The sequence below is a fragment of the Macaca fascicularis genome, chromosome 6, assembly GCF_037993035.2.
Source record: "Macaca fascicularis isolate 582-1 chromosome 6, T2T-MFA8v1.1".
In the NCBI taxonomy this organism is placed as follows: domain Eukaryota; kingdom Metazoa; phylum Chordata; class Mammalia; order Primates; family Cercopithecidae; genus Macaca; species Macaca fascicularis.
This window is the reverse complement of record NC_088380.1, coordinates 182,639,787-182,782,570: the sequence shown is the minus strand read 5'-3', so window position 1 is coordinate 182,782,570 and position 142,784 is coordinate 182,639,787. Positions and strand designations below refer to the sequence as shown.

At 49.2% G+C, this 142,784-nt stretch overlaps 1 protein-coding gene across 4 annotated transcripts; it reads right to left on the bottom strand.

The window, feature by feature from the left end:
- Positions 1-27,381: 27,381 nt before the first annotated feature.
- On the bottom strand, positions 27,382-114,933 carry CPLX2 (complexin 2). 4 transcript variants are annotated; one of them, NM_001348444.1, is made up of 5 exons: positions 114,681-114,764; positions 102,217-102,296; positions 32,630-32,748; positions 32,318-32,493; positions 31,279-31,559 (listed from the first exon to the last, which is right to left on the bottom strand). In NM_001348444.1, the coding sequence occupies exons 3-5, from the start codon at positions 32,658-32,660 to the stop codon at positions 31,362-31,364; spliced, it is 405 nt and encodes a 134-aa protein (NP_001335373.1). In that variant the 5' UTR covers positions 32,661-32,748; positions 102,217-102,296; positions 114,681-114,764; the 3' UTR covers positions 31,279-31,361. The 4 variants fall into 4 exon arrangements, with proteins under 4 accessions (XP_015306849.1, XP_015306848.1, NP_001335373.1 ...); XM_015451363.3 differs by lacking the exon at positions 102,217-102,296 and having other exon boundaries at positions 27,382-31,559; positions 114,681-114,933; XM_015451362.3 differs by lacking the exons at positions 102,217-102,296; positions 114,681-114,764 and adding an exon at positions 39,192-39,787 and having other exon boundaries at positions 27,382-31,559.
- Positions 114,934-142,784: the final 27,851 nt, after the last annotated feature.

Here is a 142,784-nt window from a genome sequence, read left to right as displayed (position 1 = left end):
GAGGGTGGGACCGTGGACCCACTGTGAGCTGGACCTAGGTAGGCTAGAACTCTATTTATCACCTGGCTCCCTTAGGAGGGGCCATGCTAATGCTCTGGGTTTCCCCTTCCCCAACACACAGTTACCTGAGTAGTGTTGGAAAGAAATGGGGGAATCCTTGCTGTGTGCAATTGTGGGGGTTCTTCCTCCTGGGGACATGGGCTTTCTGTCAGTCAAGTTTCCACATCCAAGAACTTGCTCAGGGATGGACACTGGGGAAGGGATTGTTCCTTTTTTTTAAATTAAGGTGACTGTCCTTAGCTCCCCAGCATCTTATGCATTTACAGTAGTGTCCTTGTTGCCTCCAAATGTATGTGGCCCCTAGGGGTGCCAAGTTCTATTCACTCCACAGGTCTCTGTAGGTCAGGCTCCCCTGGCCTCCTCTCTACCCTGCCACTCACCACAATGACATCTTGCTGCCTTCTGATGGTGCCATGGTCTGAATGTTGGTGTCTCCCCGAAATTCGTAAGTTGAAACCTAATCACCAATGTGAGGGTATCAGGAGGTGAGGCCTTTGGGAGGCGATTGGGTCATGAAGGTGGAGCCTCTTGAATGGGACTAGTGCCCCTAATGAAAAGATGTCCCAGCATGCTGCCTTGCCTGTTTGACTCTCTGAGGATACAGTGAGAAGGCACCGTCTGTGAGCCAGAAAGTGGGCCCTCAGCAGACACCAAATCTACTTTGATCTTGGACTTCCCAGCCTTCAGAACTGTTAGAAATAAATTTCTTTATAAGCCACCCAGCCTACGGCATTTTGTTACAGCAGCACTAAGGCAGATGGCTTCTAGTTTTCCAAGGTCCTTGGGATCATTTCTGTGAGTAAGCCTGGTTCTACAATGGCAACTCCTCCTGCCAGCCCTGGTCCCCATCACTGAATTTCTAAGGAATCCATTCCTATCAGTCTTGGGAAGTGGGATATCATCCGGGTCCTGCGTGCAGCATAGGCCTATGGGAGTTCCAGCCTTACGTGGTACACTTCCTCTGGTGGGCCCACCTCTCTGGGCCTCAGTGCCAAGGGCCTACCGTCTGCTCTGGCATTTCTCACTTCATGTTGGCCACTGCTTTTCCCATGTTTCTAGGAACCATCTGTAGTGAGTTTGTACCTTCTCCTGGGACGCTGGTGAGAGTATTAAATCCTGTATTCTGGGAGGGTTCTCCCAAGTTGATAAATACTCCCTTATCCAACCTTACCTTCTGATCTTCTTGACCAGAGACCCTTGGATTCCGGTCCCATGTTCCTGCAGACCTGTGCTGGTTAGGTCCTACAGCTCCTTTGGGGTATAGCCCCATCTTTCCTCACCAGGCTCAACGTGCCCACAGCCGGTGCCGTTGTGACTTCATCCTAGTCGTTGGCCTAATGACCAGGAGGACAGATGAGGCAGAGCTTGAGCTGGGGACATGTTGTCTGGCTGAGGAGAGGCCTCTGCACAGTGTCCAGGCAAGGAGGGAGGGAGTTCCAGCCCTTAGCAGCAGGGTGACATTCCTGCCGGCTCAGAGGGCTCAGGGGGATATAGAGAGTCCATCATTTGTAGAGACCTCAACCTAGATGTCCCCAGCCTGTGTGTCAGGGTTGTACTCTCTCTCTCTTTTTTTTTTTTTCTTTTTGGCAGTGGGTAGGGGGACAGAATCTCGCTATGTCACCGATGCTGGAGTGCAGTGGTGAGATCTCAGCTCACTGCGACCTCCGCCTCCCGTATTCAAGTGATTCTCCTGCCTCAGCCTCCTGAGTAGCTGGGATTACAGGTGCCTGCCACCACACCCGCTAATTTTCATATTTTTAATAGAGACAGGGATTCACCATGTTGGCCAGGCTGGTTTTTCATATTTGTAGTAGAGACAGGGCTTCACCATGTTGGCCAGGCTGGTTTCTAAATCCTGACCTCATGATCCACCCACCTCAGCCTCCCAAAGTGCTGGGATTACAAGCATGAGCCGCTGTGTCAGGCCACAGGGTTGCGCTGTCTTCTAACCAAGGCCCTGGCCTTGGCACAGTAGACCTGCCTTGGTTGGAGTTGTATCTTTTGTGGATTCTGAGCCTGGTTTCTGCTTTCTCTGTCCCGGTGCAGAGGAGAGCCTCTTTAAACGCCAAACAGAAGGGCCTCTGGCTTTCACATTGGCCTTTAATTGCTGATTAATCACGCTTAGCTTTTTGTTATTGTTTTCCAGATCAAGTGGATTTAACAATAGCTACCTAGTTCAAGTGTTATATTACTTCCCCCACCCCCGACCCTCCACCCCCGTCTTTCTCAAATCTATCACACTGACACATCACACCAGTTAATGAATTTCTTTCACAAGTCCGGCATCCTTCATCACCTGGGCCAGAGGCGATCTGTGCCAGGCGTCTCATTGCCAGCTGAGCAGCAGGTGGTTCAGCTCCAAACTTTCCACCCGTGTCTGCTTTCCTGACTCATGTTCAGCACCAACTGTAACAGGTTGGGTTCCTGGAAAAAAGACTGTGGTGAAGTTCAGCATGCAGGATATTTATGGAAAGTTAATTTTGGGATCAACACCTGTGGAAGGAAAGGGAGAGAAGCAGGACTGGGCAAGGAGGGAAGTCAAGTTGCAACACAGGATGGCAACCTCTGCTGGCTCGCTGGGAGCTCTGAAGGTGGTAGGAGCCTTTGGAGCTGTCCTCATTGGAGCAAGAGGGCCTGGCCTTTGTAGCGCCATGTTGATCAGTCACTGGATGTGGGCAGTGCTGGGAACAGCGTGTGGCCCGGGTGAGGTGGCCCTCTCCTGTGGAGGCAACCCTTGAAGATGCGGATAGCTGAGGGTTGTCTGATAGTGGCACTTCCTACAGCTGGGGTAATAGGTCCTTTATTTCTGAAGGGGAACCTGGGTGGTGCATCTCAGTATCCACCCTAACACCTGAGTTCACTTCTCTATGAAATAGGGATAAATATCATTAGCTAACACTTGGTAACTGATAAGGACTCCACAAATGACAGCTATTACATACTTATGGTAGTTTTCTGAGGTTTTTTTTTTTTTTGGTTTGTTTGCTTTTTTAAGACAGAGTCTCACTCTGTCACCCAGGCTAGAGTGCAGTGGCACGATCTCTGCTCACTGCAACCTCTGCCTCCCCGTTCAAGTGATTCTCATGCCTCAGATGGATTACAGGGGTGCGCCACCGTGCCTGGCTAATTTTTTGTATTTTTAGTAGAGACGGGGTTTCACCATATTGGCCAAACTGCTCTTGAACTCCTGACCTCAAGTGATCCACCTGCGTCCGCCTCCCAAAGTGCTGGGATTATAGGCATGAACCACCACGCCTGGCCTTTTGAGGATATTTATAAGTGATAAAACTTCAACTCAAAATAATCTAAGTAATGAAAGGAATGTACTTGTTCATGCAAAATTAGAGAGACAGTGTCAGGAATGGGTGGATTCAGCAGCTCAAAAGATGTCCTCAGAGTGGATTGCACCTCCCTCTCCGCACATGCACACCTGTCTCTCCATCTCTCATTTCTCTGCCTTGGCCTCACCCCCAGGCAATCTCCGTACTGAGGTTAAAGATTGCCCCCAGCAGCTCCAGGCCCACAGCCTGCCAGCTCAGCAACACTGGCAGAAAGATTGGGCCCCACACCCAGCAATCAATAGCTCTAGGATAAACCCCAGGGACAGACACCCGTGGGCCAGGCCTGGGACGTGGGCTCATCCCCAGACCTGGGGAGATGAGGGCAGCCCCTCTCCATAGGAACGTGGGGAAAGGAGGTTTTCTACAGGGAAACTGAGGTGCTGTGAGCACAATAAAGGAGAGCAGTCGCTGGCAAAAACCAGATACCCTCTTCCCCTGACTCTGGGAGCCCTTGCCATGCCATTGAGAGGGCGAAGGGGCATCGGACTGGTCGTCCTGTGTGGGGGCGTGTGCTAAATTCAGGAATGTGGCTCACGTGACCGCATGTGACACGTTTCTGTGTGGCTGCCTGGAGACACACTGCATGGCCCACGGGCCGTGTTTCTGGGGTACATCAAAGTGGGTCCAGCATCAGAGGGGCCCCAGCTTCCCAGGGAAATGGCAAAAAATCAGGGGGTCAGACTTGGATGAAATTTTGTGTGACCTTGGGGTTAGGCTTCGATTGTTGCTGAGCCTGAGAACCCTGCGGGCATCAGATCTGAAGAGGGGGCCGGATTCTCCCTGTGAGAATTAAGTGAGAGCATGCTCACGAAGCCCCTGGCATGGGGCCTGGTGCACTGTTTGTTCTCAATATATTAAACATGAGAATATTTTAAGATGCATTCCTTGGCAGATGAGATCGCCTACTTAGAGGCGGTGGTTGCCCTGGAAACGTGGGTTTCTCTGCACAAAGGGTCTGGAACCCCTAAGGACTGGGTTTGCTCCTCTGACGTTCCCTGGAGCAAGACCCCCAGGATTTTTGGACTGTGTCAAAACATCTTTCTCTTTTGGCTTAAGCTGCTGATCTCTCAAAGCCCCACCAGACAGTCACCATCTTTTGGCCCATGGGTTCTGGAAACCTGGTTTTCTTGAATGACTTCTTGGCTGCAGATCCCTTGCTCGGTCAGCCCTGGGCAGTGAACCCTTGCCCCTGGCCCCAAGACTGAGTCCAGGTGGACCGTGAGGCCACCTCTGACTCTAATTTGTCTCGAAATCATTCCTCCGTCTGGCTTCCTCCATTCGCTACACAGTAGTAGCATCTACTTTTGCTGGCCCCAGCGTGAGGCCCCGGTGGTGGTGTCGGAGCCTCTCCTCGGTGAAGGATGGATGACTGAGGACTGGGCCACAGAGTGCTCCATGGGATGAGGCAGCAGGGAGCTGAGGGGCTGAGGAGGAGCCAGCCCCAGCCCGAGCCGGCAGTCCCTGGGTCTGTCTGGCTATCAGGGGTGCTCTCTCTGGGCTGCAAACGTTTAAAAACATTTATCTACATTACCATTTCTGTACTATTTCATCAAATCTGCTATGACACCGATTGCAAGGTAAGCCTCTGTTTTACCTACCACCAAGAAAATAAAGCTCACAAACTCTGACATCCAGCAATTGTAAGATGGCCTCCAACTTCAGTGATTTTAATATGTGAAAGTATGTACTGCTTCGTATTGGTGAAATGCAGTAATTATCAACATTTAAACATTGGGGAAACAGCATGTCAGTTTCTCAAAAAGTTAAAAATAGAAATACCATATGAGGCAGCATTCCACTTCTGGGGATATACCCAAAAGAGTTAAAAGCAGGGACTTGGCCAGGCACAGTGGCTCATGCCTGTAATCCCAGCACTTTGGGAGGCCAAAGCGGGTGGATCACTTGAGGTCAGGAGCTTGAGACCAGCCTGGCCAACATGGTGAAACCCTGTCTCTACTAAAAACACAAAAATTAGCCGGGTGTGGTGGTGCGTGCCTGTAATCCCAGCGACTCAGGAGGTTGAGGCAGGAGAAATCACCTGAACCAGGAAGGCAGAGGTTGCAGTGAGCCGAGATTGTACCACTGCCCTCCAGCCTGGGAGACAGAGTGAGACTCTGTCTCACAAATAAATAAATAAATAATAAAATAAAAGCAGGGACTCGACGAGACGTTCGTCCACCCAGGTTCGCAGCAGCACTGTTCGCAACAGTGAGAGCATAGAAGCAACCCAGGGGTCCATGACAGACACCGAACGTGCACTTACACACGTGGAGTGTGACTCAGCCTTAGGGAGGAGGAAAATCCTAGCACGTGCTACAGCCTGGATGGAACTTGAGGACATGACGCTGTGTGAAACAAGCCACACAAAAGGATGAATACTGTGTGACTCCACTTGCATGAGGTAGTTGGAGTCAGAATCACAAAGACAGAAAGCAGGGCCAGGCGCGGTGGCTCATGCCTGTAATCCCAGCACTTTGGGAGGTGGAGGCGGGCAGATCACGAGGTAAGGAGTTCGAGATCAGCCTGACCAACATGGTGTGAAACCATGTCTCTACTAAAAATAAAAAAATCAGTCGGATATGATGGTGCGTGCCTGTAATCCCAGCTACTCAGGCTGAGGCAGGAGAATTGCTTGAATCCAAGAGGGAGAGGGTGCAGTGAGCCAAGATCACAGCACTGCACCCCAGCCTGGGTGACAGAGCGAGACTATTTCAAAAAAAAAAAAAAAAGAAGGCTGGGTGCGGTGGTTCATGCCTGTAATCCCAACACTTTGGGAGGCCGAGGTGGGCGGATCACGAGGTCAGGAGATCGAGACCATCCTGGCTAACACGGTGAAACCCCGTCTCTACTAAAAATACAAAAACAAAATTAGCTGGGCGTGGTGGCGGGCGCTTGTAGTCCCAGCTACTCGGGAGGCTGAGGCGGGAGAATGGTGTGAACCCGGGAGGCGGAGCTTGCAGTGAGCCAAGATCGTGCCACTGCACTCCAGCCTGGGCGGCAGAGGGAGACTACATCTCAAAAAAAAAAAAAAAAGAAAAGAAAAGAAAAAGAAAGCAGAAAGGTGAGTGCCAGGGGCTGGGGTGAATGGGGAGCTGGTGCTTAAGGGCACATGGTTTTGGCTTAACAAGATGAAAAGAGTTCTGGAGAGTGATAGTGGTGAGGGCTGCACAACAGTGTGAATGTACTTAATGCCCCTGAAGTGTACACTTAAGAATGGGTAAGATGGGAAATGTTATTGATATGGATTTTACCACAATAAAAAATAATGAGAAGACGTGTTTTAAAAAATCCAGCTATTTCACATTAAGCTCCTGTATTCTGGTTTCTTCTGAGTAATTGTGAACTCCAGCCACACAGGGCCTGCATCTCCACACAGCGTTAGTCAGCTGCAGGGGAGTGGGCCTTCCTCTTCTGTTATCTACAGATTTTAACGTTTATATCAAATAAATAATACATCTTAGGATTCAACAATCAAAACAATAGACAACAGTATAGAATGAAATCTCCAACTCCCACACCTGCCACCATTCACTGGTCTCAACCCCCCCACCACAGAGAAACCCTTATTTGAGTTTCTTGTGCATCTTTTCAGGTTTTTTTTTAATGCAGGTACAAATAAATATGCATAAATATTCCCTCAACTGTCTTTCATTTATAATAGGCTCTGTCTTTGCTTTGATCATTTAATGATGCGTTTGGAAGAGATTTCCAAATCCGTAGACAGAAGCTGGCCCTTCAGAAGGGCTGGGTTCTCCATTAAGGGGAGCCTCCCCACACCAGGTTTCTTTGAGTGCCTAGTAGGTTCTTGGGGGCATTCGAATTCAGCCTCCCTTATATGTCCTGGGGCATTCTTAAAGGGCGGGGATGCAGGCTGGGGCCGAAGGGCAGAATTAATGGAAGGAGGGACTTGAATTTCTCTTGGTGGTTGGCATGTGCGTACATGCTTCCATCTGGCGTAAAGGCTCTCAGGTAGGGGAAGGGCACACAGCCCAAGGAGCCTGCCTGAGAGGCAGGATGCAGAGGGTTTACATAAACGAGATCCAGAGAGTTCATAGTTTTGTGGAGGAGAGAGCAAAATGAGGCAAAATGGACAATTATAAGACCAGAATGGAGGGTATGATCTTGGGTAAGTTAATTAAACTCTTTTTTTTTTCTTTTTTTTTTTTTTTTGAGACGGAGTCTTGCTCTGTCGCCCAGACTGGAGTGCAGTGGCGCGATCTCGGCTCACTGCAAGCTCCGCCTCCCGGGTTCACGCCATTCTCCTGCCTCAGCCTCCGGAGTAGCTGGGACTACAGGCGCCCGCCACCGCGCCCGGCTAATTTCTTTTTGTATTTTTAGTAGAGACGGGGTTTCACCGTGTTAGCCAGGATGGTCTCGATCTCCTGACCTCGTGATCCGCCCGCCTCGGCCTCCCAAAGTGCTGGGATTACAGGCTTGAGCCACCGCGCCCGGCCTTTTTTTTTCTTTTTGAGATGGATTCTCACTCTGTTGCCCAGGCTGGAGTGCAGTGGCATGATCTCGGCTCACTGCAACCTCCACCTCCTGGGTTCAGGTGATTCTCCTGCCTCAGCCTGCCGAGTAGCTGGGATTACAGGTGCACACCACCACGCTAATTTTTTCTATTTTTTGGTAGAGACGGAGTTTCACCATGTTGGTCAGGCTGGTCTCGAACTCCTGACCTCAAGTGATCCACCCACCTCGGCCTCCCGAAGTGCTGAGATTACAGGCATGAGCCACTGTCCCTGGCCAGTTAATTAAACTCTACGTTTCTGATGCCTGATTTGCAAAACTGTGATATTTTAGTCCCTACCTTTCAGGGTTATTGTGCTGATTAAATGCAACAACACAATGCCTGGCATATAGTAAGCATTCATTCTATGTGGGGGCGTGCCAGAGAGAATCTGACTGCTTGGAGGTGATACTGAGTGGGGTTTTGAAGGCCAAGTCGGAGTTTGCAAAGTGGAGAAGCTGGAGTAGTACATTCCCTCGAAGGAAATAATGTTGGATCTCCTGGCTTGCTTTCAGGTATTAGCCCTATATTATATTAACCCTAGAGGATGTAACTGAATCTCACACAGGTCAGAACAAAATGAGTGCTCCTGTTCCCAAGACTCACTCCTGCTGCAACTCTGGCGTTCAAAGACCCAAACACGCAACTGCCACCAGCACTCAGCTCTGCTTTCCCCTGTGTGAATGTTCTTCCCAGGTGGGCCCTCCCTAGAAGGTGGCAGGAGGAACACTGGCAGCTCCAGGCCTGTATTTAGCCATTCAGCCAGAGGAGAGGGGAGGGGAGGACTGGGAAGGGGAGAGGGGGAGGGGCAGCCGCTTTCCCAGTGGTTCTCATGAGCACTTCAGATGCGGTTCTTACTGGTCATAGCTGCTTCATGGGATCATCCTTGAACCCATCCTGGTTCACCTTTGAAGTTGGCCAGGCGAGCCAGAACAGGGGTTGAGAGTAGAGAAGGGTGGTCCCTCAAAATAATATTGGGGTTCTGCTCTTAGAAGAAGGAGAGATGGCCAGCATGCTCAGCCGGTGTCCTTCACAGAACCCCAGAGGAGTTTGCAACCTGGTCTGCAGGAGACAGAGCTGCCCAGTGATCTCCTTTGAACCTGGGCTGAGAAAGGCACCAGGCTCCTGAGCTGGGGGAGGTGGGGAAGGGCGCACAACCCCGAGGAGCCCGCCTGAGGGGCAGAATGACCATCCTGACGGTGGAAACCGTGTCAGGGAACAGGCATGGTTGCGGCGAGCTGCTAGACAGGGCGAGAAGCATTCCTGTCTTGTCCCCACACTGTCCTGATTGATCTGGAGGAAGGATGTGTGAGGGAAGGATCTGAGCTTCCACAACTCACGGGCTTGCCGACTCTACCTGACAAAGCCTTCCAGGGATTAGCAGTGATTAAGTAAGAGGAAAAAAGGGGTTCTAGAAATTAGTACCAACCCCTGGAGGGACAAAACCAGCCTAGGGGAAGCCAGAGAGGTGAGCTTAGTCCCCATGGCATCTGCTGACCCTTTGTGTAGAGAAACCTGTGTTTCCAGGGCAACCACCACTTCCTGATTGGACACCTCACCTTGCCAAGAAGTGCAATTGGAAACATTCTGGCATATAATTTATTGCAAACATTCTGCGAACCAGGCCCTGTGTCAGTGCTGTGCATACATGGTCTCCTTCCAGCCCGTCTGCGTGAGCGGGTATTGCTCCCATTTTGCAGATGAGGAAACTGAGCTTCTAGGAAGCTAGGAGACTTCCACCACGGTCACACACTGGAAGGTAGAGAAGCCAGATTCCCCCCTGTCCATGTGACATACAAGCACCGTTTCTTCCACCCTGGGACCCCTTTTCTGCTGGAGGCCAGAGACCCAGTTGCAGCCTGCAGCACCCCAGAAACATAGCAGGTGGGTGGTGCACGTGTTTCCCACAGTTACTCAGCAAATATTCTGAGGACACTGGAACAGGAGGCACAGAGGGAGACTTCACTATCGGGCCTGAGTCTCCTGCCTCCCTTTCTCATCTAAAGCAATTTGGGTCCCCATTGCTTCAGAGGGGAGGAGGTGGGAGGTTTAGGAGAGAGCTGGGAGGGGTAGAATAGGCAGGGAGAGGTGGGCAGGGGCTAAGGCCCCCGATGAGGCAGGAGACAGGGAAGTAGCTTCATTAGCCTATCCCCAGGGGACTTGGCAGCCAGTTATTAAATACTCCCTACGTTGAAGAGCTTGGTGGGAAGGAAAAACCACCTGTGGGAGTTGTGTGTGGAGGGGGTGGGACCTGGCTCTGCCCAGCCTAGGAAACCCCTTGGTCTCATTTGACTGGGGGAGGGCTGATATTGGGGCTTCTCCAGGGCCTACACCTGTCACCATGGCTACCCCCTGGCAGCAGAGATGTCTTGGGCATCCTTGGATGCAGGCAGGGAGTTGGATCAATGTCAGAGCTGGTCCCCAGGGCCCCTCTGAGGGGCACCCCCATCTTGAGGCCTCCTTGGCTTCCATGGTGGGGGCTGGGGGTTCCCTGGGACCCTCACGCTCCGCCTTGTCTGTCTCTGAGAATCCTGCCATTTCTATTTGCAGTTTTGGGTCCTCTTCCTGCTCCCATATTGCAGACCATAGCATTTTCCCTTGTTCCATGTGGAAAGACATCTGTTAGGTGGCTCAGTTCCCCTGGCCGCCTCTCTCCCCCTTACCATGTGCTCCCTGGCCATCAGTGGTGACTTGAATTCCTGTCTACAGCTCAGATCTCTCTGCTGAGCAGCTGCCTCCAGGATGTCTCCTGGGGTGCTTCCGGACTCCACAGACTCCTGCATTCTCATCCCCTCAAATCTGCTCTGCCTCTGTGGCACCTGTCTTGAGGAAGAGCACTAGTCCAGGCCAGAAAACTGGACTCATCTTCGACTCTGTTTCTTTCCTGACCCCCTGCAGAGAAGTCAGCTCTCCAGTGTCTCCCTCCGCTGCCTTCCCCACAGCCCTAGACCTCACACCTTCCCTTCCCTGATGGACCATTTCAGTCTTCACTTTGGTTCCGCTGCATCCCCCTGCAGCCCTTTGCACCCTCCGGTTCCCACAGTGGGGGGCGGCTCCCCCAATCTCGGAGCCTCTGCTCCTGTAGCTCTTTCTGCCTGGGATGCCTGCCCCGCACCCCCATCCCCTGGCTTTTGGTTTTTAATCTTAGCTAACTGGAGAGTCAGCTCAGCTTCTGCCTCCTCTAGGAAATGCCCCCAGCAGGTTTGGGTGTCTCTACCCTGGGCTCCGCCAGCATCCTGCGCGGTCCTGTATTACAGCACTGAGCATGCTGTGTCACAGTCTACTGCGTATGTGTCCCCTGCCCCAGCTGACTGCCAGAGCCTAGAGGGTTAGCGTTGGGGGCCATGTTTATCTCACTGTTCCTGGCATCCAGCTCAGAGTCAGGCCTGTGCTTAGTGCTGATCCAGGGCCTCAGGGGGAGTGTTTGTTCACCATCCTGTTGAGTACCAATATCGTATCAGTTTCCTGTTGCTGCTGTAACAAACACAGTGCCTGAAACAACACAGTTATTCTCTTAGGGTTCTGGAAGTCAGAAATCTGACTAGACTCAAATCTCACTGGGCTAACATCAAGGTGTGGGCAGGGCTGTGTTCCGGGCGTCTGTTTCCTTGCCTTTTCCGGCTTCCAGAGGCTGCCCACATTCCTCGGCTTGTGGACCCTTTCTCTGTCTTTAAAGCTGGAAATACTGGGCTGTGTCCTTCTCACACTGCCACCACCCTGGCTGTCTCTTCTGCCTCCTTCTTCCACTTTTAAGGACATTGGTGTTTACATTGCCCCCAATCAGATAATCCAGGATAATCTACTCTTTTAAGATCAGATGAATTAGAAACCTTAATTGCATCTGCAGCGTTAATTCCTCTTCGCTGCATAAGATAAGAACATGCTCACAGATTCCAGGCATTAGGATGGGGACATCGTTGTGGGGGTAGGGGGCATTGTTCTGCCTGCCACAATGTGGAGGACCCTGGAGAAGACAGAGCCCTGTTGGGGGAGGGACCATACCCCATGGAGCTCCAGGAGTGGGGAGAAACCAAGGGCAAAAGAATGATTGAGATCTGAGAGCGGGACGGTTTGACATAGGGAAGCTCCGTTCTGGGACAGCCAGAAAGAGTTTGCCTTCGGTATTGGTCAGGCCTGCACACGACAGAGACCCAACCCAGATGGCTTTAAGTACAAGGGGATTTTATTGACTCATGGAGCTAGAAAAGCCAGAAGGGAGGGAACTCTTCCAGGTATGGGTTGGTGGATGTTCAGATGATGCCCCCACAATTCCATTTCTCTTCATCGCACATGTTTTCTCCTCATCCGGGATTGGCTTCATCCCCAGCCCACGTGAGATGACAGTGAGGGAGGCGGCACTCGTCCGTCCCAGTGCCCAGCTTTGAGTGCACCGGGGAGGAGGAATTGTGGTCTCAGCACATTTCCTGGACCCATCTTGCCCAGTTGGGTGCTGAGTCTGGCTCCCAACCAATCACAGGACCAGGGGAACACTTGCCGAAGATTGGATTGGATTTCATGCAAATCATGGTGTAGAGAATAGAGGAGGAGTGGGTTCCCAGAGGAAATTCTGGGCGCTGTTTTACCAGATGGGTGATACCCCCTACTCTGTCCTAGGGAGGCAGGAGAGGGAACGCTGGGCTGAGAGGCGACCTGGGTTCCATTTCTGGTTTAGCTGCTGGTTTGCTGAGTGACCTTGAGCAAGTTACTTACGAACTTCTCTGGGCATCGCTATAAAGCAAGGGGGTGAGGTTGGATGCTCTCTAAGGGGCCTTCCAGCTTCAAAAACCTTACCACTCGGAGGCTTTTCCCATCTGTTTAGCCCATCTGTTTTCTTGTGCCTGTAGACACCAGTAGTAAAAATCCTTAGAAAACCCGGTGGGTTTTCTGTAGGGAAGGTTGTGGAGAGTAGAGCTAAGTTTGGGATTGGCAGCAGGGCTAGACAGGCAGTAGGGAGCTTTGTTCTCTGCATGCGGTGCTGCTGGGAGGCAAGACGTGGGTTCATGGGAGAATTTGGGGCCCAAGCAAATGGTCAGAGACTGTGACAACCTCAGGCTGGGTCTGCCACTAGGGTTAAGCCTCACTCTGTGCTTGGCGTCAAGACTGAGTGTGTGGCCAGGGTTGGGGGTACCGTGTGAGTTGGGGTCACCATATGGCTGAGGTGGAGACTCGGTCTAGGCCTGGGGTGAGGGATCAGAATCTGTTCAGCAGTAGGCAGGGCAGATGCCATAAGTTGGTATATGGGGGACTCAGGTGTCATTCAAAAGCCACTTTGGCCACACATGACTTCTTAAGTGCTTATTACTATTTTGAGACGGAGTCTCGCTCTGTCACCAAGGCTGGAGTGCAGTGGCTCAATCTCAGCTCACTTGAAGCAATTCTCCTGCCTCAGCCTCCCAAGTAGCTGGGATTACAGGTGTGCACCACCACGCCTGGCTAATTTTTTTTTTTTAATTTATTATTATTATACTTTAAGTTGTAGGGTACATGTGCATAACGTGCAGGTTTGTTACATATGTATACTTGTGCCATGTTGGTGTGCTGCACCCATCAACTAGTCATTTACATCAGGTATAACTCCCAGTGCAATCCCTCCCCCCTCCCCCCTCCCCATGATAGGCCCCGGTGTGTGATGTTCCCCTTCCTGAGTCCAAGTGATCTCGTTGTTCAGTTCCCACCTATGAGTGAGAACATGCGGTGTTTGGTTTTCTGTTCTTGTGATAGCTTGCTAAGAATGATGGTTTCCAGCTGCATCCATATCCCTACAAAGGACACAAACTCATCCTTTTTTATGGCTGCATAGTATTCCATGGTGTATATGTGCCACATTTTCTTAATCCAATCTGTCACTGATGGACATTTGGGTTGATTCCAAGTCTTTGCTATTGTGAATAGTGCTGCAATAAACATACGTGTGCATGTGTCTTTATAGCAGCATAATTTATAATCCTTTGGGTATATACCCAGTAATGGGATGGCTAGGTCATATGGTACATCTAGTTCTAGATCCTTGAGGAATTGCCATACTGTTTTCCATAATGGTTGAACTAGTTTACAATCCCACCAACAGTGTAAAAGCGTTCCTATTTCTCCACATCCTCTCCAGCACCTGTTGTTTCCTGACTTTTTAATGATCGCCATTCTAACTGGTGTGAGATGGTATCTCATTGTGGTTTTGATTTGCATTTCTCTGATGGCCAGTGATGATGAGCATTTTTTCATGTGTCTGTTGGCTGTATGAATGTCTTCTTTTGAGAAATGTCTGTTCATATCCTTTGCCCACTTTTTGATGGGGTTGTTTGTTTTTTTCTTGTAAATTTGTTTGAGTTCTTTGTAGGTTCTGGATATTAGCCCTTTGTCAGATGAGTAGATTGCAAAAATTTTCTCCCATTCTGTATGTTGCCTGTTCACTCTGATGGTAGTTTCTTTTGCTGTGCAGAAGCTCTTTAGTTTAATTAGATCCCATTTGTCAATTTTGGCTTTTGCTGCTGTTGCTTTTGGTGTTTTAGACATGAAGTCTTTGCCCATGCCTATGTCCTGAATGGTACTACCTAGGTTTTCCTCTAGGATTTTTATGGTATTAGGTCTAACATTTAAGTCTCTAATCCATCTTGAATTAATTTTCGTATAAGGAGTAAGGAAAGGATCCAGTTTCAGCTTTCTACTTATGGCTAGCCAATTTTCCCAACACCATTTATTAAATAGGGAATCTTTTCCCCATTTCTTGTTTTCCTGAGGTTTGTCAAAGATCAGATGGCTGTAGATGTGTGGTATTATTTCTGAGGACTCTGTTCTGTTCCATTGTTCTCTATCTCTGTTTTGGTACCAGTACCATGCTGTTTTGGTTACTGTAGCCTTGTAGTATAGTTTGAAGTCAGGTAGCGTGATGCCTCCAGCTTTGTTCTTTTGACTTAGGATTGTCTTGGAGATGCGGGCTCTTTTTTGGTTCCATATGAACTTTAAAGCAGTTTTTTCCAATTCTGTGAAGAAACTCATTGGTAGCTTGATGGGGATGGCATTGAATCTATAAATTACCTTGGGCAGTATGGCCATTTTCACGATATTGATTCTTCCTATCCATGAGCATGGTATGTTCTTCCATTTGTTTGTGTCCTCTTTTATTTCACTGAGCAGTGGTTTGTAGTTCTCCTTGAAGAGGTCCTTTACATCCCTTGTAAGTTGGATTCCTAGGTATTTTATTCTCTTTGAAGCAATTGTGAATGGAAGTTCATTCCTGATTTGGCTCTCTGTTTGTCTGTTACTGGTGTATAAGAATGCTTGTGATTTTTGCACATTAATTTTGTATCCTGAGACTTTGCTGAAGTTGCTTATCAGCTTAAGGAGATTTTGGGCTGAGACAATGGGGTTCTCTAAATATACAATCATATCATCTGCAAAGAGGGACAATTTGATTTATTCTTTTCCTAACTGAATACCCTTGATTTCTTTCTCTTGCCTAATTGCCCTAGCCAGAACTTCCAACACTATGTTGAATAGGAGTGGTGAGAGAGGGCATCCCTGTCTTGTGCCAGTTTTCAAAGGGAATTTTTCCAGTTTTTGCCCATTCAGTATGATATTGGCTGTGGGTTTGTCATAAATAGCTCTTATTATTTTGAGGTACATTCCATCAATACCAAATTTATTGAGCGTTTTTAGCATGAAGGGCTGTTGAATTTTGTCAAAAGCCTTTTCTGCATCTATTGAGATAATCATGTGGTTCTTGTCTTTGATTCTGTTTATATGCTGGATTATGTTTATTGATTTGCGAATGTTGAACCAGCCTTGCATCCCAGGGATGAAGCCTACTTAATCATGGTGGATAAGCTTTTTGATGTGTTGCTGAATCCGGTTTGCCAGTATTTTATTGAGGATTTTTGCATCGATGTTCATCAGGGATATTGGTCTAAAATTCTCTTTTTTTGTTGTGTCTCTGCCAGACTTTGGTATCAGGATGATGTTGGCCTCATAAAATGAGTTAGGGAGGATTCCCTCTTTTTCTATTGATTGGAATAGTTTCAGAAGGAATGGTACCAGCTCCTCCTTGTACCTCTGGTAGAATTCAGCTGTGAATCCATCTGGTCCTGGACTTTTTTTGGTTGGTAGGCTATTAATTATTGCCTCAATTTCAGAGCCTGCTATTGGTCTATTCAGGGATTCAATTTCTTCCTGGTTTAGTCTTGGAAGAGTGTAAGCGTCCAGGAAATTATCCATTTCTTCTAGATTTTCCAGTTTATTTGCGTAGAGGTGTTTATAGTATTCTCTGATGGTAGTTTGTATTTCTGTGGGGTCGGTGGTGATATCCCCTGTATCATTTTTTATTGCGTCGATTTGATTCTTCTCTCTTTTCTTCTTTATTAGTCTTGCTAGTGGTCTGTCAATTTTGTTGATCTTTTCAAAAAACCAACTCCTGGATTCATTGATTTTTTGGAGGGTTTTTTGTGTCTCTATCTCCTTCAGTTCTTCTCTGATCTTAGCTATTTCTTGCCTTCTGCTAGCTTTCGAATGTGTTTGCTCTTGCTTCTCTAGTTCTTTTAATTGCGATGTTAGAGTGTCAATTTTAGATCTTTCCTGCTTTCTCTTGTGGGCATATAGTGCTATAAATTTCCCTCTACACACTGCTTTAAATGTGTCCCAGAGATTCTGGTATGTTGTATCTTTGTTCTCATTGGTTTCAAAGAACATCTTTATTTCTGCCTTCATTTCATTATGTACCCAGTAGTCATTCAGGAGCAGGTTGTTCAGTTTCCATGTAGTTGAGCGGTTTTGATTGAGTTTCTTAGTCCTGAGTTCTAGTTTGATTGCACTGTGGTCTGAGAGACAGTTTGTTATAATTTCTGTTCTTGTACATTTGCTGAGGAGTGCTTTACTTCCAATTACGTGGTCAATTTTGGAGTAAGTACAATGTGGTGCTGAGAAGAATGTATATTCTGTTGATTTGGGGTGGAGAGTTCTATAGATGTCTATTAGGTCTGCTTGCTGCAGAGATGAGTTCAATTCCTGGATATCCTTGTTAACTTTCTGTCTCGTTGATCTGTCTAATGTTGACAGTGGAGTGTTGAAGTCTCCCATTATTATTGTATGGGAGTCTAAGTCTCTTTGTAAGTCTCTAAGGACTTGCTTTATGAATCTGGGTGCTCCTGTATTGGGTGCATATATATTTAGGATAGTTAGCTCTTCCTGTTGAATTGATCCCTTTACCATTATGTAATGGCCTTCTTTGTCTCTTTTGATCTTTGATGGTTTAAAGTCTGTTTTATCAGAGACTAGTATTGCAACCCCCGCTTTTTTTTGTTCTCCATTTGCTTGGTAAATCTTCCTCCATCCCTTTATTTTGAGCCTATGTATGTCTCTGCGTGTGAGATGGGTCTCCTGAATACAGCAGACTGATGGGTCTTGACTCTTTATCCAGTTTGCCAGTCTATGTCTTTTAATTGGAGCATTTAGTCCATTTACATTTAAGGTTAAGATTGTTATGTGTGAACTTGATCCTGCCATTATGATATTAACTGGTTATTTTGCTCGTTAGTTGATGCAGTTTTTTCCTAGCCTCGATGGTCTTTACATTTTGGCATGTCTTTGCAATGGCTGGTACCGGTTGTTCCTTTCCATGTTTAGTGCTTCCTTCAGGGTCTCTTGTAAGGCAGGCCTAGTGGTGACAAAATCTCTAAGCATTTGCTTACCTGTAAAGGATTTTATTCCTCCTTCACTTATGAAACTTAGTTTGGCTGGATATGAAATTCTGGGTTTAAAATTCTTTTCTTTAAGAATGTTGAGGCCGGGCACGGTGGCTCAAGCCTGTAATCCCAGCACTTTGGGAGGCCGAGACGGGTGGATCACGAGGTCAGGAGATCGAGACCATCCTGGCTAACACAATGAAACCCCATCTCTACTAAAAATACAAAAAAATTAGCCGGGCGTGGTGGTGGCGCCTGTAGTCCCAGCTACTCGGGAGGCTGAGGCAGGAGAATGGCGGGAACCCGGGAGGCGGAGCTTGCAGTGAGCCGAGATCACGCCACTGCACTCCAGCCTGGGCGACAGAGCGAGACTCCGCCTCAAAAAAAAAAAAAAAAGAATGTTGAATATTGGCCCCCACTCTCTTCTGGCTTGGAGAGTTTCTGCCGAGAGATCTGCTGTTAGTCTGATGGGCTTCCCTTTGTGGGTAACCCGACCTTTCTCTCTGGCTGCCCTTAAGATTTTTTCCTTCATTTCAACTTTGGTGAATCTGGCAATTATGTGTCTTGGAGTTGCTCTTCTCGAGGAGTATCTTTGTGGCGTTCTCTGTATTTCCTGGATTTGAATGTTGGCCTGCCCTACTAGGTTGGGGAAGTTCTCCTGGATGATATCCTGAAGAGTGTTTTCCAACTTGGTTCCATTTTCCCCCTCACTTTCAGGCACCCCAATCAGACGTAGATTTGGTCTTTTTACATAATCCCATACCTCTTGCAGGCTTTGTTCATTTCTTTTTCTTCTTTTTTCTTTTGGTTTCTCTTCTCGCTTCATTTCATTCATTTGATCCTCAATCGCTGATACTCTTTCTTCCAGTTGATCGAGTTGGTTACTGAAGCTTGTGCATTTGTCACGTATTTCTCGTGTCATGGTTTTCATCTCTTTCATTTCGTTTATGACCTTCTCTGCATTAATTACTCTAGCCATCAATTCTTCCACTTTTTTTTCAAGATTTTTAGTTTCTTTGCGCTGGGTATGTAATTCCTCCTTTAGCTCTGAGAAATTTGATGGACTGAAGCCTTCTTCTCTCATCTCGTCAAAGTCATTCTCCGTCCAGCTTTGATCCGTTGCTGGCGATGAGCTGCGCTCCTTTGCTGGGGGAGATGCGCTGTTATTTTTTGAATTTCCAGCTTTTCTGCCCTGCTTTTTCCCCATCTTTGTGGTTTTATCTGCCTCTGGTCTTTGATGATGGTGATGTACTGATGGGGTTTTGGTGTAGGTGTCCTTCCTGTTTGGTAGTTTTCCTTCTAACAGTCAGGACCCTCAGCTGTAGGTCTATTGGATATTGCTTGAGGTCCACTCCAGACCCTGTTTGCCTGGGTATCAGCAGCAGAGGCTGCAGAAGATAGAATATTTCTGAACAGCGAGTGTACCTGTCTGATTCTTGCTTTGGAAGCTTCCTCTAGGGGTGTACTCCACCCTGTGAGGTGTGGGGTGTCAGACTGCCCCTTGTGGGGGATGTCTCCCAGTTAGGCTACTCAGGGGTCAGGGACCCACTTGAGCAGGGAGTCTGTCCCTTCTCAGATCTCAACCTCCGTGTTGGGAGATCCACTGCTCTCTTCAAAGCTGTCAGAGTCGTTTGCGTCTGCAGAGGATTCTGCTGCGTTTGTTATTGTTTACTGTGCCCTGTCCCTAGAGGTGGAGTCTACAGAGACAGGCAGGTTTCCTTGAGCTGCTGTGAGCTCCACCCAGTTCGAGCTTCCCAGCAGCTTTGTTTACCTACTTAAGCCTCAGCAATGGCGGGCGCCCCTCCCCCAGCCTCGCTGCTGCCTTGCCGGTAGATCACAGACTGCTGTGCTAGCAATGAGGGAGGCTCCGTGGGTGTGGGACCCTCCCAGCCAGGTGTGGGATATGATCTCCTGGTGTGCCTGTTTGCTTAAAGTGCAGTATTGGGGTGGGAGTTACCCGATTTTCCAGGTGTTGTGTGTCTCAGTTCCCCTGGCTAGGAAAAGGGATTCCCTTCCCCCTTGCGCTTCCCAGGTGAGGCAATGCCTCGCCCTGCTTCAGCTCTCGCTGGTCGGGCTGCAGCAGCTGACCAGCACCGATCGTCCGGCACTCCCCAGTGAGATGAACCCAGTACCTCAGTTGAAAATGCAGAAATCACCCATCTTCTGTGTCGCTCGCGCTGGGAGTTGGAGACTGGAGCTGTTCCTATTCGGCCATCTTGCTCCGCCCCTAATTTTTGTATTTTTAGTAGAGAGGGGGTTTCATCATGTTGGCCAGGCTGCTCTTGGACTCCTCAGGTGATCTACTGGCCTCAGCCTCCCAAAGTGCTGGGATTACAGGCGTGAGCCACTGTGCCTGGTCGGCATTTATTATTATTTAATAGCTTATAGATTTTACTTATTCTCTTGTTTCTTGGCCACTGCCTTTGACTAGAATGTTGAGTCTATGCAGGCAATGACTTTGTTTTTGGTGGCATTTCCAGCCTTTAGAACAGTGCTCAGCCATTGTAGGTACTCAATAAATAACTGTTGAGTGACTAAATGAGTCATGCTGAGTACAAGCATCCAGGGGTAGCAGTGCTATATGCCTTAGACTAGCAGTTCCCTGACTTTGCTGCCCATCAGAACCACCTAGAGAGCTCTTAATTAAAAACCCCAATGCCTGGGTGGCTGAGGCAGGAGGATCATTTGAGGCTAGGAGCTCAAGACCAGCCTGGGCAACACAACAAGGCCTCGTCTCTTAAAACAATAATTAGCTGGGTTTGATGGTGTATGCCTGGAGTCCCAGCTGCTAGGGAGACTGAGGCAAGAGGATTGCTTGAACCCAAGAGATCAAGGCTGCACTGAGCTATGATTGCACCATGGGGCATTCCAGCCTCGGTGACAGAGCGAGACCCTGTCTCAAACAAACAAACAAACAAACTAAAAAGCACCTCCATGCCCAGGATGCACCCCATACCGATTGAATCAGATTGTCAGGAGGCCAGGGCCAGGCTTCAGTATATTTTGGAGTTGCCCCAGGCTAGTCTGCTGTGCTGCAAAGTTTTAGAGCCACTGCATCAGACCACGTAAAGTGCAGGAGGGGACATGCTACTGCAGAGGACACACATGGCAGCCGCACAGGTGCAGGAGGGAGGAGGGAGACCAGAGCTGGGCTGCAGTGAGGCTAGGGTTCTGGGCATTAGGATGGAGACTTTGTGTCCTAGATCTCTATCACATTCTCCGGACACCCGCCACGGAGGCGATTACTCTGCTATCACAGAATGGATTTTGGCCACAAGTCAAGACGAGCTCTTGCTTCCCAGCTAAACGATGGCAAATCAATTTGAGGTCTTGGCTGGAGCGGCTGATTAGGGCTGGCAGCTGGGGAGGCTCTGGCAGGCAGAGCCAAGGCAAGGCTCAGCTAGGCCTTGGAGAAGGTGGCTGGCAGGAGCTGGGGGCCAGCGTTGGGGTCCAAGAGCCCAGCCTTCTCTTGAAGGGCGGGGGAAGCCTAGGTGGGTGACTGTCCGGGTTTGGGGTGCAAGTTCTGTTGATTTAGAATAGTAATATTAACAGTCTTAGTCATCATTTTTTGAGAACATGCCTTGTGCTGGGTACTTTCACACATTTTTGCCATGACTAGGCAGTGCAAGTCATATCTCTTTTTACGGAGGCCCTGAGAGGTGAGATAATGAGATCAAGGTCAAATGAAGCCTGGCTTGGAACCACGTTCCAAGTGTTTTTTCATGATCAGCTGCTTGCTGTGTGTTGGTTTGCATGTCCGGACTATAGGCTCTGGTGACCATGTCAGATTTGGGTCTGAAAGGCAGTACTTAGCCTGGGTTTGGCCATGAGGAGGCCCTCGGGAGGAAAGCACTTGCTGATGGCAGAAAGGAATGAGGAGATGTTTTCTCAATGGATGGATGAATGAAGGAGTCTTAACCAGGGGCTGAAGAAAGAGCTGCAGGTGTGCTGAGGTCTGCATTGTGAGGCAGACAACCTGCAAGGCGGGGGGGCAGGTGGGGGCACTCCCCGGGGAGCTTCCCCACCAGTATTCGTGCCCTGTGTAGCATCCTCTCACATTGAATCACAGCTGGTTGGTGTGGCTAATAGAATACTACAGAAGGCTTGGTATGTATCTGAGGCTAGGTCATGAAAGACATTGCAGCTTCCACCTTGCTCTCTTGGATTACTCACTCTGGGGGAGGCTAGCTGCCATATTGTGAGGATGCTAAAGAAGTTCCTCTTTAAAGAAGCTCTGGAAAAGAGGCCTCCTGCCAATAGCCAGCACCAGCTGCCAGTCCTGTGACAGAGCCACCTTGGAGGTGGATCTTCCAGCCCAGTCAAGCCTTCAGATGAGACTGCAGCACTGGCTGACATCTTGATTGCAGCTTCATGACAGAACCCAATCCAGAACTACTTAGGCCACTCCAGAATTCCTGACCCACAGAAATGGACAGAGAATAAATTTTCATTGCTTGAAGCCGCTAAGTTTTAGGGTGATTTATTTATTTGTTTGTTTGTTTGTTTATTTTTATGGAAATATGGTCTCACTCTGTTGCCCAGGTTGGAGTGCAGTGGCATGATCATAGCTCACTGCAGCTCAGCCTCCTGAAGCAATGCTCCCGCCTCAGCCTCCTTAGTAACTAGGACTGCAGGTGTGCACCACCACACTCAACTAATATTTTGGGGTAATTTATTATGCAGTAACAGGTAACTACTGCACATTGCTAAGTTTCTTTCGAGCTAAAAATTCAAGAGTGCTTCCTGAAGGAGTCAGTTCTTCCCTCTGTCCCCTAACTCACTTTAGCCCTTGCCTCTCACCTGTCTTGTGTTACATGAAAAGACAAAACAGATTTGTTTTTTAAATCAGGCTTCCCAGTTTACTATTTGGATGACTGGAGGATTTTTATCATAACAAATTATTCTCCTTATCATTTTCATTTATTCTCCCTCCTTTCCTTTCCTCCTCTAGTTACTTTTCTTCATCAGTCTTGCTATAGTAATAGTAGCATTTAGTAGCAATGGCTGTCTTTTTGTTTTGTTTTGTTTCGTTTTTGAGACGGAGTTTTACTCTTGTCACCCAGCCTGGAGTGCAGTGGTGTGATCTCAGCTCACTGCAACCTCCACCTTCTTGGTTCAAGCGATTCTCCTGCCTCAGCCTCCCAAGTAGCTGGGATTACAGGCATGTGCCACCACGCCCAGATAATTTTGTATTTTTAGTAGAGACAGGGTTTCGCCATGTTGTGCAGGCTGGTCTCGAACTCCTGACCTCAGGTGATCCACCTGCCTCGGCCTCCCAAAGTGCTAAGATTACGGGTGTGAGCCACCACGCCCAGTCACTGTCATTTTTTAGGTACCTGCTATGTGCCTGGCACTGTGCTAGGGCATCTGTGGGCATTATTTAATTCCCTCAATGACCCTGGTGGTCATGGTGGGCATTAGTATATATAGTAATTTTTATTATGTATTATTATAATAATACATAATATTTATAATAATAAATAATTTATAATAAATAATTATGTATTATGTATTATAATACATAATAATTTTTAAAAAATAGATAAAACCCAGGTTCAGGGCTGTTGAGGCACTTGCCCAGGGTCAGATGGAAGGAATCAGGATTGAAAGCCAGGTTTGTCTAAGTCCAAAGCCTGTGCCCATTCTCATTTCATGCTTTTACCTATGAGCCTCAGCTTTCTCATATGTAAAGTGGGGAGAATACTGACTTCACAGATTCCTGTCGGGATGAGGAGAGCAGGAGGCTTTAAAGCAATCAGCCCCCGTGTTTGGCATACAGCAGATGGTTGGTAAGTAAGGGCTCCCTTGCCCTCCCTTTTTCTCCCCCGTCTTACGTAGTTTGACATGGGCTGTCTTGACCCTCATGCAGACAGGGCCATGCCAAGTGCCTCTCACAATGAGAGCAGCCTGGAGTTGATGTGGCCAAGAGCTGAAGACCCCTGGTCCTGCCCCAGGATAGAGTGGATGCCCTGGGTCTGGAGCCCACGGAGACGGTGACACCAGCTCTGACCCACCCACTGAGTCTGTGCAATGTGCTGGCTCTGTGCTCCCATGGGGAAGTGCCCTGCCTGAGCTCACCCAGAGGGGAAGGGCTGGAGCCTGCATTCATACCCAGGCCAGTGCCTGTGGAGAGGCTGGGTGTGTAGTGTCGTCTCCAGCTGGAGAATCCCAGCTGAGAAAACATTGTCCTCAGGGGGTATCGCATCATCTCTCAGATCAGGCAAGAAGCCCCAATTAATTACAAGTGCTAAGTGAGTGGTCTGGAAGCAGGATTTTGCAGTCAATTAAAGAGATGCTGGAGGAGGCTTCATTAACCCCCTGCTTCCTGGCAGCTTTTGGTTTAGGAGAAAGAGGGGAGCTGTCTGCCTAGAATGAGCTTCCCAACACTGTGGGGAATGTAAGCAGGGGTGTGCCCTCTACCTAAGATGGCACAGGAGGTTTTCCTGAATTGCATGGGAGGATGGATTTAACTTTAAATTCCCTTCCCACCCCAGGTTTCTTGATTTCCTATGCTTTGATCCTGTAGTGAAGTCAATAGTCAAGACATGGCTACATTTTGGGGTTCACCTTCCTCACAGCCCCAGCTGATCTTCCTCAATTTGCACATCTGATCATATCATACCTCTGCTCTGTACCCTTCAGTGACTTCCCATTGCCTGCAGGTAGAGTCCAAACTCCACCTCCTGGCACCCGAGTTGAAGTCCCTGGCCTCTCAGCCTTTCACAGAGACCTCAATGAATTCACACAGATACCCTCTGTTTCTCCCTCCCCCACTCCCACTGCTCAGGTTAAACTACTTTTGTCTGCTCCATGCCTTTGTTCATGCCAGTCCCTCTCCTGGATGTGCCCTCCTTCTCCACCAGGCTGATTCGTCCTCATTAAAGACTCATCTCAGATGTAAACCCCTCCAGGGAGCCTGCACCATGATCCCAGGTTCACCGGTGGCACTGCTCATGCTGTGGTGGGCAGCTGTTCTGTTTCTCCATTATCTCCTCCTTCAGCACGTGGGTTCCTGGAGGGAGGGCTGTGTGATTGGTATTCTTGGTGTCTAGCACATGGTAGAAGCCCAGTGAATACTCATTTTACCGGAGAGGATTAAGACTCTTAGGAGAAGACATTCAGGACTGAAAATGAGAGGATGCTGGCATTTACTGACCTTATGATCCACTGAGCAGAGAGGAGAGGGAAGCCAAGGGTAAGTATCCAAGTGTCCCAGGCTGGGTTGTTTCTGGAGGTGGGCCCTGGGTCTTAGGAGGACAGTGCCTGGGGTGCTGGGCAGAGCACACAGATAGACTCCCAGGGAAGCCACAAGCCCTTTTGTTCTCTTTCTCTCCAGTCTCCACCCTTGGAAGGCCCTCAGAGCCCAGCCTGGGAGCTCTGAGAATGACCTTAGTCTTGCAGAGGCTCCAGGAGAGTCTGCCATTGGCCGCTGCTCCAGCTCTGAGACATTTCCTCTGCTACCTGGGACACTGTGGCTGAAGAGTTTTGGAGCTCTGGCTCCTCCAAGGCCCTGCTCTACTCTAGTGCTTTGTAGGAAAGGGGAAGTTTGCCTCAGTCTCTACGGTGGGCAGCCTCTAAGATGCCCCCAATAATCCCCTGTCCTGGTATTCACACCCTGTGTAGTCCCGTGCCCGTGAGTGTGGGTGAGTCTTGTGACTTATCTCTAGTCAATAGAAGATGGCAAGGGTGACAGGGGGGTCACTTCCATGGTTAGCTTATATAACAACATGGCTTACATCTTGCTAGCAGACTCTCTCTGTTGCCTTTGTGGCTTGCACGCTTTGGTGAAGCAAGCTGCCCTGTTGTGAGCAGCCCCAGTGGAGAGGCCCACATGGCAAGGGCCAGGGGATGGCCTCCAGCCAACAGTCAGCCAAGAACTGAAGCCCCCAGTCCAACAGGAACTGAAGCCTGCCAATAATCACGTGAGCTTGGAAGTCAGCTGTGACCAGCTGAGCCTTCTGATGAGACCCCAGCCCTGGCCTGCACCTTGACTGCAGCCCTGTGAGAGGTCCTGAAGCAGAGGACCCTGGTAAGCTGTGCCAGGACTCCTGACCCACAGAAATGGAGAAAATACACATGTGTTATTTTAAGCTGCTAAGTTTGTAATAATTTGTTATGTAGCCATCCATCACTAGCACAGCCTCCCATTGCACACTGAGCTCCCTCTGACTCAGAGAGTCCAGGGACCCTGCTACCCACAGTGCACTAAGCCAGGGGTATGGGCAGATCTGGGAGAACAGGCAGGAGGGTGATGTCAGGACATAGAAGGTGGGGGATCAGGGTCTGCACCCCTCCCCACATTGCCTAGTAAGTACAAAGAGCCAAAAGAAGAGTGACTGTGGCTATCATGTAGAAGGTGCAGAGATCCATATCTTGGGCCCTGAATCAGCACTGAGGTCCCTGGCAACACACTGTGGGCCAGACCCTATGCTGGGTGCTGGGGAGGGATCAGAGCACAGGCCAGCTATAAAGCTCCCAAGTTAGTGAGGGAGACAGGTGCAGCGACATCTCTTTCAACAGAATTTGCAAAGCTCCATTCACTGAATGCTTGCCATGTGGTGCTCGTAGCATGTGCAGGACCCCATTTACTCTTCACAACAAGTGTGGAGATTGGAGCAATGCTTATCATCCCATTTCACTTATAAGCAAACACTCAGAGGGGTTAAGTGGCTTGTTCAAGATCACTCTGCTGGGTGACAGAGCCGTAAACACATCCAGCGCTGTCTGAACACTCAGACATGATGCTCTGTGGCTGCGAGTGCAATGAGAGCCTCTGCTCTGGTCAGGGGGACGGGCCGGGTCAGGGTGGGCTTCAGAGAGGAAGTGATGTTTGAGTTGGAGCTTGAGGGAGCTCCAAGCTCCCTGGAGCACCAAGGAGGGTAAGGGCACCATTCATCTCAGGCACTGGGGGCAGAATATGCAGACGCCAGGAAGATGGTATGGATAGGGGACTGGGGCACTTGGAGCACAGAGGTGGGTGTGGGTTCTGATCAGCAGGTTGAGGCCACATCACACAGGGCCATTTGGACAATTTGGATGTTATCCTATAGGCAGATGCCTTCCTATTGGCCTTTGGAGGGCTCTGGGCAGGGAGTGACATAGTGAAGTCTGCGTTTTGGATGCACCTTGCAGGCAGGGGCAGGGTGGCAGGAGAGGTGCACGGAAGGAGAGGGGTGGGGGCTGGGAGACCATTGTGTGGCCATGGGAAGGGCCCAGCCAAGCTGAGAGGAGTGGGACCTAACTTAAGGCAGGGTATTAGGGTGAGGGTAAGGGCGGAGGGGGTTCCGGAATGGTCCTGACTCCTCACCAAGGCCTGGGAAGTGGCTGTGTCCGGGAGGAATGCTGAGTGGTGTCCTTTCTTTGGGACCCCAGCCTCCTGCACATGGCCTGCGGGGAGCAGGTCTCCCTCAGTGTCTGGGGAATGAATGAGGGCAGGCCACTGCCCACTGTGTGACTCAGCAGCATTCTCAGGAAGCGGCACCCTGAGGGTCCTGGGGTAAAGGGTGGTCAGGATGTTGTGCGTAGGGGGTCCACAGGGACCACTCAGCCCCTGGGGCTGAAGAATTGATTCTGGAAGGCAGGGAGGCAGAGTGATCCTGGAACCCTGAGCCCAGTCCCAACTCTGGCCGTGGTTGATTTCTGGAGTCATTTCCATGGGGTCCTGGCCAGAAGCCAGGGTAAAACTGAAGATTTTCTGGGGCCTCTTGAGCTTTGTGGGTTGCCTCCTCCCTGGTGAGTCGGTGCCTCTGTTTGTCCCTGGTGGTGCCGATGGACAGAAGAGGACAGAGAGACAGAGAGCTGCTGTACAAGGTCTTTTTCTTTGTTGTCATGGTTGATTTTGTACATCTCAGCATTTGCATCATACAAAGGGGGGAGCAACAGCCATGGCTTTTGGTCAGGTTCAGGGGGGCTGAGGGGGTGCTCCTCCCCTCCCCCCAGGCACTGACACATTGAAAGGAAGCAGAGCAACAATGACACAGCACAAATGTGGGAAAGGGGTTCCCCCGCGCGAGCAGGATGGTCGATCTCACCTGGGTCTCACCAGGACTCCCCGCTCCCACCCAGGGCCAGCACGAGCACCTCCCATTCTCTCCCCAGTGAAGAGCGTGGGGTGACAGGAGTGGGACTGGAGCAGGGGACATTTGGTGGGAGGCATGTCCTCAGGCCTGGGAGCCCAGGCTGACCCCAGCCTCCCTGTGCAGTCAGGGGCCTGTGGAACCCTAAAGGATGGAGCAGGTGGCCAGCGGGCATGGGCAACCCTGCCAGCTGGGTGCCGGGCTCTTGGAGCTAGGGGCCCACCGCACTGCACTCTAGCCACAAGGCTGTGGGCTGGCTGCTTTGCCCACCAGCTGTCCCCTGACAGGGGCTCTGGGCTGCAACACTGCCGTCTCCTTTTCGTTCTCTCGCTCTCACACACCTGGGATGGCGTCTCCACTTCCTGATTCCATCTGGAGGAGTACCCCGCACAGCCTTGCTGTTAAGGACACCTTTTGGGAGCTTCTGGATTTGGAGGGGAGGACGTCCATGTTTGGAGATCCTGACCTGCCCTGACCCGTCGCCAGTGCCCAGCCCAGGGCGACCCGTAGCTGCCTTTTTCCTTCTCTCTGGCAGCGCCTCCCAGGCACGGGAGCCCGGCCTTCCCCAAGAGCGCACACGCTCACCTCACCTGGTGCACGCTCCCTTGCGCCTCATTCTTTTCACCCATCTACAAATGATTGCTCCTTCCTATTTTCCTATCTGGGGGTCCTCTCCCTTGTGTGTGTGCTGAATTCTGGGGCCACTCCTCCCCTAAGTGTGTTGCATGCACACTGCCCCATTTATGTGTGCACACTCATTCCTCTCCCACCCAGTGGGTCACGCACACCTCACCTCCCAGGCGATCCTGTGAGGATCCCACCCCTGCTAGAGCAACTCTCACGTATTCTATGCACTACGTGTGCCACACAGACATGCTCTCTGGGCCACACATTAGCTGCTCTCCACAGCCAGGTCTGCATCAGTAATGACAGTCATTGTGTTCCCCTGGGCCTAAGAGTGATCACTTGGCAGTGGTTGGAGCCAGGTGTGTGCCAGGCAGAAATTTTCCCCCATACCCACCCCCAGGAAGACCTCAAGTCCTGCTGTCCCAGAGCAGAATAGAGGGGTCTGGGACGTGGACTCAGACTAAACCAGCCATCCTGGAGGGCAGGCATCAGGGTGGGGCTGAAAGCCCCGATCCCACTCTGGGAATACAGAGGGACTGCACTGTGGAGACCACCAGGGCAGCCCTCTGAGGGTCTGGGGTCCCTCCAGCCCACCTGGAATATCTGGTTTGACTGGGTTCTCTTGCTCATCTGAAGCGCCCTGCGCCTTGGTCTCTGCTACCTATCTGGTCCTCTCTGTGTCCTGGCATCACCATCGAGGTTTGAAGGTCCCTGTCAACTGGCGGAGGGGCACCTCCGAACACTTGTGTCCAAGCAGGGCTCACACACACGGGCTGGGGAGGCCTGGGGCCCCTGGACTGGGCCCTGCTTGTCTCTGGCCCAGGACTCCAGGGTTCTTGAGAATGACCATCCTGCCCAGGATAACAGACACAAAGAGACAAGCAGACAACAGGGGTGCGAGGTGGCTCCCCATCACAGACACTGGCACAGACACAGACACAGGCCCCCGGGGGGCTGGACACAGGGGCACGGGGAGGGGGCGGGGGTGCAGGGAGGAAGGTAGGTCCAGGGAGCTGGAGCTGCCGAGACCCTGCTCCCCAAGGAAGGGACAGACCAGGGGACTTTTCTGGTTCCCTAAACATATGGATTGTTTTGTCTCGTGTTTAAAGTATTGCAGTCTAACTGATATGGCTTTACCTATTGGAAACGGACAGAGAAGACACATGTCTGTCTCTGAAATAAAAGCAGAATCCACTAAAATGGAAAACCTGCAGAATGCAAACTGGGGCCAATGGGAACAGGGGCTTCAGGGGCAGGCAAGTCGCCCCTCCCTGGCCCTGCTTTTGGGATAGGCCCTGGCGGGGCCCAGCATGGCTTCCTGGGGCACTGCCTGGGTCTGTCGCAGTGGGATTCTGAGGACCTCAGGCAGGAACCCCCCAAGGGTGGGAGCACTCTAGGCCAAGGACAAGGTCTCCTATTGGAAGTGGCCAACTGTGACCAATGGTCTCAGGGCTGGGAGGGGACATCTTACCCACGTTCTTTCTCCCCAGGCTCACATCCATGCACGTAACTGTCTTTTCAGACCCCCAAACATGCACACACAAGCCTTCAAATATCTCCCAATTCTCTCAAACACACACTTCTACAACACCTAACACAAACCCATCACTCCCAATACACACGCTATTTTGAAAACACATTCTTACACAAGCTAACATATACAGCCTCTAAACACGAGATGGATAGCACAGACACATGACACAATTTCAACCCAAATACACCACCTCAATCAAGCACACATACACAAGGCTAACACACAATCTGTAACACATAGATATAACAACTACAACACACACAATCTCAAGACACACACGCGCTCTAGCCCTACACATATGCATATGATCTCTGAACACGCAATCTCTGATGCAGCCTCTGCCACACGCTATCATGCATGCATGGATACAGTTTCCTCCCTCATTTGACCCCTCTTCCCTCACCATCCCCACACAACTGACTGAGCAGAAAGCTGTGATAATTTGAGTGGGGGACAAATGCCAGTCCCAGACATCCCAGAGGAGAGTTTGTCCTTGGCCAGTGAGATGAATGGGTGGTGCCTTCTGTCAAGCGGGAATTGGCTTCTCACCAAAGGCTTGGGGCTTTGGCCAGGAAGGGTCCTCCTGAGGACCACGGGGCCCTGGAAGCGCATGGACAGGACAGGGTGGGGAGAGGGTTGGATAAGAATGGGGGCAGCTTGGCCACACCAATGGGGGTGCTCCCCACGGCACAGACCATCGCTGCCCGATGGCTCCAAGTGTTTTCTGGGGGCCTGGGCAGCCCCTTGGCTGAGCAAGCTGGGCCTAGCCTGGCAGTGGGGGCCCAGGACCTAAGTGGGGTGGGGGTGTGGAACAAGGGGCTTCCCTACCTGGGGCTCCTCCACAGATGAGCTAAAGTCCACAAAGGATCCATTTGGAGGGACCAGCTTGGCAGGGGCCATGTCTCTCCAGGTGGGGGCTGGGGAAGGGGGTGCTCCTGGGCTGGGTGTCACCAAGGAGATGGAAGAAGGAGAGCCCCAGCCTCCTGCCCAGATCCCAGCCTGGCCAGACCTGGGGTCTCTCAGCCTGGGCCTTCCTGGGACAGGCTTCCCCTGACTCCCTTCCTCAGAGCCAGGCCACTCAGTGCCCCTGCCCTGACCTGGGGGCCCACTGAGGGTTGGAGGCTAAAGGTCAGCATGCTGGGCAGGGCTGGAATGTGTCATTACTTTGGCTGACTGGGGACAGTGGTCCTCCTGGCAGTGGGGAGCATGAAGGAACGTATAGGGGTCACCACACTAGCATGACCTTAGGCTTCCTGAGGGGGCTCCCAGTACCTTTGGCTCTGGGTTCAGCGCCCCCCCACCCCCACTGGGGAAAGACTGTCTTCCCTTTTTCAAGCTACTTGGGAGTGGGGTGCAGGTGGATACCCTGGAATGAAGGGAGGTGTGAGGAACAGCTGAGGGGGAGAAGCCCCTGGCCGGGGAAGGGGGGCAGAGGCCAACTGAGGTTTTCCCCTTCAGAATTGAGACTTAACCTAATAAAAAGAAAAGAAAGAACCAAAAAGAAGTAGTAACAGGTGGAGTGGGCTGGGGCAGGAGGCCTGGTTACTTCTTGAACATGTCCTGCAGCGGCCCGGGCAGGTATTTGAGCACCGTGTCCAGGATGCTCTCCTCTTCCTCCTCCTCCTCGTCCCCGCAGCCCGCAGGGATGGCCTTCTTGGGCCGGGTCAGGCTCCCCTCGCAGGGCTGTTCGAGGGCTGCTTTCTCCTCTGCTTCCTTCTCCTCCTTCTTCTTCAGCCCATACTGGGGAGGGGGAGGGCAGAGACACGCATGAAGCAGGGTGGGCAAGGAGAAGCAGGAGTCTCACGATCATGCAGCACTGGCTGAGGTGGCCAGGAGTACCTCCCGAGCCTCAGTCCTCTCATCGGTAAAGTGGGGATAAGGGTGTCTTCCCTGTAGGATGGTGCCTGGTCCTCAGTGGGAGAGACTATGCGTGGGGTTTCCTTTAAAATTAACATCTGCCCATGAGAACTTCCTGCTGTGCTGAAATCCCCAAAGATCTGAACATGGGGCGTTTGCTCATATATTTTGAGCCAAATTTGGTGACGAATCTGACTTGAACCAATGGAAGACTACTTCTAGCCTTTATTTATTGCAGGGCACTGACAGACATGCACTGGACTGTCTGGAGTAGGGTGGCAGCCCCAGACCCGCTGGGAGTGACACCTAACAGCACAAGGTGCTTAGGACACTGTGGTATTTTTCGAACATTCCCCAGTTCGGAACTGCATTCATTTTTGGTCCCAAGAATCTGCAGTACTAAATGGTGGACCGTAGGGTCCACCCTCTTGGAGTACCTACTACGCGCATTCTCTTAATCCCCAAAAGGATCCCTGAGGGAGGTGTCCTTGTGACACCCATTTTGCTGATGAGAAGAGTGAGGCTCAGAGAGAGCTAGGGCGAAGGTGAGAGCTGGGATCCAGGGGAGGCCGGGCAGGGGCTTTTGCTGAACCTGTTTTACCCGCTTGTGGCCCTCCCCAGGGCGGGCGGGCGGAGCTGACCTTATCTCGGATCTGCTGCCGGACCTTCTCCCGCTCCGCCTCCATGCGCGCGTGCTTGGCCTTGCGCTCCTCCTCCTGCTGCCGCAGGGCCTCCTGCCGCTCCTCCTCCTTCTTCTGCGCGTCCGGGTCCTTCTCCTCTTCTCCCCCCAGCATCTTCCCCATGTCCTTGGTGGCCCCTACGAGGAAGCGGTGGGAGGGAGAGGGCGGGGTCAGCCACGGATCAGGGCTGGGGAGAGAGGGGCTGGGCGGGCCGAGCCCCCTCCCACAAGGGTCGGACCCGCCGAGGACTCGCGGTGGGGCGCTGGACCTCACCTCCAAGGGCCTGCTTCATGACGAAGTCCATGCCGCCGGCTCTGGTTAGCGTGCCCTAGCCCACGGCAGAATTTGCATGCAGCGCTCCTGGCTGGCCTGGCTCAGGAAGACGTGACAACCTGCAAAAGAGAATTGGGAGTCAGATGGGAGAGGCCTCTGCGCAGGCAGGGCGGTGGAGCTAGACAGACAGCAGCCTCACCCTGGTTCAGACACCAGGCACCCATCACTCAGGTCAAGACCCAATGCCCTGCTAGAGGAAAAAGGAGAGGGAAGAGAGCGACTTACTGGGCAGACACGTAGGTGCTGCCAAATAGCTTTTTGAAAGCGGTTTGGTCCCTATTTTAAAGCCTTCATCTTGACGCTATTGTTCAGATTTGACTGAAGCCGGGAGCTTTGGAAAGAGCCGTGAACTTGGAGTCAGGCAGATCTGGGTTCCAATGCTACCGTCATTTCCTTATTTGCCATGGAACCTTCAGCAAGGCCCTAACCTGCTCAAGTCCCCAGTTTCCTCCTCTCTAAGAGAGAAATGGCAATGCCACCTTTCCCCGGGGTCCGGCGGGGATTGGAGGGGGCCCAGCCTGGGCCACTGGATCAGCCCATCAAAAGACCAGCCCGTGTTACTGCCCCAGCCAATCGGAGGCAGCTGAGCCAATGAGAACAGCCAGCTTGGATAAACAGATCCTGACTTTGGAAATTAGACAAATGGAAAATAAGTTATTTTTATTGTAGTGTACATGTAATTTTTATGTTTTATAGCTTAATATCGATTTTTATTTTGAATTTCACATGGGAGTGTTGGAGATATAACCTTCTGGGGGCTTAGGGCTTTTAAACGACCTACACGGGCCTTGCAGGCACTTGGCAGACATTAGTACCCTACCCTTCTTCCTAAATCACCGACTTTCGGTTTTTATTATATTTTTTATTGTTCTGTTTTTGCCTCAGAAGTGTTCTCCAAATACAATCTTAATGGGAATCTCAATATGCAAAATATGTAAAAGTGGAACTTTTCCAACGGTAGAGGTGGGGGAGGAAGAGCCTTCCCCCTTGGCCTCCTTACCATCTTCACCCCACATCCCTGAGAAGCTGAACCCTAGTGCTCTAACTTGAGAGTTTCTTTGTATTTTAACCATTCAGTTCCACTGGTTCTTTAACAGACACAGATCTGTTTTCAAGTGTAGAGGGGACATCCGTGAGCTATCCAAAGTGTGAAGTAGCTTCATGGTAAGCGGAGGCCAGGCCTGCTCCCCAAGGCCTTTTGTCCCACACTGCCTTGCAAGGAAGAAAAAAGGTTCTCGGGAAAGGGCGGCAGATATTGCAACCTTGTTGGATTCAAGGCTGGATATTGCAACCTGGCTGAGTTCTGGGTCACTGGTTGTTCTTTGATAGATTTTCTTCATTTCTCTCAAGATGAGAAGTCATATCGGTAGACTGAGATTATTTCATGATATGGGGCCCAAGAGCTTATCTATGTGATCAGACCATCTCATCTGATAGGTTGTTCTGGGAAGAGAAAGTCATTATGTAGCAGGAGAAAAAAAAAAAAAAAGCAAAACAAAAAACCCAGGGGCTTTGGCATCAGACACACCTGGTTCAAAATCCAGGCAGCTATACTTACTGGCTGTGGGTCCCTGGGCAAGCTTCAGTTTGCTCCCTGCAAAATGGGGGAGTATTAAGGCCGCCCTAGAATGGATGTTTGAAGGAGAATGAATGATACCGGTCAAGTGCCTGGGGTGTTGCAGGAACTCATAAAATGTCAGCCGTTGCCGACTACATATTTGTGGAACAAGCCAAAAAGGAACAGGCTTTCCATGCTTTCTAAGAAATGCAAGAGAACCCACCTGCCTAACCCCAAATTCTGAGTTTGAAGGTTGCTCAGCTCAGTCAAGATGTTTTCGCTTGATTTAATACATTGTGAAAAAGCTTCATTTCTAAGAACAGGAAATGAACAATTTAATAATCAAGTGATTTCAGGAACTCTTGGGTTCCTACTCTGTGTTTACATAGAGCTCAAGGAATTACCAGGTGGCAGTGGGAGATGCAGGGCTCTAATTTGAGATGTTCCAAATTGGGCAGGGCACCCAGGCTTTAGTTGCACCCTCATCCCTAACTTGCTGGGTGATTCTGATGTGTCTCTCTCCTGGAGCAGATGATCTTCCAGACCCTTTCTCCCATGCCTCTGTTGAAGCAGTCTGCAGCATTTGAACTGCTGACAACCCCACTGTACCCCCAAACCTCCTTCTCTCCTGGTTCTGTGACTCAGTTCTTTCCTGTCCCTGCTTCCCCTGTTTCCTCTCCTCTCCTCTTTTCTTCTCTTCCTTTGCATTTTCTGACTCCTCTTCTTCCTCCTGTCTCTTACATAAGCTTTTTCCCCATAACTCTGACCTCAGCCCCTGCCTCTTTTTTCTTTCTAACCTTTCCCTGGGAGAACTCATCCATTCTAGGGGTTTTAATGACCACTGAAACTGGTGACACCTAGACCTGTATATTGACTCATCCAGCAAGTATTAATTGAGCACCTACTTTATGCCAGTCAATGTGTTAGGCACTGGGGATTTACAGGAAACAGGACAGACAAAGCCTTGACCTCATGCAGATTACATTCTGAGGCATGTATGTGTGTATGTGAGTGTGGGTGTACATGCATACATATGTAGGGAAATAGGCAATACATAAGTAAAAAAACACATTTCCTTCTCCTGGATACCCTTTCCTGGATGTCTGTGGGCACCACTCAAACTCAACATGCCATTTCTGTATCACCCAACTATCACCTACTCCAGCCACCTCTGCTTGCAGGCATGCATTAATCAGACATTGTTTGCCACTGCCACCCCTCCCCCAGTTTGCAAAGTACCTCTGCTCACCACTGAGTCTTCTCAATGCTTACATTCCTGTGGCTTTAATAGCTCTTCTTCAGCCTGCTGGGATTCTTTATCTGAAATTCCCAACTCTGCCCAAAAATCCTGCTGCCCAATCCCAGTATGAACCTCTGAGCTGTTAAGCAGTCTCCCGTTCACTCTGTCTACACTTTCCTAACCAATTCTCCTTTTCTCAAGGCCTAAACTACTACTACCTTCTCCCTCTCAGCAGGTGACTTTCCCCCACTTCAAGGGCCAAAGTATAAGGGGTATGAGCTCTGAGGTTAGGCATGCCTGACTCACATCTTGAATCTGCCGCTTTTTAAGCTGTGCAATAGTAATTGACCTAGCTTCATTGATACTTGATCTTCTCTATAAAACGAGAATTATAATGCCACTTTGAAATTTTAGAAATACTCTATGGGATGTGTTTGCACATGCTGGGTGCTCAGTAAATGGTGGTTGTAATAATCAAAACAATTAATGTCAGTGAGTGGGAGCTCCATTAACCTCCCTTCCTTCTAGCTCCTGAGGAAGAAGCCCTCTTCTGGCTGAAGCCAGTGCATCCACCTGTGCCCTGGATTCCCTCTCTTTATACCTCATCACTCCCTCTTCCTCACATCTTCCATCTCCTCTCCACAGGTTGCTTTTATCCCCTCCCTTCTTTAACTCCTTCCCTATATTCTGTGTTTCCCTTAATCCTACCCCTCTCACTTTGTGACGAAGTGATCTCAACGTGGTATCTCCACGTCTTCACCTCCCAGTCAAGCCCTACCTCTCTGTGAGACCAGAGCTCTGCTGCCTCTGCAGGAACCCTGAAACTGCCATAATCAGTCGCCACAGGTGATCCAAGAGGGTCTTCACAGCCGTCATCCTCCTCCTCCATCCCTCTGCTGAATCACATGCTGCTGCTGACTCCCTCCCCCCACCTTTTCCAGCTTTCTGGAATCTCCTCCTGAATTCCATGACACAGCACTCTTGTGGTGTTCATCCTACTTTTCAGATAGGTCTTCTCTCTCTTCTTTGCTGACTCCTTTCCTTTCCTTTAAAGTGAAGATGTTCTCCAAACGAACTCTCCCCTCCTGCCTCTCCTGCTCCTCTGTCTCCCTTGGGAATCTTATCTACCCCTATTGGTTTAGTGCACTTCTTTAGCCACAGATACCTCCCTCTCTCTGCCTTCCCTCCCCCAAACCTGCGCATTTAACTCTCTGTTGGATGTTGTCACATGGATAATCTCAAATTCTGTCCAAAGATCAGTCTCATCCTGGCTTTCCCCACACACCTATCTTTTTCTCTAGCATGCCTTGTCCCAATCACCTCAACTGAAAACTCTAGAGACAGCAAATTCCTCATTCATTCATTCATTCACTCACTCACTTGCTCATACTACAAATATTCCTTGAGTATCTACTTTCTGCCAGACACTGTTCTGGGTGCTGGGGCTGTGGCAGGGAACAAGGGAGTCCCAGCAGTGGTCTCACAACATTCAGCTGGGCTGGGGAGGTAGAAGCTGAATAACAGATCACACAAGGAATTGGTGAGTAAGATTGGGATGGGGGTGCCGAGGGAGAATTCCAGGGAGAAGTCCAGATGCTGTGGCTTTGCAATGCTGCCTGCATCCTGACCCTCCATTCTCCGACTGCTGCTAATGCCTTGGTTCAGGACCTAGAGATTCTGGATTTATCCATAACCTCTAACTGTCTCTCCCCCAGCTCTCATCCAGCCTCCACATGGCCATCCAATTAATCTTCCTAAAGGGCAGATTTGCTCATTCACACACACCCTGCAATGGCTCCCCATGGCCTTGTTAAACTGATGCGAGTCCTTGTGCTGACCTTCAAGGCCTGCACAGTCTAGCACCCGTCTGTCTTCCTTGCTGCTGGTGTGCCACCTCTTGTACAGGGCTCTGCTTCTTGCACAGGGCTCCGCTTCAGCACGTAGTATTTCCCAACAGATCCTCTTTCTGAAAATGCCTGGGCATTTGTGCATGCTATTCCCACAGCCTTGGAACCTCTTACCCTCATCTCTGCCAGTTCACATCCTGGCTCCATCACTTACTAAGTAACCTTGAGCAAATGACTCAATGTTTTCTCATCTGTGAAATGGAGACAACAACACCTATTCCCAAGGCTTGTAGTGAGCATTGAATGAAGTGATGCAAATAAAGTGCTCAGCCCAGTGTTGGCACAGAGTAGGTACATATTATCTAACATCATTGCAGTCATCATTATCATCATCAGCAGCATTAATTTCCGAAGATCCCTCTCAAATAGCACTCCCTCCATGCAATTTCCCAGATCTCCTTGGCAAGATGTGAGGGCATCTTCCCCTTTGGAGACCTGTGGCACTTTCTGGGGCAGTATTGCCTGCCTCCAGTACATGCTCTCTTTGTCTGTTTTTCCCTTCCTGGTCACTCTGAGCTCCTCTCAGGACAGGACCAGTATCTTGTTTCATTTCTCCTGTCCCCAGAATCGGCTACATCTCCTGGTACATGGTAGATCCTGAGGACATGTGTGCTGGGTTGAATTTAACGTGTCAACGAGTGCATGAGGGTGTGTGCGTTGGAAGTATGACCCCGTGTGTGCAACTCTGGACTTAGACATCGTATGAGTGCGTGCGTGTGTGCAGGCGTGTGTGTGGATGTTTTGCCATATGCCTGCGGGAGCGCTGAGGTCCAGCAGGTTGCCAACAGTTGAGGATTTTGACCGGGCCGCCAGGAGGCGCTCCTTAGCGGTTCTGCGGGAAGTCTTGGTCTATCCCTGCGCGGGAAGGGGGGTGGGGGTGGAGGTGGGGGTGGGAGTGGGTGGGGGACGCTGCACTGGGGGAGGGGAGGCCGGGGGTGGTGAGGGATGCTGCTGTAGCACCAGGTTTCCCTGCCTTCAGTGCGCCGGGGACCCAGGGCGCGCCTTCAGCTTCCTTGCCCTCTCCGACTCCCTCCGAGCCCGTCCCAGCCCAAACACCGGCTCAGGCTCGACCATCTGAGCCCCTGGAGGTTTTCGGGACTGGGCCTTGCCATCTGGCAAGCCGACTCGGGCACCTGCAGTGGTTGTCCTTATGGCTGTTTTTCTGTTTTTATGGCTCAAGTCTGGGCTATATTCACCGCAACTCAATTCAACACTCATTTGCTTCTGGCAGGGGACTGTACGCCAAAGGCAGTGGCAGAGACAGGGGACGTCATTCCACCCTCTCCCCCCGCCCCGTCCCCACCCCGTGGCCCGGGATGGGAGAAGCATGGGGGAGGGGAGGGGCAGCGGAGGATGGGAGGAGGAAGGGAACCGGCCCAGGCTGAAAAGCGGAAGTGGCCGGGGGTTCCCGTTTCCCCGCCAGAAGAGAGGACAGGAACCCCGGCGTCCCTCTCTCGGACCCCCGCGGAGACCCATCCCCCCCCAGCAACTCTGCCTTGGAGCTCCCGGTGGGCCACAGAGAGCGCCCCTTCCCCCAACACACATAGCTCCAACCCCAAGACCCGGCCCGGTTTCAAACTTTGCTGGGGGAGGGGGCAGATTGAGGCGGACGAGAGCGGGAGCACAGAAGGGGTCGTTCTCGAAGACTCCAGGCGGCGGACGTACGCTGCCCAAGCCGCTTCTCCTCCCGGGAAGGGACAAATAGTCCCCTTGGTCCCCCATCCCCAGTCGACGTTTACGTTCTCCTCCCCTGCACCTGCGGTCTGTCCGCCCCCTTGCCGCCGCCCTCTGACTCACTCCGGGAGCACGAACTGTACCCCTCGGGGGCGACTCCCTCCTCCTGGGCGAAGCGTGCTCCGGCGGGCTTCGGGTTAAGCACAGCCAGAAGTAGCTTAGATCGACGTCCCCCACCCCCGCGAGCTCAAAGTTGTTCTCTGGGTTCAGACTTGAGTCTCCGCCGCAGCCGGGGCGGTCCTGGCTCCAGGACCCCGGCCCTTCGGGCTCTACCCGGAGTCTCCGGCTAGGGCCCACGCCTCCTCTTAGTTCGCAGCCAGCCGCCTGCTCACGGCCCCTCGCAGGGAGCTGTCCTTTCAGCACCATGGAGAGCGCGTCCGCGAGTGTCCCCTCTACCGCCTCTCAGTCCCCATCCGGCGCCCAGGCAGCCTTGGGGAGCTGTCCCCCCGAAAGCCGTGCTCCCCAGATTCCCGAGTTGCCCCAAGGCCTCGAGGCGAGAACCGGGACCCTGTTGCCCACAGCCCGGCTCCGCCCTCCCGGCCCTCGGCCAGCACCGACCTGGCGGTCCCTGCAACCGTCTGAGCCACTGCAGGGCTCCGGCCCGACTCCACGAGGTGGTTCCTTCTGCTATTCCAGCTCCCGCCGCCGCGTGCAACTCCGCCAGGCGAGCTGGGGCCGCGGCTCCTGCCGCGGGCGGCTGCCGAAGGCGCCCTCCAATCACGCCCCTCAGCCGGGCCCTGACGTTCTACCGCTCCCCTTCCAGATGGGAAATTCAAATCTCTCTCTCTCTCTCTCTCTCTCTCTCTCTCTCTCTCTCTCTCTCTCTCTCTCTCACCCCTCTGTCTCTCTCTCCTCTCTCTCTCTCCCCCCTGTCTCTCTCTCCTCTCTCTCTCTCCCCTGTCTCTCTCTCCTCTCTCTCTCTCCCTCCCTCCCTCCCCCGTCGTTCCTTCCTTCTCTCCCTCTCTCCCTCCCTCCTCCCTCCCGTCTCCTTCTCCCTCCATTCCTCCCCCTCTTTTCTCGCTCCCCTCCCCTCTCTCCTCCACCTTACACTGTTCTCCTCCCCCTCGCAGACGCCCCTGCCGTCTCCCTGCAGCCAGACATCCTGGCCACAGCTCCAGGCCCACAAGCTTTCTGCTCCTGAGGAGTGGTGGGGGCAGGGGGTGGAGGAAGGGCTCTTTAAAGCAAAGCTCAAAGTTCGCCTCCTTGGGAAAGCCCTCCTTGGTTTCTCCAGGCAGAGTGGTCGCACCTCTTGGGGTTCCTGCGACTCCGAGACAAGCCCTTGCCTCAGCGACTCCCGTTCCACCTGTTAGCTTGCCTCTTGCCTGTGAGCAGCTCCAGGACTGGACCTTGGCCGGATCATCTTTACAGCCCCTCCCCCCAGCACAGTGCCCAGCCACAGGAGCACTCAGGAAACACTGATGGAGCGTGTGGGCAAGACCCTCGCAGTGGGTCAGCACCCAGTGAGAGAAGACTGATGCAAAACTGCAGTGGACCTTAGGCAAGCCACTCACCAATCCCTTTGAGATCTGATATCCTGTGAAGAATAAGGACTCCTCTGGCAAAATTTATTCGAGAAGGCCATTTCTTTTCCTCCTATGCCCAAGAAAGTAAAAGGACTTCCAAGAGGCAGGACAACATCTGCTACCATCCCCAGCCTTTTCTCTTCCCCTGGCACTCATTTTTTTTTTTTTGTTTTATTACTCTCTCTTAATGAGCCTCTTTATTCTGCCTGCCATCTTTCGGCTCCCAATTGTTCCCTTTAATCAGGCCCGATGTGTAGGAAAATGGTTTCAGAGAGGAGGGGCCTTGCACAAGGCCTTTGAAAGATCTGCAGGAGTTTCTACATCTGTCAGGGTATGTCAGAGTGGAGATGGCTTCTCCTTCTAAGGGGATGGCCTCCTTCCAAGGAAGGGGCAATAACAGTTGCAGAAATATGATTTCGTTCCAATAAGGGGGAGCTTATCCCTTCACACACGATCACAGCAAAGGCCTTATTCATTCCAATGAGGGGGAGCTTATCCCTTCACACACGATCACAGCCAAGGCCTTAAAGCAGGAGACCCCGCCCCCCACAAGTCAGAGGCCACTGGTGAACCTGGTGAACTGGTGAACCTGGCCACTGGTGAACAAGAGGCCTTGTCACCTGGAGAATCACCTTCTGAAGCCTATGTCTGTTCTCCCCTTACAGGCTTGGGTAAGGAAGGCCCCTCCTTTAGGGCTGAGTTCCATGTTTAGCACTGTGTTGGGCCGTCAGCATAGAATGCTTATTTATTTTTCTTCCCTTTCCTAGGGCAGATACTAAGAGGGGGATGGCAGTGGCAGGGAGGCTCTTTGATTAGAGTGACTTAGACTTTCCACTAATGCCTGAGGGGAGTTCTGGGCAGGGAGATCTGACATCATGTCATTTCGAGTGCACAGTCCTCCTCATCCCCTCTTTCCTCATGTGCTTCAAGAACATGCTTAGTAAATGGGACCTGGCTGCCAGCACTCTGGTTACAACTGAGGTTTTTCCACAACTGGTATTGCTTTTGACATGGACACAACTGAACTGGGCTACAAATCCAGTTGAGGTTTAGGGAAAATACTGAGCTCAGTTCTGGACACCACACTTTAAGATGGACTTTGACAAACTTGAGTATGTCAAGCTTGAGAAGGGGCTAGTCTGGTGGTGGGCACCTGGAAAACAGGTCAAATGAGGGCAGGTTGAAGGATTTGAGGATCTTTCACCTGGAAGAAAGAACACTGAGGGGGCATTAACCCTTGAAGGGCTGGCAATTCCTGCTTAATTTATAATTCCCCCGCTTAGTAACGTGCCTGGCAAAGTAGGTGCTAAGGAAGTGCTTGAATGGATGAATAACTGTTGCAGGGGAAGAGTAGTACTATTGCTTTTTCTATTGCTGGCGATAGAATTAGGGCAATGGGGGAAAGGTAAAGGAAGCAGGCAGAAGCTCTGCGAGGAAGAACCTGCTCTCCAGAGGAGCTGTCCAGCCACAGCATGGACTGCCCCATGTGGGGTTATGGGTTCTCTACATCTGGAAGATGGCACGTGGGTGGGAGGCTGGTCCAGCTGATGGCTAAAGCCCCCTTTGAGCCCAAGCATCTCTGAGTCTATAAAAAACTGCCTAAGCTGACATGAACTGTGTCTCACTGCAGAAAATCTTACTGATGAATAGGAAGACAGCTCCGCCACATTTTGGTGACTTCATTTTATTGAGCAATAAGGGGTAAATCATGACACTTTAGCCATTAAAGAAAGGTGATGAAGAGATGAGTACCTGCTTCCTATTCAGTGTTACCAGCCTTGACATGCTTCCCAAATGACCTATTATTGAAAAAGTTGCTGAATATCATAAGCATTTCCTAATGATTAAAATACTACTACTAATAGTGAATATTTGAGCTTTCATTATGTCTCAGGTGTTAACTTTGGTGCTTTATAGGATTTACATGTTCTCATTTAATTTACACAAGCGCTTATGTTCAAGATGGGAAAGTTGAGGCCCAGGGAGATAAAATGAATCTTTGGCAGAGCCAGCATTCCAGACCAGGCTTGCCTGACACTGCGTTCTGTGGTCCTTCCAGCACGTGGGGCTGCCTCTCTCCTGACACATCCCACAGCCTATGGAAATGTAACTTTTGCTCTGCAGATATTTTTTTACATTGGCATTTATAGTCTTCCCTGTTCTCCAGTTTCTCACTGAAAGAAAAAAAAAAAACTGCCAGGAAATCACACCCAGATCAGGGTCCTCATGTCATGTGGGTTGCCAGCATTTCCTTCATCTCCTGCATCTCTAATCCAGCGGGAGTGCAAACAGGCCCAGCCGCAGGTTCTTGCCGAGCCTGCTCTGTAGACAGCTTCTAAGAGTCACCTGGTAAAATATAGATGTGGCTCTGCTTTAGGTGACTTATCCTGGCTGGAGCTGAATTTCCACTTTTATTTATGAGCCCTGGGGGCAGGAGGAGGGGCTCAGATTTGAACAGATTTGTAAGATGTTATGTATATGCCTTGAATGTTCAGTAGGAAGCCAATCAAGGGAGCTAATGTTAGTACTTTGTGTGAGGATCGAGGAACAATGTGTGGGGAATGACAACTGTAACAGACCATAAATGTGGTGATCAGTGAGAGAGCTTGCATAAGGCTCCCGTCCAAAGGTCAGCCCATTTCTTCCCTGCAATTGCCTCAGCCCAGAGGGCATCCTGGATGCCATGTGGGAAGTGAGGGGGTGTCTAGAAAATGCCAGGCACCAGCTCTGATCTGGAGATCGCTGGCTGGTTCTGAGCTTGCTGGGAGTTACGTTGGTGGGTGCAGGGAGACATTCAAATGCTCCAGACACTGGCTTCACATCCTGTCATTCTAGCGTGAGCCTGGAGGGGCAGAGTTGGTCTTGGTTTGGGAGGTTGGCCATGTGCCTGAGGAAACGGAACTGCGGGGGTGGTACACAGAGAGGGGCTCTAGGCCACCTTGCTCATCTGATGAGTGCCTTCCCTCTTGTCACTGACAATGGCTGGGTGCCATCAGTGTGAGGGCCCCAGTGTACCTCCTTCAACATGGAATGGCATGGTGTGAAGGCAAACCCATAAGTGTGCAATGGTGTATTTGAGTGCCCAGCAGTGTGGGACTGTGCAGGTGGGAGAGTGGTAGCACTCATGTGCAGTGACACAGGCACTGTGTGTCATCATTAATGTGTGGCAGGGCAGGCGTGGGTCTGTGACTCTCAGTGTGTGGTGGTGTTTCCCTCCCGATGGGATGTGACTCCTGTGTCAGTGTGTTGTTGGTGTGTGATGGTATAGACCTACGTGGAGTGTTGTTAGAGTAGAATAAGTCAATGGCATTGTTTGGGCATTTGGCTGCAAGGCAAGAGTACTACCTAGAGCTGTGCAGGTTGTGTACTGCACAACCACAGAGGGCACCATTTACACAGACTGTGCCAGACACAAAGGCTCTGGGGATATGTCACCATTTCTGTATATTGGTGTATGTCTAAGTGTTGCTGTCAACCAGGAATGCTCCAGGTGATAGGATGTTACCATCAGTATGAAATGGTGTAGTCCTGTGTAACCATCAGTGGTAAGGTTGCAGATATGAGTATCCTACAGTGGGCTGGAACATGTATCACTGTGATTGTGCAGGGCAGTAAGGGTGTGTGTGTACAGCCAGGAGTGTGTCATTACCACTGGGCAGGTATGCAGGCAAAATGCGTCACAGATAGTGACTGACCCCTCCTTGTCTATTCTGCCCCCACCAGAGACACCCTCATTAATTCAACTTGCTGGCTCCTATCCCACCTGGGAAACTGCAGAAGCCCCAGCACCCTTCATTCTTATTTTATTTTTTTTAGATACAGAGTCTTGTTCTGTTGCCCAGGCTGGAGTGCAGTGGTACAATCATAGCTCACTGCAGCCCTGAAGTCCTGAGTTCAAGTGATCCATCTCAGCCTCTTGAGTAGCTGGGACTACATGGGTGCACTACCAAGCCTGCCGATTTTTATTTTTTATTTTCTATGGAGACAAGGTCTCACTATGTTGCCCAGGCTAGTCTTGAACTCCTGGCCTCAAGCAATCTTGTCTTAGCCTCCCAAAGCTCTGGGATTGCAGGCAGGAGCCATGGTACCTGGATTCATTCTTCACTTTTCTCAGAAAGAGGGTACCAGGCTCAACATATGAACTCTGACTCATTGGTGGTGCATGGAGTCCATGTGGAAATTCCCTGGGTGAGCCCCTCCCTATCCCAAAGCCTGGCCCCTAACTCAGAGCCTCTCTCCCAGCCCAGTATCTGCCCAGCAGCTCCTCAGAGGTCCTCTGCCAGCCTTCATCCCGTCCCACCCTCCCAGATTCAGGCACTCATTAGCATGTCAAAGCAGTTGACTCCCAGCCCACACTGTACCCCTGGATATACGACATGGTTAGCTCCCCTCATCCTGTGCTTTCCTGAAACCTTGCATTTTCATGTCTGCACACCAGTCTGCAGTCTTCTTGCCCCCATCCTATCAAAGGAAGAATATTTTGGTAATAAATCTTTCCTCTCTTGCCTCTGGTTCTTTTTCCAGCTCTCATTTATGACTTCTGTCTCCTCTCCTCTCACTCTTTGAGATGTGTTTGGACATCCCCGTGCATCAAGAACTCTTCTCTGATGGCCTGTCCCTAGAGCCAGCCAATGACCCCAGACAAGCATCCTCATTTCTGAGTCTCAGCTCTGGACTTGCCCAGGCACAATCAGTGGAGCATCAGAGTTTGCTTTCCCTGCTCTCGAGAGGGTCCCCTTCCTGAGTGTCTGTCCACCCTCAGGATGCTTGGTCCCTTTTCCTCTCCACCTGCAAAACCCATGCTCAGAAAGACAGTTTTTACACGTTAGAGTCTTCTCCTTAGCCACAGGGAAATAGAATAACAGAGTTGCAGGATACCAGAATCATGCAAAAGACCATTTTAGAATCACATTTAGAATCACAGAATTATAGGCTCCCTACAACACTATATGTCAAAGAGTAGCCCACTCCTACTCAGAACCACTGGAGTGGGGGACTTGTTAAAAAATTGCAGATTATTGTGCTTCATCCCACATGGCGCAAACCCAAATCTCTGACACAGAAGCCCAGGAATTTGCATCTTTTGCCCAGCTCCGCAAGTGTTTCTGACACATCGACTGGTTGAAAAGCCCTTGCCCTGGGTCAATAGAGTCAGAGAATCATAAGATCCTGGACCCTCTTCTTACAGAAAAACTGGATCATGGAACCACAGAATATTTTAGGATTCATGGAAGCTTCAAATCAACCAATTATACACATTCACTCACAACTTTAGAATCTTAAATTCTAAGAATCTCAGTGTCAAGAATTGTGAAGTTGGAAGTGACCCTGGAGTGTGATTTTGTTCTCGTTCTAGGAGGAATTTTTAGTTTCCAGCCTTCCTGTTCCTTTTGGAATGGAAAGCTTTTTCCCTTGTCCCTTGAACGACTGCCTCTATGGTGTCGCCTACATTTGTGAAGATAGATGTTCTTTCCATCTTGGTACAGAGGCAGTCGGCAGAACCCCTGCATTATATGGAGTGAGTGAGCTTTCTGGAAATGACTTCTACTTTCCATTTAGAACCAGCACACTCTGGCCCACAAAACAGGTCTTGCTTGTTGATAAAAATGAATTCAAAAGGACATTATTCCTGTTTTGTTAAAGCAAGGATATTGGTGGAACATGGACAACAGAGGTTAATAAGCTTATGGGGCCTCTGGTTGAGGAAATGAAAGAGAGAGAGAGTGCCGAGGGGCAGTGGAATGCTACTGGAGATTAATAGACGAGTGTGTGTGTGTGTGTGTGTGTGCACGCGTGTGCGTATGTGGTTGGGGGAAGGTTGGATGAAGGGAGGCAATAAGACATACATTAAAAAAAATCAGTGATGAAAAGATAACTTTCTGGTCATCTAACCCAGTGTCCTCAATTTACAGATGGGGAGATAGAGGGTAAGAAAGGGGAAAGGACTTTCTCAAGGTCGCATAACAAGTTAATGAAACTTCTCACTCTAGGTAAGTACTCTTTTTTAGGTATAACTCAGCACCCAGCTCCACATGTCCTAAACACCTCCAGTGTGCCAAGCATTGCTTTAGGGACGTTACGGATGCCAACCCTTTAAGCCGTCTGACAACCCTATGTAGCAGGCATTTTTCACTCACTCAGTCTCTTATCTAACATATACAGAGGTCCTGCAGCACCCCAGGAGTTCTCCCAGGCAAAGGTGTACCAGAAGTTTCAGCGTTTTTCTCCCCCATTTCATTCCACAGTGAGAGATGCAAATGCTTCATTGAGAGCTAACACACGGACCAGTTCACACTCTCCAGATCCTTTCAGATCCGAGACTCTGTGATTCGAAGCACTCAGAAGCAAGCGGCAGACAGATGCCCGCAAACAGTCAATGACCATACAACATGTTAAGTGCTGTCTTAGTGAAGAGGGAACTCTGACGAGGAGAATCAAACACACACAGCTTGCAAGCCAGATGGAATTGGAGGCTTAAAGCAGGGAAGGGGCAGGGGTGGCTGGCACCCCCTGCTCCTGATGCATGAAAGCTCTGGGGCCATCCAAGTCATCTCAGAGGTTTCATGGTGGTGGAAGCCATGGGCACTGGCCACGTAAAGACAGGGAGTTAAATCTCACTAATCCTCTGCCCCTTCCCGTGTGACCCTAGTGTGTGGCTTTTCCCTGAGACTGTGTCCCCACTGATGAAATCGGGGAGTGATTTCTACCTGCCAAGGTGGTTGTGTGGCTCTAATCAAACAGTGCTTAGGAAACAGTAGCATAGCCTCAGCAAGTATTAATTCCCTCTTTCTCTCCAACACCCAGGCAAGGCATAGCATTCTCTTCTGGAGTTCAGGGCAGAGTGACCACTAGACAAAACCTCCTTTTATGGTCTGCTTGGTCAAAGAACTCCGCCTCATAATCTCCCTGCATGTATTTAAGTTGGAATGAGAAAGAAACGAATTTAAAGCTTAGAGGAAAATGGAGGAGATGGTTCTTCTTTTTACCCCTTTTCTTGGCTCCCTCCCTTCCTCTCCTGCATACGAGGGCCTAGGATATTTGGGTCCCCCAAAATGGGAACTGTGTGAAGAAAGTCCAGAAGGGACTTAGACTTCAGGCCCAAGAAGAGGAGGAATTTTCCACCCACAAATTTAAAAATGGCTGCTCTGGGCCACTCAACCTCCAGTTGTTTCTTCCTGGTAGAAAAACAAAATAAAACAAAACCCCCTTTTATTTGGCAAACAAGCAAAGGATTGGGGAAGTCTTGGGAAGATGAAGCCAGGGAAAAGCTTAAAGGGCAGAAGAGGAAGGGATTTTCAACAACTGAGCCTCTCAGGGGGAAAGGTGATTCATAATCTTTATCTGATTTAATCCCCAGTCCCTCGCCTCCGTTACCTTAAATATCATTACCTCCGCTTTATATTCAGAGAGGGATATTCAGACTCAGAGAGGTTAAGCCCTTGTTCAGGGTAACACAGCCAAGAAGCAGGAGCAACAGCATCTGAACCTGGTGTGTCTCTCCAGGTGGCCACATTTCCTGAGGGAGATTGGGGGCTTTCTAGAAGCCGAGCCTGGGTCTGCAGCTTCGAGGCAACTAGTTCCAGAGTTTGGGTGATCCTGCTAGGGCACCCTATATGGAGACCTCGCCACGGGCTGGTCCTTGTTGGGGCTGGGTGTTCTAGGACTCAAGGTGACCAAAAGTGATGGAGCTGTAGGTCAGGGCTCAGAGCTGTGCCCTAAGGGCTTACATAAGAAATTCTCTCTGGGGCAGGCCTTTGCTCACTTCCAATCAGCTTGGCTCAGCCCTGTTCTCACCAGCAGCCTTGGACCACGGCTCCTGCCTCTGCTCTTGTCGTCTTCTTTACTTTCTAACTGGCTTCCAGACCGGTAGGAGAATCAGAGCTTTCTAAAACACGGATCTGACTGCATCACTCCTCTCCTTAAAACACGCCATGGTCACAGTCTTTTGGCCAACTCCTCCCTTGTGTGGTGTCGGCTTCGGAGGAGCCCACCTGTGTATTTCATCTGGACCCATGCGTGGTGGATCACATGATCTGGGCTGGACTGATGAGCACATCTGGTCCCCCCGGCCCCAGAGACCAGCTGAGGGTACATGAGCACAGAGGGCCAGAGAGACTCCAATCTGGGTTTTCTACTTTTACCTCTTCCCTTTTTTTCTTGTTTAAAGCCACTTTAAGGATCCAAAAGGATCCTAACTAATACAAAATCCTTTAATGTCTTCCCATTGCCTTCAGGATAAAGTCCAAGCCCTTTAAACTGGCCTTGAAGGCCCTTGGTGATCAGACTCTGACTGCTTTCTGCAGTCTCATAGTAGCCACTTGTGCCCCATCAACACCAAATGATTTACAGTTCTTGGACACGCCACAACCTCAACCATGTTTCTGAGCTTTTGCCCGCGCTGTTTGCTCTGGGTAGAATGCCTTTGTCTACTCTGTGTGCTTGACAAACCTTTGCTTTGACCATTACGGCACAGCTAGAGCATTAAAAAAAAAATCTAACTTGGGAAACAGGATGGAACCAGGGTTTCTTTCATGCACCCAGGTGGACCCCTTCATTGTGGCACTAAGCTTTATACTTAAGGTTGCTTTCTTGGCTGACTTCCCTACTGGATTGTGAGCCCTTGGAGGATGGGACTCACTGAAGAGGAGGGAGTCCTTTACTTAGCAAACACATACTGAGCATCTACTGTATACCAGAGGCTCTTCTTGTTGCTGGGGATACATGGTGAGAAAATACACAAATTTCTGTCTCTTCTAGTAGGAGAAGTGGGCACTGCTTGAGCAAACACACCCAGGGGCAGGGCGCTTTCAGCAGGTGCTGGGCTATGACAGAATAAGACATGGGCATGCCGGCTACATGTCTCTGGGCTCAGAGCCCAGAGAAGGACCAGCCCCAAAACAGGCCCTCAGGAAGTGGCTGTTTAATGAATGATTAAGGAACATCCCCAGACACCCAGGTGGCCCTCTGCCTTCCTTTATGACTGTTACTCAGGACTCTACCAAAACCTCTTTGTTAGTGACTGACTTGGTCCCAGTTTCCAGCCTACACCCCCTCTTGAGGGGGTCACGGTTACATAAATGACATTGGGGTGCGTCTGTGCAACACTCACCTTTCCTGGTGGGAGCTGAACAGAGCAACATTCTCTTTGACTTCACAAGGTCACTCTGTCCCCACCTGGGTCCAGTGTCTGGAAGCCGCCGTGCTCCCATGCCTGACTTTAATCAGTGCTCTCCCCGCCTCCAGCTTTCTAGCCTTCCCTCTGCCATCTCCCTTCTAGGCCTGTTGCCAGCCCTTTGATCCTCTCTGTGACTCTCCACTGGGCCTTTGTCTGGATCCATTAAGGCGGTGAAGCGTCACCCTGCTTGGGTCACTCCTGTGCTCAAAGGCCTTCGATGACTCACCATTACCTGCAGCATCAAGTCCAAACCCACTAGGGCCCCTCTTGAGCTGACTTCTGCTTCCTTTGTCAACCTGTTTACCTCAACTCTTCTCCCACACAGCGCTCCCTGCTGCAGAGCCCTCCACACCTCTGGGGTGCCCTTTTCCCCCTATCTTTGATTGTCTCCTGCTGCTGGATCCTAAGCTGCTTGAGGGCAAGGGCATGCCTTGCTCATCCCTGAATCCCCAACATCAAGCCCAAGGCTTTTTTGATTGTGGATGGTCAGTGGATATTTCCAGAGGTAGAACACATGCCTGGCATTGCCCCACCTGCTTGGGGTTGAAATAACTTGCCTTGGCCCACGGCCTTTGAGGTCCCATCTCAGGGGCAGGATTTGCAGACTGAGGCCACTTTCTGGACCACAGAGCGTAATAATAGCTGTTTAAATCTTGCACTTGCCCCTTCTGAAGCTTTTTTTTTTTTTTTTTTTTTTGTATTTCTTACCCACACATATAACCCCATGATTTCCTTCCGTGCTCTCGCTCTATCACTATGGCATTTTGTCATTGGGATGTTTCTGGTGTAATTTGCTGTGGTGATGATACATTTTTTACCTGTCTGGTGTTGCCTGGAGTTCCTCTATTCTCCACCCTCAGTCTTTGTGGTTTGGGTGGGGCTGACTCTATGTCCTACTGCCATGGGTGGGCATTAGATCCATAGCCAGCTAATTAGAGTGCTGGGTAGCCACCTGGCCATGGTGATTGGCTCTAGGATGGCAAGTGACACAAGCTAAGCCAATGAGAGTCAGCCCTGGGACTTTAGCTGGAACCAATAGGAAAGCGACTCCCTCCCTACCTCCCTCCCTCCCTCCCTCCCTTCCTTCCTTCCTTCCTTCCTTCCTTCCTTCCTTCCTTCCTTCCTCTCTTCTCCCCTTCTTTCTCTTTCTCTCTTTCTTTTCTCTTTCTTTCTCTCTCTTTCTTTCTTTCTCTTTCTTTCTTTCTTTCTCTCTCTTTCTTTCTTTCTTTCTCTCTCTTTCTTTCTTTCTCTTTCTTTCTTTCTTTCTTTCTTTCTGTCTTTCTGTCTTTCTGTCTTTCTCTCTCGACAGAAGCTGGAGAGCAATTGCACAATCATGGCTCACTGCCACCTCAACCTCCTGGGCTCAAGAGATCCTCTGCTTCAGCATCCCCAGTAGCTGGGGCTACAGGCTGGTCTTGAACTCCTGGGCTCAAGTGATCCTCCTGCCTTGGCCTCCCAATGTGCTGCGATTACAGGCATGAGCCACAGTGCCTGACCAAAAGGAGCCTCCATGTATGGAATTAGCAGGGCTGGCAGAATGTGGGACTGAGCAACTGGTGACTGGTTTGCTACCACCTGGGGAGGGCCTGCCCGAGGGTGATGCCAATGCAGAGAAGCACACAGCTGAGAGGAGGGCAGGAGGCAAATTCCTGATGACAGTGTTTGACAGGTCCCCATGTGCCTTGAAGCTTCCTCTGCTCATGCACTTTTCAGTTATGTGAGCCAATACATGCTGCCTTTCTCCTTCAGTTGCTCTGAATTAGGTTTCTGTCTTGGCCACCCGGAAGGGACCTGCTGGAATCTGTAACTTTGGAGCTGTGTGTCCCCTCCTTAAGAAAAACTTCTTATCAGGCAGGTCCCAATCCCGGGAAGCCCTACCGTTTAATATTCTCACATTCCAAGAAGAAGCTGATCTTCCTTTGTCTCTAAGCTGCATCTTGACCTACTACAAGCTGGTCCCCATGGTCATGTTGACTGAAAGGGAGGGAACTCACAACGGTGGTGCTGGCTCAAAGATTTGCCAAAGTCCAAACATTCATATCCACAGATCCCAGTTCATATCTCCACACCTCCTCAAAGATGCACATATTTTAGGCCAACAAATCTGCAATTTCACCCTTGAGTGGCATCGGCATTCTTGGGTGGGTGCCATCTGTTCCTGGCAATTTGTCTGTATCTAGTTTGTCAACTGGAGTTGGAACATTTGCCTGCAGGAGCAGTGCCTTTGGTGCCCTCACTTCCAAGAGACCATTTTGGAGCAGGGATTTCCCTGAGGTCCTCCTCAGTTGGGACTGGGGCTGAGGCTTCCTCAGATCTTCTGGATATCTCTTTTTCATCTCAGAGCTGTGATCATCAAGCATCTTGACAGTTCTTTATCTGGCCTCTTTCCATCTGATGCATTTGAAAGTCCTCTGACTCTTGGTCCCACAGGCCTTCCCAAGGTGACTTTCAGGGTGTTTTTAGACTGCATAATTTCAATGCCTCTCTGCCCTAGCTACGCCTCCTGATTCCAAGTCATCAAGTTTTAAATGTTTTCCCAAAGATGCTTTTTTCTTTGCAATAGGCTCTCAGATGTGTCTCCTTAGCTTGTTGTTTTTGCTTTGTTTTGTTTTGGTTCCCACCGTGATGGTCAGACCATGCCAGGCTATAATTGGAGGAGGGACACTGTGTGCTCGGTTCGTGAGGCTCATGGAGACTCCATCATCTTATGATGCCATCAGAGCATGTGGCTTCTGTGGTAGCAAGAGGGAGCTATGTGTTATCAAGGTTTTCATGCTGGAAAGTGATCCTTCAGGCTATCTTGTTTCTTTCTCCAGTTCTGCCCTTTCCCTTCCCCTGCTGCCCTGTGCCCAGGAGGCTGCCCCACATAGACCAATCAATAGGCTCCCTTGATCTTCAGCTTTCTTGGGTTTTATCAAAGAGGTACTGGCAGGGATTTGAGGCAAGGAAAAGAGCACAATCAGAGTGTCTCTTGGCTGAAGGTGGAGGCTTTTGTGCATTTCGCAGCTGGTGCCTATAACTTCACAAGTTCCTTTCATGCTTTGGCCTCATCACTGTGTCATTTTGTCACTGGGATGTTTTTGGTGTAATTTATTGTGTACATTTCCTGCTTGTACCCTCTCTAAGCTTGACAACTGCTCCTTCCTTGCCCCTCAGGTTGGAGATGGTAATGGCTTCCCACTGACACTGGTCCCCGGGAGCTGTGCCATCCTTGTGGGACCTGTTCACCCTGCCCATGCCTTGAGGTAGCTCTCCTCAAATGGGCCTGATGCAGTGGTCCATGCTCCCTGCCAGGATCCTCGTGGATTCACCGATAGCCATTTTCTGCTCACCATTCGTTGGCCAGGCCTAGTGCCTTGGGCCTGCCAGCTGCAAGGGGCTGGGAAGGGTGGAGTCGCCTGTGATCAGAAGAGGGGTAAGCAGGTATGAGGGTGCTCTGGTCATCTCCACCACAGGCACCAGCTCACGACTCCCAGTCCTCAGTATTGAGCACTTTGGGGCTCCAGGAGGGTCCCTCCAAAGGCGTTCTCTCACCTCCTATTATGTACTGTTCTTCAGAGCTCTTTTCCCCCGGAGAATGGCAGGAAGGGGCATTGGGGTTGTATCCAGACTTTGCCAGGCCCTCACTGTGTGACTTTGGGCAAGTCAGCTTTCCTCTCTGAGCCTAAGTTTCCTCATTTGCAACGTGGGATATTGACACTTTCCTTGCAGGCACATTGCTGGGCTGAGACAGTGTATGCACAGGCCCTGGCGCTGGGAGGCACACAGCTACCAGCAGCTGGAATCAACCATCATGCCCGTGTCTGGCAGAAACCAGCACCTTCGTGCTCACTTAACCCTGCTCCCTGAGCACTGCTCTGGGCCAGCCATGTCTCCGAGCTGGAATACAGGGGGAATAAGGCGGAGGAAGGCCCTGCCTAATGGGGTGTTTCTGGTGGGAGTGGGCAGGCAATTAACAGGTACAATGGCTCCCAACTTACAATGGCTCAACTTATGATTTTTTTCTGAGTTTATAGTGGTGTGACAGCAACACACATTCGGTAGAATCCATATCTCAGGTACCGTTACAACCACTCTGTTTTCCACTTTCAGTACAACATTCAATAAATTACATGATATATCCAACGCTTTATTATAAAGCAGCTTTGTGGTAGTTGACTTTGCACAACTAGGCTAATGTAAGTGTCTGAGCATGTTTAAGGTAGACTAGGTTCAGCTGTGATGCTCAGTAGTTTCAGCGTATTAAATGCATTTTCAACTTACAATATTTTCATCTTACGATGGGTTTATTGGGACATAAATCCACTGTAAGTCAAGGAGCATCTGTGAATGGAAAGATAATTCAGAGTGGTGAGTGCACTGCAGAAATAAAGCCAGTTGATATGAGAAAGAAAGACAGAGCAGGGATGTCCCAGTAAGGCTCCTAGAGGTGACATCTGAGCCTGACCTGAAAAATCGGATGAGGCCCATGCTGAAGATCTAGGGCAGAAAATATGGCCTGAAGGATGCTCCCCTGAGCTGGGAGTGAGCTCAGCTTGTTCCCGGGACGGAACGGAGCCCAGGTGGCAGGGAATGTAATAGGAACTGAGTCCCAGGTTGTTTGGGACCTCATCAGCCTTGGTGAGAGGCCTGGATGCTCAGACTGAGATGGGGGCCATTTGGAGGTTTTAAGAAGCAGGTAGAATCCACCGTGAGTCCCTAGTTCAGTTCTTCAGTCCCCAGTTCTAAATTCTCTGACTGCGTTTGTCAGCTCAGTTTCCTTAGTGAATTGCCAGTTTTGGAGAACCAAGGTCCACAGTGAAGGATCCAGGCAGGTTCCTTCCTCATTTCTGGGAAAGCCGAGGCCCACAGTCCCTGGGTCAGGCTCTGGTCCTACTGATGAAGACAACAGCCACCCAATCACACCCCAGCTGGTCCTCCCCACCCTCCACCTTCCTGAGAACCCGCTGTGCGCAGGCCGTGCACATTTGCCACGTCCTTTCATCGGCCCACTCTTGGTGAGAGGCTGCCATCGTCATCTCTGTCTGTAGATGAGGAAACTGAGGACCCAGTCTCTCCCGCTCCCTCCTCACCTCAGGACAGCTCCCTCTCGCATGCCGCAGCCCACACGGCATCCTGTAAATAACTGCATGTTCCCAACACCTCTCCTCCTTCTCCTTGGAAACCTGCTCTGGCTTTCCACTTGGACTGCTGGGTTGTCAGATTCCCCGGCTTGGCTCCGTGCGGAGCGTGGCGGGAGCTCAGATATTGCATTTGAAAGCCTGGGGCTGGGCTCCAGCTCAGCCATTCACTGGCTGGGTGACTGTAGGCAAGTCACTGCGCCTCTCTGAGCCTCAGTTTCCTCATCAGAAGTGCAGGGTGCAAAAACTCATGTCTGTAATGAAGATTGGATGAGGACTGTACGGAAGTCTCAGCCGAACGTGAGGCACTCAGTTGGGTGCTTAACGAAAATGGGTTTACATGAGCTTTATTTATACGACCTCATTTCAGCCCCACAACCACCTTATGAGGTAAGTACTATGTTATGCCCATTTTACAGAGCAGGAGAGAGGCAGAGAGCGGTCAGGAAACTTGCCAAGGTCACACAACTAGAAGGTGCTATACCGAGGTTGCATCTAGGCTGTCTGGTCCCAGAATTTGCTTTCTGAACCTCTCTGTCCTTCTGAAACCAAGATGTCTGAATGGGAGATGAGGCTCACTCCATGGCTGGATGCAGGATGAGGTGGCACTGAGGGATTATTCCTCACTGTCCATGGTCACCCTGTGTCTCTGTGTGGTTGCTATGGTAGACGCAGGTTGTCCTATTTTCTCTGGTAGCCTTTCTTCCATATAGAACCTTAATATTCCCTTGGGGAGCCACTCGTTCCCATTCTCTGGCCATGTGGTTTGGATGGAATTGAATCTTCTTTTCCTCAAGCTCTAGAGATTGGCATGGAACCCAGGCCTAGGATTTAGGGAGGAACATGTGATCCAAGATGGTGCAGTGAGACTCAATCCTGGGGCTTGTCCTGGAAATATTAGAAAACCTCTCTTTCTGTTGGAATTGCTGAGGTGGGAAAGCCTGAGCCTGGAGCTGCAGGGTCACAGTGTGGAAAGAGCCTGCCCCAAAGGAAAGCCACGTCAGAAGAGGCGCTAATAGACAGAGAGAGACTGAACCTCAGTCACATTTTGTGAGCTCCTGGATCAAGCCCTTCCTGAAATCCACGAATCTACCCTTGAATTTTTCAGTTACATAAACAAATACAACTCCTTTGGCCTTAAACCATTTACATTTGTTTTTCTACCACTTGCATCTAAAATAGGAGTGACTGGTAATGTGCTAAGTAGTTCACGTTTGTTATTTCACTTAATCCAGTGGGGTACTTACATTGTGATCATTATGCAGATGAAGGAACTAGGGCCAAGAGAGGTGTGTTACATTGGCCAAGAGATCACAGCTAGCGCGTGGTAGAGCTGGGATTAGACTCCACACATTTCGACTCTGGACTGAACTTCAACTGCTCTGCCTTATGGTAGAAGCCAGATGTTACCCTTAAATACCGTGTGTAATGTCTACTCTCCAGCTCTCATCCGGCTGCTCTCCTTGCCGACTGTCATGCCCTTTAATCCCCACTTCCTCAGGAAAGAAGCCTTGCTGGCTACACCCTCAGACTAAGCTCTGTTTTCTGGTAGACATTTTATGGCCTAATATAATTTTTCTTCTGAGCTCCACTGAACTTCAATAATTATTTGTTCCGGGCTTATCTCTTCTGCTGGGTGGGAGCCCCTAGGGGCAGAGATGACGTCTGTCTGGCCATAGTTGCAGCCCCGATGCCTTGGCATGGCGCCTGGCCCGTGGTGGGCACCTGGTAAATGTTTGTGGAATAAATGGATTGTGTAGTCTTTTCATTCCCACTGTGGCGCTGGATCACGGTACACCTGTTTGACTGCAGAGTTGTATCGCTCTGACACTGCACAATTCGCCCTGGCTCTGCTGTCTCGTAGGCTGCTATGATCTTGGGATGTTTACTTATCTTTGTGTACATATTTATGCTTTTCCTTCTTAACAGTGAGTTCTTTGAAGATAGGGCAGTGTCTCTGCCCCGCATCCCTTGAGTAGTGGTAATAACAGTAGTAATAACAATACAAATGGTACGCTGATCATGAGTGCTTACCACCTGCCAGACACAGTTCTAAGGCTTTGACATGCGTTGCTTCCTTTCATCCTTACATCAAACTGTACTACATGTAGCATTATGACCCCATTACACTGAAGGGCAAACTGAGGCTCAGAGAGGTGATGTGGACTCTTTGTGCCTCCCCAGTTTGAGTTTGGATTCTGTGCCATGCAGTCAAGAGTCCTTGCTTTCCCAGTGACTTTATGGAGGAAACCTAGGCTGGGATGGAAGGCAGCAAGGGTGGCAGCAAGGCTGGGGTCAGCGGGGAGCTTTAAGATTGATCCAGCAAATGAAGGCCTGGCTGTCCCCGGTCAAAAGGAAAAGAGTTCTCACTGTGGAAGATAAAAGGAGAAAAGAGCTGGTCAAAGGAAGGAGGAGCTGTGAGAAGCGGGGGCCTCAGAACAAGGACACGTGGGTAGGGGCTCAGGGGTGCTGGGGACAGGGCACCAGGAATGCAGCTGGAGAGCCTGGGCTTCTACCTAGCCTCAGCACTCTTTGGCTCTGTGATCTGCAGCAAGGCACTGTGCCTTTCTGAGCCCACTTTGCCAGGCTGATGCCAGGCTTGAGATAACACCTGGGAATTGCTAGCCAGTGCCTGCCATGGAGGAACAGGTACCATGAATGGGGTGCCAAGGGCGAGGGGTGCTGCAAGCTCTTTATCTGCATGAACTCAGGGAGCCTCTCAACAGACCTAGGAAGCTGGCATCGCAACAATCGCGCTCCACAGAGGGGGAAGCTGGGGAGGGAAGCGCAGCCACTCGCTCGAGGCCATCAGTCGTCAGAGGCCGCTGAGCTCTGTGCTCTGGCTGTGTGGTTCCAGAACCGCCCTTTCCTACTGCGTCACAAGAAGGGCTTGAATTTGGATGTCCATGAGAGAAGGGGCTGGTGCAGACAGTTGCTGACTTTGTACCATCTCCCCTTATGGGTTCAAGTTGCTATTTTCATCATTTACCTGCGAGAGGCTCTGCCCCTTCTCCCCAGCGTATCTCAGGGCACAGTAGACAGATATTTGGCAGCAAGCCTGTGGGAGCCTGTGCTGGAACCGGGGCTCAGAGACAAATAAGACCTGGTGCCCAGCTTGTTCAGCAGGTGAGCGGGTGGGACTGAGGCCTGGAGCTCCAGACAGCCGCTGTACAACCCTGAAAGACGAGAGGTCAGGCAGCTCTCTGAGGAGGGGCGCTGGGGCCAGTTTCTCAGGGGTCTTGCCAGCTGTTTCCAGGGGCACCGTGTGAGGCTGGTGCCAGGGCTGGCCCAGAACTGAGGAGCCAGCGTGTCCCCGGCTTGACTGGTGGAGTAGCACCTCTGTGGTATTTGCCACATCTCCAAACCACCTGTGCCATTTACTTAACATTTCTCTCATTTCATTCACTTGCAGAAATAAAACCCTTCATTGCATTTATTTAAAAAAGAAGCCTCACATGGGCACTTTAGACCAGAAAACTAGTATCACTTGCTATTAACAGAAGGTAACAATGCACATAAATGCAGTGAAAAGGAAACCTGGGTACTGTCTCACTCGGTGTGAGGCCCTCAGTCTGAGGCTAGCCCTCTGGTCATGGACAGGGAGGGGGCTAACATTAGAGAGTGTTGAGGACGTACTGAGACTTCCTCACAGACACAACGGAAGTGTTGAAGGAGAACTGAAAAACCAGAATCAATTCCTCAGTATAGGACTTGCTATCGAGAGTGGTACCCACAGAACCACGTACAGTCACGGAGATGCTGATGCTTCCTTGGGTGTGGAAAACACCTGGAGACACCTTCACCTGCCCGCCCTGCTTTCTCTGGGGTCAGCCTCACTTCCTATCCCACTAGCTGGTTCTCGGCCTCAGCTCTTCCAGCACCAGGGAGGCGAAGGAGCTTTCTGCTCAGTTGCTGGATGCGGAAGACCCAGGTTGAACCTGCGTTTCTTGTAGCCAAATGGGAAGAAGACGCTTTGTCTCTCTGATCCTCAGTTTCCCTATCCAGAAAAAGGCCACAGCAATCCCCTTTTCCAGGGCTGTTTGGAAGATTAACTGAGATGCAGTGGGTGCATGTATGTACCTTTGCATAGTGCCTGGCACAGAAAGCAAGAACTCCAGCCCTTGGGTGCTGATCATGTCAAACTGAGAGACTGTTCGAAGCCACCTCTGCCGCAATTCCATTTTCTCTTTTGCAGGCTCTTTCTTTCTCCCAAGACAGTTCAACGGCTATGGGCTCAAATCTTCTCTCCTCCATCCCTCCAGAGGCAGGTCAACTCTCGAAACCTCGGTTTGCTCATCGTTAAAATGAGAATAATAGAATCCCCTCAACAAGTTACTGTTTGGGCAAGAAACAATAACTTCACCAATGGCTGCCGTTGGTGAAGTTTCGTATTCCTGTAAGGACTTATTTTTATTATTCGTAACCACCTGGGGTTAGAAGGCTATCAGAGTGTTCCTGGGGTTGGACTGCCTACCCTCAGGGGAAATTATCTGAGTTTGAGCCCACGCGAAAGACTTCCTGAGTTCCTGACAGGCTGCGCGCTGAGGTTTCTGTCATTGAGGGGAATATTGTGGGCTCCAGCTGGGGCAGCTTCTGTTTTTAGCTGGAATCATTGCTGTTCAGCCCCCTGTGTAGAAAAAAGAAACACGGTGCAGAAATAGCCCGTCCCAGGGGCTGCCCAAGAGAAGGGCTTATTTTGACTCAGGATGCTGCAGAAGCTGTGGCAGGCTTGTCAAAATACATCTGCCTCTTCTCGAGCAGCCCACGGATCCCCATGCTCAAGCCAGGACCAAAGCGTGGCTGCCAGATGCACACATCTGGAACCTAGTCCCCGGGAGCTGAGGACAGCCCCGGCATGGATTCCAGCAATAATCGCCTCCTAAACCCTGGAGGGTCAAAAGCAGATATCCTGCACCAGTGGCACGAAGAAGCCCACCTTGGCCTTGAGACTCATTCGTCTTGGTGGCCCCCGTGGCTGGCATAAGGCCTAGTGGGGCCTGGTGTGTGGATGAGAGAGCTTCCACAGCCATTCCCTCTGTGGGCCTTGCAGAGGACCCCGCAGTGGAAGTTATTACACCCATTTCACAGGTGGGAAAACTGAGGTCTGGACCATGAAGTGATTTCTTGTGGGGCAAATCTCCCTCCAGCCACGTGTTTCTTCTCCACACCCTTTTCAGCACCTCAAGCTGCACGTACCTCTGCCTGGGATGCCCTTTCTCCTTGTGTGACTGTTTATGACCCAGAACACATGGTGTCTGCTCTGGGCAGTCAGCCCCAGCCTCACTGGGCCTTTATGCAGTCTTCACCATGGCCCTCATTTCCACGTCAGTGTCCTGACACTTCAACCTGGCCCCGGCCGGACCTGACAGCTGTTTACTCCAGGAATGAATGAATGGTGCTGGTGTGTTTCATTAAGCGGCTCCCCAGCTCAAACCAAAGGGGGCCACCTTTCAACCTGAGGGTGCCTTTGAAGAGACAAGAAAGTGGGCTTTGTCTCTTGTATGGTATAGCCACCTGTCCACAGGCTCCTCACACGCAAGATGCCCCGAGCCACACTTGTTCATCTCCCACCAGAACTGTCTCAGGGAGCGGCTCTGCCATCTCTGTGGTTCCTCAAGCTCAAATCCCTGGTCTGCTTGGATGCCAAGTCTGGACTACTTGTCCCTCTGCCCCTACCACCTCCCTCCTGCCTCTGGTTCCTTGGGCCTTCCCAGCCCCACTGTGCACCACATGCAGCCTCTTAGTTGTGTCTCTGCCTCAGCCTGGCTCCCTCAGCCCCGTCGTCACTCCCACCCTCACCTGGTTCTGACTCCCGCCTCCTCTGTGAGCTCAGCTCTGAACACATCGCTCTGCCCCTGCTCAGCAATTCCCCCTTTCTATGGTGGCATTTTTCAAAGTGGATCTTGCAGATATTAGTGAGGGTTCTGGGAATGAGGGTGCCCTTGGTCGAATGAGTGGGGATTGCTGGGCTAAATGGCGTCAGACAGACTTCCCGCTGCAGGACTTCTCAGGGCTTTTACTGTGCTCTTGTGGATGACGATTTTCCGAGAGGCGACGCAGCACGTGGCATTTCTAGGACTTATCTGGTCATGCACCTTTTGATGTGGAACATCGAGGGGGTGTTCCGAGGAAGGGCTGGTGTGTGGGTCAGAGTCTAGACTAGACCTTGACCTTAGTGGTCAAGATTCTTCCCAGTGCGGCTCTAGTCTGCTCTGGCCAGCCGAGAGGAACCTCTGGAGGCTCCCTGTGCCTGCTGCAGCTTTCCTGCCTCTGTCTCCCGCCCACTCATCCTCCTGCCAGACTTGCGTTTTCCATACATCCAGCCCTTCCTTTTCTTCAAGGCACAGCCCAAATACCACCCCCTTGCTGGGCCCCTGCATGGGAGACCTCTCACCCCAGGGCCCCATATTTGGCTGATGCTAGATCATCCTGAGTGTGACGTTGTTACAGGGAAATCTTTGAATCAACCCTAATCTGCAAAAAAAAAAAAAAAAAAAAAAAAAAAAAAAAAAAAAACAAAAAAACAAAAAAACGTCACTTGCAAACTCCAGTATTTTGATCAGCATCAACAGCAGGTTCCTCACTCAGGCTGCGCCATTGCACTCATGTGCCTTGATGCAGTGGCGTGGCCTGCTGCAGAGACCACACGTTCCCAAGAATGACATCTGTGTATGCTATGCGGCCCCTTTGGAGGACAGGGAGCCCGATTCAGCGGGAAACAGATGGTACGCAAAACCACACTTCTCATGCTGAGAGTCACACTGTCGTTCCCCTAAAGGGACAGTTCCTTTAGTATTCAAGGAAGGGACTCATGTTTGGTGAGAGCCTACCTGGTGCTTTATACATGCCATGACCCCAGTGACTGGAGCAAGGCAAGGAAGGTGCTTCCAAGGGGAGATGGAGCCAGGGTCAGGGCCCTGCTGGAGCTCACGCAGCAGGGGAGCTACAACACCGAGAGGCTCAGGTGAGTCCGGCTCTAAAGCCCGGCTTCTCCCATGATGGCCCCAACCAGGCCCTGCGGCAGAGGGCTTCTCTCCAGGAGCCTGTCCTCTTCTCTCCCTGACAAGGCTTCCCACAGCCAGCGTAGTCCCCTCTCCAGCGTGGTAGCAGCCGGGTGCTCAGGGAGAGTCCCTGCTTGTGTGCCATCTCCCCAGCCATGCTGGGAACCCCTCAAGGTCAAGTCTTTGTGCCTCTAACATCCAGTGTGGGGCTCGGCTGCATATATGAGGTCCTGTGTATGAGATGAGGGGTCCATGTTTCTTGGCCTAAGGAAGATTCTGGGCCTTTGTTACATCAGTCCCAGGAAAGTGTACATGGAGGTCCAGTGTTGTGAAACTCACCATCAGGCGTCGCTGTGGAATCAGAGAGTGCACTACCCTGTCCTCACCCAAGGGTAGCCGGACATCCCTTTGAGCTGCTGGTTGGTGACAATGGACAGGTCAGTGCTACCCAAGCAAGCAAATTGACTGTTTTGTGCTCTGTTTCCACCTGTGAAGTGTGGACATCGGTCCTGCACACACGGCAGCACTGGTTGGTGTTGAAAACACACACCAGCACGGCCTCCCGCGGCAGAGGAGGGATCCTGAGAAGTGTAAATTAGATCACGACACACCTCTGTTTGAAAGTCTCCATTGGCTTAGAAGAAACCAGCACAGGTAGAATGCAATCCAGTCACTGCGTGGGTCTCTGAGGCCCATGCAAACTGAGCCATCCCCTCTCTGCCCTCCTTTCCTCCTGCTCTCCCCGGCTCACTCTGCTCCAGTCGCACGGACTCCTGCCTTCCCTGGGTTGCCAAGCTTGTTCCTGCCCCAGGACCTTTGCACATGCTCTCTGCTGCCTGGAACATGCTCATCTTGGCCTGGCAGGCTCCTTCCTGGTATTCACATTCTGGCTTGAATGTCCGTTCCCCAAAGCAGCCCCTCTGATTGCTATATTTAAAACAGGAACTCACTTCCTATTGCACTACTCTATTTAATGGTTTTTGTAGTACTTGCCACTGTCTGGAATTATTTTATCTTTATTCGTTTAAATGTGTTTATTGCATCTCCTCAACTAGAATGAATTTTCTCTAGGGGTAGGACCCTCACCCACCCTTCCTGTGGCTCTGTCCCAGCACCTGAAATAGCCCCTGAGTCCTCTGAGTCTTACTCTGCCCATGCCTCCCTCGTGCCCTCTCCTTTAGTCACGCTGAACAACACCTTGCAATTGCCAGAAGACACCGGGTTCTCCCTTGCCAGTGTTGCATGTGCTTCTCCCTTTCCTGGAACGCCTTGGCCTCCTCCTGTCCCCTGGTTGACTTGTACTCCTGCACAGACTCAGCCCAGCATCGCCTGGTCCAGGGATGCTTCCTGACCCCCTTGGGTGATGGGCCCCTCTGCAGCAGTCTTTCCCCCCTTTTTGGGACCCTTCATCATGCCTCAGCCTTTGTACATGCTGGGGACACTCCGTCCTCTCCCCTGCCAGTTTCTGTGTCTGGCTTCCCTGCCCCCGGCCCCCGCTCCCCTCAGATCTCTTTATAGGTATGGTGGGCTCTGGGGAGATTTCTTGCAATTTCCTGGCTGGACAGACTGTCTCCCAGCTCCTGCAGTGTCTCTTTGCTGTCAGCTTGGGGCTGTTGAGGCAGGGCTGTGTCTAAACATCTCTTTGGCCTCAGGACCTGGCACAAAGCAAGAATCACAGATTGTTTGTCAAATGAATAGCAGTGACCATTAGCCCTGTGATGAAGCTGTCAGGTGAGGGACTTGGAACAGCACTGTCAGCATCAGAGGCCATAAAACTCCCTGGCAGCTGAGAAAGCTTGAACCTCAGGGGCCACTGCCAGACCCGGGGATTGGAGGAGAGGGGCTGGAGGTCCCAGGCAGTGTCTGTTGGTGCCTCTGCCATGGTGGCTGTCTGACTAGCAGAACTGGGAAAACGGGGGTTAACTCCGTTGTGACTGGCACCACGTAGTGGAGCCTGTGTGTAGTCTGGGCAGGTTCTGCAGCCGCTTTCTCATGCCCCCTGCAGGAGTTGTGAGTCTCCAGCTAAACAGGACCTCTTATTCTCTCTAATCCTGTGCTGGGCTGAGGCGAGGGCAGTAAGATGCCCATCTGAGGCTCAAGCAAGGTTCCTGGAGTATCTGCAACTCTGATGGAAGAGCACTGGACTTGATGTCCTACAGACCTGGCTTCAAGTCCCAGCTTTAGCGGCGACTCTGAGTGGGCCAAGCATGCTGTGAGCGAAAGCACTGTGTGATGGACCAGGAGCCTGAGTTGCTCTGGGGATGCTGATGGCCCTGGGGTTGTAGATGCAACCTGTGTCGGGGTGAGACCTTGGACCCAGCTCCTGCTTCTCAGATTGCCTTGGATCCTGAAGGGCTCCAAGAGGGGGCCTCATTTGCAAAGTTTTCCAGGCATGGGCGCCGCTCACACTCCCCCACGCGGCTCCTCCAACTCAACCTGGCCTGTGCTGCCAGAAGAATCTTCCTAAAATACTCCTCGCATCACAGCACTCCCCTGCTCAGAAACTTCCTGCAGTGGCCTCACGTCGCCTGGGACGAGGCCCCCAAAGCCCTTCTCGGCCCCACGCCGCTTTATTTACACACCCAGAGTCCAGGCTGGGGTCCCCCTTTTGCTTCCTTGGTGCCACCGCCTTGCTGATTCATCTCAACACCTCCTAAATAGGAGAAGTAGCCTCCCTGCACTACATATGAGGAGGCCGAGGCTCAAAGAGCTTGATCAACTTGCCTAAGGTTGCCCAGCTTGGTCTAACTGTCCCTGGAGACCTTCAGGGCCCCTGAGCTTGGCTAGGCCTGCAGGATGGGATTGGCCTTGCTGCTTTGACTTCCAGCTGTCAGGCAGCAAATCGCACTCCAACAACCCTGCAGGGATTCAGTGCAAAAGCAAACTTTTCAGACAGAGAAGACAGAGGGCCAGCTTACAGGCATGGGGGAGTGGCACTGAGTTGGGGGGCTGAGGCAGCAAAGGCTCCTAGAATAGTTGGGGAAGAGAAATCAGGCAGGCCTGGGTCAAGTCCCAGTTTTGCCACCTGCTAGCTGTGACAACTTGAGCAAGCCTCTTTGTCCCTCTGAGTCCGGGTGTAGTCATGGATTTGCTGTGGTATACAGTAGTGTTTCATAAATGCCCAGTATCTGGGGATGGTATGCAGTTGGTGTTCAATAAATGTCCAGCATCCCAAAAAATCTATCTTTCTCTTTCAACCTAGAAGATTCCTCAGAGATCATTAAATCCACCCTGTTTTCATTTTACAGATGAGGAAATTGAGCCTCAGGGGATGGAAGTGACCTGCCCAAGGTCATACAGGCAGAGGGAGGTGGAGAGAGCTAGAGTCTAGGTCCTCTGACTCTCCACCCAGCCCTCTTGACTTTTCATTCCACTGCAGGGCCAACCACAGGTTCCCTTGAGCCCTGGGAAACTACAGGGCAGGGAGAACTGATGTGCCATGCCTGTCCTGTGGACTCACAAACCAGGAATCTGGGGGTGTGGAATGGCTAGTGCCGGGCCCCACGCCCACCTTTGGGGAGGACTTGGCCAGGCACTGGGGTGAGGGTGCGTGTGCTTGTGTGTGTGCATGGCCAGAAGTGGAGACCTTCCAGCCAAGCCTCAAAATGAAGGAAGGAAAAGGCCACAGGTGCAGTGTGGGCAGGAGGGTCAGACCTTAGTGCCCTCATTAGGGTCTGGCCCTAATTGATTTCAGGAGGTGAGGGGACAGGCCATCTGCATCTTTCAGATTGCTGAGGATGAAGCCAGAGGGGTGGAAGCCAGGAGGAACACAAGTGACTCCCCTTTCCTGGGACCCGGGCCCACCCATCCTGGGTTTCCCTCAAAGTCCTGGAATTCTAGGAGAAAACTTTGCCCTTAGCAGCCCAAAGGCCTGGGTGTAAGTTCTGCCTCTGTTATCCGACAGCCATGTGACCTTGGGCACATCAGTCATCCATTTATCCCACAAATATCCCTCGAGCTCTTTCTCTGTGCCAGGCAGAGTGCCAGGCCTGTGGAACCAGCACCAATGAGTCCCCGCCCTTAAGAGACTCACAGTCCAGTAGGAGCAAAGATAATACATAAGCAAGCAAAGACCAGATCATTTCAGGCAATGCTCCCAAGAAAAAACTACCTTGAGGTGATGGGGGCAATCACTCTAGGGGGAGTCCTTTGTCTGATGGGATAATCTGCTAAGGAGAGGCAAAAGCAGGTGCAAAAGGCCTGGGGCAGGAAACGGCCTGGTGGCATTTTGGAGCAATAGACCAAAGGCCGTGTGGCTGGAGTATGGGAGCAGGGGCAGAGTTGAGGAAATGAGGCCAGAGACGCCGCAGGAACCAGGTGATGTTGGGCCTTGAGGGTCCCAGAGTGGGCTGTGGGTTTTAGTCCAAGAATAGTGGATCCTTGTAGGGTTGTAAGTAGGGAGGGACACGTGTGATTCCCTTTTAAGGAGCTTTCTGGTTTGGAAAAGGTGTCTGCTGTTGACTCCCACACAGAGTGGTTGTGAAGATAAAATGAGAAAACATACAGGAGAGTGATCTGTTGGCCACAGAAGCTGCAGGCAAGTGCTTCCATGGGCATGGAAGACTCTCTTGGGTCACCATCTGGGCCTGCCTGGGGCTTCCTCTTCTAAGAACTGATCCTTGTTAGGGAATGTTCTGGGCAGAGGGGCAGCCAAAAGCTCGCAGAACCTCAGTTCTGTAGCTATTCTGCTGTCTTCCATCCACCCGAGAGGCTCCTGCGTTGAAATCTGCTTTCCTGAAATACAATCCAGCCCTCAGCAAAGACTCATCTTCCCATCCCTTGCAGTTTACAAACGTGCTGTTTGGACGTCCTCACAATGTCCTACATCATCTGGTCCCTTCCTCCCCCTGCAAAGGCACTTTTTAAATCCACGCCCTGCTTTTTAAAATTCATTCACGTTATTTCCACTTCGCAGGATCCCTCTGTTCCTGGAGTTACAGCAAGCTCCACCAGCCTCCGGCCCTTTGCACTTGCTGCTCCCTCGGCCCCGTGGCTGTTCTCCCTGTTCTTCATATGGCTGGTGGTTTCTTTTTCAGGTGGCTGGACAAATTCAGGCTGCCTCCCAAGAGAGACCTTCTCTGACTTTACTTATACAACAAGCCACCCTCCTAGTCACAGCCGATAATCTCTGTTTTATTTTTTCCATCTGTCCCCTTGTTGACTGTCTGTCTTCTCCTGCCAGACAGAAGCCTCAAGAGAGCTGGTTCTTGTCTGTCCCTATTGGCTCCTCTAACCCCAGTGCCTGGTACACAGTAGCAGCTCAGTAAAGGTTTGTTGAATGAATGCATGACCAATTCTGTGTGGTAGACACTCCTTTTCCTGACGAAGAAACAGAAGCTTCTTGCCTTTCTGGGGGCCTCCATTTCTGCGAATGATCCCCTGTCCCCACCCCGCTGCTCACATTCCAAACTGCCAGGCAGCCTCTGGCTGCTCCTCTTGGTGTGTTCCTTGGCCCCTGGCTGGACATTGGTGATTCCCATCTGGGCAGTGCCTTCCGTCTGCAAGACGGTTCCCAGATAGCATTGCACAGAAAGCCCTTCCCTTTAATGAAGATCATAAACCTTGCCCTACAGATGCGGTGATGCTGGACGTGAGGGTCATTTCTGGGTAGGCACACAGGTCTTCTGCCCTCAAATCTACCCCACATTGGGCGAGGCCCCAAATGAGGAGGCAGGGAATCAGAGAACACTGTGTGGTGGGTGAAAGGAGATCTCAGAGGTGGGGCTGGGGCCTGCCTAGAGTTCTGTGCTCCTGGGAGCCCTCCCCACGGCTGGCTTGCCCAGTCACCTGGCCCGGGGCTATAGCAGGGAACAATGACCTTCTCTCCTGAGGCTTTCCCCTCCGTTGGAGGAACCCAGGTGAGAGGAGCCAGCGCCTAATTTTGAAGGGGCCCACTTGGCTCACAGCCTGGCTCACATGTAGAGAGACCCTGGGCCTGACCCCAGGCCTTGCCTGCTCCCTCACTCACCCTTTGCTGGTGAGGAGTGGCCTCCCCTGACCCAAGGCTTTCTCAGCCCTTTAGGTGATGGTGGAGATTGGAGTTCCCTTGTTCAGGGCCCCATCAGCAGGGGAGATCCTGCCTTCATTTACAAAGATGTGAGCAGGAGGAGGCCACGAGTGTGCCTTGGTGAGTGTGTGTGTGCACGCAAGCATGTGTGTGCGTGACTCTGTGAGCATGTGATTTGTGCAGCATGACATAGGAAGCATGCACATGTGTGTCTGGTGTGTGTGTGCTTAGACATGCACAGCACTACATGTGTGTGTTTGGGGGGCATTTACACAGTAAGCACATGCACGTGTGTGCATTCGTGAGACCACAGTGTGTGCTCCTTGGGGGCCAGTGTTTACAGCTCAGGGCTTTGTGGCTACCGCTTTGAGGCCCCATCAAAGGCTTGTGGGGAAGGCAGAGCTGGAGAGGGGCTGGAGGAGGTTGTGAGCCAGGCCAGCCTGTTGTCTGACTAGCTGACCCTGTCTGGCTGCCTTAGAGACTGGCTCTGGACCCTAGGTGGCTGCTGCTGTCTGCCTGACCGACTGGCCCTCCCCATACCCGCTGACCCTGACTGGCTGGCTGACTCATCTTGCTGGGCATCTCCTTCGCTGGAAAGTCTAATGTAATCCTAGCTCAGCCTGGGGGGATGAGCTGTTTAAAGCTACGGCTCCTGATTCCCAAGGATGAAGTAGAGAGAGGGGTCTCTAGACTCACAGTTGCCCCTGGGCCTAGAGGGGAAACTTGGTGGGATGTGCTCTTCAGAGCATGGGTGCCGGCCCTCACCTCTAGGGCCCCTGTTCTTTCCTTCCTCAGTTTCCCCCTCTGAGAAATGATTGTCATGAGTTGGGTGTTTAGCCAGAGAGTCTAAGAAGGGCAGGGTTGGCAGATGCCAGGGCTCAGGAGAGGCTGCCTGATACCCAGAGGCGCAGGCCTGCGCTGGGGCCACCGAGCAGCTGTCCTGCAAGTGCAGGTGGATGAGCAGGGCCTTGGAGGTAGAGGGCCTGGCTGGGGCCAGGGGAGGAGGATTAGGGGAGCCCTGGAGTGCAGGCCCCATGGCCGTCCTCCCACAGGGCATGGGCTCTGCAGAGGTGGTGATGAGGGTCACCACGGCACTGTGTGTCTTCCCAGTGGACTCGGGGAGGAAGGCACAATCAGGAAGCGGGGCCGTTTGCTACAGCAGCTGAGAGCTGGGAACATCAGGGAAGAATGTGGGGTTTGCAGTCACGCTTGGCCCTGATCTCTGTTACCTTGAGCAGGTCATGCCCACTCCCCTGGTCTCCTTTTCTTTAGGAAGAGATAATAATAGCATCTTTGCTGTATGATTAGAGCACTGGTTCACTAAACAGGGACATGTAAAATGTCTAGTACATAGTAGGTGCTCAGTAAGTGTCAATAGTGGGAGTCATTGAGGAAATGATTACCACTTGCTGTTTTTGATTGAAATGTGGACTTGTGGCCTTTTGGCCCCCATCCTGCCGGCACCCACAGCTCTGGGCAGCCTGCTGTGCCATTGCTCTGCCATCTCCTCCTCTGGGCTCCCACCATGCCAGCGGTGTGTCCTCCTTCATGGCCCTCCATGCTGGACAGTCATTATCTGCTTAGATCTCTGTCTTTGCTGCAATTCTTAGCCCTTGGAGGGGAGGGCCTATGGGAGGAATGCTTGTGGCTGATCGAATGTCTATCTGTCTGCTGCATTGAGCAGCGAGTGCCAGAAGAGTGGGGTCAAAGAAAAGGTAATCAACATCTATTCAGTTCTTACTGGATGCTTACACTTTATCTCATTTCTTACTAAAACCTTACAAGGTGAGTATCATACCCTCATTTTGCTGAGAAATTTAGGCTTATAGAAAAAAAACTTGTCCAAGGTCACTCCCACCCGGGCAGGAGGAGAACTGGGATTCCCATTCAGTCTCTGCTTCTAACCACTGTGCCAATCTGGTCTGAGGCAAAGAAGGGAGACGTGGCCCTCCCACACATCTGAGAGCCACTTTAGAGGATGCCTCTCTGTGAGAGGCACTCATGTGTCCCTGCTGGTAAGGGACCTTGATCCTCTGAGCCTGCAGTGTGGAAGAGGCTTGGAGGGTCCCTGGAATCTAGGTCTCAGACATAGGGTTCTTGCTAGCAGCAGGAGGGCAGGTTGCAGGGCAGTTGAGGTGTGGGGCAGGTGTACCCCACGTCCCATGCTCTGGTTGCCTCTATTCTAGCTTCAGGCTGTGTGTTCTGATGTGCACTTCTCCTGTGTGTAATGCCCCCTTCACGAGTGCGACTCTCCTGGGTGCACCTTTGTGCTTTGCTGTGTGCTGGTGCCCATGTAAGCCAGTGTGTGCACCTGCTGGGAGCTTGCACAAACTGCCCTTCTGTGCAGGCATGAGTTCTGACTATGCATCTGAGTGTCTGTCTGAATGTTGAGTTTGCAGGTTTTGGGGGGATGCGTGTGGTTGTGTGAGGAACAGGGATGGGCTGAGATGTATGCTGAGAAGCTCACAAGAGAGAATGTATAGGAACTGGAGCCTCCAGCAGCCACTATCTTAGACTCACCTCAAGGTCTCAGCTTCTTGGATTGAAGCATGAAGGTCAATGCTTTCCTTCTTTCTACCTTAAAACATTCCTGGCACAGCCCTTCATGGTTAGAGAGTTCTTAGTTCAAATCTCGGTTTCTCCAACTGCTGTGCGGGAGGCTGGTGAGTTACCCACTTTCCTGGGTCCTGGTTTCCTCTGTGAGATGAGGATAGTCAGGCTGCTGTGTGGCTTGCAGAGGGCATCTGTGTGCCCAGCACAGAGGAAGCTCTTTGAGCTGAGTGTGCTATAAAAAAAGTCTTGTCACACCATGTGCTGGCCCACTCACTTTCCCACATGTGTGCAAACAGGGGATGTTTCCTTGACATTTTTGAGAGACAATCTCCTTGCTTTCTCTCCATGCCTGTGCTTTTCCCTGGCACTAGCTAATACGGAGGAGGTGAGACCCTCTTAATCCTGCTGGGTAACTCACAAGAACTTCATGCCTTTGCATTAGGGAAACAGTGCTTGAGTAGGCTTTCTCTATTTTGCCCTGAGATGGATGGTGTTGATTTTGTGTCCTCCATGAAAGGAAGACTTGACATTGAATTCTTAAATGAAAAAGGAGGCATCTACTCTTTTAAAATGAATGGGATACACCGACTTTTAGAAGCCATAGGCTTGAAAACCTAAATTGTGACTTTATTTTGCCTTCTTTTGGTCTCTCAGGCAGGGTCCACCTGGTGGTGAAGTTAAGATATTGCAACCCAGCTCTATTCTATCTTGTTAAATACCCGGAGAAAAGATGCAGATTAAAATTTCTCCAACTCCTGTTTTATCACATCTATTATCTGTAAAACACCTATAACTAGCTTTTTAAAGCTATTTTAATTTTATGATAGTGAATCACTAATTTTTAGTTGCTGAGGTTGGCATTTTAGTGATTAAGCACTTCTGTCAGTCTTTGAAAAAAGAACTTATGTTTTACGCTTTGAAGATCTCTGAAGACTTTCCCTTCTAAAGGAATGGGCATGTATTGTAATTGTTTTATGCCAAAGGGTGTGTGCTGTAGAAAAAAAAATCACCTTTGTTCAAAAAAGAAATGGATAAATTTGGCCTTTCTGAGTGGTAAGAACGACCTGTCACTATAATATACTGTATGTTTATATTTTATTTAAATTTAATCTCTTAGGTACAGGGTGATAACCTTCCCCCCAAACAACAGTGATTGCAATTGTTTTCTAGAAACTTCTTTAAAGTGTCACATTCGGCAGTACAAATGAGTTTGAATGTAATAGTCCAGAGATTTATATATAATTGAATATTCTAAAATGGAAAAATGTGTCAGTGTCAAGTTACAGTGGCTTATGTTTTTCAGAGTAATTCCAATGAACTTCCTATTTTTGACAGTAAATGTCATTTAATAGTGTACTTGCCATTTGTGCCTCACTGCAAAATTAGTGCAGAGGATAAAATAATGTTTAATGTAATCTTGATTTTACCTTGTATATTGTACATTCCCCAAACTCTAAACCTTGCTCGCTGTGTGGTAGAAAACCTTTTAAAGGTCACAGGTACATTACCAAACATATCGCCTTAAAATTTTTTAAGGTTGAGGCTGGACGTGATGGCTCACGCCTGTAATCCCAGCACTTTTGAGAGGCCAAGGTGGGAGGATCACCTGAGGTCAGGAGTTCGAGACCAGCCTGGCCAACATGGTGAAACCCCGTCTCTGTTAAAATACAAACATTAGCCAGGTGTGGTGGTGCATGCCTGTAGTCCCAGCTACTTGGGAGGCTGAGGCAGGAGAATTGCTTGAACCTGGGAGACGGAGGTTGCAGTGAGCCGAGATCGCGCCACAGCACTCCAGCCTGGGTAACAGAGCAAGACTCCATCTCAAAAAAATAAGAAAAAGAAAAAAGAAAAAAAAAGTGTTTAAGGTTGAACTTCACACAAATGAAAAAAACTCATACAAATACTTAAACTCTAGCAAAGTATCTTTAAAATTCATGAAAAATAAAAGTTGTATCATTCTTTTTTGAGGAAAAATAAAAAGAAAAACATGCTTAAAGCTGAGTGTGGTGGCTCCTGCCTATAATCCCAGCTACTCAGGCGCTAAGGTGGGAGGAATGCTTGAGTCCAGGAGTTCAAAGCCAGCCTGGGCAACATCGTGTGACTCTTGTTTCTAAAAACATTTTTAAAAAATGCTTATGGAGTGCCGCAACCTTTACGCTGGGTTTGTTGCCAGGATGACCTTCCTTGTATTCTCTGGTCAGACAGCAACCTCATTTCACAGTGCCCTCTCTGGGTTACCTGCTCTTAGGAGACAGAGCCAGGATTTAAATCTTGGTGTCCCAACTCCAAGTCATCTCCTTGAAGACAGCTATTTTTCAAGTGATTTTAAAGAAATGGGATTCTGTTTTCAGTTGCATTAGATTTGGAAGCCAAATGGGTAAGAAAGTTAGAGTGAAGATGCACTGGCTGCATGAGTGGTGGGGGGCCTGCAGACCCCTGCCTGGGTCTCCTCATTCCCTGAGGTGGCTTATGAGGCCTGACGTAGAATCTTAGGGCTTCACAGAAAAGCTGGAAAACCATGTGGTCACAGCCTCCAACTCCATAAGAAAGACCTGGCTCTGAGGCTCGGGTGAAGGGGCAGCCCAGAAATGCCCAGAGAAGTATAAAGATGACTGCCAAAAGACAGAAGGGGTGAGAAATGCTAGTTACAGCTGCCCTCCACGCAGGAATGGAAGGGTGGGCAGCTGACGACACCCTGTCTCCCCCAGGACCCATTAGAATGTTCCCTTACCCATGCTGACAAAATTCCCTAGTCTATGTTTCTGTCTATTGCAACCATTTCTCGGGGAACACATCTCTGATTTCTAGATAAATGTTGCAACAACAATAGGACTCTACCACCCAGAAGAATCTTTGAGGTATATCACAGTTTAAAAAATACATTTACAAAATTGTTTTCTAACTGCCTTACCATCACAAGCTGTAATTACCTTGCTTATTTGCTTATTTTCAACTATTATCTCTCTCTCTGACTAGACTGCAAGTTGCACGGAAGCTGGGACCTTGTCTGTTTTGTTCAATGTAGCATCCCAGTATCTGGTCCCGTGGCTGGCCCGTGGAGGGTGCTTGGTAACACTGGGGAGGCTGACCCAGCCAACAGGGAGCATCATGTACATTTTACAGATAAGGAAACCAAGGCTCAGGGCGGGTGGGGGTTGCCCATGGCCAAGCAGCTGATAGACAGCCAAATCACCATTTGGACCCGGCTCCCGGTTTATTGTTAGCTGTGGAGCAACAATGAACTGAATGAATTTATTCACCCCACGCGCATCCAGCTGAGCAGAGATGGAAATTGCTCAGGCTCTGGCAAAGGTCTTGCACAGTACGCCCCGAATCTATCTTCCAGCTTTCTGGTCCAGCTCCCTTCTGTCTGAAAGCCACCAGTCTGTCTGCAGAATGGGGACACAAAGACAGGGAGATCTCTCTGGGGCCTGGGAGGATTAATCAGCAATTAGTGTGCAAAACACTTTCCAGACAAATGTTAAGTATTATTAGTATTTAAATTTAGTTTCATCTTCCCCTGCAGCCCGAAGACAAAAGGGAACAGATGGCCTTGGCTCCAGGTGGAGAGGGGAGGGCGGGAAGTTTTCAAGGCTCCGGTTTCCAATTAGCCCCTGCTGCCTGCTGTGGGAGCCGCGCAGCGACGCCCTGTGGGGTTGTCCCAAGGCCTTTCTTCAGAGCCAAGTGAAGGTCAGGGGGAAGCACAGCTTGGGGTCTGAATTTCCCTTCCTAACCCTGTGACCTTGACCAGGTCACGGCTCCTCTCAGAGCCCCAGGTCAGTGAGACCACCTTGCAGGCGTGGAGAAGGGAGTGAATGAGACCAGCGGTGACCCAGCCTTGCCGCCGCCGTGCTTCCTTTCCCCCTGACTCCTTCGGGACACCCAAGTTAGGGTCTAGTTTCTTCTAGAGAGGTTTTCTTGAGAATTGAAACTGCCCTGGGATGCGCCATCTTGCAGCTCTGACCTGAACACAGCTTTGGCTCCACCACTCGTGCCACTGCCTGCACTCTGGGCCTCATGTTCCTTCTCTGTAGAGTGGGTGTGACGTTGGCACCTGCTCTGCCGGCCTTGCAGGGCAAGGATCAGCTGGGACGATGGCTGCTGGAGCTTTATAGACTGGAAGGGGAGGCATGGATTGGGAGTGCTGACCACTGTTTTTATCTGTTTTCTGTGCCAGGACCTCTATCTTTTAGACTGAGGAGGGGGTAGTTGAAGATGGAATGCTTATGTACAACCCTTGTGTAACCCACCCTGGCTGAACCTCAATTCTGGGCTTCCCCAGAAAGAGGGCCCCTCTTTCCAGAGGACTTGCAGCTGGTTGGACAAACACCTGGTGAGAATAGCAACATCTTGCCACCCCACTGGAGAACCTGCCTGAGACAATGGGACAACCCGAAGAGAGCAGAGCTGAGGGGTGCAGGGAGCTGCTCCCTGTGGACTTGATTAAGAGCCTCTTTCCAGCTGCCTGAGTGCCCAGGAGCACGAACCAGTGCTTCACCTTATTCTTTTTAATTAAGTCAGTTGAGATTTTATTTTATTTTTTATTTATTTATTTTTTTTGAGACGGAGTCTCGCTCTGTCGCCCAGGCTGGAGTGAAGTCACCTCATCTCAGCTCACTGCAAGCTCCGCCTCCCGGGGTCATGCCATTCTCCTGCCTCAGCCTCCCGAGTAGCTGGGACTACAGGCGCCTGCCACAATGCCAGCTACTTTTTTGTATTTTTAGTAGAGACGGGGTTTCACCGTGTTAGCCAGGATGGTCTCGATCTCCTGACCTCGTGATCCACCCACCTCAGCCTCCCAAAGTGCTGGGATTACAGGTATGAGCCATCGCGCCGGGCCTAGTCAGTTGAGATTTTAAAAGCCACTTGCGGCGGGGCGCGGTGGCTCACACCTGTAATCCCCGCACATTGTGAGGCTGAGGCGGATGGATCACTTGAGGTCAGGAGTTTGAGACCAGCCTGGCCAACATGGTGAAACCCCGTTTCTACTAAAAATGTGAAACAGCTGGATGTGATGATGCACGCCTGTAATCCCAGTTACTCAGGAGGCTGAGGCAGAAGAATCACTTGAACCCGGGATGCGGAGGCTGCAGTGAGCCGAGATCGCACCACTGCACTCCAGCCTGGGGGACAGAGTGAGACCCTGTCTCAAAAAAAATAAAATTAAATAAATAAATAAATAAATAAATAAATAAATACCACTTACAACCGAGACTTCCCTTCCTAACTCACTTAAATAAATAATTTGATTCTAACAGAAACTTTGATTTCAGCACTGGGAAGAGCTCAGCCATCAGCATCTGGAAATCAGGTGCAGATGGTTGGATTCCATTTGCTAATATTTCGTGAGGATTTTTGCATCTGTGTTCATGAGGGATACTGGCTTGTGGTTTTCTTGTAATGCCTTTGTCTGGTTTCGGTATCAAGCTAATTTAGCTGACCTCTTAAAATGATTTGGGAAGGTTCCCTCCTATTTTCTAAAAATATTTTGTGTAGAATTGGTATTATTTCTTCCTTAAATGTTTGGTAGAATTTACCAGTGAAGCATGATTCAGATTTTTATGCTATAAATTACTTTTTTAAAAAGGGAGCTGTTTTGCTCAGTATTCCTGTCTTATGCATTGATCGAACTATTTCCCAATGTTGTGTTTTCCAACCTTTTTCTTGTTTTGGCTGCTCCAGGCTCCAGTAACTGTAATATGATCTAAACTTATGCGACGGTGTGGCAGTTTTTACTTTAAAAAAAAAAATCAACACATTGTTTGCAATCTGTCTAAGAGAAATTAACAAAATACCATGAACTTCAAACCTATCTTAAAGTCGATGTGTCCTGCCTGCCATTGCAGCCTCAGCTCCTTCTCTTTTCCACGTCCCCATCAATCCTGTGGTCCTGCCCCCTGGCCTTTGCCCCTCTCTGGAGCACTCTTCCCCGACCCTGTCCTGGCTTGCTCCACTGGGATTTTGCTTCCACAAAACTTTTGTTTGTTTTTTGAGAGGGAGTCTCGCTCTGTCACCCAGGCTGGAGTGCAGTGGCATGATCTCAGCTCACTGCAACCTCCGTCTCCCAGGTTCAAGCGATTCTCCTGCCTCAGCCTCCTGAGTAGCTGGGACTACAGATGGCCACCACCATGCCTGGCTAATTTTTTGTATTTTTAGTAGAGATGGGGTTTCACCATGTTAGTCAGGATGGTCTTGATCTCCTGACTTCGTGATCTGCCCTCCTCAGCCTCCCAAAGTGCTGGGATTACAGGCGTGAGCCACCGCACCCAGCTCCACAAAACTTGTCTGCATTTCCCAGGCTGGCCTAGGTTTTGGGTGACTCCCCCTGCTACCCCACCCACTGTGCTTCCTCCCACCCAAGCATGAATTGCATTACGTTGAAGTTGTCCATGTCTGTCTCTTTCCCAGACTGTGAGGTCCTTGAGGGCAGACTCTGTGTCTACTTAGTCCATTGTTAGATTCCAGCTCTGAGTGCAGAGCCTGGCACCCAGGCCCTGGATAAACACTCGCTGAGTGAATGGACGTTTCTGGCTATGCACGACCAAGGTCACAGCCATAGTACCTGCCTGTGTCTACACATCTCTGGACCGTTTCTGAGCAGTTTTCACATGCAGGGTTTCATTTGAATCTTCACAGTCATTCTGTGCAGTTGGTGTCATTACCCCATTTTATATTTGTGGACACCAAGGCCCAGAGGGACGTAGGAACTTGCCAAGCTACATGAATGGCAGAGCTGGCATCCAGAGGCAGGCGTTCCTGACTTCAAATCCAGGGATTCCCTGTGCACCTCATTACACGCCAAGATGCTGTTGGTTTGGGAAATGTTGTAGGATTTACCCTGAAGCAAAATCTTGCGCTAAAACAGCAGCCAGAGAGGATGTTTCAGGGAGGAACGCTGAGCCCGCGGAGGCTGGCTTCCATGCATGGAAGCTCAGTGCTCTGCGGGAACCTGAGCCTGCAGGTTAGATGGGTCCCCAGCTCACCAGGAAAGGGGATGTAAGGCAGGAAAACGAGAGACAGGCAACACAAGGCAGGTAGCAGCCGAGCCCACGGTCTGAGCAAAGTTTTCAAAGAAGGGGCCTGGCTATGGCAGGAAGGGGTGGAGAGAGCCCCTCAGTCTGGGGACTGACTGATTTTGGCTGTGGAATCAGTTATCCCCTCTCCAGCCTCCCATCCCCACCTCAGATCCCAACTGCTAAATTCTTCCAAACCATACCTGTCCAATGCACATGTCAAACGGTGTTTCTCAGAGTCCTGGAGTGAATCTGGGCTTTGGGCTGGAGCCTCTGACCTATGGCATACCAGGCCTCCCCATTTCCACTTGCCTGGCTAACTTTAATTCTTCCTTTGGTCTCAGCTTAGATGTCTGCTCCTTCAGGAAGCTTTTCTTGACTCTCCAACTTGGAAATGAGTCCCTTGTGTCCCTTGTATAGCCCCCCTTGCTTCTTTGTATTACAGACTTGAGCACCCTAGAGGCCTTCAGTGTGTTCGTGTTTCTTTACCATGAGTTCTCTGGGGCCAGGGACTGTGCTTTCTTCATCTCCATATCCCAAGCAGCCAGCCCTTCTCATCTGCAAAATCAGGGTGGCAATTCCTAATCACAAGGTAGATAATGAAGCCTCAGTAACAAAAGAGAGCTCAAAAAAACCCAAAGCTTTGTGGAGGCCATGCAATGCAGATTAATCCCTTTTTCTTTTTCTTTCTTTCACTTCTTTTTCTTTTTTCTTTTTTTTTTTTTGTCTTGAGACAGAGTTTCGCTCTTGTCACCCAGGCTGGAGTGCAGTGGCGCAATCTCAGCTCACTGCAACATCCGCCTCCTGGGTTCAAGTGATTCTCCTGCCTCAGCCTCCCGAGTAGCTGGGATTACAGGCGCCTGCCACTATGCCTAGCTAATTTTTGTAATTTTCGTAGAGACAGGGTTTCACCATGTTGGCCAGGCTGGTCTTGAACTCCTGACCTCAGGTAGATCTGCCCACCTCGGCCTCCCAAAGTGCTGGGATCACAGGCATGGGCCACTGCGCCCAGCCTAATCCTTTCTTCTTAGCTCACGTTAAAGAGGCAAGCAGAGTGCAAAGGGCTTTGTGTATGGGGCCTGCCTGGGTCCTCTCCATGCATGTTCCCTTCTTTTGGTCTGAGCATCAGAGTTTCAGGAAGAGGTGCTTTCCTGGAAGGTACAGACAACTGACGGGCCCAGTCTTGTCCCCTGAGTTTCCTGCCCTCTCCAATTTTAACCTCAAACCTGCTGGGTTTGGAAGATTCCTTGGAAGGGGAGGTTTGATTCTACTTTCTTTGGCAGACAAGCTCCTTACTACCTTGGGTCCCCAAGCTTGTCTGGCATTTACAAAGGAACATAACTGAAAGCATCACAGGCCCACTAAGGAGACAATTATAGGCAAAAGAACAGCAGAAGCAGCAGTTTCCAACGCCCATGTTTCTGGTTGTGAAGGCAGGCAGCCCAGCCTGGCAGAAAGAACCCACACTCATCACACAGAGCTGGTTCAGCTCTCAGCACTGTGTGCAACCTCAGATAAGTCAGGTCATCTCTCTGAGCCTCAACTTCCTTTTCCAGAAATGGGGCCTTCAAGACTTAACTCTCTGTGTTGCAAGCATGGTGCTCAGTGAGCTTTCATGGTCTTCTCCATTCCTCACGGCACTGAGCACAGGGCCAGACACATAGGAAATGAGGAGCTGTCATTGATTGATGATTAATTACCCCCATCTCCTGCCTTCAGACATGGAGACTATGCTCAAAATTACAGCTTTATCTCCCGTATCACTTTCAGGGCCAGGAACCTTTTTGGTGGCTAGGACATATTTGCTAAAGGAATGAATAAATTCCAGATGGTGGAAATAATAGGAGCACAGATGAGAGACATGGAGGGCAGAGCCAGCAGAGGTCTAGGGTAGACCAGGGAGGAGCTGGACCTCTTTAGAACAAAGTGTCGGAAGTGGATAAGTTGCCTTTGCATAACTCGTGCCCCCAGCTTAGAAGGCTCTTTCTCTTTCCATGTCTGACATACCTATTTGTCTCTTAAATCCCAACTCAAATCTTGCCCACCTCCTCACTAGCTTTGTTTGACCTTCTCGGCAGAGTCAGTTGCCTCCGCCTCTGTGCTGCTTTGGGATTCTGTCCATGCCTCCGTTAGGCATGTTTAATCCCATGTCATAGTTTTTGGTTGACCTTTCTGACCTCCTGCTGAGCTGTGGGTATCTGGAGGGCAGAGGCTATACCTGGCCTCTCTTGGGATCTCTGCGGGACCAGGGCTGGGCAGCTGGTAGGCTTTGTTCATGCTTTGCCCCAACAGCAGACTATGGTTTGTTGAACCACAGTCAATGTTCTGCTCAGAGCCCGTAACGGAGACACTTGTGTTAGACACATCTCCCCAGTCAGCAACCAAGTCAAAGCGCAGGGAGAAGACAGGCCCTGTTGGTTCTTACCTGCATCAGGCAGGAGGGAGCAGCGTCTGGCCTTGGGAATGAAACCTGAATGGGGTGACTGAGTAGACGGGCTCTGGGAGCCAGGAAGCAAATCTGGGTTCCAGTTCTCTCCGCAGCTGACTGGCCTTGAGCAAGTCCCTTCCCCTCTCTGAGCTATGATTTCCCTTCTATGACTTGAGCAGTGGGGAGAGAAGGGAGGGAGCTGGAGAGAGCGAATGCTCTTCCTACTTCTAAAATTCTGCCCATTTATTTCCAGGGCTTCTGGGAGACTGACAGACACACGTAAACACTGATGCATACTCACACCCACACACATGCACACAGGAACAAATAGATTCAGATGTACCCAGACATACACACACACAGAGGCAAACTGACATCAGCACACCGGCTTTCACAGACAGAGACGCGCTTATGCCTAAATGTCACGCCTGCATAGGATATGGAGACACTCAGCTGCCATACGCACACACGCGCATCCCAGCCATGCTCACAATCGCACTGACACTCACAAGTGTGTGAGCACGAACACATGAACGTTTCCCTTGGGCTCTGAGGCCCCTTCCAGTTGGTAGAATCGAGGCTCATTTGGAGCAGACCCACCTGCTTCCCCTGGCAGGTGACATGTTCCCTGCTCTCCTTCCCAGACCTGGGCTTCCTGGCTGAGCTGTGAGCAGGGTGAACGCTGCCCCCAGCCCACAGGGGTGAGGCTCTGGAGGGAGACTCATCTCCCAGGTTACTGCCTGCGGATGCTGCTTTAAAAATAGCTTCCTGCTGTTTCCAGGAAAGCTCTGGGGAGTGAGGACTCCAGAGACTGGATTGTGCTCATCACTTGCCTGCCTGCAGATCTACATATGAGGGTCCCTTGAAGAGACCACCAGAGTCCTTGTTAGTGCCCCATGGCCTGTGGCAAAGAGGAAGAGGCTAAGGGTGGCTGGACAGCTGGGGGTGGGGTGCTTCACCCCTAAAACTCTCCCTCCTAGAGGAGAGCTGCCTTGCTTCACTCTTCTGCGAGGGGGCATCACGCACCTCCAGGGGCGGGGAAGGAGACAGGCATGATGGTTCATACCTGGTCTCTGCTGCTCCCTGGCTGTGTAACCCTGGGCAAGTTGCTTCATGTCTGAGCATCAGTGATTTCAACTGAAAAATGGGCTAATCATCTCTTCCTCTCTCATGAGTTGTGAAAATTCAGCCACAAAAGGTCCCATCATTTCCCTCCTGCTGGGCTGTACCCCCCGCCGGGGGCAGGGAACCAGGGCAGCTCTGCAGCAGCAGTGCCCTCCCTGCCTGTCCCTCTGCCCACACTGCCCTTCACGTGCCCTTCCAGCTCTCACTGCCTCTCTTCTGGATCACCTAGCACCACACAGTTCTGCTTTCAGAACCCCAGAGAGCACGGAGGGCCACAGCCACACTGGTGGATGAGAGAGACCGCTAGGCCGTGACCTGCGACCGGCTTCCACCAACAGCAGAAGGTTCAGGTGCAGAAATTGGCTTCAGTGAGGACCTGGGAGGGAGGGAGGATCTGGCGGCTGGTGGAGCCCAGTGACAAGTGTGTCATCAGCTTACGCCGTGTCCCTGTGAGTCCTGTGGCCCCGGCTAGGTCTGCATGAGAGTCCTGGGCAGGCACTGCCTGAGTAGTGAGGGTCAGGACCGTATCTCTGGCTTTGTGCCTTCCTAACCGTGTGATCTTGGGCACAAGTTAAAGCCTCGTTTCTTCATCTGTGCAGTGGGTCTTCTGCTCCCCACATGACAGGGTCATCTCCGGGCAGAAAAGGGGTAGAGGACGCTTTGTGACTCTGTTTAGCCAGAAGTTTTCTTAGATGGATGGAATCCTGAGATAGGAAATGGAGGCTCAGAGAGGGCAAGTGGGGCAAGTGGCTTCTCCAAAAGACCCAGCAGAGGTCCCGGGGAAGGTGGAGCTCGAGGCCCACCTAGGCCCCTCCATCCTTTGGCAAACAGTGACAGTGGGAACTGGGGTCAGGTGTGGCTCTGGCTGACTGTCCTGGCAAGGGGGCCCTTCCTGGGGGAGCGGGGCCTTCTTCCCGAGGTCAGCTTTTGCGCATCCCCCGGGAGGGAGCATGGCTGAGCAGGTGGGCCTGGTCCGGTGCTCTCTCTGCAGCTTATTTACCAGCCAGGTTCAGACAACTGCTGGCCTCGCTGAGCCACAGTTTCCTCCCCAGAAGTTGGGGATGGTGATGCCTGCCCTGCAGGGCTGTTGTAAAACTCAAACGCAAAAAGCCTTAAGGCCGCTTATGGAGGAATCTGTGGGAAAAACGCACTCCTCAGTTCCAAGATCTTGGGATCTGCATCTGCCTCTGTGGCTGCCCTTCACCTGATGTGGTGGGGAGAGGCCTATTCCCAGGGTCCTTTGTGGATTGAGGGCCAATAATGGGGACAGGGAGATGGTGGGGTGGGAGAGGCGCAGTCAGGTGTGTTTGGGGGAAGTGCGTCCAGCTCCAGTGGTTGGTTTCCTCCCCCAGACCTCACTTCTCCACCTGTCAGATGGGGGAGGCGTCCCATGGCATGAATCACAGCCTCTCTAGGAACAGAAGGCGCAGACAGAAGCTGCCTCACACCTGTGGGTTTGGTGGGCTGATTTGCTCAGGCTCTGGAGCCTCGAAATATGCACGGGGCAGAAATTGCCTGAGTGTGCAGAGGCAGGTGTGAATATCTGACAAGAGCAAGGCAAAGTATTTAGAAAAGGAAGAAGCTATGGGGGTTATCTAGGTCACTGAGGCTCAGAGAGGGATAGCACCTCACCCAAGGCCACAGAGCAAAATAGTGTTTGAGCCAAAACTCAAACACCGTTCAGCCCATAGTTCAGGAATCTTCCAGTTGGAAGAGGCTGAGGTCATTTGGTCTAACTTCCCACCTCAGAGTCCCCGTTTATGCGCTTCCAGGAATGAGGAGCTCACTAGCTTATACCGCAGTCTATTTGTTTTGCAATAGCTCTGGTCTCTAGATATTTCTGTTTCATGTTGAGCTAAAAATCTATTCCCAATCACTTCTACTCTCTACCTTCTAACATGCATTGCTTCCACATACAGATGCTAGACAATAGAGATCACGTGCCCCTGAGTCGTCTTTTGTCCAGACCATCATTCTGCAGCTCGCTGTTCCAATACAACAGTTTCCAGACCCTCACCCTCTTAGTCCATGAAGGGACCACCACGCTTTCTCAGGACCCAGATGCGGATTTCCAGAGAATAAACCATGAAACTCCCAGAGGCTGCCTCAGTGAGGATGCGCAATAGATATTAGGTATTTTTTATCAGTGAAGACAAAATTGACTCAGAAGTAAATGGCGAATTTTTAAAGGTCTTTTCAATTCATGATTTTCATGTGAGGCAGTTAATCTAAAAGCAAATAAAATCATCCAAATACCAGAAAAAAATATGCAGTGAAGTGTATTTTTTGGAAAGTAAGTCTGACTCTACTAAATTATCCAGGAATTATACCTAAAACAGACTCCACTGACTGTAAACTCCTTGGGGGCAGAGTCTGGGTCTTTATATCACCCTTGACAGGCAGGGCTGGCCAGGGCACACAGGAGGCAGCTGTGTCCATGAATGCATAGTTGCAGTTGGTTTTTTTGTAAACGTGCACAAGGTCAAGTGCATCTCCCTGCTGGTTCATCTCTGGGACTTTATTTATTTATTATTTGAGACCTGAGTCTCACTGTCACTCAGGCTGGAGTGCAATGGCGTGATCTCAGCTACTGCAACCTCTGCCTCCTGTGTTCAAGCAATTCTCCTGCCTCAGCCTCCCTAGTAGCTGGGATTACACGCACCCGGCGCCCACCACCACACCCAGTTAATTTTGTATTTTTAGTAGAGACAAGATTTCGCCATATTGGCTACGCTGGTCTCAAACTCCCGACCTCAGGTGATCCAACCGCCCTGGCCTTCCAAAGTGTTGGGATTACAGGTGTAAGCGACTGCACCCGGCCATCATCTCTTGGACTTTAAAGGTGTGTTGAAGAGGCCTGGGTGTGAAACCATTATATGGGTGTCAGATGCTGGAAAGAATAGGGGCCACTCTGCATTGCCCTCCGCTGCTATAGAAAAGCAATCAAGCAACCATTTCCCTTTATTTTAGAAAGGGTATCCCCATTTCCTCTGGGGTAGCCGCTCCTCCCTGAGTGTCCTCCAGTGTGGTTTAGTTGAGGCTGAGGCCTCAGCCTGGTCTCCCATAGGGGGCACATGACCAGGGTTTGACCAATCAGTGTAGTCCACCCTCTGGCTACAGTGATTGGTGCAGGGAAGGGCATGTGACTCCAAAGGGGCCAATGAGACTCAGTTCTGGAACTTTTGATGAGGCTGTTGGAGCCTCCTGTTGCTGCGGCTGCTGAACTATAGGACTGTAAGTCTGGAGCAGCAGAGGCCACCCTCTGAAGACAGCCTGCCTGGACATGAGGCCAGCACAGAGGAAAGCTGAGCCAAGACAGGGCGAGAGAATGAGCTTTGCTCTCCTCATTCGAGCTGCCTGATCCAACTGTAGGGGAAAGCAGCATCCCCCGAGCTTCTTATTACACACACCAGCACATTCCCCCTTTCGCCGAAGTCACTTTTAGTTGGATTTCACTCACTTGCAACTGAGTGTGTTGACCAGCTCAAGAATACAAATAGTAAGTTCAGTTTTGAGGGAGTAGGTGATGGGAAGCCCTCCCTGACCAAGCTTCCCTGGAAGCCTGGGTTGGCCTGGGCATTGGTGGGTCCTCTCTCCCCATCCTGAGCAGGTAGAGGGGCCAGTAGGGGCCCCAAAGCAAGTGCCATCCCAGGAGATTCCTTTCTTTGTCTCATTCCCACATCCCATCAGCCACCAAATTCAACCCATTCACTCGCCACAAACATCTCTCCAGCCCAGTTCAGGGTCCGTCTGATTCCTGCTGGCCTATCGCTTTTGCCTGGGAACGTCTGCTTCCAGTTTGATTCTTATAGAGATCTTTCTTAAACACTAGTCTCACCCCAGGTATGCTCATGCTGTGGCCATGACCAAAGCTTGGAGTCCTTTTGCACTGGGAATGGAATTCAAGACCTTTGACCATCTGGCCCAGCCCCGTGCTCCTGCCCTACCTTTTGTCCATCCCCTTGTATTCAAACAACCTAGACTCCTCCTGAGAATGCTCTCATGTGGTCCCATCTTTGCATCTGTCTACACTATCTGAAATTCCCCATTTCTGTCCAGGCTCAGCTCAAAGGTCCCGTCTTCTGCGAAGCTCACCTCACCCATACTGTCCTCCCCACTCGGTCAGCGGCGCCCACCCTGGGCTCTTGCAGTGTCCTGCACGCACCTTTACCACAGCCCTCTAACTGCGTGGTGCCCCTAGTCAGTGCTCCCATCCTGTCTCCACCAAGCCCTGTGCATCCCTGAGTCTCAGCCCAGCCCACGCCGCTGGCACAAGCTTCTGATCTGCTGAATTCCTGCCCAAGAAATTGCTCAGTGCCCCTCCCCAGTTACCAGGTTTCACAGGGTTTTTTTTTTCTTCTCTTTTCTTTTTTTTCACTTATTCATTTAAAACCACTTCCAGGGGAAACCAGAGAGTCAATTACTCCACCTCCACCTGGCCCAGGAGGAGCAACTGTGGCGAGTCCAGCAGGGTCACCCTCTCTAGCTGCTGGGAGCTGAGATTTCCACTCCAGCTTCATTAGGCTGCCTTGGGGAAATCAGTGGAGTTTCCAGGAGTGTGATGGGAATGGTCAAGCTGTCTCCCGCCCAGCGATAAAACCAGATGTGGAAGCAGATGGTAGTGACCAGGAGAGCATTCAAGCTACAGGCAGAGACCCTCATCCCATTCTCAACCCTTGTCTTAGAATCAATGAACCAGAGGAAAACAGTCGCTTTAACTGAAAGCAGGGAAGAACAGGGTGAGTTTTTCCTGAACTACAGCCCAGGAGGTCCCCAGAGACAGGAGCAATCAGATCTCACACTCCGGCTTCTGCCAGCTTGGAAGTTTTTCACTAGAAAAGGAGGGAATGGAGCGAGAGGATGCCATTTCTAAGTATTGTAACCTATTTTCTTTTTCTTTTCTTTTCTTTTGTTTGTTTGTTTTTGAGACAGAGTCTTGCTCTGTCGCTAGGCTGGAGTGCAGTGGTGCGATCTCAGCTCACTGCACCTCTGCCTCCCAGGTTCAAGCAATTCTGTCTCAGCCTCCTGAGTAGCTGGGACTACAGGCTCATGCCACCATGCCCAGCTAAATTTTGTATTTTTAGTAGAGACGGGGTTTACCATGTTGGCCAGGATGGTCTCGATCTCCTGACCTCGTGATCCGCCTGGCTCGGCCTCCCAAAGTGCTGGGATTACAGGTGTGAGCCATCACACCTGATCCAGTTCACCAAGTTAAAGCTTCTCTGTCCCCTAGTTTCTGTGCCCCATTTTCTTTAACCCCGTTTTCTTATCCTCCACCATCACTCAAGGCATTAGATGCTATCCCAGTTCCTCAGAGGAGGGAATGGAGGCTCAGAGGGGTGAGATCATTAGCCAAATTCACACAGCTGGTGAGTGGCAAACAGAAATGCCAATCTGGTCTGAATGATCTCCTTGCCTCCGTCCCGGCCAGGCCAGTGAGGTGGAAAGAGTTTCACGGTCGGTTGGACAAACCTGCTGGAATCCTGATTCTTCACTTCCCAGCTGAGTGGATTATGTAAAACCATGGAGCCTCTTTGATGCTCAATTTCTTCCTCTGCGCAACGGGAATGTCAATCTCAGCCTTCCTGGTTGTTGTGTGAGAACAAGGTGGTAGACCCTTTCTAGTGGGTCTGGCACATAGTAGGGGCACAATGAAGGTGCTGGCTCTCATGACTTCTCTTCCTTCCTGCCCTGCTCTTGACCTTCAGGTCCCCTGCTTGGCCTATTTCACTGCCAAGTTCTAAGTCATTTGAAACTGCAGAGGCCAGGCCTCAGCCTTTAGGTTTCACTGATCCCATGGCCTCAGGCAAGTCCATTTGCCTTTCTGGGCCTTGGTTTCCTCCTTTGGGAAATGAGAGAGACGTGGGCAGGATCCCTGGTCCCAAGCCTGGGGTTCTTCTATCTCTGGGGTTAGAAGAAGAGAGGGCATTTTCTGACAGCAAGGTCTGCCTGCCTAGCAATATTGCTTGCTATATTTCTTAGCTTTGGGTTGGAATGACATCACCTCACCTCGTGGCTTACCTCTTGCTGATCAAAGCTCTGACTGGCAGTTAAGTGTCTTTGATTAATAAAAAATGGGGAAAATGAATTAATCATGACTTAAATGCAGCATGTTTGGGAAACAGAATCTTTAAAAAGTCAAATCCACTGAAGCCAGGAGGGGGAAAAAAAGGTGTCCTTGAGGGTGAAAGGTTGGGGACCCCTGGGGTGGATGTCCATAGAACCCTCCAGTTGTGCACAGAGGACCTGTATGGCTGGCCGGGGGCCTGTGGGTGTTGGGGACAGGAAGATCGGTCCCTTTAAGGATCCTCTCCTCCCCACCGAGCCCCAGGCCTGTGCGGAGGAGGACATGCATTATTGAAAGCGCATTTCAATACCTATTCACTCTCCTCCTCCTCCTGTGGGTGGCAATCACAGTTTACATAATCTGTCTCTCTGTCCTCCCAGGCAGCTGCTCCCTTCTGGCTGAGTGGTTTGAGGAGGGGGAGGGAGGGGAGAGGGAGAGACATTAACTCTGTGCTGTCACCTCAAGTAGTGGCCAAGCTGCCATAAAATGAAAGAAAGAAAGCAAGCTCTGACATCACACAGCCTTGAGTTCAAGTGTCACTTAGGTACTGTCTGATTTTGGTTCCCCCACTTTGCCTCCTCCCCTGTAACCTTGATCCACTATATTATAGTCTCTGTATTAATAGCTCCTAAACCTCTGTTTCCAGCCCAGACCTCCCTCTTGAACTTGGAGTTCATCTATCAACAACTTGAGGGGTAGCTCTGTTTGTGTTCACAGGCAGTTCAGGCTAAGCCCATTCCGAACTGATCTCACCAGTTATCTCCGAATCATTCATCCATCCATCTACCTATTTATTCATTCCTTTATCCACTCATTATCCAACCAATCATCCATCATTCATATGCTCAACCACTTATTCATTCATTCACCTACCCTCATCTATCCTACCATCCATCCATTCACCCATGCAGCTGTCTGTTACCCATCCATCTTACCACTCATCCATCCATCCATCCATCCATCCATCCATCCGTCCCCCCATTCATCCATCATTTACTAAGGGTCTGGCATTTGTCAACCTTGGGTGTACAGCAATAGGCAAAACAGGCACTGATTTGTCCTGACAATACTTAAAGTCTTGTGAAGAAGACAGACAAGCAAATAGAATAGTATAATAAACGTGAAAAGTATGATAATATGGAAAGCAACAGGTGCTGCTAGAGCACAGGTGAAGCACCCAACACATCCTTAAAGGATTAGAGAAGACTTTCTTTTGAGGAGATGACACCTGAGAGCTAAGAAAGCGTGAGTCTGTTCCTTTCCCTGTGTTCCTTGTCTCCATTGCTCAAGGAGCTTGATTCGTAACAACCATTTCCCCTTCTTTTCGTAACTGTGAAAAGGCCCCTCTCTGGGAAGATGTTCCCTTTTTCCACTCATGGTCTTTATGGGTTGGGTGGCAGGATCCCATCAATACCAGCTCCGCGTGATAGCAAGGGACCCAGGTCTGGCTATGGGAATGGGTTAGGACTGAGTCCACTGACGTTCAATTACAGAGCTTTGCTGACACCACTGGGATGGGTGCCCGATTTTCACTGGAGTTGCTCAGCTGATAGGAAGGAGATGGCTGTGTTCCCACTCCGCAAAGGAAGGCCTGCCCAACATGGGGGATGGCAGTGGAGAGATGTAGAAAGATAGAGTGTTGCGGTCACCATCTGAAGCCCTGGGGCCAGGTGTGTCTGACACAGCAACATGAGACTTTCCCTTTTCCCTTTAGGCTGTCTTCAGTTGGGTTTCTGTCACTTACAGTCTAAAGAGCTTAGAATGAAGGCTTAGAGAGTTGAGCCACGGAGCTGAGACCCTGGTCTGTCAGACATCAAAGTCTACATGGTCTGCCAGGGCACCTTGGAGGTTAGGAAGGAAGGATGCTGGAGAGTGGGACTTAGACTTGAGAGAAAAGGAAGGAAGGAAAAGGAAATTGAGGACAAAACTTGAAAGTACGTCTTGTGGTCTGTGAAGGGACAGGTGGGGAAGAAAAAAAGTACAGATAAAAGAGAGAATGAAGGAGAAGGTGGTGAGATTGGTAAGGAAGTGAGTCAGATAAGAGAACTGTACAGTGAAAGAAAGATGACATTCAGATTCCCTATGTTCCAGGCAAATGAGCTGGTCCTTGAGCAACTGTCCACAGGAGACGCCCAGAGTCAGCCCACGTTTCATTGCATGATCGTGTTTCAAGGTGACTAAAAACGTCACCTCCTCGTTGAAGCCCTCAGGAACCCTCCTACTCTGCAGACCTCATCAGTGTCTCCTTTATCACTCTGGCCACTTTCAGCCTCCCCATTTCACTTGTTTAGGTGCATGACTCATCTCTCTTGCAGGGAAGTCCATGTCTTACTCATCTTTGATTAGACCCAAGCTCCTCACCTCATGCCTGCACCCAGTAGGGGCTCGGTGCATTTAAAAATACATACATTTATTTGAAGGAAATGAGTGTCCAGACAAGAAGTAAATTTAGGGCCGGGTGCAGTGGCCCATGCCTGTAATCCCAGTACTTTGGAAGGCCAAGGCAGGCAGATCACTGGAGGTCAGGAATTCCTGACCAGCCTGGCCAACATGGTGAAACCCCGTGTCTACTAAAAATACAAAAATTAGCTGGGCATGATGGCAGGCACCTGTAATCCCAGCTACTTGGGAGGCTAAGGCAGGAGAATCACTTGAACCCGGGAGGCCGAGGTTGCAATGAGCCAAGATCGCGCCACCGCACTCCAGCCTGGGTGACAAGAGCGAGACTCCACCTCAAGAAAAAAAAAGAACAAAAGAAAGAAAGAAATTTAGGAGAAGGTGAGTAGCAGGAAGCTGGAGAGGGGAAAAGCGAGATGAGATACAGTGACAGAGAGACTGAGTCAGGAAGCGGGTGAAGGAGAGACAGAAGGTGGAGGCCCGACAAGGGAGACAGAATGTCCTGATTGCGTAGAGCTGAGGATCTCTGCTGGCCCTGTCTGGGGTTCAGTTGCCCTTGCCCCTGGGGATGGGGAAACCATCAGGAACGGACTCAGTTTGCTCAGGATCCAGTAGGATTGGAAGGAAGAAATCCTATGGGGTGGGAGGGGAGAATTTGGTGGATGGAAGAAGTGCCAGGGGTCAGGAGCAGCCAGGATCTTTTGCCAAATCCTGAGTCCACCCCCAGGAGGTCTGCAGTGTCACTCTTCCCTCCAGGAACAGCCCAAACCAGAGAAGGACACACTGTCCCAGGCAGCGGACCTGGGAGTTCCTGACTCTGCTCTGGGACTGAGCGGCCGACTGCCCGTCACTCTCTGTTATAGTTTTCTTCGTCATCTCCACAGCCCTGAGCATCATCCAAAGTCATCCTGTTTACCATGTCCTGCTACTTGTTTATTGTCTGTTTCTCTCAATGCAGAGGAAACTCCACGAAGGGAGGGAGCTGGTGGGCCTCTTGGTGCCTAGTACAGTGCCTGGAGATGCTCATGAAATGCAGCGCGGATGAAGGAGTGGAAGGACAGGGCGGGTAAGACGTTCACATGTGCTGTGTGTGATAGGGGGTGGGGGTGCTGCTTGGAGGTGGCGTTGATGAAGCGCTTTACTAACCATAGCTCCTAAAATAAAGGCGTCTGGGCTCTGAGATGAGAGCCCTTGAGAGGAGAAAGGCCCTTCTGGGACTCATTGTGTGGCTGTCAGTCTGAGCGCGGGCAGCTGCGGGGAGACGAGGTCCTGCAGGGAGGGGATGCCATGCTGGGCCCGCCACACCTGCTCTCAGGCAGTGAGGAACCCGCCAGTGGCCTGTTGTGGCTGCATGAGACGTGAAGAGGCTGACCCTGCTACCCGGAGAGAGGGGGCCGGCACAGAACAGGGAGCCCCGCTAGTCATAGAAGTGTCGGGGGGAAGGAATGAGTGTGTGCCAAGTAAACTAAGGGCTGCATTATGCCAGGCACCCTGCTGGGCACAACATCAGCTTGCCTCAGTGACTTCTTCCCACAAGGCACAGAGGAAGGGATTATTGAAACAGGTAAAGAGCCTAAGGCTCAGAGAGGTGACGTGACCAGTCCAGGACCACATGGTGGGTGGTGGCAGAGACAAGAGCTAACCAGATTGGCTCCCTTCACATCTCTGGGCCTCCAACACAGTCTCAGGCTGGGGACACTCACCTCCAGATGGCTGCTCACCTCCGTAGGGACTTTTGGTGTGATGCAGAGAGAGGGGGAGGAGGAGGGAATTGGGGAGAGAGATGGATAATTTCCTTTTCTGCAAAATAAGGAGTGAGATAGATGTCCTTGTAGCTGCTTCTTCACCTTCCTTTTGTTCCCTTCTGTTCTATTCCTCCCTGGGCTGCCTGCTTCAGGCTGAGGACATCCCAGCTGTCCTCTCAGCACCCTCTGCGAGACCTTGGGCAGGTCCTTCACCTCTCTGAGCCTGGCCATCTCATCTGTGAAATACTCGTAACACTTTTTACCTGTGAGGTCAAAGGGTGGCTGTGAGGAGTGAAGAAGGCAGAGGAAGCCAATGAAGCCTGGTACCTAAGAGATGCCCCTGGTATCAGCCAGAGGTTCCAGGACACCCACGTCCCAGTCACTCCACTTGGCTGCTGGAGATAGCTTTCTAAAATGAAGGGCAGACCTTGACCCTCCCCGTCCAGGGCCTTGAATAGACACTTTGGGAAAGAGAATGTCTAAATGGCTAGGAAGCATATGAAAAGGTGCTTAACCTACTCGTCATTGGGGAAATAAAAATTCCAACGATAACCACTACACATCCACCAGAATGGCTGAAATGGAAAAGATGGAAAATGCCAAGTGTTGGTGAGGGCTTTGGAATTCCTGGAACTTCCACCAAGTAGCTACAGTAGGGAATGTAAATTGCTACTATCATTTTGGAAGAAACATTTGACAGTATCTGTTAGAGCTGAACCCACATCTCCTGTGATGCAGCGACTCCACTCCTTGGCATAAACCCCCTGGAAATGTGTACATGTGTTTTTCCAAAGACACGTACAAAAATCTTCATGGCAGCGCTTCTCCCAAGAGTCTAAAGCTGAAAACAACCCAAGTGGCTATCAACACTAGAACTGCATTTTGGTCTAGTCCCACGATGAGATTTACTGGAGCAATGAGAATGAATGACAACCACATGCAACAACTCAAGAGAATCTCCAATGTTGCTGAGTGGGGTCCAACACTGCGTGGTTTTATTTATATGAAGTTCAAAAACAGCCAATGAATCTATGAAATTAGAAGTCAGGGCCAGGCGCTGTGGCTCACACCTGTAATCCCAGCACTTTGGGAGGCTGAGGTGGGCGGATCATGAGGTCAAGAGATCGAGACCATCCTGACCAACCAACACAGTGAAACCCCAACTCTACTAAAAATACAAAAATTAGCTGGGCGTGGTGGCACATGCCTGTAGTCCCAGCTACTCGGGAGGCTGAGGCAGGAGAATCGCTTAAACCAGGGAGACGGAGGTTGCAGTGAGCCAAGATCGCATCACTGCACTCCAGGCTGGGTGACACAGTGATACTCTGTCTCAAAAAAAAAAAAGAAAAAGAAAAAAGGAAAAAAAAAGTAGTTGGGACAGCAGCTCCTTTTTCAGGGAGATGGGGACTGGAAAGGAGAGCAAAGGGAGCTTCTGTGATGCTGGCAAGTTTCTGTGTCTTGAGCTGGGGAAGGTTACATGGGCGTGTTCACTTTGTGAAAACTCATTGAACTGTAAACATATGTTAGGAGCACTTTATGAACGTAGGTTATAGTTCAGTAATTTTTTTTTCCTGAAAAAACAAAAATGAAAAACAACTCACCCTTCCATGGCTTCCTGCTAGCCTGGGGCGGGGTTTCTGCTCTGTGGCCGTCTGCAAGGCCCTTTGCTGCGCATCAGCCCACCTGTCACCACCCCCTGCTCAAGCACGAGAGAAAGGGGTGAGTTTTCCACACAGCAGGCTGATTTTCACCTCTGTGCCTTTGCCCATGGTGCCCCTCTAGCTGGCATCCCTTTTCTCCCCACTTTCTGTTTGCCTCCTCATCCTTCCCCCTCCCTAGTGGGCCAACTACCTCCACTCTGAGCTCCCACAGCCCCCATCGAACTTTCCTTTATCTCAGCAATACTCAAATGGTTTCCATATTATCATCTGCGTGCCTGCCCACTCTCCCAAGATCAAGGCCTGCCACGGATTCATTTCTTGCCTCTATGCTCAGCCTGGGGCTGGGCAGTGTGGAGAAACAGAATGCTTGCAGAATGAATGAAGGAAGCCTTCCTCTTATTTGAGGCTCCTGTTTTCCCCTCTGTGGCTCCCCACACTTAACCCGAGGTTGAACCTCCGTCATTGTCGTGTGGCAGTCTTCTGGAGATTTCTCTTCTATGGGATAATGTCCCCAGTCCTGATCCTGTCTCCCATGTGTGATGGATTTCTCTGTTTCCTTTTGTGAACCAGAAATGGATACACATTCCTCTACACTGCTCCCCTCACCTCCTTCATCCTCACTGTACTCAGTTCCCCCGCACAACTCCTGAGGCCAAGGCTGTGATTAGTCAGCCAGGTGGGGAAGTGAGCCAGGCACCTTCCCCTCAAACCCAGTCCATGGGGACATCAGACCCTCTTCACAAACATCATGGGAGTAATTAAAAAATGGAGCAAGATGCTCGGGGCTTGCAGGAGGAGGGGAGCAGTAGGAAGAGCAGTGAGCTTCTTGTCATCAGAGGTATATAAATAGGAACTGGCTGGCTGCAGTCAGGGGAGGTTGGACTCAGTCCCTCTGACCCCAGTGGAGGAAAAGGAAAAACAATGACATCAATTGAGGTCCTACTGTGCATTAGGTCCATTAGACGCATGATGTCAGAGGCTATGCACAATTGTTCAGGGAGGTAGGTGTTATCCTTGTACCCATTTGACAGATGATAAAACTGAAACTCAGAGAGGTGAAGGGTCTTGCTAAGTAGGAATCTGACTTACTAGGAAAGAGCTGGAATTTGAATCCAGATCTTTCTGGCTTCTAAGCTTCTGCTCTTTCTAGAGCCATCTAAGATCCTGTGATTCCATCCCAGAGAACCATCTGCTGTTGTGACACAGCCTGGAGAAAGAATGGCAAGTGTGTTGGAGTCCCCTGGAGTGGGGCCCACTGACTTGCCATTGGCCATGGTCTGGCCAAGGCTGTCAGAGCAGTGAGGGTCCATATCCCCGACTGCACTGGTGTCTGAGCCCTCCAACAGCTGCAGTCGGTTTTGGGTCACCATGGACACCACGTGAGATGTTGAAGGGACCAGGTGGCGATTTCTTTCTGAACAGTTTGCCCATTGACATTTGACTTCTATTTTTCCAACAACTTGATTTTCATTTGCTAGTGTTTACTGATTGGAAAAATAAGGAAACGTGGAAAGCTCAGATTAATGAAATTTTCTCCCCACTCTTTTCCCACTTTTTAGGATGTGTTGAGTTAAACATGCAAATTAAGAGATGGTTTCATGCACCAGCCATGAGGCACCTCTGGTTCCCGGTTTGAATACTGGACCCTGGCTGCCTCTGTGCCACCCATAGCCCAAGTCCTCCTCTTGGACCCCTGGCTCTCCAGCACTGCCAGCGGCAGGTCAGGGCTTGTGTTGCAAGAACATGAACTCAGTGAATTCTTGTGCGCTCTTACCCATCTTTCCAGCCCCTGATGGTGAGATAGGTCATGTGACTAGTTCTGGCCAACGGCCTGTGTAAAGAAACAATCTGTCACTTCCGGGCTGAGGTATTAAGAGTGACTGTCGGCTGGCGTGGTGGTTCACACCTGTAATCCTAGCACTTTGGGAGGCTGAGGCGGGCAGATCACAAGGTCAGGAGATCAAGACCATCCTAGCCAACATGGTGAAATCCCTTCTCAACTAAAAATACAAAAATTTGGGCGTGATGGCATGAGCCTTTAATTCCAACTACTTGGGAAGCTGAGGCAGGAGAATCGCATGAACCCTGAAAGTGGAGGTTGCAGCGAGCCGAGATTGCACCACTGCACTCTAGCCTGGTGACAGAGTGGGACTCCATCTCAAAAAAAAAAAAAAAAAAAAAGGAGGGACTGTGAATTCTCCACTCACTCTCTTCCCCTGCTGCATCATGGTGGAACCAGCCTGGATCCCTGAGTCACCGATTGGAAGGAAACTGCCTGGAGAGCTGCTGGCTCCACAGAAGACATCATGCAAAGGAGAAACAAATCTTTGTTGTCTTAAGTCACAACAGGGCTTCAGGATTAACTTGTTGCCACAGTATAACCTTGACACCTGCAGTCCCCACAGCCCCCTTCCATCAATGCCACAGTCCTTCACGTGTGTCAGGCACGATGCTGGGCATAGATGTAACAAGAGACAGTGGGTCTCCTCAAGGAGCTTACAGTCAAAAAGCAGCAGACAAAAACAAACGAACTTTAGATGGACTCAAAGTAACAGAGGGTCAGTGCTGTGACAAAAGGAAATACAGGGTCTGTGGGGAGTCCAAAGAATGGGTGGCAAGGCAGAGGGAGGGGCAAGTCACAGAAGGCTTCCTGGAGGAATTGATGTCTCATCTTAGTTGTGGTGGATGAATAGAAGTTAGTCCCCATGGTCACAAACTGGTGGTACATATTGTTTGGTCAACACAATATTTAGTTGTTTTCCTGTTAATTGATAATATTAAAAAATGAGGAGTTTCGCATAAAACTTTTGATTTGGGCCTTCTCTTAAACAAATCCGTACAGGTGTAACCATCAACCCCGGGACCACGTGCCTGTGTGGTAACGGTTCGAGTGGTAACTCCACTCCCTGGAGGGGACAGCAACTGTCCCCCAAGCTAAGCATGTCTGTTCCCTGTCACAGTTCCTTCATGCATGTGCTCCCCCGGAGCCTGCTGACGGGAGGTTTGCAGCCCCTGAGTGAGTCAGTTTTCATTAGACATCCTCAGCCTAGCAGATCCTTCTCAGCCCTGGGGCCGAGGATTGGGCTTGCCCAGCACCCTTCCCCTAGGGTCCCCAGCCCATCGGAAGACCCTCCCTGCAGCAGCTCACCACCGTACTCAGGCACAGTGGACCACTGGTCCCAGACTGGGATGGTGACGTTGGTCCATGCAGGGTGGGAGAAAGGAAGCCTCAGGGACAGTCCCAGAGAGTGAAGCCTAGCAGACCACAGTGGCTGGTACTCCCTGGGATCCTCCTGGTAGACATTTGCTGGTTTGAGTTGCCCAGAATCCACTCCTCCTCCCTTTGGTGACAGCCCTTTAATTTTCCTTTTGGGAACCACCCCTCCCTCACGTTCAGTCTTGGAAGCAGTCCCATCAAGGCTCCATGCTTTTGGCTGGCCAAGAGGAGGACACGGGCCCCACGCCAGGCCAGCTGTCTCCCTCCTGGGGCTGTGACTCATGAGCCGAGTGATACAAGGAGGTAAAAAAAACGGCTGTGGCTGATGCATCCCAGAGGGGACCTGGACAAAACTGGCCTCAGGCCCTGCTTCCAGACCCCTTGTGCAGCTTTGGCTATGGTCCTTTCCTGAGCCCTGTGGCCAGGTTTCCCTTTGGCTCTGGGTGCCATCTGATAACCTCAATAACCCCCTTTTCTGTCTGAGTATGACAGAGTTAGTCTCTGTTGCTTGCTATCAGTGTACCCTAACTTACACCCAGCCCCTCTCTAGGGCTGCTGTGAACTGTTTAGGTTCACATCCGATTCCCTGTACACCAGGCTGACACAGGCTGCCTCTTTCTGTCCCTCAGCTCCTTCCTGCCGCCATGGATAATCCAGGTTGTGATCAACCACTGGATCACAGCCTCTAAATGAAACTCATTGATTCTGGATGTAATCAACCTTGCCAGAAACCAGAGGCCTGGGGTCTGTCTCAGATCCACCCTCTGGTGGTAGCCCTGACCTCACTGACTGCTGGCCTGGCTGCTGTCCCGGCTCAGGCAGGAGGATCTGGGCCACTGCCCAGCAATCTCCCTCCTTCTTAAGATGGGGCCTCCTTTGCCCTCCCCAGGACAAGAACGGCCCCGGAGGTTGTGGTGGGGCCTGGAGACATCCCTGCCTCTGGGCCCAGCATGGGCTCTGGAGCCATGGAACCCCTTGCAACACCTTTGCCAGGTTACTCTTGCCTCAGTCATACACCCGTTCTCTCTATTTTCCTCATGTACATCTTGCATTTACTATTACTCACTCTATACTTAGCAAGAGTAACAGATTCATTTTTTGACCTTTAATACATATATTTGAAAAGAGAACATAAGATCCTTCTCATAAACAGGAATGCAGTATCCTGTTCTGTAAATAGAAGGCCATGGTAAAACACAAATACATGGCAAATAAAACATCGTTATCCACTTCCAGCTAGTTACTGTTGCCGGCTGAAGTCTGAGCCTCTTCTTTGGAAAGGAAATCAAGATGGTTAAGGAGAGGCTAACCTTCAGTTGAGACTCTCCCCTTGATATAATCAACCGAAAAGGCAGTCACTCTCTCCCAGTGCTATTTAATTTGTGCCTGAATAACTCTTCAAATTGTCTCATGGATCCCTGATGGTCTGTGCCCGCTTTGTGGGAAATGCTACCTCAGCAGCCTCGGACTGCACTGTGCATCTGTGGCCAGCTCCCTGGTCACACTTGACCACTTCTGCCCACCAGGGCTGGATCCATGGCTGCCTGTCTCATGCCCACCCCACACTGTTCCAGGCCGAGTGGGCCTGGGCACCTACTTTGCCCCAGGAAGCTCTGGTTTTGTTTTGTTTTGTTTTTGGAGCATGGTTCTAGGTTCAACCACCCCAGGGAGCTAAAATAAAGACAAGGATATAAGAACTAACTTTTTGAGCCCTTCTTAAGTGACAGACACTGTGATTGGTGTTTTACATAGATTCTCTCAATTTCCCCCAAATTTCAGTCATTTATGTGCCACCTTCATGATTTCTGCCTTATCACTTAGTGTTTCTCTTTAAATTGATTTGCCTTTTTAAAAAGATCACGATTTTATTTTCAAAGGAAATGCTATATTATTTCCATAAATCACAGTTTAGTGTGCTGGTTATATTTTTCTAACACGCATCACTTGCGAGCTATTAAAATAATAAATGTTCATCTGGATACCACCTAAAGTCATCTTGTACAGCATCAATCGATCACGTGTGTGCCAGCCTCTGGGAGGTACCAGAGCATCTTAGCTGTGCTCACACAGCCCTGGGAGGGTGGCTCATGGCTGAGAATGTGGAGGCTCAAAGGGACACTTGCCCCAAGTTCCACTGGTGGAAAGGGATGGGGCTGAGATCTGGGCCCAGTCTACCTCCAAAGGCATAGGCTCTTTCAATGACAGTACTTTCCAAAATGCACTTTTTAAAATCAAAAGAATCCTTTAAAAGTAAAAGTATAGGAGGAAATCCAACATATAAAACAGATGAAAGTGAAGCTTTTGTGATTGAAATGGGTTTGGAGGATCCATGGCTTCTTCTTTGAGGCCTTCCCTTCCCTAAACCCATCCTGTAATGGGCCCTGAGAACCCTTCTTAGAAGCCCAGGATGCTGAGGAATATTATTTCAAGCCCACATTGCACAACCCTGTCCCTTGGCTCCATTTAGTGCATTTTTTTTTCCCATGAGCCAAACTCCTGAGGGGCAGCTTCTGGGTCTATGTTATTTTTTCTGGCTAGGCATCTGTACCTTGGACCTTGGCCACCTTGAAATCTTGAAATTTTCCATTTTGCCATCTTGAAATCTTCCACTGGCTTTCTAAACCTTACTCTGACCTGATTATTCACTCATCAAACACTGGTGTCTATAATGTGTACCCAGATTTTTAGGGGGTACAAAGGGGTATGATAGGAATGGAATGTATTTCCTTTGGTGGGTTTCCAGACCCGTGTGAGAGACAGACACTGGTCAAGTGCGGTAAGCGTGTGAGCAGCCCCTGCTCACCTGAAGCTCACTGGTGTTCTCATTCCTATCTCCCTCAGGTGCTGGCTGCATTCTGTGGTGGGCAAGGCCTGGGATGGGGCTGGCCAAGGGGCCCGAGCTGTGCTGGCTGCCCTCTGCGTGGTGAGGCTAGAGGTCTTGCCTGATTTCCCAATGTAATTTCTGGGTCATCTTCCCTTCAGCAAACACTGCCCGACATAAGTCTAGAGTTCGAATCACATCTCACTCAGATCCCCAAACCCTCGCTTCCGTGGGAGGACCCACTTACAATGCTCCCAGCATCTGTAGTATGAAACTCTGCCTGGCTCCCAGCCTCACCCTGTCTTCTCTCCTCATTGCTGAGCCTAATTGACCTTCCAACCTGGAAGCCATCCTCCCACTGAAGTGGGTACCCCAAAAAGATCCTTCTATGCCAGTAAGAAAGGTATCTATTGCCTTAAACATATGAAAAGGTCCTGGCAGAGTTCCAATAGATTTTAAAGATTCCTAAGGGACATTTAGCCTTGTGGTGCCCCCTGACCAAGCCAAGACTGCTATCCAGCCCCTCAGTGCTGACTATGGCCCTGGTCCTCTCTGAAAGGCCTCCATCTTTGGCACACTCTATAATGTCCCCAGAACATCACCTGTGAAGTCTCCTCTGTGCTATGAGACCAGCCAGGTCTTAGCTAAGTCCAAGTTCCGGGAAGCTTCTCTCTCGGTGGGCCCAAGAGTTGAGTCCGCCAGTAAACTCAGAATAACTCAAGTCAATTCAAGCCAAGTCTACTCAGGTCAACTCACGTCAATGCACCTCATCTTCACTATGTGAATATGTGCTGTGGACCTCTCTGCCTATTCCACACCACCCTGAGCCAGGCTCTAGTTGAGAGAAAGGCAGAATCCAGCAATAAAATGACACAATCTTGATTCTCAAAGAGCTTTCTGTTTTAAACCCAGATTCCAGACTCAAACTTTTTCTTGAGCTGAGGGAACCCCTTGCACAAGGGGCTGGATAAAGATCCTCCTTTCTGGCCTGGAGACAGGCCAACCAACATCCTAATCCTGAAGTTTGCTTCTCAAGACTTTTCAAACCACCCTTCCTGGGTAGTATGACTTTGTTAACTCAGATTGCAGAGTCAGCTGGCTCCTCCACCTTTAAGATCTGGTTTATATGGGTCCTGAGTCAATCATTCATAATCATTCATTCATTTATTCACAAACCTGCATCGAACACTTACTATGTGCCATCCACCTTACATATATTATCTCATTTAATCCTCAGCGTAATCAATGTGAATGAAAAACCAGTAAGGGGCCAGCTAGACTTCAACTTGGCCCTCATTCCAAAGCCTGTGCTCTTTCCATCTCATCCCACTGCCTCTTAGAACAATTGAATAGAATCTATAACACAGAAAGAGATCACTGAATGCTTAAACCAACACATTCTATATGGAGGGAAAGAGTGGATTAATGAATATTTTATGTAAGACCAAATCCCACCTGACCAGTTTATTAGAATTCTTTCAGAAGAGAACTATATAGGGAGATAAAGCGAGACTTTCACAAAAAGCCTTTGTCAAGTTTCCATCCCAAAGCCTATTAATAAAATTGATTCATTATAGAATTGGGCAGAGGTGGGTGGTGAGTGGGAGGGAGTCTATTTTTGCATGGATAAGGAACTGGCTTAGAGACAAGAAAGAGAGGGTGGAGATAGATGGGTGCTTTTCCAAATGGGTTTCCCAGGAATTGGTACTGAGTTTGGTCTTACATAACACTCAGTACACACGCATTGAGCACCCAGTGTGTGCAGGTCTTGCACTAAGCATGGGGCTGGAGTACCCAAACAAGCCGGAGTCAGCTCTTGTCCTGGAAAAGCCCAAAGGTGCAAGTGCTCAATGACATCTCCAGATTTTGGAAGATGAGAAGCTCCTCAGCAAGAGGAAATGCCAAGACATTGGAGACAAAACTTGAAGAAGGTTGCTGGGAGTGTGGAAACCCCAGACAGCAGTCAGAAGGTCTGGGCTTTAGCACCAGCTCTGTCCCCGACTCTCTGTGTGACACTGGGCCAGTCCCTCCTCGCTCTGGGTCTCAGTTTTCTTTCCTATACAATGAAGAAATTGGACAAGATGATCCCTAAGGCTGCAGTGCTCTGGATGGAGGAGAATAACTTACACTAGGAACTGGTTATGAGGAAGTCTTCATTTCCTGTGGCCAAAATGTCCCCTTCTGTCCCTGCCCTGTGAGGGGAGGCCCCCCTCCCACCTCTCATTTGTGAACAGTAAAGACGAGGCAGAGAGCCATGAGGTCTGTGATGCTGCGGCTCAGAGCCCAGCCTGGAATTCCTCAGTGGCATTCTCTGCGAATGACTCAGCATCATAAATAGCTCCCATCTGGATGAGCAACGATATCTATAGCGATCGAGATCTCTATATCCACATACACTCTCTCTGTGCAAATATGTGGCTCACTGTATGCTAAATACGAGGTGGCCTGGAGACGTTCCTCCTCTTAAGAGACTATTTGGTATGAAACTCAAGACTGTTTATTTAAAGAAACAAGTTTACAACTATGCACACTGGATTACTGGTTGTGGGTGGTGGGGAAGAGGCGATGTGGATGAGGGACGCCGGGTGTGATCCGAGCTTGGCCAGCCACCTGGAAGAGGAGCTGAGGTTGACTCCTCCACCCATAAGATGGTTGGGATCCTGGGCTGGGGAGGGGGTGGCAGGGGGGATGTTGAGCTCATCAGTGCAGGAAGCCACGGCTCAGCAGAAAGAGCACAGGATCTGACAGCGACAACAGAGCCAAATACCAGCCCAGCTGCCTTTCCATTCATCTTGGGCAGTTCATCAGTTCATTCATTCATTCATCAAACATGTACCAAGAACCTACAATGTGCACAGGCCATTGGGATACAGACATGAAAAAACTGGGAATTCAGCCTTAGCTACCTACCAGCTGTGTGTCTTTGGGCAAGTCCTTTCCCTCTCTGAGCTTCAGTTTTCTCTTCTGTAACTGGGGATAATAATATCCACCTCAGATTTTTTGGGGAGCACTGAATAAGGCAATGCACAAGAAAGTGCTTCTCTGTTGTAAATGTCTCTGCAAATGCAAGATAAACACCATTCCATCACAGTGCCCAATTGATCCATCTCATTCCATCTTAGGACTGTTCTTGGCAATCGCAGAGGGAAGACATGCCCCCTTCATCAGGGCTCCAAGGGTGAGGGGATGCCCTGAACACACTATCCAGGGCTTTGGTGCTGAGCAGTGCCCTTACCTTTGCTTCCTGGCAGAGCTGGGATGCAGGCGCCTTCAGTCACTGAGCAGAGCAGATAGCATGGCAGGGACCACACCTTCCTGGAGGAGGAGAGAGGAGGTTGAGGGCTGAGGAGAGAGCTTCTGGAGGAATTGGCTTGCTGAATGGGCATGGAGCCCCAGACCCCAGTGAAGGCATGCCCTCACCTCTCTGGAGGCCACCACTGTTGCTCTTGATTCCAGCAAAGGGCTGGGTGGGATGGGGCCCTCATGGCATCAGATCCAACTCCTGGCCCATCTCACCCAATCTGACAGTAGTTACCCATCTTGTTCACTGGTGCAGGTAGCACTTGGATCGTACCATCGACTGTATTTTCTTACTTAAATGTGATTTCTGATTGGTATAAAGGGACAGGATTTATCATCAATCATATCTGGTTTTGAATTCCAGCTTTGGGGATGTCCTTCTGAGCCTCAATGTCCTCATCTGTAAAATGGGATGCCTAATAGTACTGGCCTCATATACTCAGTGCTATATAAGTGCTTGTTATTATTACTGTTGTTAAATAAGATCATGTCTGTGAAGATGTTTTTTTTTACACTATAGCTCCTCAAATTTTAATTACCTTCCTCTGCTTGATTCTAGGGGGCATCATGCATTCCGTAAAAGGCAAAGATTAGCTGTTACATGACTTTGTTTCCAGAGCTCTGCATGGGGTCAGGCAGATTGTAGGTGCCAGTCAATAATTGTTGACTGAGCATCGTGACAAGCTTGCTAGATTTGGTATCACATATTTAGGATGAGTGAGGTCGATGTTCCATCCTCATTTGATAGATGAGAATACTGATGTGGAGAGGGGGAGATGGTCTGCTTAAGATCACATGGGGGTAGGCCTGGAGCTGGGACTCTTCTCTCTCCAGCTCTTGCTCTCTGCTGCAGCCTGGGCCCCCCTTGGAGGGGAACCAAGGCCCCAGTAACTGAAGTGGCTGCAATGTCCTCCACCCAGGACAACCTGTCGCCTCCTCCCCCAACTCTCCATTTCCTCTTCTTTTAGTAACCATAGCACTGCTCTCAGTGGCTCCGAAGCAGATACTATTGTCTCATTTGCAGAGGTGAGGACTAAGGTTGAGAGGCATGAAGGGTTGGCCCAGATCACGGAGACAGTATAGAGTGAATCAGGGCTTTCCACAGGAATCAGCCAACTCCAGGCACGGTTACCTCCTAACACAACCCTCAGACCCCCACTTCCCTCCCCTCCTCCATTGCTAGAATAGGAGCTCCTTGGGGCCGAGTCCGGCTGTCTCCCCAGAGCCTGGCATTTAGCAGAACTTGATAAGTATCTGTTGAGTGAATGAATGAAAGAGTGAGTAACTAAGTGGGTGAATGACTCTGCCAGGCCGTGTTCTAAATGCTGGTGACAACAGCAGTGAAAAGGGCAGGCATGATCCCTGCTCTCAGGGAGCTGACAATATTTGAGTTTAAAACTAGCAACTGGATTAAAAACAGGGCAGATGTTCCTGTTTCCAGCTTGCTGGAGAGGGAGAAGGGGTGGGCGCCTGTGGGCTGCAGCCTGCTGCCTGCCCAGGGAATGAGCACCTGGGTGCAAATGGCATCTTCCCCGTCCTTAGGTGGGGCCACCTGTGTGCAGGGACAGGAGGCTGGCCTTTAAGAAGGGAAGGAAGGAAGGAGAGGTGATACAATTCTGTGTTTAACGTCTACCTACTGCTCAGTCCCAAACAGCTAGCGCATCATCTGGCACATAGCACATGCTTAGTAAACTTTTGTTCCATGAATGAAGAGTGGGCAGAGCACATTTTGGGATGACTTGGGTCTAGGAGGCAGGGAGAATCAAGAGTGTTAACTACTAGAATTATCACGACTTAGAATGGAGCGTCACTCCTTACAGAGCCTTTTCACACACTGGTCATTCTCCTGGGCAGGAGAGGGGCCCGCTGAGCACACACTTGCTGGTGAGTGCTCTGTGCCTCTGTGCTGGGCACCGGTGGTGTTGGTGTAAACAAAACAGCAATGCCACCACCTTCAGTGTATTTATGTGTGCAAGCCCTCACAGCCACAATCCTTAACGCTCCCATTAGCCTGGCAATGCCAGTGTCATAACTCCTACCAACACAGAGGATGGCACGGAGGCCCAGAGAGGCCTTGATCTTGCACGGTGGAAACCCGTGAGTAACTGAGTGGGTGAATGACTCTGCCAAGGTCTCCTGTCTTACTCTAGGAGTGAGACATAAAAACTTCATAGCTGAGGCTGGTCGCAGTGGCTCATGCCTGTAATCCCAGCATTTTGGGAGGCCAAGGTGATGGATCGCCTGAGGTGGGGAGTTCGAGACCAACCTGACCAACATGGAGAAACCCCATCGCTACTAAAAAAAAAAAAAAAAAATTAGCCAGGCATGGTGACACATGCCTGTAATCCCAGCTACTCGGGAGGCTGAGACAGGAGAATCACTTGAACCTGGGAGGCAGAGGTTGTGGTGAGCCAAGATGGCACCATTGCACTCCAGCCTGGGCAACAAAAGCAAAACTCTGTCTCAAAAACAAAAACAAACAAAAGACAAAAAACAAAAAAAAGTTCACAGCCGAATGGAGACACGAGCAGGAAAGCAGACAGTTAAGCTACAATGTGCCACCCCCTCTAACACAGTTTTCTCTGAGGTTCCTCTCTCTTCAGCACTTTAGAGAAGCTGGGAGGGCTTCTCTGAAAAGGTGAGTCTGGAGCTAAGGATTTGCAGAGGCCAGTGGACAGTGGGGCAGGAAGGGCTTTCCAGGCAGAAGGAACAGCATCTGCAGAGACACGGAGGATGCATGGTCTACTCAGGGAACTGGGAGGAAGGTGGCTTGGCTGGAGCCTCACGGCCAAAAAAGAGACTGGCAAGTTGTCAGAGCCAGTTTAGAAGGGGCCTTAGAGGAGCTTAGGCTTCACCTTGAGGGTGATGAGGAGCCATTGCAGGGCTCAGCTCTGCGCTCTCGATCCGTCCGGGCACCTCAGGGGCTCAAGGATGAGAATGGGAGCATGAAGGTGGGGAATCTGGGGTGCTCTTAACAGATTGTGGACAGGGAGCTGTGCTAAGGCAGTGGCTTGGGGTGGAAAAGATAGGAGGAGTAGGTAGCAGGACTGAGGGCTTGATGAGGTGTGGAGCTGAGGGAGAATGGGACTCAGCTTGCTGGCTTGGGTGTGTGTGTAGTAGTGACATGGGCGTCTGTGGCAGTCAACCCTCTCGTCAGCTGACCCACCCTGTGGAGTTGGAGGTCCTCTCCCAGCCACGAGAAAATCGCTGTGGCAGCTCCTAGTGCCAGTTCCAGCAAAGGCTACCCCTACCACCTGACTGCTTGCAGACCGTGTCCTAGCAACCTCGCAGCCCTCCCCTTGGCAACATGAGCTCCTCCTCTGACTGCGCTGGAAGGAAAGGTGGGGCTGGGATGCCCCCTGACCACTAGACCCGCCCAGGAGACTTGCCACTTGCAGCCTGCCGGGCTCATCAGGTGGAGGCTGGCCAACCAGGTGAGGGAGGTGGTCTGGACACGGAAAGCCTTGGGAGCTGGGTTCTGACCCCAGAGCTGATGCTCTGTGTGAAAGATCTTGGACACGTTTCTTCCCCTCCACAGGTGTCAGTTTTCCCTTCTGTAAAATAAAAAGGGATCGCTGCAGTCTAATGCTGTCTCATCCCATTTTTGATATTTTCCATGCTTATTGCTTGGATTCTCTGTTGCTGACACAGATTTTAGTGTCAGACTCCAGGGATTTAAATCCTAGTGGACAAGTCATCTCACCCCTGAGTCTAGATATTTTTTTTTCTCTGAAAAATGGATATATCTCATGTTTACTCAAAAGGGTTATTAGAGTTGGCTGAAATGGTGTCAATCGAAGTGCTTTACAAATGGCGAAGAATAATTAAGATGAATGTTATTGATTTCATTTCATCACATGGTCCGTGCTCTATTGAAATTCATTGGCCCACCACCAGCAGCGGCCACAGCAGCAAGAGTTTACTGAACACTTACTATGTGCCAAGCATTGTGCTGAGTGTTTTCCTAATACAACAACCATGGGAGCTACCTATAATTATTATCCCCATTTTACATATGAACAAAATGGAGGGCTCATACGGTTAAGTATAGGAAGAGCTTGGCCTGGCTCCCTGGCTTCAAAACGTGCTGGTTTGAAATGCATGAGGTGTCCACCTCAGGATCTCTTCTTACATCTTAGGTTTTTCCTCTTGTCTGAAGTCAGAATCTAACAGGGTTGGCTAGTCAGGGGAGTAGCACTAACATTTAATGAGCATCTTTTATGTGCCAAGAATCGACCAGGCTTTCAGATTTAAACGTGTGTGTCAATCACCGGGAAAGCTTGTTAAAATGCAGGTTCTGATTCAGTGCCTCTGAGATGCAGCTGAGATCGTGCATTTCTAATAAACTCCCAGCTGATGTTGATGCTGCCGGTCTGTGGACCACACATTGAGTAGCCAGGCACTAGAGGACTTTAACCAGTATCCTACTGAATCCTGGTGACTAAGTTTTATTAGTTCTGGGTTCAAAGACGGGGAAATCGAGGCTTGAGAGGCAATGCACCTTACTAGGCTCCCAAAGCATACAAGGGCTGGGTCTGATCCTACACAGCACCTTAGGGTACAGGCCCAGTATCACCTCCTTGATGTGTGATCCTTTCTCCGGGCTTCTGTCTCCACAGCCAAGGCAGGCAGTGTTCTCTGGGGCCCCTACTGGGAACAGTTTCTTATTTTCAGTTCTCCATGAGCAGACTGGCTCCTGATACTGGCTCCTAGTGGGAACGGGGCTTGGCTCAGGCAGTGTCCCTGCCGTTGAGCAAATGTCTTAGGGCCAAGATTAGAACCTACTTATGTACAACTCATTTCACCTTCCTCACCCTAATCCCTCCTCTTTTGTATCCTGTCTTTATTTAAAATTTTGATATTTTATTTATCATGGTTTTTTTGCACTAATTTTTTTAAAATATTGCATACAAAGTTATTTATCTTAATCAAGTTTTCAGCATCCCCTTAAATTGTGCACCAGAGGCAGGTGCCTTACTGGCCTCACCCCAGTCCTGGTGGCCTTATGTTGTCTCCCTCCCCCTGCATCCAACCGGCATTAGGATGCTGCCCGCAAGGAAGGCACTGCAGTGCCCACACGGCCGCCCGCGCCAATGGATTTATTTCCCAGCAGGTGAGTCCTGCAGATGCATCACTTGCGCTGCCCCTTGGCTGACCTGCTCTAGAGATGGCAGCAGGGACTGTGGCCTGAAGGAGGGCCCAGGGGATCACTCTGACATGGGCTTCACCCCATCCACCCCTTACTGGCTGAGTGACTGAAGGAAGTGACTTCACCACACTTTAGATCACGCCACCCCTCTGTCTCACAAGGAGACTCCCCCAGCCTTCAAGGCCCTGCCTAACCCCAGCCTCACAGCCTTTCTGCTCTCACCATCTGTGACCTCCTCCTTGCTCACTTGGTTCCTGCCCTGCAATCTTGTCAGGGTTGTTTTTGTCCTAGGACCTCTGCATATTCTGTTCCTTCTGCCTCTACGCTTGTCCCATAGGCAGCTTCTTCTCATTCAGATGCCAGCCCCAATGCCTCTTCCTTGAAGCCTTCCCTAATTTAAACAGCCTCATCCTCCTTGGCACACTGTCTTTTACTTTCTTTCTAGTATTTATATGACTTGGTGAAATGATTTTGTTTACTTGCCTGGTTTTTTTCTCCCCACTAGAAAGTGAGCTCCACAGAGGCATGGCCCTTGTCTTCCTCTTCACTGTCTCTCCAGCTTCTAAAACAGTTATTGGCTCATACAACTGCCCAGTGGGTATTGACGAATCAATGAGCTATTCCTTGGGCTTCAGTTTTCACATTTGGGAAGTGGGATGATAACCTTAACCCACAGTGTTATTTTCATAATTGAAAGCACATTTGGGCCGGGCACAGTGGGTGGCTCATGCCTGTAATTCCAGCACTTTGGGTCCCAGCAAACAGATCACCCGAGGTCAGGAGTTCAAGACCAACCTGGCCAACATGGTGAAACCCTGTCTCTACTAAAAATACAAAAATTAGTCTGGTGTGATGTCAGGTGCTTGTAATCCCAGCTACTTGGGAAACTGAGGAAGGAGAATTGCTTGAACCTGGGAGGTGGACATTGCAGTGAGCCAAGATCATGACACTGCATTCCAGCCTGGGTGACAGAGCGAGACTCTGTCTCAAAAAAAAAAGAAAGAAAGAAAGAAAGAAAGAAAGAAAGAAAGAAAGAAAGAAAGAAAGAAAAAGAAAAAGAAAGCAAGCACATTTGTTGAGCATCTGCTATGTGCCTGTCATTGTGCAAAATGACCCAGCGAGCCCTGGTGGTATTATCCCCATTTTACAGATGATGAACTTGAAGCTCAGAGACGTGGTGGGATTTGCTTAAGATCTTCCAGCTAGAACAGTCAGGGCTGAGGCTCTCTCCTGTTGGAGAAACACCTGGCCCCATGCCCTGCTCTGCAGAGGTGTTCCTGATGTGAGAGCCAGGGCTGAGTTCCTCGGAGCCTTTTGCCATTTGCTGCTTGAACTGCAAGACCCTACTTGCCCGCCTGGCTGTCGCAGCTTCCGACGAGTCAGAGACAGGAATTCTAATGGCTGGTTTTTGTGGAACACAAAGGCCTGCCTCTGCAAATGTGGAGATACATTTTCTCCGCATTGGCACTTACCACGCTGAATGTCTGGGGAACAGTTTTCATCTGCCAGGCACTTTACCAAGATTAACTTTTGAACCCTATGCAGCAATGCTTGTTGCAGATTGAGGGGGTGGCAGGGAAAGTGTGGGCAGTGGTGTCTTTGATCACAGGAGAACCTAGGATTTGGAAGGGCTTGAGACCCCACGTCAACACCTCTGGAAGGTTGGTTTATTTTCTTGAGAAGTGGTTTCTCCATTGTCCTGAAAGCACTGAGCTCCTAGACGATTCAAGGTTTCTGATGTTTGCTGGCCCACTTGGCTACCAATTCAGCAATGTAGTCCCCAAATATTTTCTGAGAATACCCTAGGCATTATTCTAGACTCTGAGGATGCAATGATGGGACAAAATATATGCTGCCTTTGTCCTCCTACAGATATTAACTCAGTGGAGGAGCTGGAGGACAGAGACTGCTGCCGGTAACTGGCTGTGTGACTGTGGGTTAGTTCCCTTCCCTCTCTGGGCCTTTGAATTTTATCTTCCTCTCTACTCTGAACCCCCATGCTTAAAAGTCTTCAATAGCTCCCCATTGCTTACAGAACAAGGTGGGCATCTGTGGCCTGGGATTCAAGGCCCCAAGCCGGGCTCTAGTGGACACTTCTTGGCATGTGCTCCTGGCTCGCCCATCTCCATTTTGCTCCGTTTTTATTTAGAATACTCGTACTCATACGGCACTTTCTGAGTGCCAGGAATGTCTGAGTGCTGCACATATTTTAACTTGTTTAACTCTCACAGAAATCCCTTGAAATAAGTCTTTGGACTCTCATCATCTCCATTTTAAGAATGAGGACATCGAGTCACACAGGGGTAAACAACTTGCCTAAGCCCATGCAGCTTCTCAATGGCAGGGCTGGGGTTTGAAAGCAGGCAGCCTGGCTCCTGGGCCATGCCCTCCACGGCCACCACACACTGCCGCTTGGTGCACCTGTGCAGCAGCCTTACCACTCTCCTTTCCCAGATACAATCCCACATCCATTGTGCACCTCCGTGAAGCCTTCCCTGATGCTTCCCAGGCTGACTTAAATCTTCTTGTCTCTGTTCCCACAATGGCAGCCTTTAGCATGGGATACTGTTGTTCTTGCTTGCCTATTGTCTCCTCAGTTGAATGTTGACCACCTCCGGGTGGGAGAGGCTGTGTCTCACCCTTCCTGCCTCAGTGCTCAGCCCAGCACCCCCGTATCATCCACTCTTCACACAGCAACAGAGGCATTTTTTTTAAAACATCCAGTTTTTTTTTTTTTTTTTTTTTTTAACACTCCTCTGCTTAAAGCCATCTGGCTACTATCTATTACATTTAGAATAACAGCTTCAATCCTGACCATGGCCTAGAAGGGCCTGCACGATCTCCTTTCTGTCCTATCCCTGCCCCTGGTGGCTGCTGCTCTCCCCTCACTCACTCCACCTCCCATCTGTCCCCACACAGTCCAGGCTCACATTAGGGCCTCTGCCAGAGCGATTTCCTTTGCCTGGAGTGTGCTGCCCCACGTCGTCACATGACTGACTCTTGTTATTCAGGCCTCAATTCCATGTCACTGGTTCACACAGGCCTTCTCTATCTGTCTGTCTGTCTATTTTCACATTTGCTTTTCAATTGTTATCAATGACTGTGCCTACTGTGAATCTGTGAGCCCCATGAGAACAGAGATTAGCAGTGCCTTGTTCTGCTGTATCACCATCACTTGGAATAGTGCCTGACACAGAATAGCCATTCAATGAGTAAGCGTCTTGAAGGAAGAGGAGATGCTCACCAAGTCCCTTTGGGATCTTACATATTGCAGTTCAACTAGGCCCAGGTAATATAATGCATCGAAGTCAGTCTCATCCCAAGCTGATAGCTGGGATAATTTCACAAGCTGGGATGCCCTATGTTGATCGCTTTTCTATGTCTGGACTGCAATCACACTCCCAGAGCAAGGCACTTTTTTTTTTTTTTTCTGGAGATGGAGTCTCACTCTGTTGCCCAGGCTGGAGTGTAGTGGCACGATCTCAGCTCACTGCACCCTCCACCTGCTGGGTTCAAGGGGACTTTTATTGGCTTTTAATGGCTGTTCTCTGCTGACTTCCCTTCACCAAGGATGCTAAGAGCTCCTTGCATGTGCTCTCAATTGTCTACCTAAGACTTGGGGAAACTTGTGAGACACTGCCCTCCCCATCTGGTAGCAGGGGCTTCCCTGCAAAGTGAAATATCTGACTTGCAGAGTAAAAGCCCCAGAGCCCAGTCAGAACACACATACCCATTATGGCCATCACATTTCATCAGTAATATCAGTAATGGGGAGACTTTATGTTCCCAAAAGGCACAAGAGCTCTGAGTCCTACCAGGGCCTGAGCCAAACACTACTCATTTAGCACCTCCAAGGAGCTGAGGTCTGTAACTGAGCAGGGTGTGCAGCCAAATTCAGGGCAAATGGGAAAAGGAAGGCCTCATATGCATCTGGTTAAGGCAAGCAGGGCAGGCAAAAATCCACAGAAATGAGATCTGGGCTTCTGACTGTTCAGCCTTTTGCTAATGAGAACCTAGGGACCAGCTGAGAGGTTAGCACAGCAGCCAGAAAGAAGGTGCCACCAAGATCAAGTTACTTAGAAAATATATGGAAGGGGCTGGGTGGAGTGGTTCATGCCTTCAATCCCAGAAGCATTTGGGGAGGTGAGGCAAGAGGATCACTTGAGCCCAGGAGTTTGAGACCAGCGTGGGCAACATAGTGAGACTCAATTTCTACAAAAAGAAAGAAAGAAAGAAAGAAAGAAAGAAAGAAAGAAAGAAAGAAAGAAAGAAAGAAAAAAACTTTAAAAAAATAGCTGGGCATGGTGGTGCACGCCTGTAGTCCAAGCTACTTGGGAGGCTGAGGAGGGAGGACCCCTTAAGCCCAGGAGTTCGAGGATGCAGTAAGCTGTGATTACACTATATATATATATATATATATATATATGTATATATACACACACACACACACACATATATATATATATATAGAGAGAGAGAGAGAGAGAGAAGGGAAACTTGCAAAGGGATCTCAAAGATCAAGACCAACTGTCATACATAGCCATCTTCTTGAGAACCAAGAAGGCTATTTTTTGCCCCCCTTCCTTTTTCCTCTTCCAGCCTCTTTGAGCTAGAGAAGAAAATGGCATCCTAAATTTATGAGTTCATAGATCTGGGTTCTGGTCTCTGCACTACGGAACTTTGGGCCAGTTTCTCCCCATTTTTTACCCCTCTTTTCCTCATTTGTAAAATGTGGCTGTTGAGCCGGATGATTTCCAAATCAATGATTTCCATAATGTTACGCTTTCTAGCCTTAGGAGCTCATGATTCAAATTACTTTGAAAGGGAAGCTCTTGCTTTTTCTCTATGGGGTTTGATTTGTCTTTACTTATTGGTCTAATGCCCAGTGTAGGTAGTGGACATGAACAATTCTGGCATGGTCAAACCTGTTGAGGGTTGATGTATCCCTTGTTTATTTCTGAAACAGTTTCTTTTAATGCATGTGGCTCATCACTATAGTGTGGCTTCTCAAGACGTCCTGCAAAGAACAGAAATGTTCAGAATGGATTGAGGAGGGAAGGTCACCATTTGAGTTAGTGACTTCCAGGGTGGTCCAGTATCTGAATGGCAGAAGTTGTACGGATGTTAAAATCTCTCTGCATGAAATGATGTGATGTCTTGGGTTTGCTTCCAAATAAGTCAGTGTGAGTGTGTGCGCATGTGATGAGACTGGATGTGGGTGTGTGTGATGAGAGTGGGTGTGGGTATAAATGAAACAAAATTGGCCAACTGTTGAAGCTGAATGATGGGTATGTGGGGGGTTATTATACTATTCTTTCTATTTTTCTAAATATGTTTGAAGTATTCCATCATAAAAGGCTCTTTGGAGACTGGCTCCAGCCCTTCTCTCCACTCTCATCTTTCAGTCCATATCCCGAGGACCCTCTGGCACAGTGACATTTCCTTGGTGGCTGGGACTTCACATCTCTTGGCCTTGACACACAGCTCTCTCTGCCTGGGGTCCTTCTCCTCGTCTTTCCTTACAGTTCCTGACTCCTGCTTCTGAGATCCCACCAGCCCAGTTGCCTTGATACTTATCATAACATATTGCAACTGTTTGTTTTCTTTTCTGGCCTGTGACCTCCTCAAGCTACTTCTCTACCTCCCCAGTGCACAGCCAGTGCCTGGTATATAATAAGTCCCCAGTACAAGTTTACAGAAAGGATAATAGCAGTCATAGGATCTACCGTTTTTTGAGCATTTACTATGTGCCACTAAGCTCATTACATGGCTCTCTCATTAAATTATCACCCAAGTGGGTACTATTAATCTTCTCATTCCTCTTTAATAGCTGAAGATAGTCTCAGAAGGTCACTTGCCCAAGGTCACATGCTAGTAAGTAAACCACTCTGCTATTCTCCTTGCATCTGGGATTTTAAGACTTCTCCGTGAATGTTATGCAACAGGACCAGGAGTTAGAGAGCCCGGGTTTTAGGCCCGGCTTTGCTACTAAATTGCTGAGTGACCTTGGGCGAAGCACCCCTGCCCCCTAGGCCTTGTCTTCCGCGGAGACAATGAGTGATCTAGAGTGTCACGTGATCCGAGGGCCCTCCCAGCCTCAGCTCTCAGAGAAAAGGTTTCTCTTCCTCGTATGCTTTCCTGCCGCGGAACTGGCTTCCCTGTTTGGGAACCTCCCGGCTTCACAGACTCCCTCAACCTTTTTTTCTTGCTAATTGCAACCTCCCAGGCCTAAGCCGAGTTCTCGACCTGCGATCTGGGTCGCCCCCTCCCCACTGCCTTGTCTGCGGTCTGGGATTTCTCTGGAGGTGGGGGCGGACCCCGGGGCGTAAGGGAGAGAGGGAGCCTGGAGCTGTCCCGTTCGTGAGGCTTCCCCGCGGCTTCTCAGCCCCCCTCCCCCTACGGAAACTCAGCCTCACACTTTCTAGGGATGTTCCGGGGACAGCCGGAGTCAGTGATTGCAGCTGCCAGCCGCGGGCTTCTGTGCTGGGCTCTTGGAAGTCCGCGGTTCTGAGCTGGGATGGGGGTGGGGGTCTGGAGGGAAGAAGGGGCGGCGCACTCCTTCCTCCCCGCCGAGACCTCAGCCTAGGCCCAGCCCGCCCAGCGGAGCCGGGACCCTTCTGTGCCTGTGTCCCCTCCACCCTCTTGCCCACTCTTAGCTGGGCCCCGCCATTGCACGGCCAGGCCTCGGCGGACGGCAGACCCAAGCCGGAGACGCGCGGCTGTGCTAGGCCCCCGCCCAGCTCGCCGGTGACACCGCTCTGGGAGAAGCTGAAATCCCCCGATCGATGCAGCCTCACGCCACCCCTAGGCGCGCAGGGGGCCCCAGACCCGCGGCTTTGTTCGCGGTTCGCTGTGCAGCAGGAGAGAGCTGTCCGCCGCCGCGGTGCTGGCGCGGGGAGCGGCGCGCGGGGGCGAAGGACTGTCCTTAGCAGCCGCGCGGAACCCGGGCGGAGGGTGCAGAGGAGCCTGCCCGGCCGCCGCTGTCCTCCGCTGCAGTGCTGACCCGGGAGGGACCCCGCGCGGCGCGGGAGCTGTCCCCGAGGTAGTGCTGGAGCGAGAAGCCCGAGGCGCCCTCTGCCTCGCCCCGGAAGAGCCGCCGGCGGCTGAGAGCTCTAGGGAGGGGGAGAGGCCGGAGGAAGCCGCCTTCAGGAAGCTCTCGAGCGCGGGGCCTGTGGCCGGGGTCTCTCCGCCAACCGCTCCCGCGGAGGAGGGCGGCTCAGCCACAGGGAGCGAGCGCGCGTTCTACAAACCTGTTGGAGGTTGCAGCTCCTCCGCGGCCGACCAGGGCGCCCGGGACCGAGGTTCTGGCGCGTTTCTCCCTCCCTCTCTTCCTTGACTCCTCCGCCGAGGCGCTCCCTCCTGCCTGGGCTAGCACACGTGCACGCGGGGGGCGCCGAGCCCCGTTTCTGTCCGCCCCGAATGTCTGCCGAGCTGCAGGGCACAGAGCCCAGAGGCCTCCCCCCAAGGGCAGACCCGCTCCCAGGGAGACCCAAGCTTCCCGAGAAAGGAGGCGGGGGCTGGCGGCGGAGACGAGAGAGGGCGCCAGCAGAGGTGGCCGTGAAATCAAGGAGACAAGGGAGAGTTCCCACACAGGCAGTGCTGCCCTGAAGTTCGAGGACTTAGGGGTCTGCCACTAGGGCATCCTGACTTTGAAATATGTCTTTCTCCATTTCTGTGACCAATAACCAAATGCAGGTCTACCTACCTGCTCTGCTGCAAACTGCACTCACTGGCCTGACAGCCGCTAGTACCTCATTCCAGGCTGTCTTTTACCATGTCCCAGAGAAAGCTCTCTAAACTAACTTTTTGACGGGATCCTTCACTAGCAAGACAAGCTATGTGCCCATCATGACAGAGGACCACTTATTCTGAACAGGCTTACCCCAGTGCCTTAGCACCTGCCCTTCCCTTTGGCTGAGACTTTCTCCCTTCCTTACTACTTATGCTTTATCTGCAGGTGAAAGCATCCTCATTTTACATGCAAATTTTCCTGGCCCCTAAGGCACAGTCAGTCACTGCCTCCTCTAGAATCCCTCAGCCTTTACATCCCTCCACTACACTTCTCATCACATTGTGTTACTCATGCACCTCTATCCTCAGTTGCCAGGCTAATAAAAACTGGTTCCATATTTTATGTTTCTCTGTATCTTCATCTCCTAGCCTGGTGACTGGCACACAATAGAGGTTGGGTTATATCTGCTGAATGAATGTACACATGAGAAGCAGAGGTCAAAATAACTTCCTTTTCTTCATGTGATTGCTCATTCGATTTCTTTCTTTCTTTCTTTTCTTTTCTTTCTTTCTTTTTTTTTTTTTTTTTTTTTTTGAGACGGAGTCTCGCTCTGTCGCCCAGGCTGGAGTGCCGTGGCGCGATCTCGGCTCACTGCAAGCTCTGCCTCTGGGGTTCATGCCATTCTCCTGCCTCAGCCTCCCAAGTAGCTGGGGCTGCAGGCGCCCACCACCACACTGGCTAATTTTTTGTATTTTTAGTAGGGATAAGGTTTCACCGTGTTAGCCAGGATGGTCTCTATCTCCTGACCTCGTGATCCGCCCGCCTTGGCCTCCCAAAGTGCTGGGATTACAGGATGAGCCACCATGCCCGGCCTGATTTCTATTTTGTAAATCACATCCTTCGAAGCTCCATATACAGCATCCATGTCCAACCCTCCTGCCTCCTCATGACCCACTCTCCCTTGTCTCAGTAATTCCTCCTACAATGGCCTCCATTTTGTATCAAGGTGTTTTTAAAGGTTTTTTTTTTGTTTGTTTGTTTAATTTTATTTGCTGTTTTCTTTGCTTGGGATCCTCATCATCTTGATCTTTATATGGCTGTATACTTGTTGTTTAAATTTCAGTTCAAATGTCACCTAGTCAAAGAGGACTTCCCTGGCCACCTACCTAATGCTTCCTCCCCCAATCACTCTATAACATTACCTGTTGCATTTCTTTTGTTGTTGTTGTTAATACTTATTACTCTCTGAAATTATTTTATTTATATGCTTACCTGTGTATCATTCACTTTCCCTCAACTAGAATTCAAACTCAACCAGAGCAAGGATCCTGTCTGTCAAGCTTACTGCAGTGTTTTCAGTGGTTAGCATTCTGAGAAGAACTGAACTTACACCAATGTATCAATAGTCCCTTTCTCCTTGGAAAGGCTTGAGCTACTTTGCAGGTCATTGTAAAGTCTTCTATTAGGCACAAATCATCTACGAATGTTTAAGGAAAGAGGATCACACTGATACTCCATGAGATAGGGAAGGAGAGAGCCCCTTTACATAGGTATGTGGCTATAAAGTGACAGACCTGGACCATAGCCCCTTTTCACTACAGATGGCAGAAGAATAGCAATTCACTCCTACTCACCGTTTAAAGTAATTTCAAATTCAAGATCTCACTTGATATTTCTGACAATCTTATCTGGTAAGCATTATTCTTCCCATTTTATGCCAAATCAACTGAGGCCAAAAGAGGCAGACAGACTTGTACAAGGTCACGCAGCTTCTAAATACTGACACTGATCTAGAACTGTGACATAGCTTCTGAATTTCCTGGTAGTAGGAGACCCAAGCACATACACATTGGATTATAATACAATTTGATAATTGCTCAGCAGTGATTCTCAACCTGGAGAGGCGTGGGGTACTGTGGGGAAGAACTGGATAGGCTGTCAAAATCAGAATAAAACGGAACTCTTTTCAGTAATGATAATTTGTTGAGTGCTTTCCAGGTGTCAGGTACTGTACTGTTTTATGTACTTTGTCTCAACTTGTCATTTTTTTCTTATTCCTATCCCCTTTTCACAGAGGAAACTGTCTTAGGGAAGTTAAGTAACATGGCCAAGGTCATGGAGCTGGTAAACAACTGAGCTGGGGCTTAACCTGAGTTTTTTTGACTCGAAGCCTGAGCTCTTAATCATTATGCACCCCAGAACTATTGAATCTGAACTTCTGGTGAGCAGTATGGGCCTGGGATTTGAAGATGATTTTAGGTCATTCTGATATATTTTTGCCTTTACTGAGAAATGCTCATGGAAGGGATGAACACTGCCTGTTAGAAAGAGTTACGGAAGGGTGAAATTGGACCTTAAAGGATTAAGTGGGGATTTTACAGGCAGACAAAAGGAGGAGAATATGTCAGATAGAGGAAATAGAATATTTAAGAGCCTTGGGGTGTGAAAATGAAGGGACTGCTATAGGTTCGGTATGGATGGCTGTAAAGCTGATGTAGGGAATAGGGGATGAGAAATTAGGCAGGAATTGGTTTGGACTTGGCTGCAATGCCTCTATTCCATAGACAGCAGAGAACTGTTGAACAACTGCTTTAACAACTGCCATCACCACCTGACCATCCCCACAGCAACAGCATTGAATCAATACTTTACAATTTGTAAAGTGCTTTAATAGTGCACCATCCCTGTGAGCTTGTTTTTATTGTCCGTAGAACCTAGTAGAGAACCTGAGACAGTGTAGGTGCTCAGTATTTGTACAGGAACAGTTGGACACAGGTGGGAATCTAGCTTAAAGGCTGCTGCAATAATTCAAAGGGATGAGAAGTATCACTTAATCCAGGAGTGCACAACTCTGGACTATGGACTCTGGAAAGTTGAAGTGTATTGCCCCTTATCTCCAAGCACTTTGGGGAGGCTGGAATTTAGCTCTCCAAAATGGTTGCTGAATAATTATAACAATTTTCCTTTTCCATATACAGAAAAGCATATTAGCACCTAGACAGCCAATGCCCTGCTAAGCCAGGATATCCTCTGTTGTATATATGCACTTTATGTCTTTTGGCTCCTGGATTTTGGCCCCGATGGACTTTATTATGTGGCAATAACATTATATGCCATCATTTGTTTTCTTGATTTAAAGGGCAATCACCATGATAATGAAACAGTCTTGGCACAAGAACTAAAATCTACCTTCTGTCTCTTCATCTCTCAGGGAAGTCCACACAGACCCTGATAATGGCTAACTTACAGAGGGCTGAATTGTATCAGGGATCGTTAAAGCCTTTGAAACATATTAACCCAATGAGGTAGGTATGACTGTCATCCCCACTTCACAGACGAGTAAGAAAGAAGTCAAGATATTTGTACTCTGAAGAGGTCAAGATTGTACTCTGATGGAGGCAACCTTCAATACCCAGCTGCTTAATTTGAAAGGCTGGGCTGGGCGCAGTGGCTCATCACTTGTAATCCCAGCACTTTGGGAGGCCAAGGCAGGTGGACTGCCTGAGGTCAGGAGTTCAAGACAAGCCTAGCTAACATGGTGAAACCCCGTCTCTACTAAAAATACAAAAATTAGCCGGATGTGGTGGTGCACGCCTGTAGTCCTAGCTACTGGGAAGGTTGAGGCAGGATAATAGCTTGAACCCTGGAGATGGAAGTTGCAGTGAGCCGAGAACATGCCACTGTATTCTAGCCTGTGTGACAGAGTAAGACTCTGTCCAAAAAAAAAAAAAAAATCTCCAGGCTCCAACACTACAGCTAAATGCCTCTAAGGTAAAACATTTTCATTCTGTTTCCTGCCAGACCTGTTCAACCCTGGACAAAATAATTTCATTTCTGCAAGCCTCAGTTTCCTCTTCTGTACAGTGGGGATCAAAATACCTATCAAGGAATGTTGCTAGAGGAAATAAATAAAGGAATGTATGAACACTTCCAAATGATGCTACTTCCTCTCCTGATCTTCCTCGTTTGGAACAGTCGCTCCACTGTATGCCCAACTGCTGGAGTCATAAACCCAGAGTCCACTGTTGAGTTATTCCTTCTCCTTCACATCCAATCCATCAACAAGTCATTTAGGTTCTTTTACCAAAGCATATCCTAAATTAGTCCACTTCTCTCCTTCCCCACCACATCCCCTGTAGTTCTCTTCACCATCATTTCCTGCCTGGACCACTACAACATCCTCTTACCTGGTCTCGTTCCTTTCTTGCTCCCCCAAATAATTTGTAAAATATATATCCCATACAGAAAAGAACACAAATTGTGTGAACATCTTGATTATCACAAAGTGAACACAACTGTGTAACCAACACCCAGATAATGAAACAGAACATGATAGCCCCCAATTTGATATCCCTGTTATCCCCTCTCAAAGGAAAGCAAAGCACAATTCTGACTTCTGACCCTATAATTTCACCAATTTTTAAACTTCATAAAATGGAACTCTACAGGTAGGGCATGGTGGCTCACGCCTGTAATCCCAGCATTTTGGGAGGCCGAGGCAGGCGGATTGCCTGAGGTCAGGAGTTTGAGACCAGCCTGGCTAACATGGTGAAACCCCGTCTCTACTAAAAACACACAAAAAATTAGCCAGGTGTGGTGGCGCACACCTGTAGTCCCAGCTACTCAGGAGGCTGAGGCAGGAGAATCACTTCAACCCCAGAGGCGGAGGTTGCAGTGAGCCGAGATCGTGCCATTGCACTCCAGCCTACATGACAGAATGAAACTTCGTTTCAAAAAACAAACAAACAAGCAACAACAACAACAAAAAAAAACCAACTAGACAATACATACGCTTTTGAATTTTGATTTTTTTCTTTTGCTCAATATTAGGTTTTTGAGATTCATCCATATTGTTGTCTGTGTCAGCAATGTTATTCTTCATGCTGTGTAGTATTTCACTATATGAATACACCTCAGTTTGTTGATGGAGTGTTTCATTGTTTCCAAGCTTTGTGTAAATCTTTTGATACATACATGCAGGTGTTTTGGTCAGTTATTTTCCCAGAAGTGGAGTTTCTGGGTGAGGTATGCAAATACTTAGCTTTAGCAGATACTCCCAAACAGTTTCCGAAAGTGGGGATACCAATTTTTGTTTTGTTTTGTTTTTCTTTTTTTGAGATAGAGTCTTGCCCTGTCACCCAGGCTGCAGTGCAGTGGCATGATCTTGGCTCACTCCAACCTCCACCTCCCAGGTTCAAGTGATTCTTGTGCTTCAGCCTCCTGAATAGCTGGGATTACAGGCATGCACTACCATTCCTGGCTAATTTTTTTGTATTTTTAGTAGAGATGGGATTTCACCATGTTGCCCAGGCTGGTCTTGAACTCCTGAGCTCAGGCAATCTGCCTGTCTTGGCCTCCCAAACTGCTAGGATTACAGGTGTGAGCCACCACACTCAGCCAAGGGATACCAGTTTTAATCCTGTATGTTGTGTATGAGAATTCTAGTTGCTCCATCTCCTCACCAACACTTGGTATTGTCAGTCTGTTTTTAATTTTAGACAATGACTAATAAAGTAATTTTCCACTTTTAATGATTATTTGAAAACTTTCTTTTGTAAAGTACCTGTTAATGACTTTTGTCAACTTTTCTATTGTGATTTTTTTTTCTTGATTAATATGACTTTTATATCTATTCTGGAGAGGGATCCTTTGAGATTATATATATTGTAAATATCTTCTCCCATCAGGTGGTTTGCTACTTTCCCTCTGCTGGTGGTGTCTTTTGATAACCAAAATTTGCTAATTTATTAAAGTTCAATTTATCTACTTGTAAAGCAGTTTTCGTGTTCTGTTTAATTTTTGCCTACCCGAGATTATGAAAATATTCTCTTTGTTATCTTATAGAATCTTTATTGTTTTATTTTTTATATTTATATTTGTAGTCCACATCAAATTTATTTTAGTATATGGTGTAAAGTATTGGTTATGATTTTTTTTTTTACCCATGTCATTATCCTATTGATACAGCACCATTTATTGAAAGAAAGACTATTTCCCTTTTCTGCTCTGGGTACTATCTTTGTTATAAATCAAGTACCCACATGTTTTAGTCCATTTTGTGTTGCTGTAACAGAATATCTGAGGCTGGGTAATTTATAGAGAAAAGTGACTTACTTGGCCCACAGTTCTGGTGGATGAAAAGTCCAGGCTTGGGCAGCTGCCTCTGGTGAGGACCTCATGCTGCTTCAATTCATGGCATAAAGTGGAAGGAGAGCGGGCACTGCAAAGAGGTCATATGGTAAGAGAGGAGACGAGAGAGTGAAACCAAGGAAGCCAGACTCTTTAACAACCCACCTTCTGGGGGAACTAATCCATTCCTGTGAGAGCAGGAACCCACTCGCCCCTGTGGGAGGACATTAATCTATTCTTGAGGGATCCTCCCCCATGACCCAAACACTTCCCACTAGGCCCCACCTCCCAACACTACCACATTGGGGATCAAATTTTATCCTGAGTTTTGGCAGGGACGAAGCACATCCAAACAATTAGCACCACATTTGTGTGGGTCCAATGTGGCTTGTATGAACCAGATCAAATTACCAGCCTCTTGCTAAAAATTTCTTTTCTTTTTTTTTTTTTTGAAACAGAGCCTCGCTCTTTCGCCCAGGCTGGAGTGCAGTGGCAATCTCGGCTCACTGCAAGCTCCACCTCCCGGGTTCATGCCATTCTCCTGCCTCAGCCTCCCCAGCAGCTAGGACTACAGGCGCACGCCACCATACCTGCCTAATTTTTGTATTTTTAGTAGAGACAGGGTTTCACTGTGTTAGCCAGGATGGTCTCGATCTCCTGACCTTGTGATCCACCCGCCTAGGCCTTCCAAAGTCCTGGGAATACAGTCGTGAGCCACCGCACTCGGCCACTAAAAATTTCTAATGGTATTTTTCCTGCTGAACTTAGAATGAAATCCAAACTTTATACAATGGCCTTCAAGGTTTTTGCATAATTTGGTGCCACCTGGGTTTTTTATTTTATTATTCCATCAGTAACCCTGATGCTCACTCCACACTAGCTGCAGTTGCTTTGTGTACCTTGAACACATACCTCTCATTCTCGGCTTTGGGCCTTAGCTCCTTCCAGGAGTGCCCATTCTTCAATATTCAGGCCTTTGTGTCAATGTTTATTTCTCAGAGAAAGTTGAACTCCTTGCATTCTCTAAAATAGCCTCTTCTTGCCCCAAGTTGCACTATATGATTACCTTGTTTTATTTTTGATAACACACGCTACTCCTTGAAACATCTTATTTATGGTTATTTTCTGTTTCTTTCACTAGAATGTAATGTCCATGAGAGCAAGGACCATATCTGTTTTGTTTATCTCTGAACCCATAGCTAAAATGCTATGATAAGGACATTGGGTCTTAGTCATTTTGTGTTGCTACAACAAAATACCTGAGACTGAGTAACTTATAAAGAACAGAAGTTTATTTTCTCATCGTTTTGGAGGCTGGGAAGTACAAGATCAAGGCACCAGCATCTGGTGAGGGCCTCCTTGCTGTGCCCTCACATGGCAGAAGGTGGAAAGACAAAAGGGATGAATTCTGGTCTCACATGGCAGAAGAGCAGAAGAGAGAGCGCTCACTCCCACAAGCCCTTTTTATAGTGGCTTTAATCTGTCCATAAGGCAAGGCCTCTTGACCTAAAAGCCCTCCCCGAAGACCCTACCTCCCGGTGCTATTGCACTGGGGATTACATTTCCAGCACGTGTATTTTGAGGACACATACAGACCACAGCACCCACAGTGCTGGCAAAAGTAGTCAATGCATGTTTGTTGAATCAGTGAGAATGACACTTTTTCCACTCTAATTTCCATGTCATCTAGCTCTAGTGTCAATGCAATAAACAGCACCTCAAAAATTCTAGCATTGTATGACACACAACTGGGTAGGTAGACAATTTCCAACATCATCAATTTTGCACCTGACTTATTTTCCTATTATTATTGATATTCATAAATCCCAGTTGTTATAATTTTAGCAAATCAATTTATATTAATTTTTTGAGGTGAAAAGAAGGAAAACTGATACTTCTTAAATGTTTATTATATATCATCCAATCCTCAAAACAGCCATATGAAAGAAGGCGTTATCACCCCCAGTTAGCAGATGAAGAAATGACGACTCAGAGAGACAAGTATAGCTAGTGCTCACAGAAGCAGCTGGATTACATAAAATTACTCTAATAAAGCTGGTTCAAACCCATTTCAGATTATGCTATTGAAATCATGGCACATGCAATGGAGGCATTTAGCAGGTGATTCAAATATTGGCTTTGAGGACCTAAACCTGAGTTCTAGGCGTGGTCTTACCCCTCATCAACTTTGTGACATTGGGCAAGCCAGATGGAACTCAGTTTCCTCTCTGTAAAATGGGAATAAAATAAAACTACTTCTTAGCATTATTGACAGGATTAAATGGTAATATGACTATAAAGTGCTTGCATTTAAGAAGAGCTCAGTATATGTAGGTTGCTATTCTTATTGTTCGTGTCATATAGAGTAATTTCACTTTGCTCTTTCAAGATGTTGCTGAGGAGTTGCAATAGGAGATAAGATGCCCAGAGGTAATTAATGCAGTTTTACAGTTGTATGTAAACTCCTTCAAGCCAGTACTTCAGTGAGTGAGTGATCCTCTTCTGATGGGAAAGAAGAACATTCTTAGCATGTCTCCACTCCTTGTGGAGAGGAAGGTAACAGGTTCAGAGAGGTGAAGTGACGTACCCAAGGTCACAGAGCTTGAATTCATGCCAAAATTCATCTGACTCTCAAGCTTTGGTACAAATTCAAGTCACGAAGGTGCTTGGTCCCCTCCCCTGGGTTCTGAAACCACAGCCCCTCCCTTCTCCACTGTGTCTGCCACAAGGATAAAGAAAATCCACAGATAATCCCTAAACCTCATTTGAAGCCAATAATCACATCCATTTATCTCCTCTCCAAGCTACTTATTGCAGCGGTGGATAAGAGGTCTGCTGATCAGGGTCCACAGCCTCTCTGGGCTCTGCCTGGCTGGGAGTAGGGAATGTTCTGGGACTGGGTGGGAGGCAGAGCCCTATGGTGAAAACAGTAGACAATCAGACCCTGATTCACAGTCTAGGGGTGGCATTGAGGGTCCGGAGGACCATAATATCCATAGCTCTCTCAACTGAGAGACAAGTACTTTGTGGTCATTTATCCAGTGAGACAGTAATAGCTCTCTGAGCCTCAGTTTCCCTATCTGCAAAACAGAGACAAGGAGATTCGTGTTGCATGGTCCTTGTGAACATTCAGTGACATGATGTATGTGTAACAAGGTATTAGTGAACTGTTTATATTTCAATGTCAGCTGAAGTCACAGAGACCAGAAATAAAATGTATATGCCAAGCAGCCTCAGGCAAAGTGAGGTGCCTGTCTACCAATGGAGGATATACTAATTGATTTTGAAACAATTTTGACCAGGCTTGAGGGCGTACAAAGTTGAAGTTAAGGAGAGCAGGAAAGGGGAATTCTTTGGAATTAGTGGAGTGCTGAGTATCACGCCACCCCATTACTGTCATGGGGAGGGACAGGAGAACCTCAAGAGTGAGAGGGAGGATGGGAGTGGTAGCTTACACCTACAATCCCAGTGCTTTGGGTGGCCAAGGTGGGAGAATCACTTTACGTCAGGAGTTTAAGATCAGCCTGGACAATATAGCGAGACCTCACCTCTACAAAATATACATATATATATTTGGTGAATACCTGTAGTACTAGCTACTTGGAAGGCTGAGTTTGGAGAATTGCTTGAGCCCAGGAGTTCAAAGTTGCAGTAAGCTGTGATTGTGCCACTGCATCCAGCCTGGGCAGCAGAGCAAGACCCTGTCTCTTAAAACAAAAGGTAAAAGGAAAAGGGGCTTCAAGGTTAGCTCTTGGAGGGTCTCATCTGGGTCTCCTGACATTGGAGAATCCTTGGGCTAGTGTCACCCCTATCTGGAAGAGTCATTACAGACCGTCTTGATAGGATTCATTATTTCAACAAATATTTGCTGAGTACCCTAGGGGGCCAAGAATAGTTCTAGATGCTTAGAATTCATCAATGGATAAAACTGAAAATCTCTGTCTTTGAAAATTTCATCTTCTCGTGGAACAGGGAGACATATAATAAATCCATAAATATTTAAGACATTTGTCGTGATAATTGTTATGGAAAAAGTTAAAACAGAGATGGTGCTAGAAGTACTGGAGATATTGATTTTTTTCCTGGGGGGTCAGAGAAGACCTTGCCTATAAGGTGATATTCAAGTACAACCTTGAAAGAAATGAGAGAATAAGCCCTGTGGGTAAGAAGCAGGGACCAGGTGGAGTGTGCCCCACACATCTGTGGAACTGTGAAGACTGTAGGTGGCTGGAGTGGAGTGAATGAGGGGAAAGTGGTTGGAGGGAGAGGTCAGAGGAATGGAAGTGAGGGAGCTAAAATGCTATGATAAGGACATTGGGTCTTAGGTGGTATTCAATAAACCCTGGATAATGAAAGGCAAGAACAGAGGGAAGGAGAGAGGCAAGGGACTTGGAGTCTGTTTGGAGTTGGTTTGGATACAGCCAGGGAATCTGCCTAGTGGAAAATAATAGTACTATCAGGGGGCCTAAGGGTGGGTCATGCCATCAGCCAGACTCACCAATGATGGAATTCAGGGTGCCCAGAACCAAGGGCAGCATGAAACAGGCTGTCCTGGTGGGCCTATGTGTGTACTGAGTAGGGGATGAAGAACTTGGGCTCGGTCTGTGTTTTGCCATTTGGGAGCAGCTTTGAGTTGGTTTTCTAGAAACTCATCTCCCAGGAAGTCAATGACAATGCCAGGAAAAAAATATAGACCTTAGGAGTTCAAGTCTCATCTTTATCACTAATCAGTTATGTGTTCTTGGCCAGAACCTCGGTTCGGTAATCTAGACATTGGAGTTACTTCTGTCTACCTTTCAGAGAAAATGTGGGGCTCCAAAAATTAATGGATGAAAAGGAACTGTTCAAAAGTGTGCATGAAAACTTATGTTCATACAAAAAGCTGAACACAGATGTTTATAGCAGCTTTATTCATGATTTTGCAAAAACTTGGAAGCAGCCAAGATGTCCTTGAGTAGGTGAATGGATAAATAAACTGGGGAACATCCATACAATGAACATTATTCAGTCCTAAAAGGAAATGAGCTGTCAAGCCATAAATAGACATGAAGGAAACTTAACTGCATGTTAAGTGAAAGAAACCTGTCTGAAAAGGCTACATATTGTATAATTCCAACTATATGACATTCTGGAAAGGGCAAAAGTATGGAGACAGTAAAAAGACCAGTGGCTGCCAGGGGTTGGGGGAGGGAGGAATGGTCAGTGGAACACAGAGAACTTTTAGAGCAGTGAAACTACTCCGTATGATACTACAGTGGTGGATACTTGTCATCATACATTTGTATAAACCCACAGAATGTGCGACACTGAGTGAACCCAAATGTAAACTATGGGCTTTGGGTGATAATAATGTGTCAATGTAAGCTCATCAAATGCAACAAATGTACCCTCTGGTGGGAAATACTGATAAGTTGGTAGGCAATGCATGTGTGAGTGCAGAGGGTATGTGGATATCTCTGTATCTCCATTCAATTTTGCTGTGAACCTAAAACTGCTCTAAAAATTAAAGTATATATATGTATATTTTAAAGAGTTGTGCAAACATGCATTATTATGACCATTTTGAGGTCAGTTAAATATTTTAATGTGTTCTTCATTCAGGAAACATGTGGAGCTTGCAGTTTGGGGTCAATTTCTAGCGTTCTAACATTCATTTCCCCCTTCCTAAGAGTATCTTGCATTTCTCATCCATGTAGGTTGATTATTATTGACTCCATTCCCAGAGGGTACACCCAATTAGCTTAAACCAACGAGTATCTCTCATCCTCCTGACCACACAGATTACATATGGATTAACCAATGACATATCGTCCAAATCAGCCAACCAAGACAATAAGACTCAACTTGGACACTTTTATTGAGTCATTGGGGAGTGGACTTGTGTAACTCTTGGAGATATTGACAGATGATCCTGTGATCAGGAGGGGAGCCAGCTTTAGGATGAGACCTTTAGGATGAGGGTACTGAATTCTTGGTGGCATCTTTGAGTGTCTGGATCAAGCCTTACCTGAAGCTATGTCTACCTCTATCTTTTGCAATTCTACCAGTTGCCTAATTTCATTTATTTTTTAACCAGTTTAAGTTGGGTTTTCTGATACTTTCAGTATAATGAGTTCTAACTGCTATATAGTGGGTTCTGAGGCCCCAAAGTTCGGTTTAAAAAAGTTTGGATTTAGAATTTCCTAATGTGAAGTTGTATCCATAAACTTCCTGCACCAAGACCCATCCCCAAGGCAGTGTGAAATTTTTCAATACAGATTGAGCATTCTAAATCTGAAAACTTAAAATAAAAAATGCTTCAAAATCTGAAACTTCTTGAGTAAACGAAAAGCTCATTGAAGCATTTCAGACTTTAGATTTTCAAATTAGGAATGCTCAACTGGTAAGTAGAAAGTAAACATCCCAAAGTCCAAGAAAAGCCTGAAACACTTCTGGTCCCAAGATTTTCAGATAAGGGATGTTCAACTTGTATCAGGTTCCCCTGACTATGGAGTTGTTAATTGCTGCTTGCTTCTCTTCGTGATAATTGGGACCCATCTGGCAGAAATTTCAGCATTGTACTGTGGCATCGGGGACGGGATAGAATTGGTCTGGGTTATTTCCTGGATGAGGCTGATATAATCCAAGTATACATATAGAATGGAGAGGAGAGCCAAGGATAGCACAAGGGAAGAGGATGAAGAAAGATGAACTAAGGAGGTGGAGACAAGTGGGAGGCAGAGTGGGAGGGAGGACGGGGGAGTAGAGTGCACCTGGAGCTTTGGAGTGAGGCAGCCATCTTCGATGCTCTTCCTCAGTGAGTGCAAGCAGGGGCTGGGCATTTGCTGCAGGGGCTGGGCATTTGCTGAAGGATGGGCAAGCTGGGGCTGAAAGAGGATCCTGAGAGACTGGCGAACATCCTCCTCCTCTGGTACTAGGAAAAAGCAAGTTTGGCCAGCAAAACACCACAGCCAAAGACACAACAATAACAGGTTGTGTTCCAGGCATATAGAAGAGGTTATTGGTTTCTGTTATGGCTAATTTTGTGCATCAGCTTGACTGGGCCTTAGGATGCCCAGACAAATGGTTAAACATTATTTCTGGGTGTGTCTGTGAAGACGTTTCTGGAAGTGATTAGCATTTGAATCGGTTGACCAAGGAAAGCAGATGGCCTCCCCATTATGTGTGGGCATCACCCATCCATTGAAGACCTGAATAGAATGAGAAAGGGGAGGAGGAGCAAATTAACTCTGCCTGACTGCTTGAGTTCAGGCATCAATCTTCTCCTGCCTTCTGCACTCTAGTTCTCAGGCCTTCAGACCTGACTCAAATCTATGCCATCAGCTTTCTGGTTCTCAGGCATTCAAACCACACCACCAGCTTTCCTGGGTCTCTAGCTTGCAGATGGCAGATAGTGGGACTTCTCAGCCTTCATAATTGTGTGAGCCAAAACCTTATAATAAATCTCTTCATATATATGAATATATATGTGTGTGTGGTTTCCAGAGAAACAGAACCTATATATATATGTATATATATACATACACACATTTATACACACACTTATATATAAATATGTTCTGTCTCTCTGGAGAACCCTGACTAATAAAGTTTCCTAAGAATAACTGGGAACCAGAAAAAAGTTCCCACTCAATACAAACCACTTTGAGTAGGGATTAAAATTTTGGCATAAAGGCAGGTTCATAGATTTGACTTGGGCTTTGTCAACAGTTAAAAATATGAAATAAAGTAATGATATCCTATATTTAACAAATCATAGGTCATAATTGAAACTATGAGCTGAGTTTAAGGACAAACAAGAATTGAATCAAATGTTGATGTTCTTGAGAATGTATATTTTTTCCAGTGAAGTTGTTGGATAGCTCATTACTACTGCCTATATGTTTCATTCGGTTTTTGCTGTATAGTTATCAAGAGAATCATTTCTTGAACAAATATTCATGAACTTTAAAGTTTTTCACAAGGGTATCTCTTAATACTTTGAGATCACAAGTATTCTCTCTGAAGTGCTTTTGCATTCATTTGCACGGTGTTCCAGTTACTTTGGCTACAAAATAAATCATCCCAAAACTTAGTGGCTTGAAAAAACAACAATCATCTTTTTAGCTCACAAATCTGCCATTGAGGCATGGGCTGGCAGGGAAGTGTAGTCTCTGCTCCACATGCGGATGCTGGACAGGACTAGAGGGTCCACTTGCAGAACTGCTCACTTGCATGGTGGGCAAGTGGTGTTGACTCTCAGTGGGGAGCCCAGTAGGAGCTGAGAAGGGAGAGTGCCCTTGTTTCTTTCTAGCTTGAGCCTCTCCCTGTAAACCTCTCCACAGGTTGGCCATCCTTCCCCTTGTCTGGATTCCAAGAATGAGCATCTCAAGGAAACCAGGCTGAGTCACATGACTTTTTCTCATCTAGTCGCAAAGGTCAAATAATGAACAAAAGGGTGAACTCAAGAGATCTACTGTGCAACATAGTGACTATAGTTAGTAATAATGAATTACATACTGGAAAATTGCTAAGAAAGTAGATTTTAAGTGTTCTTGTCATGAATGAATAAGTACATGAAGTAATGCAAAAAAAAGTCAAATAGTGTCTTTTGCCCTACTCTATTTGTCAACCGATCACTGATTCAAGGGAAATGGATTCTACTTCTCTTTGAGAAGGATGTAAAAAAATTGGGGGGCCATGTTTTAAAATAACTACCGTTCACCCTCTGGCCATAAATTGTTTATGTTCTTCCCATGTGCAAAATATACTCCTACTAATGCTTCCCCCAAGTCCCATCTATTATGTCATTAGGAGCAGGCTAAAGATCTAGAATCTTGTCATTGAAATCAAGCTTAGCTGTGGATGAGGCTCCTTGGGTGCAGTGCACTGGGTACAGTTCTTTGAGTACTATTCCTCTTAATCTAAAGCCCAGTTACCTAAACAGATATGTTATGTCCCCTCCTGACATAATGAGGCAAACACAGGAAAATTGCTAAAAGAACTCCACCCTGACAACCCACATCCCATGTTGAGCAATGAGGTAACTGGGACAGGAGATGTGATCCTGACACTGTAATATTTGGTCCCAATTTGGAGGAGTTTATTTGAGAGGTCCTATCCCTTAATCTTTGTTTGGAATACTTTGGTATGTGTGTTACTTTATGCACACTCAGCCACCTAAAGCTCAAAAGTTCCTTTCCAGATTAGTGCTCCCAGTATCCCAGTCAAGTTGGGTGAATTCTCCCCTGAAATTCTTCCATTATTCCTGAAGCAAAGGTGAGGCAAATATCAATATTACATGTATCTTACCTATGGTTAAGGGGAGAAAATGGTGATGATGCACTACCATATTACTTTAACAAGTTATTTTATTTGGAAATAGTTCAGGCTCACAGAAAATTTGCAAGAATAGTACAAAGAACTCCAATATACTCCTTCCCCAGACTCAAGATGAATAATTTCAACGAATCACTGCCCAATTCCAAAAGAGAGGTTAGGTGAAAAGAGAGAGCTGAATGTCTCTGAGAATCCAGACAAATTTTGGGCTCACCTCCAGCTACAATTTGAGCATAACTCCTTCAAAATCCTGATAATGAACATCATTTGACTGTTGGCCAGGAATCTTCCCCCTTGCTTTATGGTAAGAGGATCCCACATTTCCTTGGAACTATCTCTTCCCCATTTGACAACATGTGGTTTATTTGGAATTAACCCCACCATGGCTCTCTTGAACCAACCAAAGATGGGACCTAAGCTGGTCTAGTAGGAGTGAATCTGTTCAAATTATGCTGGGAATTCTAGTATAAAGAGCTATTCTTTCCCCTAGGATAGAAAATTGGAAACATATAGCCTTAGAATGCACTTGAAACTATCTTGGGAATACTAAGGAAATAGCCTTAAGATGAGTGCCACACTGAAGAAGACAGAGCTAACAGAGAAAGAAATCAGATCCTCGGTGATGTCATTGAGCTGCTGCTGGATCTAGCTTTACCTGAACTGAACTACTTCTGAGGTTTTATGCCCATCAGCCAATGAATTCCTTTTACTTTTGAGTCAGTTTAAATTAGGTTCTCTGTTATTTTCAACAAAAGTTTGTTAATATATACTCAATATGGGTACCCATATAGGACAAAGGATAAATTCTAGTGATGAGAAACGGTCCCAATTTCAGGACCAGAAGTGTGGTACAGTGTGTGATTAGAGCATGGGGCTAGTGTTCTTTCAACCCTCCTGCTTTTGTCCATGATTGGAGCAGTACTGGGTCTGCAAAGAGTGGTGGTCAGGAGGCCACAGCTATGAGGAGAAGAGGAGAGTAAAGGTTGAAGCCTGATGCTGGGGAGAGCAGAGACCATGCCTGGAGTAGATCCATCTCAGAATACAGAGAAAGGATGGATGCAGGGCTGGACAGTTTTAGGGGGAAGGCAAGAAGGGGAGCCTCAGGCTCTTAGAAACCCTGCTTGAGTGCCAACAGACTACTCTTCTAGGTACAGAATGGATGTAGAAGAGGCTGCATGGGAAGCAGTAGATCACAGGAACATACAGTTACAATGTATTATTCACCTGTGATGATGATGGTGACAATGATGTTGTTAATTATAATAACAATGATAATAATGATGATGATATTGATGAAGATAATAGCATTGGTTGAAAATTAATCCCTATACATGTTTATTGATGTCTGCTATCTTGAAATGATGTCTGCTGTCTTGCCACGCTCAGTATCCATTCCCCCTTTACTCTATAAGAGCATCCTGATTTTCTTTGAATACTCCTTTCTCTGCTTTCAGTCCATTATCTGGGTAGAGTAGAGCCAATGTGGAACTCTGTATTCTAGACATGGACACATGACCCAATGTTGGCCAAGGGTAACATGATATCTCCCTGGGCACAGTGATAAGTGGAGGAGTAAACACATAACCAAAAGTGGTCCAATCAGAGCCAATGAGGGCCAGTCTTAAGACTACTGGGAATGAAGCATTCTTTCTCTATTAGAGAAAGCTTAGTGCTGCTGGAGGCCAGTTTGTCACCCTGAGGGAAGGTGCTTTAGTCCATTTTGTGTTGCTATGAAGGAATATCTGAGGCTGAGTAATTTATAAAGAAAGAGGTTTATTTGGCTCACAGTTCTTCAGGCCATACAAGAAGCATGGCACCAGCATCTGCCTCTGATGAGAGCCTCAGAAAACTTCTAATCATGGTGGAAGATGAAGGGGGAGCAGGCACGTCACATGTTGAGAAAGGAGGAAGCAAGAGAGACAGGGGAAAGGTGCCAGACTCTTTTAAGCACCAAGCTCTGAATGTGAACTAATAGAGCAAGAACTCACTCATCATGGGGATGACGCTGAGCCATTCATGGGGGATCTACCCTAAAGACCTAACACCTGCCACGATGCCCCACCCCCAACTTTAGGAATCAAATTTCAACATGAGATTGGGTGGTGGGGGCAAATATGCAAACAATATTAGAAGGCTTGTAGGAAAATAGAGCCAACTGAGACAGAGAGAGAGAGGGAGATTTCTGATGATGTTTGAGCATGTAGTTTCAGGTGTGTCTGAAATTATATCTGCTCTTAAACTTTTCAGTAACACTTTGGACAAAAAAATACCCACCTCATTGATTTTTTGCATAGTTTAGGTTTTGCTTAACATGCCATTAGATGGGTATCTGTCATTTACAATCCTTACAATAATCCCATGAGGTAGACATTTATTATCCCTCTTTTACAGATAAGAAAACTGAGGCTGAGTGAAAAGTGACTGCTTCAACCCACACAGCTGGTAAAAGGCCAAGCTCAATAAAAATCAAACCCTTTTCTGGCTCTGGGCCCAGTGAGTTGCACATTCCATGCCCTGGATGAGTTCCATGTTCCTTTCCAGCTCTCAGATTCTATCTCTCTGTGCTCACTGTCTCCGAACTGGATAGGTGCCAGGTCGGGGGCAGCAGGTAGTGGACCAGCTGCTGCCTGGGTCAGAAGCCCAGCATGTTCTCAAGGACACAGATGGGCTGGCAGCCTTGTGCTCTGGGCAGGGAGCCTAAGGCGGGGGTGGACACTGGTTCCCGGAGAAAAAGCTCATTCAAGACTCACTGATGCCCAGCACTGGGCTCCAAGCCTCCAGAACCAAGGTTTGGCACAACTTCTCTTTATGTGCCCAGTGCCCAGCGTGGAATGTCTGTTTAACTCAGCTCTTGAGAGCGCCTACACAATTGGAGGGAACCCCCTTTGGTGATGGTGACTGTTTGCTTAAATGTGTGTGTGTGTTTGCAGGGGGAAGCATGGAAAAACCTGGAGGCTTCTTCTACATTCCAAGGGCCTGTCACTCCCAGAGGAGCCCGGAAAAGTCTTGTTGAATTGAGATAATCAAATATCTGTTTTTCAAATCCCTTTGAGTTACCAGACTCTCCACTGCAGAATTACAATTATTTGATTTTTGTATAATGAATAAATTAGTAGATGGCATTCTATAGAATACAAATAAAACACCACTACTAATTACTAGTTAGCACCTTTTGCAGAACACCTATTATGTGTCAGACACTAGCTGGACGCTTTATATTTATGACTGCATTTGATTCTCATTATAGCCTATGAAGAATGTGTCATTATTTGTTTTATATATAGATGAAGAAACAGAGGCACAGGGACATTAAATCACATATCCAAAGCCACAAATAATGCATGTCTGAGAACTAGGAATTTCCACCCAGAATTGGATGACGTCAAAGCCACGGTTTTTTCCACTCTACCTGTTCTGCCGCCAAGTATTGAGTGGAACAAGAGCAATCAGAAGTCCTCAAGGCAGGCTGGGCATGGTAGCTCACACCTCTAATCCCACCGCTTTGAAAGGCCAGGGAGGGAGGATCCCTTAAGCTCAGGAGTTCAAGATTAGCCTAGGCACTAAAGTGGGACCTCATCTGTATAAAAGGATTAAAAAATCAGCCAGGCATGGTGGCGCATGCCTGTAGTACCAGTTGTTTGGGAGGCTGAGGTGGGAAAATTACTTGAGCCCAGGTTGCAGCAAGCCATGATTATACAACTGCACTCCAGCCTGGGAGACAGAGACCCTGTCTTTAAAAAAAACAAATCCTCAAGGCAGATGGTAGTTTTCACTTGATTCAAGCAGCTGGAAGAGCTGTTTCTTCCAGTCCGGGTTTGAATGTATTTTAGCTCCTGGCTTTCTCCTTCTGCATGGCTCACAGGAAACACAGACTCAAATGGCCAATGCAGAAGCCTTCATCTTTCTGATTCCAACCCCACTCTCATTCCTGTCTTCCTGATTTTACTGACCGAAGCCAGTTAGCCAAGACAGACGCCTGGGCATTCTCGGAGACTTTTTCCTTTTTATTCCTCACGTCTAACTCATTGTTAGGTCTGGTACTATGTGGACCCCCATCCCCACCTCAGCTTCCCATATCAGTTTAGGCAGCATCATCTCTTTCCCTGGTGAATGCAGCAGGCTCCTCACTGGCCTTCCTGCCTTCATTCTCCTCCAATTTATTGTCCACATCAATTGCACGAGTGACCTTTCTTTCACACAGATGTGATCTCAGTCACTGCTCATTGCCTGTAGGGTAAAGTTTGAATGCCTTAGTCCAACGTCCATAGATTGACAGCTGTCCCTTTCCCTAGCCTCATCTACCACACCCTCTTGTCTTGCCACTCCCTCAAAGCCCATGCCCTTATAACTTTTTGTCACCAGTATGAGGCAGAAGACAAGAGGTGAGTACTGTGAAGAGTGAGATGAAGAAGAGAGGGTTGACCCTTTCCACTAGAAAAAACAATGTGTTCAGTGTCGTGGGATCTCACTCATTAGAACTGCATTCCTCCTTTTGGGGGAACAAGAAGTGGGATGAGGAGTGGGCCAGAGTGTGGACAGAGTTCCACTCTACCTGGATGTTGTTGGGATCAGAAATATAAAGTAGGTACAGTGGAAATTGTCCAGTTGGCCTCCACTTAACTGTCTCACTGGATCAATGACTTCACCTGCAATCCTACTGCCAGATGTTGGTGGCAGGTGGAGCCCCAAGACCATTAGATTGCTCTCCCGTTGAGATGACCCAGGTTTTCCTGCTTTTGTCAGTCAACTTGCTGCTTAGCAGGAATCAGTTGTATTTGCTACCCTGCAACAATTCATCTCTGTGGAGGGCTTCTAAAGCATTCAGTTTAGCTTTCATAGGAGCAACCATTCTTTTTTGTGCCCATATTTTGTCAGTGTACATCATGTTTAACTAAACAACATAATTACAATAGCGAGTTCAATATCTGTAATATATCAGAAAAAAGTTCTGTTTTCTATGAGCACTGACTTGAATGATTTGAAAAGACCCCATAAATGTCAGTTGCTAAAAAAAATTCTGTACAAATGCGTGTGGGTTAGAGACCTGTAAAGTGTTAGGGGGTAAAACAAAACAAAACAAAACAGAAAAACAAAAAACACTGTCCATGATTCTGCACTCAAATTACATTTTCTTGTTCTACTTTAACAATGCCTGAAGTATGAGTGTCAATTGTATTATGGCTATGGCTTATAGAAAAAGGAGAATGCGGAATCCGATCAACAGAGCTATTCTGAGAGGCCTCAGAGGCCTTCATCTAAAATTATTTGGATACATACACATTTATATACTTTAAGTTGAAGTAAGATGTTTAGCAGTATGTTGTTCATTAATTAAATTATTTCCTACTATAATGGACTTTTTTGATTACCAGTCAAATCTGGACCCCAACTGTGTAAACTTATATATATACACACACACACACACATGTATGTATATATGTATATATACACATACATATATGTATATATATGTGTATATATACATATATATATATGGGTGGGTAGAGGGTCTCTGTCACTCATGCTGAGTGCAGTGGTATGATTATGGTTCACTGCAGCCTCAAACTCCCAAGCTTGAGGATCCTCCCACGTGATCCTCCCACCTCAGCCTCTTGTGTTGCTAGAACTACAGGCTTGTGCTACCATGCCCCGATAATTTTTCATTTTTTGTAGAGACAGGATCTCACTATGCTGCCGAGGCTGGTCTTGACCTCCTGGATACAAACAATTCTCCCTCCTTGACCTGAGATTACTGGTGTGAGCCCTTGTGCCTGGCCAACTGAATTATATTACCACTGGGAGGGGAGAGTGGAGTGACAGCTTTGTTCAGGGATCCTGGGAGATGGGAGATCAGGTTATAGATAGCTGTAGAGGTAGATATAGACAGACATGTAGGCATAAATACATAGACGTAGAAATATAGGCATAGACATAGACTTGGATATATACATATATGATCACCATCTTTTAATATCCAGCTCATGAGACTCCTTCCCCAGATCATTCACTCTGTAGTTTGTACTTTCATGTTGGGTTTCACATGGCATGGTAATTATTTTTCTCTATGTTTGGACATTCCCGAAAGAGTCAAGCCTTGATGAAATGAAAGGAGCCCAAGTTTTGAGATCAGACAGACTTGGGTTTGAATCTCAACATTATCCCTTCCTGGCTGTGTGAATTTGGATAAGACCCATGACCTCCCTGAACTGAGCTGCAACCGTAAGCCAGAACACATGTAAAGTACTGAATAAATGGCAGCTGTCAGAATTCTTATTGAATATGTGCACCCCATTGGGTTGTACATTTCTGCTGATGTATCATTTTTTTCTGAGATCCCCAAGGCTGGACTGTGTCTTGTTCAACTTTGTCTTCACAATGCCCCTTGATAAGTATAAGAATGTGCTAAGAGTTTGAAGCATGAATAAATCATCTTGTACTTTTTTAACGTTGATCATAATTTTTGGATCATTGTCAGAGGCCATGGGCTGCTTCCTTGAAAGTTTCAGGGAGGCTGAGAGGAAGGAGACTGAAGGAGGCAGAGTTTGGAAAAGGATGGGGGACAGAGAAGGACAAGGGGAAAGAGAGAAAGGCAAGATCTGGAGCATCTGGATGGCCTGTCCTTACCCCCCTGGTGGCCTCATTAGCTCTCAGAGCCCAGGTGATAGGATGCTGCTATGGCAGATACATGGGAGGCTGAGGCAGGCTGGTGGAGATGCAGCTGCTCTGTCAGCTGGAATGTCAGGGCCTGTCAGTTCACTCAGGTCCCTCTGGCTGGGAATGAAGCTGGAGCTGGAAGCCCCAAGAGAGATGACAGCAGATGCACTGATGGGGGCCGCGGAGGGACATAATCTTTCCCGAGTACCTGCTGGGTTTTTGGCACAATGCTGGGCACGTCTACACCCATCCTCATTTCCTGTTCACATTGACCCCGAGGAGTAGGACTAACTCCCACTGAGCTAAAGATAAGAGACTGAAGCCCAGAGAGGCTGAGTGTTCTGGCCAAGATCACACAGCTAGGAAGAGGATTTGAAACCAGATCAGTCTGAAGCTGTGGGCTGGGCCTTTTTCTCAAGGGGTCTTTCAGTCCATTCTGTTGGGCAGAGCTGACAAGGCTGCCAGGCCATTTTGAATGCACAACCTTGGGACCCCTGCAATGGAAGGGGCGCTGACTTAGAACCGGGAGCCCAGTGCAGAAGTTCCTGTTCTGCCCTTTCCTGGTAGTGTGACCTTAGTCAAGCCACTTCGCCTCCCAGAGCCTTACTTCCACCATGTATAACATGGGGGCAATGACACTTACCTGGACCATAAAATAGGCAAATTGGGAACGATACTGGTGGGCTGGCCCAGGTCCCCAATGCTGGTGGGTCCTCAACCCTGGCTAGTGTCCAGGCTTTTGACACCATGGGGAGAAGGAATTCAAGGATGAGTCAGGAAATAGTGAGAGTAGGGAGATTTACTGCAAAGCAAAAAGTACATGCTCAAGGAAGGGGAGCGCAGGGGTATTCAAAGAAAGACCCGCAAGGGGGTTTGGGGCTGCTACTTTTATGGATATCTTCACCCAAGGGATGGAATATTCATGAAGATTCCTGGAAAAAGGTGGAGATTTCTCAGAACTGTGGTGCCACCCATTTTTACACTAAATATGTCAAGATGCTGGTGAATGTGTGCCTGAAATTTTCTATTCTCCTGCGACCACCCCATATTAGTCCTGTCTCAGGAGGGTGAAAATTACTCATAACGGTTGCAGGGTGCTTGCTCTGTGACAGGGACTATGATAAACCCCATATGTGTAACCTCCTAATAAAACCTCACACAACCGAAGGAGGTAGGGGTTATTATCTTCATCTATTACAGAAGATGTGGAAATCCAGGCTTTAAAGGGTTATATGACTTTCTCTCCAGTAACACAGAGTGGGAGCTGGGCTGCATTGCCGGCCGTCAGCTCCAGAGCCTGCCTGCTTGCTCTGCTCTAAAATGTATATAAAATGACTTTTTAGAATGTAAAAGAACAGACATCTATTGTTTATTGCAGTTGCAATGCGCCAGACCTTTAGCCTGTAGCTTCCCATGCGTCATTCCACATATTCCCCAGCGACCCTGGGAAGCAGGGCCCAGTACGCTGCAGCTCAGAGAGGTTAATTTACCTGTCCAAGGTCACACAGCCCAACTGGCAGACCTGGGGTGTAAGCCAGGTGTGCCTGACTCCCAAATGGCAAGGGATGACGCTGCTGCTGTTAATAATGATGATGATTGGCTTGGTCCCGGGGTGTCTGGAATCCAGGAGGGGGTCAGGCCCAAGGTGAAGCAGCCACCTCCAAGCCTAGGGACCAGGTGCTGTCCTTAGAGGCACTCCTGCGCTTCCGCCTGGAGAGGTCCCTGCTGATGCCTTTGTTTTGTTTTCCTTTTTGCATTTTCACGAATGTTTCAGCTCGGCTTTTCTGTCCCGAGGCGTTTTAATCACCAAGGGCCCTGTTCCAGACGTGCCGCGCATAAACAACGCCGGAAATAAATCCTGCCTGCTGCTGCCCCAACAAAGCCGCCCCGCGGAGCCCCAGGCACCGGGGAAGCGGGGCCGGGAGCAGCGGAGACTGCCCGGGTTTGGACCCAGCTCTGCCTCTGCCCTGCCGCGCGTGACCTCGACAAGGCTCTGAAGGGCTTCGATTTCCTAATTTGCCAAATGGGAAGAAAGACTGGCAATCCCCACAGAGATGGGCAAATCACATGGATCTGCAGGAGTGTTTGGGAAAGTGTAAGAAGGTGAACCAGGTCTGACGAGGGAGCCATGGTGCGGGCTGCGGGCAGCTTGTGCTGTTCCATTCGCTCCTCGCGTGCAGCAAGGACGCACGAGTAGTCTCGGTTCACCTGCCCTCCGCAGGACGCGTCCCGCGCCACACCCAGAGCTGGGATTGCGGGAGCGCCTAGGGTTCTGACGCCCGCGGTCTTCACCCTTTCCAAGCAGAGCAAGTGCCCGAGACTGTTCCTCACGAGCCCAGCAATTTTCCTATGAGAAAGAAACCCACCGACCTACAAGGCTTCTGCCTGCTCGAGGAATAAAACAGGGCGCGTCGGCTTGGAGCGGGAGGGGCTTGGCACCTGCCTGGGCCTCCCACTTGCAACCCCAGCGTCCTCCGATTCTGGGGTGGAGGGGCGGGGTGGGGTGTGGCCTCGGAGGGAAGTGGGCCGAAGCTGTGTCCACTGTGACCAGGACTAAGTCCACCCAGGGCCTGGAGGGTGGGGACAGGCTGTGGGAGAGGAGAGGCCCGGGAGGGGACCCTGCTGGCGGAACTGGACCATGGGGTCCTGGAGTCATTTAGCCGCATCTTTGTGTTATCAGGACGGCAAGCTCTGAAGGCCACTGGCACTGGGATGAGTCCTGGCCTTGTCACTTCCTAACTGTGACCTAGATGGAGCAAGTGACCTAACCTTTATGAGTGTCTCTTTTTTCATGATAATACTCCTGCCTCAGATTGGTTACGAAGATTGGGAGAAAGTGATATTGTGATATATTAAGAAATACACAAATTGATCTCTGTCCCCCTATTCCTGACATAGAGCTCCTGAAATCCTCATAGACAGGGGTGATAGGAGGATCTTTGGTTCTGATATTTGGTCTTTGATCCCAGTTTCTGACGCAGAGCTCCTAATCCCTTGGAATTTTCTGGGTAATAGGAGTATCTTTTGTTCTATTGAGGCAACTCTTGGTGGGCTCCTGGACAGCCTCAGTATAAGGGCTGGTTGCCAGGGAACCAATCCTGTCAGTAGAGGGTGGGAACTTTTAGCCTCACCTTTGACCTCCAAGGAGGGGAGGGGAACTGAAAGCTGAACCGATCACCAGTGGCCAATGATTTAATCAGTCATGCATCTGTCAAGAAGCTTCCATAAAAACTTCAAAGGACAAGGCTTTAGAGAGCCTCTGGATTGCTGCATGTACAATGCAGAGGTGCCAGGAGGGTGGCATGGTGGAGAGGGCATGGAAGCCTCGCACCCCTTCCCATACCTTGCCCCATGCATCTCTTGCATCTGGCTGTTCAGCTGTAACCTTTCTAATATCCTTTATAATAAATGGGCCAATGTATATCAAGTGTTTCCTTGAGTTCTGCAAGCTGCCCTAGCAAATTAATTGAACCCAAGGAGGTGGTTGAGGGAACCTTGATTTATTAATTGAACCCAGAGAGGGGGTTGTGGGAACTTTGATTTAGAGACGGTTGGTCAGAAGTATAGATGACAAGTTACTACTTTTGATTGATGTCTGAAGGTAGGGGGCAGTCTCGTGGGACTGAGCCCTCATACTGCAGAATCTGACACTAATTCCAGGCAGTTAGTGTTAGAAATGAGTTAAATTGTTGGATACCCAGTCAGCATCTGCTGGAGAATTACATGTTAGTGGGGAGAAAACTCACAAACCTTTTGGTGACTAGAGGCGAAGTGTTTCTGTGCTGAGTGTTGTATTGAGTGTGAGAAGAAGGAGAAAACCAGTTTGTATTTTACCTTTACTGTGAACTGTGAATATTTATAAAGGACTTGGCATTGTGCCTAATAAGCAGTGAGCACTCAAGGGATTTCAGCTGTTATTCATGTTTGCAAAAGCAGGGTCTGTGCATCTATCCACCAATCCATTCACCCATTCGTCTGCCCGTCTGTCCACATCCGTCCATCCATCTATTCTTTATTCATTCATCCACTTATTTACTGAGCTCCGCCCATGTTCTACGTCCCATCGGTGTTGGCCCCTGGGGTTGCTGAGATTCAAAACAGAACAAAACAGCAACATGTAGCTCTCGTATGCACGTTTGCTCGAGTTGCTTGGGTTTGAGTTGGGACATGTGGATTAGATCAGGACCCTGTTGGGGACTCTTCAAGAAGGGTACCAGGATTAAGTGAAGGAAGCGTTTATAAAATGTAGACCAGGTTAAGGAACTAAGGAGATGTATGTGCACAGAGGAAGCTCTTACTACCCTAGGTCTCAAGGGACCAGAAGAAGGAGCAGCTACTGAAACCCTGCAAGAGCTGTGGCCAGAGGAAGAGGGACCCAGGCACTACCCGACGGGGGCCCGGAAGAGGGGAAGCAGGAGACCAGATGTCTGCCTCCTTGTCCTCCCTGCTCCCTGATCCTTTGCTGGGGCCTAACATTTATTTAGCCAACCAGAGGTCAGAGGGCGAAGGAGTCTGGCTGAGAGCCAGGTGGAGAGGAGTGGATGAGGAAGATGATAAACGGCAAATATTCACCAAGGTCTGTAGACACCTGTAGGCAGGGTGCACGTTTGTGTGCAGAGATACCTGAGAGCTCTTGGGGTCACAGCCAGGGCTGCTTGCATGCTGGTGGGAGATAGTGAGGACTTCCTGAAGGGTAGGACATTAGAGTCCAGGCATGAGCCAGAGTTTTCCAGACCCTGGAGAGGCGGAGAGACAGACAGTGTTCCTGATAGCTGCCTGAGCATGGAGATGTGGGAGAGAAGCACGGACTGTGGAGGGGTAGTGGAAAGTGTCAGTGTGGACTCTGTGTGCAAGAGGGGAAACAGAGACCCATGGGAGGCTGACTGGCGGTCCTACAGCAAGCAGGGGCAGGGCTGGGATTAAAGTTTGGAGCTCCAGGGCCTGGCTGGACCTCTTCCCTGCTCCAGGACTGCATTTCCCAGTGAGAGTCATTTTTGAAAAATTAATTTTTAATGACACAAGTAAGCCCTGAATATATTCTCCCTGTCAAAAATGAAAGCGCAATGGATCCATCACTCCTGATACCCTGTGGCTGGGGTTTGTTGAATGATTTCCAGTCATCTGTCTAGTAGTTCTCAACTGGGGACCACCGTGCCCTCCAGGGACATTTGGCAAGTGCCTTGGAGACATATTTGATCATCACAGCTGAGGGTTAGTGCCACTGGCATCTCGCAGTAGAGGGTGGGGATGCTGCTAAACATCCTACAATGCACTGGGCGGCCCCTGCAGTGAATAATCATCTAGCCCAAAATATCCACAATGCTGAAGTTGAGGAATTCTGGGATAGGCCACGGGTTCTTAACCTTTCTGGTTTTTTCCCCCACTATCCCTCTCCTAAGGAGCTTTTAAAGACATTTTCCCCCAATCCTCCCCCAGCATAAGTGTAGAAATACTACAGATAAATCACATATCTGCTGGTGTACTCTATGTATGTCTGTGCTGTAGACACAAGAGAGGTAAG

Bases quoted from the DNA above. Each gene is read 5' to 3' on its own strand.
- CPLX2 (XM_015451363.3), bottom strand. From the start codon at position 32,660: ATGGACTTCGTCATGAAGCAGGCCCTTGGAG. The intron at 32,494-32,629 runs GTGAGGTCCAGC...GCTTCCTCGTAG, and splicing joins CATGAAGCAGGCCCTTGGAG to GGGCCACCAAGGACATGGGG. The intron at 31,560-32,317 runs GTCAGCTCCGCC...CCCCCTCCCCAG, and splicing joins GGCAGCAGATCCGAGATAAG to TATGGGCTGAAGAAGAAGGA.